Raw genomic sequence first — 138,208 nt, forward strand, 5'->3', positions numbered from 1 at the left:
CGCCTCAGCTTCTCAGCCCGACAAACCTCCCTCGACCGAGAACATCGAGGCTGTTGATGACCTTTGGCAGCGCAGCAGCGTAGGCCTCAACGTCGACCAGCGCCAGCGGTTGAGGTGCCTCCTGGACGAGAATGTGGACATCTTTTCCGCCAGTGACAAAGACTGTAGGCAGACGAGTCTGGTCCAGCACACCATCGACACCGGCTCTGCTCAGCCCATCCGTCTGCACCCACATCGGCTGCCCCTCTCAAAACGGCAGGTAGCTGAAGAGAAGATCCGTGAGATGGCTGCGGCTGGGGTGATCGAGCCGTCCAATAGCCCGTGGTTCTGGTGGGGAAGAAGGATGGCAGCCCGAGGTTCTGCGTGGACTTTCACCGTCTCAATGCAGTCACCAAGAAGGTGACTTGTAACTTGTACCCGCTGCCGCGGATCAACGAGGCCCTAGATTACGTTACCGGCTCCAGTTGGTTCAGCTCCCTCGACCTAAGCAGCAGTTACTGGCAGGTGGAGCTATCCCCCGAAGCAAGGCCTAAGACTGCATTCACCATTGGACAGGGGCTGTGGCTGTGGCAGTTCAGGTTCATGCCATTTGGGCTCTGCAATGCGCCAGCAACGTTTGAGAGGCTGATGGAGAAGGTGCTCGTGGATATCCCTCGTAGCCGCTGCGTTGTGTACCTTGATGACCTGTTGGTGCACGGTGGCGACTTCGACAGTGCACTGTCTCACCTGAGCGAGGTCTTGAGTGCCATCCGACGAGCTGGGCTGCGGCTCAACCCCGCGAAATGCCGGCTGTTGGCGAGAGAGACCACGTTCTTGGGCCATGTGATCAGCGCTCGAGGTGTCGCCACTGACCCTGCAAAAGTGGCTGCAGTCCGGGACTGGCCGACTCCCTCGAACGTCCAAGAACTGCCGAGCTTCCTGGGCCTAGCCTCCTACTACCGTCGGTTCATCAAGGGGTTCGCGACGATGGCCAGCCCCCTCCACCGCCTGACTGACAAGGGACAGCTGTTTGGCTGGGGGGATGCCTGTGCTGCGGCTTTTGCACAGCTGAAGGAGGCCCTCACCAGAGCCCCAGTCCTGTCCTACCCCGACGCCCGGCAACCTTTCATTGTGGACACTGATGCTAGCAATGTAGGAGTCAGGGCGGTCCTTTCCCAGCAGGACGAGGCTGGAGAACGGGTGGTGGCGTACTTCAGTCGTGCCTTGGGGCGAGCCGAGAGGAACTACTGCATGACCCGGCGGGAGCTGCTGGCCGTAGTGCTAGCGGTGCGGCACTTCCAGCCATATCTGCACGGCTGCCGGTTCCTCCTGCACACTGACCATGCGTCTCTGACTTGGGTCCTGAACTTCAAACACCCAGAAGGGCAGGTGGCCTGCTGGCTGGAGGTCCTTCAGGGCTACGACTTCGAGATCCAGCATCGGGCAGGTCAACAGCATGGCAACGCTGATGCCCTCTCCAAACGGCCCTGCGTAGCCGTCGAGTGCCGCTACTGCCTGCGACAGGAGGAGCGGGCCCAGGAGGTGCTGGGGGTGGCTACTGCTCAGGCCACAGCCAGCGGAGGGGGCTGGCTCCCATTGACAACGCAGCAGCTGAAGCGGGAGCAGGAGGCCGACGCGACCTTGGTTCAGGTGGGGGCCTGGCTGGAGGCGGCGCAACGCCCCGCCTGGGCGGGGGTGTCGGGACAGAAGCCCGGCAGACGCCGGGGCAGGGGATGATGGTGGCACCCCATGTTCTGACCCAAGTGACTTTTCCCCCGCCGTTCGAGACCGGCCGGTGCGCCAAAAGAAGGCACCTGGACATTTGCAGGACTTTGTGTGGGGTAATGGGGTCGTCGGGGACGACTGACCCCTTAGGTGGGGGCTATGTAGCGGGTCAGGGCTGTTCGGGGTTCTGTTTTCACAGTTATGTTTTGTTTATGTTACCATAGTGACGGGTGACGCCCTGTCGCTGCGATGGTGTGTCCTTCCGGGGTCAGAGGGTGCCCTGTGTGTTGTTGTTGTTGTTGCTGTGCTGTTGCCGCGCTGAGCAGTGAGCTAGCGGCAGTGTTCTCCTGGCAGATGTAAATAAATGGCTGTGCTCCCTGGCTAAGAGGGCGGGGGAGCAAGACCGAACAGAATTCTGTCTCCTCCTTGTCTTAGCTTGCCACAATATTATGTGCATTAGCAGTTTTTCAGTGTGTGCCCAGTCACATCCGCCTGTTTTTTCTCAGTGAATACAGACTAACAAACTTGTGTCCATTTAGTTAACTGGTTGTACCTAAAATGTTTTAGTTAAACAGTTAAACAAGCTAGTTTGCCATGGGGTGGGCTGTGTGTGTGTGTGTGGGGGGGGGTCTTCACTAAAGTCGGTTTATTTGGTGCATGACACCTATGCAGTACTCATTAGGAGAGAAAGTGCATGACGTGGGGCTTTATTTCATGTTCTGGGGCAGTGAAGGTAATGTACTGATAACATGTTAAACACACACAAATACCCTACAAATTATTTTAACTGATTTATAGAGAGACTGAAAGGAGGGCTTAAAGAGATAAAAACATGACAACAAATACGTAAAATTTATTTTTTTCTGTATTGATATATGGTGCTTATCCCTGCTGAAGGGCAGATTGGTTTTGCTTCAGAGCAATTCTCTAGTGCTGTTATGTAGAGGTGTTACAGTTAAGGTTTTAATAACATTATTTTATTTATTAGTGAAGATTTACATATTTTATGTCACATTCTGTAAGTAAAATTTTCTGGAAAGGTCAAATTAACTACTGTAACTAAGTATTAATGAAAGACCTTGATGTATATATGACTATAATAGATGTAGTTTCTGGGTCATTTGGCAGAACTGCAAAATGGCCAGAAGGAGGCAACTGCTGTGGTTGCAAACAGGCTTTGGGTGGTATGGAAGCAAGGGCAACTATGGAACTGCTCAGCAACATGGGACCCATAGCTAATAAATAGTAATATGACAAAAAATAACAACTTTGTGTGGATGTAACCTTGTGAGATTTGAGATTTTGACAGCATTTTTATGTGACAACTTCTCTTTTTAGATAAATGCAGAGTTTAAGCGCATTACCACCATGCCACTGCAGTCTAGATTACTCTCGCAGATAGATGTGCTATCTGACAAACTAATAAAGGTCTTCAAAAGGTGAGGAGGACAGATAGGAAGAAGACTGCAGAACATTCTGGAGCCCACGGCCCAGGTAAGAAAAAAAATTAATTTGTGTATACACTTTAGGGAAAATAATAATTTTAACAAAATGCTGCTTGTCACTCTATGCCAGGAGTATGTTGAAAATCACCTGGGATTTTCACAATTTACCATGGGTGCGTTTTTCTTTTTTCTTTTACCTGCATTAGGACCATGTGTGGAGTTCATAGTTGAACACCTCTCTATGCTCTGACAGTATTCTGCTTCTATGCATGGAGATTTCACTTCATGCATTACCTTTTTGAGCATTCTGAGGACTCAAATCACATGCTGTAATGAATCCATTTTTGTTCACCTAAAGTGTTAATGTTAACATTTTTGGGAATAGTGACACAGATTAAAATAAGATTTGATATAATGTTCTTTGACCAGTGTTCTGTTTAATTAAATTTTGGAATTCTGCATTTTCTAGGCCACAGATGAAGCCATTATCCAACGATCTAATAAGGAAACAACCATGGGAATTTACATCATAAAGTCAAGAGATGCCAATGGCAGCCCTGAGGACATCGGGATAGTCCTTGAAGGCCAGAGAGTCTTGCTGGATTTGGATAACTATACCCTAGCAGCTGCAATGCTGTTTGGACTAATGTACACTTTGAATCTCACCTGCCCACTGGAAAAGTATACCTTTGAGGTATTATAGAAACTGGTTATGGAGCTCAAAAGCAACAGCCTTTCAAAGAAGGCCCATGTTTTCAGGACCAGACTGTACGATTGAACAGTTTTCCAGTTATGATGTGGGAACAACATGTTTACCTCTTTGAATATGTATCATCCTTTCTTTTAAGCCAGCACTGGTAAAGTTGCAGTACATAGTGAAACTTATTTTTCTGGCACTTTTCAACTTGGGGCCTTTATTACTGCAGTTTCCACTTTTCAATCCATGGCTCTTTTGAAAAAAAATTCAAACTTTGAATGTCCATTTTTCTCAATGGAAATGGTGCCTTGCACCAATTTCACCAGTTTGCAATTTTTTTCCCAAGGTGCACCACTACAAACAGATTGCATCGTCTAGTATTAGTGATTGTGATGTTTAGTGGGCGATCGTGGCTCAAGAGTTGGGAGTTCGCCTTGTAATCGGAAGGTTGCCGGTTCGAGCCCCGGCTTGGACAGTCTCGGTCGTTGTGTCCTTGGGCAAGACACTTCACCCGTTGCCTACTGGTGGTGGTCAGGGGGCCCGGTGGCGCCAGTGTCCGGCAGCCTCACCTCTGTCAGTGCGCCCCAGGGTGGCTGTGGCTACAATGTAGCTGCCATCACCAGTGTGTGTGTGAATGGGTGGATGACTGGATATGTAAAGCGCTATATAAATACAGGCCATTTACCATTTTAGTGATAGAAGCAAGCCAATACTAATCAGTTTAGGTCTCTTGGTTTTGTGCCTGTGGGTTATAATGTTATTTTAAGTCTCTTCTTTGTGTCATTTTAATAATTACACCCCTGTTGCCATATTACCTTATGGCTCTTACATTTAAAAAAACTATTTTTTACATAAGCGCAATGTCATAGGGCCCCACAATGTTGAATTCAGGTTCCAGCAGATAACTTTGAGGAATGTTGTGGAATGTTTTTCAAGAGATGCATTGTACAAATATGACTCATGTATATTTTGGAAGCCTGAATTGAAAGTCCATTGTTACAACTGTGTAGTATTTTCAAAAATACAGGTCATTGTTCAAAAATGTTTTGCTTATTTCTTTGATTGAAGAGAAAGTGTGCAGTACATACAGTAAGATCAGCCTTAATTTAGTTTTACTTATTGAACACTCAATTATATATTAGATTATATATTATATATTAGAAATTTGTTATAAAATAAAATAAGCTTACCATAAAATAATCTTGTCAATTTAACATATAGTAGTCAAATACAATTAACACAAAAAGTTCATGTCTGATAAACAAGTGGTTTCTATAAATATTTGACCAGAATGAAAAACATAACAACAACATAAAGCCATGTTCATGTTACCAGAAAAATGTGTGCAGGTATAACATAAAAAACTAAGGTTAACCAAACATAACTTAATTTCGTGCAACCGATGTACATATTTTTTTTTATGTTTATCCCACTGATGATTTTTTTCAGTGTGGGATCCTGTTTGTCCGTGATTTAAACAGCCCAGCGCTGCTCCCGACGAAGGGAAAACCAATTCTGCAGGGGAGACCTACCTCGGCACTTGTGCAGGTGAAGCCAAAGGGAAGATTTGCTTCACCATATTTTCTAGTCTTTGGCTTAGAATGAAGTTGGTTTAGAAACATATTCAGCTATGCTTCATCTCCTGCTTTGTGTTTCTGTAGGCGCCCTGTGTTAGCAGTGTACAAGCGTTTTGTTTCCCCCCCCCCCTTGTCATCCCGCGCCCCCCTCTGCCATGGCTCTGCGGGGCCCCACACTTTGGGAAGGTCTGCGTTAGCACATGATTCTCCTTATGGGGACCTAGTGATGGCCCGCTTGAAGCTGACGCTCCGGTGCGTGTGTCAAAAAAATCAACACACTGCTTCAGAAGCACTGTGTCGAAGCTTGATTCGTTTAGCCAGAGTCACGTGATCAGTGACGCCCGAAGCTTCATTTAGAACCTAACTGCTTCGGTATCTGATTCAATAGAAGCGAATGATTCGCGGGATTTGTGGAGTGTTTTGATGGTGACAGATAGCAAACCACTGATATTTTAACTGAGCGATTTGGAGCCAGCGAGGAATAGAGGAGGTTCTGTTGTGTGGGAGTATTTTGAGTTGATTTTGGTCAATCGGGTGGGTTTTCCAGCTTTGCGTTCTTGTTGTTTGCTTTTGTTTTGTGCGTGTTTATTTTATCTGACAACGGGAAAAACGTAAAATGTCAAAAATCTGCTTTTCATAATATAAATATTATTAAATATCTTTAGAAAGACTTCTATTTGACTCTTTACATTTAATGTTATAAAAAGATACATTTTGTTTGAAATAATCTTAAACTGTTAGTCTGCAAAATGTGCAGCAGTTTAATTTATTTATTCTCTTTAGCTGAGAGTTTGTGGGACCCAGGTAGACTGTATAACTGCATCTCTACCAGTTTCTCTGCACTCCAGCCTCTTCTGTTCCATGTGAAAGGATTTTCCTTAAGGCAGGAGAAATTATCTAAATATAAAAGGAACAGGTTCGGCCATCGCACAGTGGAACAAATGTTCTTCTTAAATACAAATGGAAGAGGGTTACCTTAAATGCATCATGTTTTTAATTTGCAAGTTCACAATCAATTCTACCCCCAGGTTAAAAATATGTATAGGAAAATTTCCCTAATGTAATATTATTTATAAAAAAAAATACCCGTCTACCGATTAACTGCATAAGTACATGGAGGCGGGACCTCACAGCAGAAGCATAATGTGTGTTGTACATTATTATATGTATATTATATGTAACGTGGTATTTTTCAATTATTGTATTTACCAACATCAAGACGTCACAAGCAAAGAAAGACCACGCCATGGTGCATGTTTAAACAAGGAGAGTTTACTGGTCAAAATTATTTATTAAAGAAATTAACAACATTTTTGTCACCCCAAAAAATACACGTTTAAAGCAACACAACGGTGGCCCAATATTAGACAGCATTCCACTCTGTAGAGTGGGCAATCATTACTCAGCAGTTGGTTTTATTTTGTGGATTCAAGCTGCCCTTCATATTTTTGGCCACCAGATGTCACCAGAGAGGGCTGTGTTGAAAAGCTTGGAGTAATGAACCGTTTTTCAATACAAGCTTCAATGTTTCAGAAAGCTTCATTCATCACTACGGGGACCTGATATGTCTAATATGCTGCTGAGAATATAGCCCAGAAGAAGCGTATAGTGTAGGTTTTATTTTGGAAAGAGACATTTCTCTGTAATAAACTCTCTTTTCCAAAGATGAGTGATTTCTCGATCAGATAGAGTTATTGTTTTTATAACTTTTTTGTTTCAGCAACATTACATTTAAAAACTGTACGTTTGAGTTAAAATATATATTTATAATTTTAATAAATGACAAATTAAAAAAGCATGAACATTTTTTTTGTATCGAAAAAATATCAAACCGTGACACCAAAGTATCGAACCGAACCGTGCATTTTGTGTATCGTTGCACCCCTAGAAAGGAGCCCTTCCCGACCCAGCAGCAACAGGTGATGCCACAGCAAAAGGCCTCTAAGTGGACAACCAAGTTAGATTAAGCAGATAAAACATCCACAAATTCTGTGCAATGGCAACAACATACATACCATGTCAATGCACCTGTTCACATGCAGCCGACCAAGCAGCGAGCGACAACAGATGCCAGGAAATTTGCAACATGTTCGCTCAGCGATTGAGAACGGGCCGGAAATTTGACCGTCAGTGAGCATAGAGAGGGAGGTGACAGAGCCTCCTTATATACACAGCGCCCCTGCTGGCACTAGGTCAGCATATTCAAAACGGGCATGTTACTCATTGAGAGCAGGCTTAAACCATCCTGCTACATCATGTCAATATTGTGAAAAAATCAGAGGAATTCTTCCAGCACCTTGTTGAATTTATACTATAAATTTAAAAAAGTCATTTCGGAAGGAAAAAGGGGTCTAGCCTGCTACTAATGAAGTGGCCAGTGTAGCAGTGATTCCTTGTTTATAAAAGCCAAAAATTAAATGCATGATTTCAGCATTGTATAATCTTATATAGCTTTGGGAGGGAAACAGCTTTGTTGTGCTATCTGCTTATTTCGGATGACCCCGCAAAAGTTTTTGGACACTTGCCCACAAATAAAATACAGAATTACCAAAGTGAAAAGAAAAGTGCTATACTGCATTACTGAAGCTCATATGATCAAGGTTAAGAAATTGTTTCATGTTCTTGTTTTTAATTCAAGGCGCTCAGTCCCCTGCTATCCTCTCCTTGCCGAACACCCGTTCTTCCCTTTTATCAAGATCTACTGTGTGTGTGTGTGTGTGTGTGTGTGTGTGTGTGTGTGTGTGTGTGTGTGTGTGTGTGTGTGTGTGTGTGTGTGTGTGAGGGAATATTAGCGTGTATTTCGCCTCTGATAATTATTCCATTAAGTATGGGCTCAGATGGTGCAAAATTGCACACAGGTTGCCATAGCAACTTTATGAGACGTCGGTCCAAGTTTTGAGCACGTTCAAACAAGGCGTGGCTTCTTCGAGTGAGTGAGCGAGAGATGGGTCATAGTAGAGAAGCTGAGAGACGCGATGGATGCTGGAGCCGTCCTGCTCTCGCTTGAAGCTTTGTTCGTTTACAGTCCGTTTATTGCGCCTTCGGTCTCAGTTTATTAACACCGTCCTTAAATCAACCAACAACATGGCTACGGTGGTCTTCCTCCGACGATTTATTTTATTTTTTGAGTTAATTTTTTCATAGCGACGCTGAACACAACGGTGATAGAAGAAGAAGATAGACCGAATTTGTTCTCCATACAAAGGCTTGGAGAGGCCCACATCTCAACATCATGATCTAGCACATGCCTAGGACTGCTCGTAGGTGCTTTTGGACGGACGTGTGATGGTTTTCCTGGATATGGAGCCTGCTGTGTGCTGTAAGGATCAGAGCAAGGAAAAGGCTCGATGGACTCTGCTGAAAACAGCTCAGGACACATCCGTATAACTGGCGTTTGGAGCGAAATGACTAACACAAAGGCATCGCTTGTTTGTGTGGACAGTGTAAGAAAACGACTGAGGTAAAAGGAGGAAAATACTGAACAAATAAAGACTTCACAAGCAAATAGCGAGCTTTAGACTATTGACATGGCTGCACCTCAAACGTACAAGGCTGTGAACCAGTCCGCCTATTTAACAGATAGGAGGAAAACATAACAGGTGAGGACTAAACGTATTTAGCTGATATTCAGTTTAATGATGTTTAATTAAAGATTTTGTTTCTAATAGCACAAGGGTACAACTGCTAACTAGCTTTGTAGTATAGTAAACAGATTTTCTTTTAATATTCCAACACTACCTTAGAAGTTATGTCTTTTCCAAATCACTGTAGCTACGGGGGTATACTTTAAAAAAAGTTACCAATATGAAAAAAAAGAAGCAAAAAAATGACAGAGGGAAGCACAAACTCATCGACAGATATGCATTTCAATTTGAAATGTGTATTATGTGTATTTATTAATGCATTAAATAAAAACAGGCAACAGGTGGCTCCACTTTGAACTAGCATCTTACAGTTTTGATCAAACAGTGAATCCCAGTTTGATTCTGTAGAAAGTTCTTTCTTACTGTATAAACTTTATAAACAAAGAAAGGAAATGCAAAACATCTCAAACAAAATGATCTACAAAACTAAAACAAAACGGAGCAGGAGGCTTATCCAGATAAGCTTGTCGACAATTTCTTAATTAAAATGGTTACTATATACAAATATACATATACAAATGCATAGATGTGCATCCATGTGTACAGATACATCTTTGAACCTACAGACAAATACTTTCAATATAATGATATTCTCATTCTATACAATAGCACAGCTCATAACGTGAATACCTAATCTTTCATTTTTATACACATAAAATATGTATTGCTTATATTTATCTTAAATTGTGCAATATTTTTACTTTCTTTAATTTCTTTGTCTGGGCTGTTCGACAAAGTCACTCCACAAACTGATATGCACGTTTTTAAGAGCGTTGGCTGCACATGGCTGCTTTAAATTGCATTTTCTGCTCACGCCGTACCTTCCCTCTCTATTCTTAAATAAATTCTGAATATTACTTGGAAACATAGTATTTCTTGTTTTGAACATCACCTGTGTGGTTTTAAATTGTACTAAATTCATGAATTTCATAACTTGTGGTTTCAAAAAAGGTTTATTTGTGTGTTCACAATCCCAAACATTGTGTCCTTATTGCTCTTTTTTGCATCGTGCATATTTTTTGTAAAGAAGTTGTTCTGTGTTGTGTAACAGCTAAAACAGATTCATATAACAGGAAGGCTATAACGGCAAGAATATGTACTGATGATGCTTTCCTGGAGTCAATCTAAGAACCACTCAATGAGGTCATAGTCCTTAAAGCTGGGCTTTATTTCATGCAGGTCACTGTGGAGCGTTATTGAAATGGCTTTTACGTAAAGACAGAAAGGCAGCAGGCATGGAGTGCTCACAGAGCTATTTACAATCAAAAAATGTCCAACAAAATGGACCATACCACTATTAAGCAGCCAGTGTAACAGTGGCGTGGTCCATGTGGTTTCCTTTCCCGTGTTGATGGTCTTGGAGACAGTGAGAATAAAGACCACGATTAAATGAGTTACCAGCAGCTACTTTAGCAATCATTAAACCAACATAGAGACTCTAATCTAAAACTGTGTCTGAAGCAAGGGATGTGGCTTTTTTTTTCCTTCCTTCATTAACAGAGTTGCCTTTGAGGACGGGCCTGCAGGATAGTGTGCCTTTTCCATCTTTTATGCCTTCATAGAAATAAACACCCGTGCAAATTTTCATGAGACTGTCACCAAAATGCAGCAGCCAACTGAGTGAATCGAGAGCAGAAAGTTACTGATGCACTCCATTTACACAAGGAATAGCACCGATAACCAACGGCATCGACAGAACTGATATGAATTCTTAGAACTGACTGCTATTAGTGGTGTAGTGACACATTCAGGCCTTTTACAACAGCTCACCCAGGGGATGAAACAAAAATACAATAACGCTTGTTAAACATGAATTTTTTTTTATCAAATTAAACTATAGTGTTGCTAATTAGTTTTATTCACATTTCTTTATATTTAACAAAATAATTTGTTGATCTAATGTAAGGCCATGTGAAACCTTTCAAAGGCCTTCTTTGCACCTAAAGACAGAAAAGCTTTTTTTGGTTTTTTATTAATGTTATATACCATGCCTTCCATTTCTCAGTTTTTTGTTTGACCAGGACTAGTGTAAAGTCTTTATATAATGCTTTAACAAAAAAAAAATTAATTATACAACTCAGTTTGAAAACCATCTGGTCCCACTTGTTTGCAGATTTTATACTTAACACCTAATTCCAATTTCTTCTTTGGCAATTTCTGCTACAGGTGTTCATCAATTGCTCTAAAGATTCAGTTTATTTCAACAGGCTCTGTAATAGTAATGTCGTTTTCTCTGGTCCCCTCCCCAATCAGACCAGGAGTGACATGTTTAGCCGCATGTTCTCCTTAAATTGCTGGCTGTCTGAGTGGTCTCCAAAAAACCATGTGGGCTTCACAGATAATTGGGAAACTTTCTGGAGGAAACCTGGTCTTGTTAGGAGAGATGGCATCCATCCCACTTTGGATGGAGCAGCTCTCATTTCTAGAAATCTGGCCAAATTTATGACCCTCCCCCCCCAAAAAAGAATAAAAAAAAATATGACTATCCAGAGTCCAGGAAACAGAGTTTCAGTCTTAGGCTGTGTCCCAATCCAGCGACCGCACGCTGTAGTATGAGAAGTGTGGAAGTGCAAGGCTTGTGAAATGGGACGGTCTGGCCTTCGTCAGGCTGCTCAGGTTGCCTAGCAACCTTGATACTAACTGCAAGAAACGTTTCATACAGCTTTGTGTGACAGAAATGAAGGAGAAAAATGTTTTTTTGTTCATTCATTTTTTTTATGACATCACTGTGATTAGTTGAGTATCTGAGGCTGAGACCACGGGACTGTAAAACATGATTGTTGGGCTTCATTTCTGTGCTGAACAGTCATTTCAAGATTAGTTAGTAAATAACAATTAGCTGATGTTGTTCATGAGACTAAAGTCATCTGACTTTTCTCAAATCTCACTTACATATAATATGGCCAATATTATATTCATTTATTACAGCAGTAATAAATCATAATAATCTGACAATAATAACAATCTGACATATGTGTAAAAAGAAAATGTACGAGCTGTGATAACTGTGTCTGATAGAATGAAGAGTCGACTGATATATGAAATATTCCTTTATTGGGTGAGAAAATCAGACCATGTCATAACTGCTGTAAGTCACACAGAATAGATATCAGAGCCTTAAACAGGCTGACGTCTGCTAAATGGGTCAAACTGGGCAGAAAGTCTACAAACACATAACATCCTTATAGAATATGATGTAACACTATAGATCAACTTAGCTCAGAATATATATTAAACCCAAGTTAGTACAAACATCGCTAAAGTCACATAACTTTGCCGACATGTGGCCAACAGGAATGTTTTAATGTTCTACATTATTAAACATTCGCACATAAATAAGTGACATAATATTCAGTACTTACTTTTAAAAGTTTACTCTTCAGCCGCTCCGCTTCAGCTGTCTGCCGTATTTTTCAGCAAAATTATCCACACCCGCCGCCGCGCGCTATGAATTGTGGGATATATGGGACCACGAAGTGTACACCGGAACACACTTCAAATTTGGGGAAATCGACGGCGCATTTGGAGTACACTTCGGATTGGGAGAGCCGTCGTCACGACGCTGTGACGTAATAGGTCTCAAAATGCGTGCGGTCGCTGGATTGGGACTCAGCCTTACACGCCTCTATGCAGCTTCTCTCCTCCTGCTACCCCCCCAAAACCCCATCTCCATTGAGACTGTGTCAGCTCCCAAACAGACAAAAAACAAACTAAAAACCAGCAAAAACAACTTAAACATAAAAATCCAGTATCCACATCTGAACCAAAGAGTAAAACAGTGAAATGTGGATTATTACATGTTAGGTCTCTCCTCCAAGTCTGTTAGTAAATGATTAATAATTGATCAACACATCGATTTACTCTGCCTTACAGAAACCTGGTTGCAGCAGTGAAAACTTTGTGTCCACAGTTTTTTGAACAATAATTTCTCCATCTTGTTCTTTAGGGTTATTTCCATGGTGACCAACCTCATGGCTACCGCTACAGAGACCATAGTGCAAACCACAGGAAACCTGTCAGACCATAAAGACCAAAGAGGAAGTGAATTTGGTCGTACCCATCAGGAACTAAACCCGTCTGTGCTGAGTGCTGCTGAGAGTAACTCTGTTCTCCATGGAATCATAGTGGCAGCTCAGGCACTGATACTGCTGTCTGTATTCCTTCTCTCCTGTCTTGGTAACTCAGCAGTTGTCGTCGTTATCATCAAGCACAGGCAACTTCGAACAGTGACTAATGCTTTTATCATGTCGCTGTCGCTATCGGACTTCCTCACGGCTGTCTTGTGTCTGCCATTCTCTTTTGTTATGCTTTTCAGTAAGGATGGAGTCTGGATGTTTGGGGATCGTTTCTGTGTTGCCAATGGGTGTTTGAACACCTGCTTTGGTATTATCGCCACCCTGACAATGACTTTGATATCCTTTGATAGGTACTATTCCATTGTCAGACAACCACAGGCTAAAATAGGCAGACAGAAAGCAGCCCAGTTATTGATTGCAGTGTGGATAACTGCTGTCATTTTCTCTCTGCCTTGGTATCTGGTAATCCGAACACCTAAAGAAATCCACAAGCAAGGTTTTTACCACTGCATGTATGTGTTCCACTCTGGCACCTCACTCATGGGAACAGCTTATAGCATCTGTCTGATCATTGTATGTTATTTATTGCCTTTTTGCCTGATGTGTTTTTGCCATTACAACATTTGTAAGACTGTTCGGCTCTCAGAAATACGAGTCAGGCCTGTGACCACATATGCATACTTACTTCGATTTTACAGTGAAATGCGAACAGCCACCACAGTTCTGATAATGATTGTTTTCGTTATTTTTTGCCGGGGGCCATATTGTCTAATGGGGCTAGTTACTGCTATAGGGGACTACACATTTAATCCTGCAATGGACACAGTGGCCATTTGGCTAGCTTGGGCAAATGGAGCCATTAACCCTCTGATCTATGCTCTGAGGAACCCAAATATAGCCATGTTACTGGGACGCAGTAGAGAGGAGGGCTATCGGACCAGAAATATTGCTGCATACCTCTCCAGCCAAACTCAGAACCACGAGGCCCGGTTTAACAATGCAGAGAGGATAAAAGATCGCTACCTGAGTCGCGCAGGGCTTAACAGCCAGCTGTTGACTTCGAGTCCTGGAAAAACAGGAGGGGGAGGAGAAGTGTCAATGTGGGCTTGTAAAAACCCTGCTGTGTACTTCTGTAAGGACACTCAGCAAAATACTGCATCACTGCCAAACTCAGTTGGCGCTCAAAAGACAAAGAGACCTGACACGAGCCTTTGAGATTGTAGAGTTTGCATTATCTAAGAGTTGGTTTCATCATAAGTGTTATTGCTATGAATCAAGATTTGTTTTAAAGACTTGATACTGTGTATGACTCCTGAGACCAAAACTCTTATGTTTATGATTAACATTGTGCTCCAGGTATGAACAACACAAAGAATAATTTGAGTTGTTCATACTAAAATGATCATATTTACACTGTGCAAGTATCATCTTGGATGATACCATTAGGTCCTCTCAAACATACTCATTTAAACTGACTGAAATGAGTATGTTCTTGTTCTGTGACACAGAATGCTAAAGGGTGCAAAATAGCTCATGTCTGAGTTTGAACATCTTTATATCTGTCCTTAATCTTAAATGTGCCACACAGCATATGTACTGTTCACGTCATTTCCCCTGTCCTCACCAGCAAATTAACATTGTCTATTGTTTGTTTAGCATATTAAAGCAACATAATTAGATGCCACTCTCCTAATATCCCTACCTATCAGTGGCTCCAACATGACTTTAGTTGGAGCCACTGATAGGTCAGTCAGACCAGGAAGTAGCATTGTGGCATTTTTCCACAAATGCTTCAAAAAGATATTCATTACAGAGCTGGCTATCAAACTGCTACTCTGGGGAAGCCTGTTAATGCGCCCGTTAACACGCGGCATACTACTGCCATGCAGTAACAATGGCTCATAAACCACAATGTGAGCCTGCTAGATTGTGAACACAACATATTCAGTAAATAATTCTACGACTGATTTCTCCTCTAAGCCTCTCTTGTGATGAATTTAGTGTTATAATAAAATTGATAGTTGAGTATAGGTAGTAGGCATTAGCCTCCTGTTGCGTGGCCTGTCAGCTCTTCACCGGCTATAGCCGGTGTAACACTGACCTCAAAAGTACTTTCCGAAGGTAAAATATGTGAACTTCTGAATAATGCACACTTGTAAATTTAAACAGCATGTGGTATCTACAAACATTTGTGTACAATGATGGTACAGCTTCTGAAATACTGATGTTTTAAAGTCCATAAAATTAAAATACTAAAGAAAAGAAAAAGGGTCTTATTAAATCTCCAAAAGTTGATTCTGTTCATCTGGACGTAGCGTCCAGATGAACAGAATCAACTTTTGGAGATTTACTTACCTGGATGATTGAGATGCATCAAGAGGTGTTACTAAATGTGTATGTGCTACATTGTTAGTAGCCTTTGTGTACTTTTTTTTTTTTTTAAATGAGGTGGCATTTCTGAATTATTTCCTGACTCAGATATTTTAGTTCCCAGCGTTACAAAGCAGTCACACATGATCCTTACCTTGTGAGAGACCGGCATTTCAATACAGTATACTTACATGTATTCTAATGATGGTGATGCCACTCTCATATACACCAAAAGAATTGATTTCCTGAAGTAAATGCAGTGTGAATAGATAGATGAATGTTTTGAGCTGAAATGTAATAATTTCTAACTGATAAGTTAGAAATGTTGAATGAGCTGAAATACAAATCATTCAGCTAAAAGTGCAGAACTGTTGAAAGTTCACATAGAAGTTGGAAAGTAGCTGGACACCTTTAAAATGTACAGTACATTAGAAAAAGCTGACTAATGACAAAAGAAAATTTAGAGTCAGAAACCATCTGAATGAATATTGAAAGCTCACATTCTTTAAATCACTAGAAGTGTGGAATTGTGTATTTTAAATTTCTCAACTGAAGCATCTTAAATTCTTAAAATAAAAACAATATTTGCATGTCTGCTCTAATCCGCTGTGTGTGTAGATCCGTGGCTTCTTCTGAAACTGAAGTGATGGACAACAGCCTCTTGCCAGAGGACAATGTGATAAACAGTTCATGTGAGGGGTCGTCAGCATCGTCTTAGTAGAGATGATGACGTGCTGCTTTCTGCTTTTGTTGCTTCCTCTCAAACAGGAAGTCAGAGATCCACCTGAAAGTGGGACTAAAGTCCTGAAAAAGTAGCCTGGCATAAGTTCCCGCAGAGTCCAGATTCTCTGTCGAGAAAGAGCTCATTCAAATCTTTGGAAAGTTGATAATTGACACTAATGAACCGTGTGTGTGTGTGTGTGTGTGTGTGTGTGTGTGTGTGTGTGTGTGTGTGTGTGTGTGTGTGTGTGTGTTTGGGGGTGTGTTTTTGTGACCTCCTGCCCCCAAAAAGGTCATAAAAGCAGGAAGTTTACTAAACAAGAAAACAGAACCCTCACATAGGATGTCCCATAATAAAACACTAGAGCCTCCCCCACCAACAAACTGGCTGGGGAGGTGGTCAGAAACAGATCCTACAGTTTGAACCAAGACTTATAAATTTAAGTACAATAATGGCAACATTTAACAATTTGACTCCAACATAAGCCATAATTCAATTCAATTCAATTTTATTTATACAGCGCCAAATCACAACAAAAGTCGCCTCAAGGTGCTTTATATTGTAAAGTAGACCCTACAATAATACATACAGAGAAAAACCCAACAATCATATGACCCCCTATGAGCAGCACTTTGGCGACAGTGGGAAGGAAAAACTCCCTTTTAACAGGAAGAAACCTCCGACAGAACCAGGGTCAGGGAGGGGCGGGGCCATCTGCTGCGACCAGTTGGGGTGAGAGAGGAAGACAGGATAAAGACGTGCTGTGGAAGAGAGACAGAGATTAATAACAAGTATGATTCAATGCAGAGAGGTCTGTTAGCACATAGTGAGTGAGAAAGGTGACTGGAAAGGAGTAATAAAGCAGTGACGTAGACGTTACACTGCTCTGTCATGGTGAAGAGAGAACCGAGCGTAATCTATGGTGATGAGCTTTATGGATAGTGACGGAAAGAATGAGATGAAATGAGGAAAGGCGCTTTCTCCAATGGGTGGCTGTGCTTTTCCTTATCAACTTACTAAACCATCCATTAGTACTGGTACTACACTAAAGCCTATTAAATACAACAACCAACCCATAATTATTTTAGACGTGTAACATTACAATAGTTGCTGTTACATTCCCTAGGATGATATTAGTTTTTACTTTGTGAAATAATGTCTGGTGTTTTGTCTAAGCGCCACCTCCTCTTGATTAGGAGCTGTTGCCTGAATCAAGCCAATCAGAAATCAGCAGAGCCCCATATAAAGTCCATGGAGCTGTGTTTCTGGTCCTTCTGGCCATTGTGACTGCCATACGTGTGCAGGCTTACATACCTTTGGAATTGTATGTATATCTTATGTGACTGTGGCCAGACTGCCTGTAGGGGAGAGCTGCCTTTGCTTTGTGAATCCTTGTTTTCTCCTGTTTATGTGCTGGTTAGGTAGGTTATTGTTGTAGGTTGTATATTTGTTTTCTTTGGAATTAGGTAAGTTCCTTTTATTTTCTATTAGGGATGTTTTGTCTGTTATGTTGGCTTTAGCTCTCCCTGAAGTTAAATGTCAGTCTGAACTAGAGCATTAAACTAGGAGGAAATAAACCTTTAAAAACTGTCATCTTGACTCCTCAATCACTGCTTTAACTTTATATTAGTCCATCCTATCCCTAGCCTGATAGCTAAAGTTAACTTTAAAAGGCAGTTACAATTGATATCTTAAATTCACATGTTTTTTCATATACATTTCTAAGTCAGCACAAACTAACTACTTGGCCAAGCTTAAAATAAATTCAATTATATTAAGATTACTATCTCAAGTTATCCTACATCATACCTTATGAACAAATCATCTCAGTCAAATCAGGCCTGGAAAGGTGGAAGAATGGACCATAGAGTTTTCACCTCCTTACCTATGAAATAAGCATGATGAAAAGGACTTAGGTCCTATGAACTTTTAAGGATGTTTTGTTTATGGCAAATATCACAAATATCATTATTTTGGACACAAACTGTAATCTTGATTATTTAACAAGGTGATTAAGTTAAACATTTACTCAACTTTAAAAATATATATTTCTAAACAATTAAATTTCCTGAAATTTAAATTCAAATAAAAGAATTACCATCTAGCCCTGCAGGCTGGTCAAAAAATTCTCTCCACCACTTCTTGTCGGTTGGTTAGCTATCACCAGTTTGTCCATCTGTACCTGGAAGTCCCATAGGATCTTAGCTCAGTCATTGTGAACCACCCTAGGGGGCATACCCCTTTTAGACCTAGGTACTTCCAGGTTATACTTAGCACAAATGTTCCTGTACACCAGCCACCAGCCGCTGTATGTCGTTCTTACTAGTACAGCCAGGTTCTGCTATGGTTCCCTAGCAACTATGAAATTAGTGGCTAATAATGTTTTATACAGCATTGTTTCGGGTGGCTGTGGCTCAGGTGGTAGAGCAGCTCAGCTACTGATCGGAAAGTTGGTGGTTCGATCCTTGGCTTCCCCAGTCTGCATGCCAAATATCCTTGGGCAAGATACTAACCCCAAGTTGCCCTCCGATGCGTTCATCGTGTGAATGTAGTTTAGTTTGCACTTATGTTTAGAAGTAAATGGGTGAATGAGGCATGTTGTATACAGCGCTTTGAGTACTCCGGGAGAGTAGAAAAGCGCTGTATAAGAATCAGACCATTTACCATGTTTTACATAAATAAAGCAGGAAATCTTCATTTTATCTAATTTGTCTTACTTTAGTTGACATGTTTCATTGGTATAAAATGAATCTGAGGCTGAGAGACCATGGGACTGTAAAAACATGATTAGGCTGCAACAGTAAATTTAACATTAGCTAGTAAACAGCAGTTAGCTAATGTAGTTCATGAGACTAGAGTCTGTTACACTTTGGTATTATAATGGAAATATAATATGGAAATATAATATGGCCATCATTACATTTTTTATTTTAACATATGAAATATATTTAATCCAAATTTTACAGCAGCGAAATGTAACTCTGTTTCAAATACTGAAGTTTAGTAAAAATTCAAGGTGCATTTATTTCCGTTTGATATCACTCTTTATCTTCTCACAAACAAATATGTCACAGCTTATATACGGCTGTATTATATATACACTACCAGTCAAAAGTGTGGACACACCTTCTCATTTAATGGACTTTCTTTATTTTAATGACTATTTACATTGGAAAATTCTCAGTGAATGCATCAAAACTATGAAGTAAACAAAAAAGTGTGAAAAAACATGTTTCATATTTTAGATTCTTCAAATTGGTCACACTTTGCTTTGATTACTGCTTTGCACACTCTTGGCATTTGCTCAGTGACTCGATGAGGTTCATTCATTGATGCCTTCAGCAAAATTCTGCAACATTAATAGTAATGAACATACAGAAAAACCATTAAATGAGAAGGTGCGTACAAACTTTTGACTGGTTTTGACTTGTTCTTTAGCACCACTCCATTTATCTAAAACATTTTAGTTCAGGGGCCACATGGAGAAAAGTCTATTCTCAAGTGGGCCGGACTGGTAAAATCATTGTATATATAACTTAAAAACAACAACTTCAGATTGTTTTCTTTGTTTTAATACGATCAACATAAAAATAAAGCTAGAGCCTGCGGACAGTATGTTCAAAATAGTACAGGCACAACATAGCTAATAATCATAAAACACCTCAAGTTATTTGAAAATTCTGAGGACAAAGAACAAGCACACAGTGCCTCAGTGATTCACAGAACTACATCAGGGTGTCTCTTGCAGCACTTTCAGTGGGGTTGCATCGTTTATTTGACTCCTGATACCTGGCATCTTTTAGCTTTCACCAGCTCATCAATATCAGGCTTCACATCCTGAGCGGCAGCTAACTTCAGGATGTGATTCAAGTGCCTGTGCGTGAGCCTTGAGCGCAGTTTTGTTTTATTTATGCTCATTACAGAGAAAACTTGCTCACAAAGATACGCGGTTCTGAATATGCACAACAGTTTTGCAGCGAGGGCTGTCAAGTTGGGGTAACCTGGCAAGAGATTCTGATAGAATGTGTTCAAGCCAGCTGCGGCAAATTTGCCCTTCAAATCCGAGTCACGCTGCAAGTCTATTATTTCAAGTTGGATCCGGACGGGCAGATCAAAGGGATTCACGGTGAACGGCGAGCAAAAAACTTTGAAGTCTTTCCCCAGTTCACCAAAAATCTGAAATCGTTGCTCAAACTCTAGTAACAGTCCCGTTATTTTATCTTTAAACCGCTTCATATCTGCCAGCACTTCAACATGCTGGGAACACACCAAACATACAGCTTTCCCATTCACTTCCGTGAATAAATAGGAGGATGACCATTTTTCTTGGAACACTCTGGATCCACTTTTCTCTTTTTTGACAGAGACATATTGCACATCAGGTTTAAATTTTGCGGGCAAAACAAAGTAGCTCACAATTGCTATTGCACCATCCAATGGACACAATTAGAACAGCAGTTTCTTTATTTAAAAATTGCTGCTCATTTTTATACTTTACAAAATCATCTCACAGGCCGGATTAAACCCATTTGCGGGCCTGATCCGGTGTTCCAGATCAACTGGCGTTTAGATCAACTGGCGTTGGTCGAACAGATGTGTGGCAGTCTTGCGTTTCAGTAGCTCCTACCGACAAACCAGCAAAAAAAACGGCAAATGTGTCACCTGTGACACTTGTGAGGTTGTCTCAAACACACTCCGTCAGTCTTGATGCTGTTGAACAACAAAATGTTTAAAAATGTGGCGAGTTTACCTGGTGATATCCTCATGCGCGACGCGATCGCGAAAACAGCAAACAATTAACACCACGCCGTTGTTGTTCACAGGACAGCAAGAGTAAACGATCGGGAGACTCTTGTCGTCGTTATCGTTCCCCTCGCACGGTTTATTTCTCCGGTTTCAGCGTTTTTGCTTCACAACTAAAGCGAGCAGTTTACTTTGTGCACTAACATGGACTCGAGTCAACCACTGGCCAAGTGCCACAGCCTACAGCCAGATCAACCTGTGACACACATCTGCACCACGTTTGATTTCGTTTCTTGCACAACACATTTGTACCTTTCAGTTGTGTCTGTTTGTGCGTCATGCAAATGAACCTTTGAAAAGAATGAAATGACACCAATATTTCACTAGTGTTGTAACATCACATGTCGTTAGCGTAGTCTGTCTGTGTCTTTTCTCTGAGAAAAAACATTTTAGAGTTGGTTGTTATATACAGTCTGTATAAGTGTGGTTAATCTAATAAACATGTGTAAGGAGATGGCAGTTACTGTGAATGTACAGCAGGTGAATAGTAATAAACAGTCAGACAATGACTCTGACAATCTCATTCAATCTTGCAGACTGAATGCACCTTCTGTGGAAAGTGGTACCACACAGTGTGTGTGGACTTTCCCTGTGCAGAAGGCGACTACAAATGTTGTGGGTGCTAAATAAACAGAAAAAAGTGATCCCTGTTGTCTTTGCTTACTGATGTTTTTAGTGTTGACAATCCACATTGCTGCCATTGCATCTTTCAACATGTTTGTGGGTAGATTTGAATGTACCAGGGGTAAGTGCAGCCACTCAGCCTCTACTCAATGTGATCATAGCAGCAGGTGAAGATGTGTCACAAGTTAATCTAGTAGTAGGCTATGGTAGCAGTGGACTGACCTCCATTTGAAACTGCTCTAGCTGCTGTGTGATAGTGGATCTGCTACAAATTGAAGATCATAGGCAAGTTTTGGAAATGAACCCTTGTATTATGTTGAAGAACAAAAAAATGACATTGATTTTGTTGCGGGTCATTTTGACCCGTACTGTGTAAATCCACTCAGAATTGTTCAAAAACTGCAATGAAACAATAGCAACTTTATTTCCCATCAGATAAACATGTAGAACACAGACATACAACAGTTAGACTTTCCATAACTATTTTAGGAACAATTTGGTTTTTCGTTCTTACAAACACATTTCTTTTGAACTTGCCCAACGTTCTCAGTTTTTCAATGCTCAACATTTCCAATTTTGTCCACATGATGGACAGAATGTAACTGTGTGCTTTCTGCAGATGTACTTCTTGCATTTCTCACAATACGTGCTTGTTTTAAAACAGGAACCTTCCTAACTAAGATTTAAAACAAAAGATTGCGTCTCCTCCAGTCTCACAAACAGATGACAAACCAAGCGACACACCTGAGTCACTGACTTTATATATAACTACCAACTCTCCAGCCAGGTTGATGAATTGCCTATATTGGCTGGAAATATTCATTTTCAGGGAAAGGACACAGGCAGATGATGCTTACAGGATGTGATGTGACAACACTAATGAAATATTGATGTGTCATATTTGTCCAAGGTGTATTTCATTGTTATGGGAAAAGAGAATATCAAAATCATGATGACCAATTGGAGTGGTGATTTCTATGACTTTGTGTATATAATTTGGAATTTTGTACAAATGTAGGCCAATAAGGAATATATGATATCATTTCATTCATTTCAAAGGTTTATTTGCATGATTCACAGACAGACACAATTGAAAGGTACAAATGTGTTGTGCAAGAAACGAAATCAAACGTGCTGCAGATGTGTGTCACAGGCTGATCTGGCTGTAGGCTGTGGCACTTGGCCAGAGGTGGCGCTGGTTGACTCGAGTCCATGTTAGTGCACAAAGTAAACTGCTCGCTTTAGTTGTGAAGCAAAAACGCTGAATTCGGTGAAATAAACCGTGCGAGTGGAACGATAACGACGACAAGAGTCTCCCGATCGTTTACTCTTGCTGTCCCGTGAACAACATCGGCGTGGTGTTAATTGTTTGCTGTTTTCGCGATCGCGTCGCGCATGAGGATATCACCAGGTAAACTCGCCACATTTTAAACATTTTGTTGTTCAACAGCATCAAGACTGACGGAGTGTGTTTGAGACAACCTCACAAGTGTCACAGGTGACACATTTGGCGTTTTTTTGCTGGTTTGTCGGTAGGAGCTACTGAAACGCAAGACTGCCACACATCTGTTCGACCAACGCCAGTTGATCTAAACGCCAGTTGATCTGGAACACCGGCCCGCGGGCCGTACGTTTGACACCCCTGATCTAAAAGCTTACTTAAGTGGGTAAAACGAAAATTCACAAGCTGTGATCAATTGCATCTGATAAAATGAAGAGTAGACTGATCTGCTCATAACCTCTCCAACAAATATGAATGAAAACACATAGCATCCTTATAAAATATGGTGTAATTTGATCTTTTTCCACCGCTACCTGCATTCCAAATATTTTATTTTTGTGAGACATGTATGCCACTCTAAAATGATCACAGATCCATCCGTGGCGACCCCCGGCGCCTGTCTCCTCGCTTCCATCACACCTCCCCCGCTCTTCCTTATCTCCAGCCTAACCTTTATCAACGAATTCAACGTAACATCGCGCTGTTATGTACTCTGTGTCGTACTAACTACACTCCTTTATAGCGGCATGGTCAATGATGGTGCGTGCTGTCTGGGAAGACAAACTGTACAAACCATGGCACATGTGGTCTGTCGCCCCTGGTGGAGGTTCTTGTGCAGACAAAAACAAAACAAAAGCAGCATTCAAGACTGCGAATCACTAACAGCTTGATTGATTTGGCCTTTTTTAAACAAATAATTTATACCACAAGGTTTTACGTAGAAATAAACTGTGTTTGTAAACCAGTTTCATTACGATTTAACTTATCCGTTGCGCTGTTTACTTCTTGTATTTAGGCACTGTGTGCTGTGCAGCGTTCACGAGCGCGCATATCACAGACGTCTCTAGCCACTGCGCGAGCTGTTGGTGTCTACTTCCTGAATTCAGAGCAACAGATGAGTAAGGCAGCTCGGCAGGACTCCCCCAAGGTTTTTTTTTTCTGATAAAAACACGATAAACCTCGGTTTGTAAGTCCAGCGTCGTCGGCTTGCTTCGAGGAGTGTCGGCTCTCTGCCACGATGGTGGAGACTCTAGCTGGGTGTATGTTTGAGGACATCCAGTACGCAGATATCCAAGTAGAAGCGGTAATTTAAAGATATATATTGAAACTAATGTTAGCTCAGCGGTGCTAGAGATCAGTGGCTGAGTTTGGATCAGCTACGTTTCTGTCTGAGTAAGGCTCGGTTAGACTGTAACGGACCAAAGAAGTCTGATCTGTTTGTTCGCTTTGAAGGGGTACTGTTCTTAACTGCGAAGTACAGTGAGAGTCTGTCACAAGATATAAAACATGACAGTGTTTACTACTGAATAAACCTGCTAGTAATCATAACGAGGCCCCGGTTTTTAAAGGACACAGTTACTCATATGTGAACTAGTGATTCCCAGTTTAGCTATTTTATATGATACGATGACGACTGATATACAATAAAATGTATTTTTAAAGTAAATGTTACTGTAGTCCCTCTTCTGGTATTAAGGGAAAATAACAACAGAGTATTGTCCCCCGAGTTGCAGCTGTTAATTTTCCATGTTCTTTGTCTTCAGGCTGTTGGCAGAGGGACTTTTGGGGTTGTCTTCAAAGCTGTGTGGAAAGGAAAGGATGTAGCAATCAAGACCATTGAGAGTGACAACGAACGGAATGCTTTCCTTGTTGAGGTACTGTGAATATCCTTTTTTGTGCCCATCTGTTGTACAGTATCACATATCTTAATGTAATAGGAAAAATAACTTTTCATAGGCAGTAAAGCAAATAAAATGTGGACAAGTAGATTTAACCAGATGACACTAAAACACCGCATTTGGCTGGAAAGCTCCACTCACTGTGAATGTACTGCCAGCACAGGCTACCTACCTGCTCTGCCTCCAGGCTGTGGCTCAGGAGGTAGAGGACGTCACCCACCAATCAGAAGGCTGGTGGTTCTGGCCCTGCCTGCTCCCGCCTGCGTGCCAGCTAAACCCAAGTTGCTCTCCAGTGCATTCATTGGAGTGTGAATGATAGAAAACGCAAACTCCTGGGTTTTCCGTTACAAAACAGCCGATCAGAGTTGGTTCAGTCAACTCTTAATATATTCATATTAAGCTTTCTTTCTCCACTCATCCACGCGCTATCATCAGTGAAGGTCCACAATTACCCAATGCCACGACATATAGTAGATGAAGTACTGTCTCCCATTTTAATCCAGTGGACCGAGAAACATAAATACCTGTCAGTACTGATACACACTAGATGAACCCATGGCACCATGCAACAGCTTCCCTGAGGCCTACAGCTATCTTTTCTTCTTATCTTCTCCTTGTGTCCCCTATATGGTGCCACATTTTTAAGGAAAATGCATTTGTTTGTTGAGCAGCAGAGTTGAGTAAATTGAAATACTTGCCAAGTCTTCTCTGTCAGTGCTAAATAGCATCTTCTGCTATTGACTCTTGCTAATCAGGTGTCTGATGGGCACCTGAGTAGTGGCATCTGTGCACACAGACCCCACTACAGCGGCCAGTTTTGTCTGCTCCAAACATTCCACATTTAACTGATCTGAATAGGACCTTCCCTATAGGGCAGCAGGCCCTATTCAAACTCTTGTTCTTGTTCTGCAAAACCAAATTGCAGCATTATTTGATGTGAACTCTACTACCATCTCTTAAATTTAAGGCCAAGTGCCATACAATGGGGGATGTCAAAGACAAGCCGCGAAGTGGGCGTTTCAAGAAGATGACACCACAGTAAGACTATTTTCTCAACCTGCACTTGGGAACCATGGGCAGTCTTCTACAGGTTTGCACAGCACTCTACCCAGATAATCCGGATCAGACTGCACACAGCCAGTCTCCTATCTTATAGGACTGCCAGGAGGCCTGCCCTGACTGTCCTTCACCAACAGGCCCATTTGCTCTGGTGTCAATAACATGTGCACTGAAATCTGTTAATTTCTAAGAAAGACAGTATACTCTGTGTTTGGCGTGATTCTATTATGCCACTATGTAAACTACAATGTAAAGAAATTCTTTTCTTCCTTTTTTTTTTAAGTGTGAAACAGAAACTTTTTAGTTTTACTTCAAATTTTCCCAGAAAGGAGGATTACAATGTCTAAAATTGGCCTGACAGTTCCTCCTTTTACAGTCTTCATCTCCACTTTGTGAACGTGTTGGTCAGTGCTTGGAAGGGTTTTGTCTTTGGTTAAAACATCTCCAACCTTCAGAGTTGTTGTTTGTTTTTTTTTCCAGTATCCAAAAAATCAACCCTTTGTCAGTGAACTGAGGTTCTGCTGTGAGTATGTCAGCTGCCAACCTTTCAGATAATAGAAGACAAGCCATTTTTTCACAAATATTCCAGAAGCAAATCTGACCAAGTCTAAGGATGGTCTAGCACAGGGGTGGGCAACTCCAGGCCTCGAGTGTCCCTGCAGGTTTTATGTGTCCTTGAACCAACACAGCTGATTTAAATGGCTAAATTAGCTCCTCAACATGTCCTGACGTTCTCCAGAGGCCTGGTAATGAACTAATCATGTGATTCAGGTGTGTTGACCCAAGGTGAGATCTAAAACCTGCAGGACACCGGCCCTCGAGGCCTGGAATTGCCCACCCCTGGTCTAGCATGTCTAAAGTCAGAATTCTGACTTTAATCTCAGAATTCTGGAAAAGAAGAGAAAAAAGACATGCCCACTTCTTTTCTTCTCCCCCCCCCAGTGGCCCTAATCCTCTTCCGTAATAAACTTCAGTTATTCATGTCCAGTTTTTTTATAAATCAGTGTCTATTATGGATTAGCTGCTCCCACATAATGTTAGCGTAATTAAAGTAAACATCTCTAATTTTGCCCTTATTGAATGTTTTTGTTTTTTGTGTGTGTTTTTTTTTTTTTTTTTTGCAAAAACAAAATTAATATATATAAAATAGAATACTATTTCCTTCAAAGTAAACAGTGCTCAGAAAGTGAGCTTCCTTGGGGAGGTTTGCACTCTCTGACTGCTTTTTTAAAATGTGTATGTCCTTTACACCTGTGCTGCTTTTGTCTATGCACAGCTCCGCCAGCTCTCCCGAGTGAATCATTCCAACATTGTTAAGCTCTATGGCTTCTGTGACAATCCAGTGAGTATATCTAACACTCAACATTTGCAACAATAAAAGTTTGAATTAAAAAAAAAGAAAAAAGTTGTCCCATTATGTTTTTATCTTGTCTGGATGTGAAGAAGCAGTGATAGGTTTAGAGTTGTTTTGATCTTCATGATTTTGTTGTATTTACAGTGGCTTGCAAAAGTATTCGGCCCCCTTGAACTTTTCCACATTTTGTCACATTACAGCCACAAACATGAATCAATGTTATTGGACGTCCACGTGAAAGACCAACACAAAGTGGTGCACACGTGGGAAGTGGAACGAAAATCATACATGATTCCAAACATTTTTTACAAATAAATAACTGCAAAGTGGTGTGTGTGTGTGTGTGTGTGTGTGTGTGTGTGTGTGTGTGTGTGTGTGTGTGTGTGTGTGTGTGTGTGTGTGTGTGTGTGTGTGTGTAATTATTCAGCCCCCTGAGTCAATACTTTGTAGAACCAGCTTTTGCTGCAGTTCCAGCTGCCAGTCTTTCAGGGTCTGTCTCTACCAGCTTTGCACATCTACAGACTGAATCTTTGCTCATTCTTCTTTGAAACAGCTCCAGCTCAGTCAGATTAGATGGACAGCGTTTGTGAACAGCAGTTTTCAGATCTTGCCACAGATTCTCGACTGGATTTAGATCTGGACTTTGACTGGGCCGTTCTAACACATGGATATGTTTTGTTTTAAACCATCCCATTGTTGCCCTGGCTTTATGTTCAGGGTCGTTGTCCTGCTGGAAGCTGAACCTCCGCCCCAGTCTCAAGTCTTTTGCAGACTCCAAGAGGTTTTCTTCCAAGATCGCCCTGTATTTGGCTCCATCCATTTTCCCATCAACTCTGACCAGCTTCCCTGTCCCTGCTGAAGAGAAGCCCCCCCAGAGCATGATGCTGCCACCACCATATCTGACAGTGGGGATGGTTCAGAGTGATGTGCAGTGTTAGTTTTCCTCCACACACAGCGTTTTGCATTTTGGTCTCATCTGACCAGAGCAGCTTCTTCCACATGTTTGCTGTGTCCCCACATGGCTTGTGGCAAACTGCAAACTGGACTTCTTATGGTTTTCTGTTAACAATGGCTTTCTTCTTGCCACTCTTCCATAAAGGCCAACTTTGTGCAGTGCACGACTAATAGCTGTCCTATGGACAGATTCCCCACCTGAGCTGTAGACCTCTGCAGCTCGTCCAGAGTCACCATGGGCCTCTTGGCTGCATTTCTGATCAGCGCTCTCCTTGTTCGGCCTGTGAGTTTAGGTGGACGGCCTTGTCTTGGTAGGTTTACAGTTGTGCCATACTCCTTCCATTTCTGAATGATGGCTTGAACAGTGCTCCGTGGGATGTTCAAGGCTTGGGAAATCTTTTTGTAGCCTAAGCCTGCTTTAAATTTCTCAATAACTTTATCCCTGACCTGTCTGCTGTGTTCTTTGGACTTCATGGTGTTGTTACTCCCAATATTCTCTGAGGCCATCACAGAGCAGCTGTATTTGTACTGGCATTAGATTACACACAGGTGCACTCTATTTAGTCATTAGCACTCATCAGGCAATGTCTATGGGCAACTGACTGCACTCAGACCAAAGGGGGCTGAATAATTACCACACCCCACTTTGCAGTTATTTATTTGTAAAAAATGTTTGGAATCATGTATGATTTTCATTCCACTTCTCAAGTGTAAAATTGATCCATGTTTGTGGCTGTAATGTGACAAAATGTGGCAAAGTTCTCTTGCAAGCCACTGTATCTGTAGGATATGTGATTTTTTTTTTCTTTTATTCCCCCTCAGGTCTGTCTGGTCATGGAGTATGCAGAATGTGGATCTTTATATAACCGTAAGTCCTACTGTGTCTGAGCAAAGAGTTTTTTAAAGGGAAGTTAAGGAGATAGTTACTGAAACATGTTATAGTTTTTTTCCGTTGCATAGCTTTTCCTAGTATAGCTAATAAAAACGTCCTATTATTAGTTCAAAAGGTTTTCAGACCCTTTCATGTTTTCCATATCTTCTTTGTTAACCTTCACAGTGTACTTCCTAAGACAAAAATGGATGTCATAAAGCGCCCTGAGTGTTCAGATAGTGTAGAAAAGTGCTCTATAAGAACCAGTCCATTTACCATTTGGCATGTTTACATGTTAAAGTTAAAAGTCTGAATTGCCCTGTTACATAAGTATTCCAAACTTACAAGGTTTTCTTATCAATGATTCTCTTAGTTTGGTTGACCTTTTTTTGTCTCTCATTTATAGAAACCATTGGCTTACTTGTTTGACCAAGACTGGTCATTCCTAATTATTGTCTAGTTTGGCTGGGTAGCAAGATCTAAGAACTAGACTGGATTTCAGACTTATTCCATTTTAAGATAATAGAGGCTACTGTGCTCTGGGACACTTTCAGTGCTGCAAAAACATTTTTGGTATCCTTTCCCAGAGCTGTGCCTTGATACAGTCCAAAGTTTAGAATCCCACAGCTCTCTTAGTGTCATGGCTTGGTTTTATCTTACATAACATATAAACATAATAACATATATAATAAAGAAGAACATCAGTGAGAGGTGTTTGAGACTTTATAGAAAGCTGTATGGCTTTCCTCATCGTCTTCATTGAATTCAAATAGACACGGGTATCTTCGAATGCAGTTGCAGAAGCATCTTAACGATTGTTGACAAATGTACGATATTTCAGTTATGCTGGTTCTAACAGTGTCTGAATATCCGTGGGATATTTTAGTATATTTAAAAAAACTGCTTAATTATTTAATAAAGCACAATGTTACAACAATGTAAGTAGTTAATTTTCAAATAAGTCTGGAGGCTACCATACCGTACCATTCACGCTCTTTACTAATTAATTCCAATGCATTTGAAATAGCAGAAAAATGACAGTCTCACATTATTGTGCTTATTGATATAATCATTATTTCTTTTCATCTCTGCTTCTCACTCAAAGTTCTGCATGGTGCAGACCCACAGCCCTTCTATACAGCATCCCATGCAATGAGCTGGTGTCTGCAGTGTGCCCAGGGAGTTGCCTATCTTCATGCTATGAAGCCAAAGGCTTTAATTCATAGGGACCTCAAACCACCAAAGTAAGATTCTCAATGATACAGATAATGATAAACAGTGCAGAGATTTAAGAGCACTCAAAACCTTTGTGGTGGCATTTTGGAACATGTGTTTTTTTCCCCCCCACGGGTTTAAAAGTATTTCTGTTACAATTTATCTAAAGTATTAGTCACTCTTGGTGTTACTTGCTGATCGGTCTGTTGCTGCTGACCGACATAGCATAATAACTATGGGATGGATTGCCATGAAATTTTGTCCACATGTTTATTTTGCCATGATTATGAATCTTTATTTCCTGAAATTTGGCATTTTGAAGCTGACATTTGCAATATCAATTGAAGGAACAGAAGACTGTAAGACTGTTAGACTGCCATGAAATGTCATGCACACATTCACGCTCCACAGAGCATCATCATCTAACTTTTCTTCTAGGCGATATCATATTGATGATGGTATTTTGATCAGTTTTGATGAAGTATACTAGAATATAAATTTTAGATTTTTTGAAAGTCTTAAACCCCTGTCTGTACTGTTCCAGTCTACTGCTTGTGGCTCGTGGTACTGTGCTGAAGATATGCGACTTTGGAACAGCTTGTGATATTCAGACCTACATGACCAACAATAAAGGAAGTGCAGCCTGGATGGCACCAGAAGTATTTGAAGGTCAGCCATGAACAATATTTTTAGATATTAATCAAATCTTTGTTTGTCACAATGAGTACTTAGATTTGTGTCACTCACATTGTTGTTTTAGAAATGGGATTTAACAATCAAGCTTGCTTAATAACACTATGATTTTTCCATTTGATGATCTGGCTAGATGGAAACCTCTACCTATATCACTCATGGGAAGGGTCGCTTCAATAAAAATGATGGTCTTGCCAAGAATCAATTATTTATTTACACATATACCCATTTATACATATACCTTGTATAATCCAAAAAAATCGAGTATTTTTAACCCTTATGTGTTCCTTAAATGAACACACAAAAGATGAAAGTAAACAGGAGTACTCGCAGGCTAAGTATACGGCCAAGAGAGAGGTGGAAAAGGCTTATAGTGAGTTGTTTAAGATGCTGGACACAAAGGAGGGAGAACAGAACTTGTATCGATTGTCTAGGCAGAGAGCTCAAGCTGGAAAGGATGTGCAGCAGGTTAGAGTGATTAAGGATAGAAATAGAAATAATTTTACAAGTAAGACATCCACCCATGTTTTTCCTGCAAGATGTTTGCAGTCACCACTACATTGGAGCCATTGTCATGGAAAACAACCACAATTTTGCTCAGAGTAATATCCGCAGTCTTCTCAATCCAAGAAGCAATGGTTGGCCCACTGTGTCCTTCACGGGACGTTTTTGTGAGGCAATAATAAACCTAACCCTATAAAGTGACAAGTGATATACCTCTGTGGCAACACTGATCCAGACTGTAGCTGTCATGGTAATGTTGTTCTTTGCTGATTTATCAGCATCTTTAATCTTACCAAGAGGAGCTTCATACTTTACCTCCACAAGCTGTGTAGAAATAAATTCTGGAAGATAAACCAGTGTTGATCTGCTCAAAACCCGCCCACCTCTTCAATCTTGGACTCAGGATCTCATGTTGGTCTCATGTTGTTATATACTACATTAAGAATGTTCAAATCTTGATTATGCAGCTGCCAGGATGGAGGAAAGGAAGCAGACTACCAACAAAATTCAGAGATGTAGTGAAGGAGGACAGGTAGAAGATTGGTATGACGGTAGAGGCACTGTGTTGACCCCTAAAGGAACCAGCCACAAAAAGATGAGATGAACACACAAAAATTTAATATCATTTAATTTAATAACTTAAATTTATTTGATGAAGTATTTGCTGCACTTCACTTGTCCCAAATTTTGTAAGCCTTATTCCTAAACGGATTAAATAAATTTTTCATCTCAAAATTCTACGTGGAATGTCCCAAAAACCCAATGTGAAAAAGGTTACAGTGAAATTCTTCATTAAAAATAAAAAAAAACAAATATAGCGTGTATATAAACATTTATAGACTTTGGTTCTTAAAATTGAGCTCAGGTGTATCCTGTTTCCACTGATCATTTGTCAGATTTTTCTTCAATTTGATTGGAGTCCATTTGTAGAAAATTCAGTTGATTGGATGTGATTTAGAAAGGCACCCACCTGTCTATATAAGGTCCCATAGTTGATCAAGCAAAGAAGTCCAATGTATTGTCTGTAGATCTTACCAGGAGAAATGAAGCCAGGAAGCCAAAGGGTAGTGGTTTTAAAATATATGAGAAACCCAGGAAAGATCAGAGTGTTGGCAGGTGTTGAAGGAGGACTACACTTGGTGTCAGTTAATTAACTATGACACGAGGGATATATAAACTTATTTAGTACAACTGCACGACTTTGTCACTGTGAACTACCTAATGACCATCACTTTTAACCTGTATTTTGCTGGCTATAACTTTCAGATTATTTTAAATATGGTTTTGGTTTATATTCTTCAGGCAGTAACTACAGTGAAAAGTGTGATGTGTTCAGCTGGGGGATTATCCTGTGGGAGGTCATCACACGCAAGAAACCCTTTGACGAGATTGGTGGTTCTGCATTTTGCATAATGTGGGCTGTCCACAGAGGTGAGTAGATTCTATTAGATAGTGAGGACCTTAACAGAGTACAAAAAAAGGTCCTTACTCACCTTGGGGGTAGTCTTTATCCTTCAAGCTCAAGTCCTCCATAAGAGGCCTGGGACCTTGAGGGTCCTGTGCAGCATCTTTGCTGTTCCTAGGACTGCACTCCCCTGGACAGACATCTCAGATGTTGTTCCTGGGACCTGCTGTAGTCACTCGCCAGCTTGGGAGTCACTGCCCCGAGCGCTTCAATTACCACTGGGACCACTGTTGCCTTCATCCTCCAGAGCTTCTCAAGCTCTTCTCTCAGGCGTGTGTGTTTGTGTGAGATCAAAGTAGCATAGGGCGAAGTTGGCCAACTATCGAAGTTACAGAAAGGTGTGATGTGGAAGGTGCCTGAGAAGTACAGCAAGCTGTCCATATCTGAGGCCTTGGAAACTGCCAAGCAAAGACTCATAGCCTTCAAGCCAGGCGCTTAAAGAGGTATACCAGAGAAATAGAAGGCAGGAGAATAAACCAGCTGTTCTCCACAGAACAATCCAAGGTGTATTCTCAGTGGCAGGAAACAGCATGACAACAGCAACACCAAGGCTGGAGATGGAGCAATACTGGAAGAGCATATGGGAGAAGGATGCAGCCCATAATGTCAATGCTAAGTGGCTAGTGGATCTAAGAGCAGACTACAGCTAGCTCACTGAACAGGGTCCAGTAACCATCAAAGTGGCAGACATCCAAGAAAGGGTCTCCAGTATGAAGGATTGGACAGCACCAGGCCCCAACATGGTTCATGCCTACTGGCTGAAGAAGCTGACTGCACTCCACAAGCGCCTGGCAGCACAAATGACCCAGCTGCTAGTCAATGAGAGACACCTAAAATGGCTAAACAAAGGCCAGACAGTCCTGATCCCCAAGGAGCCCCCAGAAGGCACCGGTCCCATCCAACTACCGGCCAATAACCTGCCTCAGTACCACATGATTGCTCCTGTCAGGCATCATAGCAGCTAAGTTGAACAGGCACCTGGCTCAATACATGAGCAGCGCATGGAAAGGAATTGGGAGTGAAACACCAGCTACTGATAGATGGAGCAGTCGCCTGAGACTGCAAGACTAGGCTGGCCAACCTGTGCACTGCCTGGATTGATTACAAGAAGGCCTATGGCTCGATGGCCCACACATGGATCCTGGAATGCCTAGAACTATACGAGATCAACAGGACCGTTAGAGCCTTCATCAGGAACTTAATGGGAATCTGGCGTACAACACTTAGACGCCAACTTCAAGCCTATAGCACAAGTCACCATCGGTGCGGGATCTGTCCCGCTGTCCTCAGTGCTGTTCTGCATAGGCCTGAACCCCCTGAATGAGATCATTGACAAGACTGGCTACTGATACAGACTACAGAATGGAGCAATTGTAAGCCACCTCCTCCACATGGATGGCATCAAGCTGTATGCCAAGAGTGAATGATACATCGATTCACTGATCCACACTCCAAGGATCTAAAGCAGCAGCATCGGAATGTCATTCAGACTGGAGAAATGTCATCGGATGGTAACGAAGAAAAGGTAGTCAAAACTGAGAGGATCGCACTACTGGAAGTAGTGAGAATAGCTACAAGTACCACAGACAAATAGGAACCACTAAGAGGCCGCTAGGAAAGCTGCAACCATCAAGTACCTGCAGAGAGTAAGGCAAGTTCTGAGTAGTCAGCTGAATTCGAGGAACAAGGTGATGTCGAGAATGACTGTGGTATGATCCTGTGGGACTTCCAGATACAGACGGACAAACTGGTGATGGCTACCCAACTGGACATAGTAGTGGTTGACAAGCAGGGAAGAGCAACCATGGTGATAGACACATCAGGAAGAAGGAACACAAGAACCTGGAGAAGTACCAAATGGCTCAGAGAAGAGCTCAGAAAGATGTGAAGTGTGAAGGTAACAGTGATTCCAGTGGTAATCAGAGCACTTGGTGCACTCTTCTTTAGCTCTCAGCGAAGGCGGTCGCACTTTTCTCCTCTCCTCCTCACCCTTATCTTCCCTGCTTAGCCTCTATGTCCTTGTCTTGTCTTGTGTGCATTACTTTCCCTGGAATAGCCTCCCACTGTCGTTCTCTAAAACCTAAAAGAGAATTATGGATTTGATCAACTGGTCTCTGAATGCTATTGACACCCTTTTCTCAACGAGAAATCTGGGCTCGGGAGAGCCTGAGTGCCCTGGAGGGACTTTCCCTGCCGGATACACGATGGACGGGTGGCAGAACTGGAGGATCATGTGCCTGGCGGGACTGTCGATCGAGGACGCTGAAGATATCTACAGTGGGGCAAAAAAGTATTTAGTCAGCCACCGATTGTGCAAGTTCCCCCACTTAAAATGATGACAGAGGTCAGTAATTTGCACCAGAGGTACACTTCAACTGTGAGAGACAGAATGTGAAAAAAAAATCCATGAATCCACATGGTAGGATTTGTAAAGAATTTATTCGTAAATTAGGGTGGAAAATAAGTATTTGGTCACCTCAAACAAGGAAAATCTCTGGCTCTCACAGACCTGTAACGTCTTCTGTAAGAAGCTTTTCTGTCCCCCACTCGTTACCTGTATGAATGGCACCTGTTTGAACTCATCATCTGTATAAAAGACACCTGTCCACAGCCTCAAACAGTCAGATTCCAAACTCCGCCATGGCCAAGACCAAAGAGCTTTCGAAGAACACCAGGAAAAGTATTGTAGACCTGCACCAGACTGGGAAGAGTGAATCTACAATATGCAAGCAGCTTGGTGTGAAAAAATCAACTGTGGGAGCAATCATCAGAAAATGGAAGACATACAAGACCACTGATAATCTCCCTCGATCTGGGGCTCCACGCAAGATCTCATCCCGTGGGGTCAAAATGATCATGAGAACGGTGAGCAAAGATCCCAGAACCACACGGGGGGACCTGGTGAATGACCTGCAGAGAGCTGGGACCAAAGTAACAAAGGTCACCATCAGTAACACACTACAACGGCAGGGAATCAAATCCCGCAGTGCCAGACGTGTTCCGCTGCTGAAGCCAGTGCATGTCCAGGCCCGTCTGAAGTTTGCCAAAGAGCACATGGATGATACAGCAGAGGATTGGGAGAATGTCATGTGGTCAGATGAAACCAAAGTAGAACTTTTTGGTATAAACTCAACTCGTCGTGTTTGGAGGAAGAAGAATACTGAGTTGCATCCCAAGAACACCATACCTACTGTGAAGCATGGGGGTGGAAACATCATGCTATGGGGCTGTTTTTCTGCCAAGGGGACAGGACGACTGATCCGTGTTAAGGACAGAATGAATGGGGCCATGTATCGTGAGATTTTGAGCCAAAACCTCCTTCCATCAGTGAGAACTTTGAAGATGAAACGAGGCTGGGTCTTCCAACATGACAATGATCCAAAACACACCGCCCGGGCAACAAAGGAGTGGCTCCGTAAGAAGCATTTGAAAGTCCTGGAGTGGCCTAGCCAGTCTCCAGACCTCAACCCCATAGAAAATCTGTGGCGGGAGTTGAAAGTCCGTGTTGCTCGGCGACAGCCCCAAAACATCACTGCTCTCGAGAAGATCTGCATGGAGGAATGGGCCAAAATACCAGCTACTGTGTGTGCAAACCTGGTAAAGACCTATAGTAAACGTTTGACCTCTGTTATTGCCAACAAAGGTTATGTTACAAAGTATTGAGTTGTATTTTTGTTATTGACCAAATACTTATTTTCCACCCTGATTTACGAATAAATTCTTTACAAATCCTACCATGTGGATTCATGGATTTTTTTTTTCACATTCTGTCTTTCACAGTTGAAGTGTACCTCTGGTGCAAATTACTGACCTCTGTCATCATTTTAAGTGGGGGAACTTGCACAATCGGTGGCTGACTAAATACTTTTTTGCCCCACTGTATCTATTCGGAACCATGATAACAGGCTAAGCTGGCTTAGCCCTGGTTTATCGGAGAAATAAGAGAGCGGAACCGGCTGTTCAAACCCCCCCAAGGCTGCCCGCTGGAATCGAAATGGAACGAGGCGCAACCTCTCACAACGAACGTAATATGGTCAACACCTTGGAGACGCTTGCAGCTGCTGTGAAGGCTCAAAACAACACCATTGAGCGTATGAGGGGAAACATCAGAGAGAGGCCTGCTCAAAATGAGACCCTTGAGCGACAGTTGGAAAACATCGCGGAACAGATCACTGCAGTTGTGAGGTCTCAGAATCAAAAGAACGATAACACCATGGAACAGAAGTTTGATACCATCATGGGGAGGCTCGCGACTCTCCAACGGGAGATCGAGAGGCCATTGTGTTAAAGAGCAGCCTGAAAAATTCTCCTGGGCTGCTCGCATGGAAATTAACAAAACCAACATAAACATTGCGGATCCCCATCACGGCGCCAGCTGCAGGCCCAAGGCTGGAGCCGAACAATCACTCCCTGATAATGACTGTGTTACAGCTATTCTTCCCATCCCATGCAAGGACACCTGGATTGGCTGGAGGACTGTTTACTTAGCCTGATAGGCCGAAGGACACTGTCTCAGCTAAACTATGGACACGCACACACACACACTTACACTGATAAGCAGTCACTCATCCCCCCTCCCAACGCCTTCGATGCTTGTGCCCTACCGGGGAAGATAGCAGTCAACTGGACCAGCGCAGATATACTGCAGGACTGGATGCGCTGTCTACACCGGCTCTCTCTTACCCTTTACCCGCCCCTGTTGCTTGTCTTGTGTTTCTAAGGTGTATTGATAGTCATGTGCTTTTGTGCTGAGGTGGGGTTTTTTTCTGTTATCAAACTGTTCTCCCACTAGGAGCTCAGTCTGAGTGGAGTTTTTTTTTTTCTCCTCCTCTTACCTCATGTAGTGTATTTTTGTTGTTTTTTTCCTATCAGCCTACCTTTCTGACATGTCTGCCCAATGTGATGTTTGTGTAAAGTTGGTCAGATGGTTCCTTTGTAAGTGCGCATGCGCCATTAGCGTGCTGCCTGCTGTAACCCTAATTTCCCTCGGGATGAATAAAGTATTCTGATCCTGATTATTAAAAAGAGTATGCAAAAAAAGGCAACTACCATTCTGATATTGCTTTACCATTTTTTGTTGTTTTCATTCATCCAGAAATCTCTCTGTAACTGCAGTCTTCAAGTAATTTTTTCACCATCATAATTTTCATCATCTATTCGTGTTCACAGTCTGGTCTGAGAAACTTCTAAATTTGTTTGTAGAGCACGAACAAATTCACAAAAATAATGCTGAATTAAATATGTGAGTGAAATGTTTGTCGACGATTTACGAAACATTTGTGTGTACACACCGAATGAGGTCTTTTCTCTTGACATAATACGAAGTTTTGTTCATAATGGTGATAATGGAAACCATTGTTCTCTTCTGGCTGACTGGTTACTACGACAGGTACTCGACCTCCTCTGATCAAAGACCTTCCAGAACCCATAGAGACTCTGATGACACGCTGCTGGGACAAAGAACCCAGCCAGAGGCCATCAATGAATGAGGTCAAAAACACTATGAATCATCTAATGAAGGTATAGTGCCACTACATGGAACCACGAATTATCATTTTATTTCAGTTTGTGTGTACAGTAAAGAAATGAATTATAGCATTTGTTTTCTCAGAAATTCAGTCAAATTTAGGTTTTTTTATGATGTGGTTCACTCCATCTCAAATCACCATGAATCTCCTGCTCAGCCCTCATTGTTTTGAATTTTTTCTGCACACTGAAATCTGAGGCGTGTGTTTTAAACAGAATGATCTAAAAAGATTAAAGGCTGAAATTTTCACTTTTTTCTGTTTTGTTTTGTACCATCAAAATGAATCTGACATTTGGGACCGACTTCCCTGGAGGAGTCTGATAATAAACTGTCAAAGATACTTAGCCACATTAAAAACTCAAGTGCCAATGTAACTGTTTTTGTGCGTAAAAAGAAATATAGTAAAACAATTAAAAGTAATGACATGACAAATTGGAACTATATCTAGAAACAATTAAACAAATGATCTTTTGAGAAGGTTTTATAAATCAGATGAACCTAGAGCAGTGTTTCCCAACCACTGTGCCACAGCATATAGTTGTGCCGTGGAAGATTATCTGGTTCCACCTGATTACTACTCTAAGCCAGCAGCATGAGTAATGGGCAGAACAATTACATTCTCTTCCACTAGAGGGCAGTACAACTACCTGCTCAAATTACATCGGTTGCCAACTGCCAGTAAAACAGAAGACGAAGAAGAAATTACATAATAGTCATGCTGTGAGACAACCAGCGCCTAATAACAATAGATAAATATTTGAAAGAAAAAGTAGTCAGTCCGGTTCTGATAAATATTTATGCCCCGAACTGGGATGATGATAAGTTTATTGGCAAAATAATATCATTAATTCCAGATATGAACTCAAAACAGCTGATTTTTGGTGGAGACTTGAACTGTGTGATGAATGTAACACTTGACCGTTCCAGCTCTAAACCTACAAATCTCTCCAAAAAAGCCAAGATATTATCTGTTTTCATGGCCCAAATAGGTTTTGTTGACCCCTGGCGGTTTTTATTTCCACAAAGTCATTTTCTTTTTTTTCTAATGTACATCATTCATATAGTAGAATAGACTATATGAGTACTGAATATTTAACCATTGTAGAGTCAGATCATGCCCTGTACTTTTCTCTCTACCAATCAGAACGCCCGCCTTGGAAGTTAGACAGGACTCTCCTGGCAGAGAAGGGTTTGTGTGAAATGATATAAAAAAAAAATAGATGACTTTCTAATTTTTAACCAAAAAGATAATGTTTCACCTTCTCTCTTGTGGGAGACACTAAAGGCTGTAATCAGGGAAGAAATCATCTCATATTCGTTTAGAAAACACAAAATGAATTGAAATAGGCAAGAACCATTTCTATGGTAGGTGCTCAGTACTCTCTCTCCCTCTCCTGAGCTCTACAAAAGGAAGCTAGACCTCCAAATACAGTATAATTTGCTATCAACTGAAAAAACCGAACGTCTTCTGTTAAAGTCATGAGGTTATGTATATGAGCATGGCGATAAAGCCGGACGTTTATTAGCACATCAACTTAAATGCCACTCAGCCGCACAACAAATCCCACAAATACGAAAAGATGATGGTGAGTTAACAATTGACCCCGAAGAAATTAAAGAAACCTTCACGGCGTTTTATTCAAATCTTTATACATCTGAGATTACAAGTGACTGCTCTGCTATGGAGCATTTTTTTGACAATCTTCAGGCTCCTCTTGTAACAGCGGCCCATAGGACTGAAGCTGAACTTCCACTCAATCATGCAAAAGTGACTACTGTACTAAAGGCGATGCAAAATGGCAAGGCACCCGTCAGGGCTGTCCGATCAGCCCATTGTTATTTGCCCTGGCCATAGAGCCCCTCTCTATTACACTCAAAACTTTGCCATCAATTGCAGGTATTTGTAGGATGGATAAAGAGCATAGAGTATCCCTCTATGCAGATGATCTGTTAATGTATGTATCTGATCCCGTTTCATGTGTCCCCCATATCCTCCACACCCTAAGCAGCTTTGGCTCCATCTCTGGGTACAAACTGAACTTCAGTGAAAGTGAATGCTATCCTGCTAATGACCTGGCTCTTCAAATATAGAGCAGTGCTATACCTTTCAAAACAGCCAAAAATGGCTTTAAATATCTAGGCATAAATATAACGAGATTTGCACAATCTCTATGAAGAAAATTTCTGCCCGCTACTTGAAAAGGTCAAATTGGACTTAAAGAAATGGAAACCACTTCATCTATCGTTGGCAGGGAACGTAAATTGTATAAAAATGAATATACTCCCCAAGTTTCTTTATCTATTTCAGTGTATCCCACTTTACCTTCCAAAATCATTTTTTAAATCTATTGATAAAGCTTTGGTCTCATTTATATGGGATGGGAAAAAACCTAGAATACGCCTGGATCAGTTACAGAGGCCTAAAGACCTAGGTGGTTTAGCCTTTCCAAATTTCGGCCATTAATACTGGGCCTCAAATGTTCAAAAAATAATTTATTGGCTCCACACCCCAGATGAAGATTGGTGCCAAATTGAAGCGGCGTCTTACATTTCCACCTCCCTTAGAGCCTTGGTCACCTGCAGCCTTCCAGTTTCCTCACGGCTGTACACCGACAGTCTTATAGTTCTTAACACCCTCAAAATATGGGCTCAATTTTAAAAGAACTTTGGGTTTAAAAATCTTCTCCATTTGAGCCCTATTCATAATAATCATCTTTTCCCTCCTGCCAGATTAGACTCTGAATTTGCTCTTTTGCAGAGACGAGGCATCCACAATTTTTTTTGACATGTACATAGACGGTGTATTGGCAAATTTTCAGGATTTGTCACAAAAATTTGACCTCCCTCGGTCCAGCTTATTTAGATACTTTCAAGTTCGCACTTCCTTCAGCATTATAACCCCAACTTTCCAAATATAACACCATTTACTGGTGTTGATGATCTGTTGAAACTCACATTTAAGCCTAAAGGTCTTATCTCAAGGATCAGTAATTGTATAGCCTCCTTTAAGAATATAACAATGGCAAAGATCAGAGCGGACTGGGAGGATGAGCCGGGGGTGGACTTAGAGCAGGAGACCTGGGAGAGCGCTCTTTTAAGAGTAAACAACAGCACTTCTTGTGCCAAATTAAACATCATAAAGTTCAAGATTCTTCACCACATTCATTACTCTAAGGCAAGACTGGCCAAAATATTTCCAAACATAGATGCAAGCTGTGAGAGATGTAGAAATCCTTCTGCAGATTTAACACATATGTTTTGGTCATGTCCAACTTTAAAAGCCTACTGCTCAACAATTTTCAAAACACTGTCTGAAGCATTGAATGCTGAGCTTCAACCCAATGTAGTCATGGGTATATTTGGTGCTACAGATAGAGGACATAGAACATTAAGGAAAAGCTACAAAAACATAATCGCTTTCACTACACTGCTTGCGCGCAGAAAGATATTATTGCATTGGAAGTCACAAAAGCCACTCAAAGTGGCTCTGTGGTTCAGTGACCTGTCACAATTTATACAGCTGTACTCTCAAGGGGTCGAAGGAGAGATTCTTTGCCGTTTGGGATACATTGCTAAAACATTTAGAGAAAATTTAAACCATACCCATCTGATACTCGCTTGGCAGCTACCGTATACCCTTATTGTTGTGATGGTGATTAATTTTGTGCAAACTATTGCCTTTTACGTGCACATCTTTAAATATAGTGAATTTTGATGTACCTCATTTAAATTTTTTTTTTCCTCTGGATTGGTGTCCAAGATGTTCTTGGTGTGGGGTATGCATATAAAAGAAGCATTGTGACTTTGTTACATGTATGTCTTTGTATTACATTCTTGACGCTCAATAAAAAAATATTTTAAAATATTTTAAAAAAGAAAAAGTAGTCAGTCTGACCTGGTCCTGGAGAAAACTCCTACCCAGATGAAGGCCCTAGCATGAGTAGTGGTCAGAAGAAAGCAAAAAGGGTATACTGGGGGCAAACCGAGCTAATTCTGCTTATACCTGGTGCGCAGGGAAAAATTATCGGAATGCTTTTTGTGACATTTTTGTTTGGTGGTGTGGCGTGTGATTTTTCTGATGTGAAGTATGTGCCGTGACTCCAAAAGGCTGAGAAACACTGGCCTAGAAAGAGTTCTTTAAAAATGCAGGGTGCTATGTGTGCATCTTCCAGTACTTTCCAGGTTCCGATGAACCACTGGATCTTCCTCATCAGTCGTCAGCCAGCAGAAGTGGCTCTTCGTCAGCCACAAGCACGGGTAACCATGCTACAGCTTCTACTAATGCATGATCACTTCAACAGCTATTTCAGTCTCTGCTAACTTTTTTTATAATAAATGGAATTGAAATCATTCCATGTTAAATCATTAATATTATCACAAATGATTTCTTTATTTCTGCTCAGACTCGTATGCTGACTGCACTATCAACTGTAGCCGGAGTGATGACGACATAGAACACACAAACTCAGTTGGTAGAGAGGAAACCCTGAAAAGTCCCGAGTCCAAATTTCCACTTCAGTTCAAGCCCTCAAAGGTAATAGAACATAATCACACAGTGATCACACTTCTTCACAGTGTTTTGCTTTGAACCTGTTTTATGATTTTATTTTATTATTTTTTATTATTTTATGATTTTCAAATCCCAGAGTCCTGCATCGCGTACTGGTCTGCCCAGGACCTCAGGTGTGGACACTCAACCAGGGCCTTCCCAAAACTCAACCCACTCGAGCAGTTCTCCAATCAACTCTAGCCAGTCAGAACTGAAGATGACATTCAGCTCCACAGGTAGATTCACACAATATTATTTTCCTGCAAAATAATCATCAATTCAACCTTTAAAATATATGTGTCTGAGTAAATACTGTACCCGCCCCGCCGTGGACACATTGCAGTCATATTAGAAGATAGTAACTGCTGTTGACCTGAAGCAAGGTTTACAAGACGTCTGCCAAATTTAAAGACTGTGGTAAACTAATTTGTTTCTCTGTATACAGACAGTTTTTAGATTGTTTTCTATTTCCGTTTTGCCATCAATGTTCTATAACTCATTGGTTTTTAACTCTACATTTTAAAACATCAAAATAGCTCATGCTGTGTTAGACTTTTAGAAGCTCAAATTACTATACATGTATTTGGATGAGAGGGTGAAGTTACTGTCTAACACTAGCTGTTTGGTTAGCAACCTGCGTTTATAAATTGTATGAGACATGATTAATGCATAGCATTCTGACCACCAACAGGTGAAGTGAAAAACAATGATTTTCTCTTCATTATAGCACCTGTTGGAGGGGGGGATATTTTAGGGAGCAAGTGAACATTTTATTCTAAAAAGGTGATGTGTTAGAAGCAGGATAACTGGGGCGAGCGTACGGATTTAAGTGAGTTTGGAGGCCTCACTTTGCTGCTTACAGTGCTCAAATGTTGCTAACATTTTGATGCCCGATACAACAGCACACTTTCAGAATTGAATGGCTTGATGGAGTGCATGCCTCGATGGGTCAGGGCTGTTTTGGCAGCAAAAGCTAAACCAACACAACGTCTAAGGAGCTTGGAAAGAAAGCGACTGGACTTGTTAAAGTTTTGTGAAGATGTTTCATCTCTCCAACAGGCTTCTTCAGTTCTAAAACCAAATGGTGCAGCCACCTCTTGGTTGCACCTATAAATTGTTTCCATAAAGATTATGAATGGAAATGGAGAAAGCCAACATCCACTGGAAATGAGTCTGACTTGCTGCTGGCGATATGAATCAAGCTGTCACTACAGCTCTACAGAGGCTGAATGACCTGCATCAATAGGCATGATACCCCATACTCCCAAAGTAACCCTTGGAGATGGGGTCGAATGCCTTCACCAAATACTCAGAAAAACCTACCAGGAAGAACCCAGGGACCTACTGGGTCTGATAATGGGTCCAGTGATTTCATCCAAATGGTGCAGAGTGCAGGGTATTTAAACCTATTGGGGGCTGTCCCTTAGGGTACTACCTCTCCCTGCCACTCCATACAGCCCAACTTCCTTTGACTACCATGACCTGGATGACAGAGAACCTACACAGACAAACCAACACAATAATAGGCAGGTGGTCATAATGTTATGCCTAATCTGTGTAATACCTGGTCAGTACCTAGTGATAGACTCCTTGTTTGTCTTCTTTGGTAAAACCTAGCACCTCATAACACTTATTTTCTAGTTCAGTCACAGATGTGGCTCAGTGAATGCATTAGTCTGACCACAGTAGCATTAGATGGTTCACTGCCAGTGTTTGGATTTGTGTTTGAAAAGTAAAAGTGTGTGTGTGTGTGTGTGTGTGTGTGTGTGTGTGTGTGTGTGTGTGTGTGTGTGTGTGTGTGTGTGTGTGTGTGTGTGTGTGTGTGTGTGTGTGTGTGTGTCTTTAGCTACCAATGGAGTAGATGGCTATCTGAAACTGGATTATCAGCTGCAGGTAAGATGGTATTTTTATTGTGCTTAAAAACACAAAAACATAGCTGTAGTTCACCATGGTATTGGATTACAGTTTTCTCTGCCTTTTCTAGGTGAAGACATATACCCACACACTTACATTTAGTGTTTATGCATGTATTAGTTATTGTTTTGTAAGTATGAGAACTCTAAATTATAAGTAATGTAGAAGATCTGCTAAATTCAGCAAAATATATATTTTGAAATTTAAAATGTATGTAATACTAAAATGTGATGTTTCTATTTCTTATGTTTGCCTAAATAAGTAAAATGTGAATATGTTTGAAATTCTGGACATGCAGGCATTTTTGGCCACTACTCCGACTTACCATGGAGGCATCCTTGTCAAAGACCTGAACCACCTGAACACCATTTATTTCTGCCATTTGTATCTGTAGTCTCATTCTTTTAGTCACTACCCGTGCTTATGACCACAGGTGAGGATGGGGTCATAGATCAACCACTAAAACTTCACTTTCACACTCAGCTGCTTCTTAACCATGAGCCCCTGAAATGAGACCCAGGAAGAGGGTGATAGATTGCCTGAAGCAGTTAGGACAGGACAGTGCCACTGACCGGACTGGCTGTATCTAGGGGAATCTACACCAAGTCTGTATGGTTTACTGAAGATACATAAACAGGGTGCACCTTTAAGACCGATTGTCTGCATGATCAACTCAGTCACCTATAACATCTCAAAGTTTCTGGCTTCAATTCTCAATCTGTTGGTATCTGAACACCACATCCAGAACACCTTGGAGTTTGTTGAGAAGGTGAGAGATGTCATTATGGAGGCAGATGAAACCATGGTCTCGTACGACGTTACATCTCTCTTCACTTGCATCCCAGTCATGGAAGCGTTGGAGGTAGTCCGTAAGAGATTACAGGATAACCCCAACCTCAGCAACAGGACCGCTCTCAGCATCCACCAAGTGTGTTTGAACTGTGTCTTCATTCTACCCTGGAACACCAAGTCATTGGTTCAGGTATGTGGATGATACCTGGGTGAAAATCAAATCTCAGGACGTTCCACAATTCACTGATCACATTAACTTGGTGGACCAAGACATCAAAGGGAGGATATGAAAAGTGGCAGGTTAGCCTTCTTAGACTGTGTGATTTCCATCAGTAATGGGCGACATCTAAAACTGATGTGTACAGTAAACCTACACATACGGATCAGTATTTAAGGTTTGACTCTCATCATCCACTGGAGCACAAACTGAGTGTCATCAGGACGCTACAACACAGAGCGAACACCATCCCCACTGACACAGCGGCCAGAGAAGCAGAAGAACATCAAGAAGGCCCTGAGTAAATGTGGTTATCTCAGCTGGACTTTTGTCAAAGCTGGGAAGGCTCCTAAAGAAAGCTGCAGATGATCCAGGAGAAAAATACAACCTCCGACTAAGCGAAAACCTGTAGTGATCCCGTACGTGTCAGGAGTATCGGAGCAGTTGAGAGGCATTTTTTCTAAACACTGGGTCTCTGTGGCTTTTAAACCCCAAAACACACTGCGCCAAACACTGGTCCACACCAAGGATCGGGTCCCCCGACACAAGCAGAGTAACATAGTTGTTAAGTGCCAGGAGGATTGCCAGGATTTATACATCAGGGAAACCAAACAACCTCTGGCTAAGAGGATGGCACAACACAGAAGAGCCACCTCGTCAGGCCAGGACTCTGCAGTCTATTTACACCTACAGGCCAGTGGACACTCTTTCAATGATGAGGATGTAACATCCTGGACAGGGAGGAACGCTGGTTTGAGGGCGGAGTCAAGGAGTCCATTTACATGAAAAGGGAAAGACCATCTCTGAATTGAGGAGGGGGCCTAACGGTACATCTGTCACCATCTTACAATGCTGTGACTGCAGCCATTCCCCAACTCTCTGTGAATGGGACTCATGCTTATTGATTGGTGGTCATGACAATTTCCAAATTAATGATCAAGGAGCTGACGTAACAGCCCATTGTTCCTTCAGTGGGCTGGTTTCAGTCATTATGCAAATGTACTGTTTATAAGGTTGTGGAAACCTGCAGTCCGCTGAGACTGAAGAAGTCACCTGGATAAGTGATGAATCGTTTCTCCCACTGAAAACGCTACGTGGATGATTGAGCATGCATCCATACGTTACTTCAGATGCTGCACCAATCCATCTAGCTGTAAAAAAGAAAAAAAAGATTATGGTAATTACCATGTGCCAGAATGAGGACCCACACACATGATCTGCACTTTCTGGTATCTTTTATTTGTAAGGTTTTATTTCCCACTTTATCATAGCACAAGCAGCATTTCAGCTGCTCTTCACACACACACACACCCACCCCTCTGGTCCCGGCACCATCCTTAAAGGGGAGGTGTGTTTTGCTGATGGAGATCAGGTGTGTGTCAGCCTCCCCTGACACCACATCCTGAATCCACTGCTCCAGCCCTCCCCTGCAGCTGAGCCACAGACTGCACCCCACCACATACCAATATTGTTAATTAAGGGCAGCCGTGGTATAAATCACACTGTATCTCAAACACCTTGAGGTGACTGTGAATTATCTCTTTATAAATAAGATTTAATTGAATGAACTTCACTTGGTGATGGTCTGATAAATTTGCTTAACAAACTCTACTCCACAGCAATTGCTTGTCAGTCTGAATTGGCCACACTGCTCTTTCTACCGGAAAATCATGGTATTGGACTTAGAGGTGCTAATTTTTATCCACACTGATTCACAGTCAGCTGTAAACCGCCCCGGTGCAAGCTGCAGGCCACCACTCAGTAAAGCCAACAGAACCACTTACCTGTAAAAATATATAAAGATTATGAATGGAAATGAGAGAAAGCCAACATCCACTGGAAATGAGTCTGAGTTACTGCTGGCGATATGAAATCTAGCTCTCACTACAGCTCTACAGAGACTGAATGACCTGCATCAATAGGCACAGGGTTTGATAATAAGTCTGCGCCTGCCTGATGTGGTCAGGCTGAACCTGCTTCTATCTGTGAAATGCACAGGATGCTAGTGGAGGACCTACCATTTCTGGTATTGTGTGGCAAATGCTTATTACGCTCCGCAGTGCTGGGCAGTGAGCGTAGAGCCCACTAAAGGACGTCAGACCACCCTCATGAAGTCTGTGATTGTTTGGTCATAGAAATTCACACCAGTGGCTTGCTAAAGGTCATTTTGTAAGACTGGCAGTGCTCATCCTGTTCCTCCTTGGACAAAGGAGCAGACACCAGTCCTGCTGATGGGTTATGGACCTTCTATGGCCCTATTTAACTCTCCTAGAGTAACTGCCTGTCTCCTGGAATCTTCTCCATGCTCTTGAGACTGCTGGGAGACCCAGCAAACCTTCTGCAAATTGCATGTATTGCTAGACATACTTGGGGAGTTGTACTTACCTGTGCAACTTAGTAGGGTCCAGGTATTGCCTCATGCAATTAGTAGTGACACTGAACTCAGCCAAATGTAAAACTAGTGAAAAAAAGAGAGAATATGAGGAGGGAAACCTGTAAAACCATTCATTCAAACCATTTGAGGGTTGTCTCATTGTTGCCCCTTTACTGCACCTGTTATTAACTCCATAAACACCAAAACAGCTGATACTGAGTAACAACCCCCTCTGCTGCTAAACTGACAAGTTCAATATTCTAGAAGTTTAACTGACTTGATGTTGTATTCTGATTAAAAACTGTTTCTTTCTTTCTTTCAATTTAATTTAATTTAATTTAATTTTTTTGAGCATTATAGTAGTATTCTCATCCAGCTGTTATACTGAAGTCTGCATGTGTAGAGTGTTGCATTAACCACAGCGTGTCCCTGTGTTTTCAGCCTCTGGCTCCTTGTCCAAACTCCAAAGAGTCCATGGCTGTGTTTGAGCAGCATATCAGGATGGCTCAGGAGTACCTCAAAGTCCAGTCAGAGATTGCTCTCCTTGTTCAGAAAAAGTAAGTCACATGCACAATATTAACTTAAGCAGAACTGTGAACATCTTAAGATGTGTGATAAGAGTGCATGCTTTAATCATGCACCTGGAAATGGAAAAATCAATGCAAACATTTAATCTTCAGTTAAAAATGGTGGACTTCCTATTGGGTTTAGGTCTTCAGGCCAATGGACAAAAATGTTAAAATGATTTATGTGAATCCTAGCATGTGGGCTCAACCAATAAAATACGTAGTATGTTAATATGAGCCCATGCTGCTTGAATAATATTGCCGTCTGGTCTCTGGGGAGGCCAATCCATGGTTGACAGTGTTAGATTGTGTGTTGTTCTATCCATGTATGCTTTTACTGCACTGGCAGTAGGGGTGGGGGAAAAAATCGATACTGTGTAGTATCGTGATATTTTGTTTGCTAATAATGTATCGATACAGGGACAGCAGAAATCGATATTTTGTTACAAAAAAGGTTTTTGTGCTCTGACTTCAGAGCATGTTGATCCTTTTTCTGAGCAAGAATCCTGACATTCCTTCACTGTCCAAATGTGTTTAACTTGTTTTTTGGCAGCAATAAACTAAATTTAAGACATGTTTTATTTTAATTAAGTTTAAAACTTTTTTATTTACTGGAAAATTATATTTTGTTTTAATTTACTTTCAAATTCTTCAGTTGCTGAATGGGCTGCATAGTTTTCATAAATTGCATAGTTCAGAATAGCTATAGTTGTACCAGATGGTTGCATTCAGTTAAGTTGGACTAGACTGTAATACAAACCGTTCAGTTTGTCAACAATAAAACTGAAATGAGAGAAAGACTGAGTGTGAGACTTTGATATTAGATAAAATGAATATTGATAAAGTTTACCTTTATGTACAGAATCTGAATATCGCAAAATATTTTTAAAAATTGCAATAATATCGTATCGTGCGTTAAGTATTGTGATAATATCGTATCGTGGGATTTATGGTGATTCCCACCTCTAACTGGCAGTGTGTTTGGGGTCATTGTCATGTTGAAAATTGAAACTGCTGCCAATCCGTTAGTTTCCAGAATGATTGCATGGTGGATTAAAATCTGTCTGTTCATCATTCTCTGACATGGTCTTAAAACACCAGCTGAAAAGCCGTGACTTCCTTTCTGTTTTACAGTTGGCTACAGACACGCCCTGTTGTAACTCTCTCTTAAATTCCACTGTATTCACAGTGATTTGAACAAAAAAAAAATCTAATTTGGATTCATCTCTCCTGTTGCCACTAATTTTCAGTCCAGTTTTTGCATAATTTGGAATACCTCAGCCTTCTCTCCTCATTTTCATTCTTTAAGAATGGTTTCTCTTCCACTGAGACCATTTGTGACGAGGCTTCAGCAAAGAGTAGACGGATCAACTGAAGGGCCTCTTTCTTAAGCACGTGACTTTGAGACACTATTCATAATTCATCTAGGGGTTGGGGTTTTTTTGGCCAGTTTCTTTTTATTTTCTTGGAGTGACACTGCACTACACCCTGAATTATGACATGTTATTAGAAAATTATTACTTTTTACCTGTCATAGTGTTGTCTTTGGCATTTTTCAGAGCATGCTAAAAATATGATTTTGCAATAAGCTGCTTGTAACAAAGGGCCTGAATATAAAATTTAAATATGGTTCTTTGCCAAGTTGTCTATTATATGTAGATGCAACAAATTCTATTCATTTTTGTAATGTAAATACACACTGAATTCATTGCATTTTTCTGAGAAATCCATCCTCTAAAAACTAGAGATGGACCGATCCGATATTAAGTATCGGTATCGGTCCGATACTGACCTAAATTACTGGATCGGATATCGGAGAAAAATAAAAAATGTAATCCGATCCATTAAATATCACGAAAGCACCTCACAAAACTTGCAACACGCCGTAACTCACCTCAGGTTAGCACGTCGGAGCAGTATGCATCACGTGATAGAGCGGCTGTGGCATGCGGGACCTGTAGGTGGTCTGGATAGCATGTGGAGCTTCGCTAGCAACCCGGCATTTCATCTCCGACAAAGTTATCCCCGAGAGAAGTAAAGCAAGTGTGTAAGTCCATCTCTGAATGTTTGTAAAGCATTCCTGCGTTAAGCTTAACAAGCGACTGCCTCTCGCTCTCCTGCTGCTACTTCAATCATGAAACTGCTTAAATGATCAGCTGATCGGCTTTTCTGTCGCGAGTCCGTGTCTCTAGTTTGCTTTTGGCCCACTTTGCACCAGAAAGAGGAAACCAGCGGCTGAACAACAGCAGCACGTTTAAGCTTGATCAGCTGTTGTTAGAATGTATTTAATATTACTTTCTACTCGAGGATCTTTTTCTACGTAGCTGACCCTGGTAACTGTGCAGGGGCGGATCTAGCAAAGTTTAGCCAGGGGGGCCGATAGGGGATGAACAGGGAAAAGGGGGCACAAAGACATACTTTTCTTTCTTATTCTCATTTAAAATGTCTAGCTTTTAATAAATAATTATCTGACACCCAAAGTTTTAATTTGATGTAAAATGAATAGAAGTCAATTACTGTATATAGTAACTATTACGTCTAATATATATACCCTAGTAAGCTATAGTACTTTTTCCTTTGGGAAGGTACCATCTGTGCAGTCTGCAATTTTGTTGAAGAAAGATGTTGAATCTATTTAATATTTCTTGAAAAATAATTGATTTCTGTGCATTTTTTTTCACACTGCATCAAATTAAGGTTGATTACGTCGATTAAGCATCATGAGGTGGAGCGTGAGGGGTGGTTCCCTATTTTTTATTTATTTATTTTTGTTGTTGCTGGGAGTTGGAACCCTATTAGTTAGGTTGCTTAATATTTACGCTAAGTACTCTTTAAAATACCAGAATAGGGAGGATGGTGCAGGTTTAAGTTTATTAGATTGATCAGTATTGCTGAACTATGAAATATTTTTTTTTGCATACAGGTATAACAGAATAGCTTTAGTGTAGTTGTTGTTTTAAACTTGAGTATGAACTTATACAAAATGCAGCAAGATATTTAAAAAACAGTTTTGTTGATTAAAAAACATTATATCGGATTCATATCGGTATCGGCAGATATCCAAATTTATGATATCGGTATCGGTATCGGACATAAAAAAGTGGTATCGTGCCATCTCTACTAAAAACACACTGTGAGTCAACAATAAGAATCGAACAATAATGAGCTGGTGTTTCTCTAAACAAGACAAGCAAGAAAGTGAGATTCTGAGTTCATTTGTTTCTCACCAGCAGGCAGCAGCAGAGAGAATTTCCACTGTGGTGCACTGAAGCAAAATTACAAAAACTGCATTGTCTAAATACTTTTTGGATCTTACTTTATGCATGTCATTGCACCCTCTATGTAGGAAGGAGCTAATGACTGAACTGGAGCAGGATGAAATGGAACAGCAGGCCTCGTTTCGACTCATCCAAGAGCGCAGCAATCTGCTGGAGGACAACAGCAGCCTATCAGCCTACTGCCAGGGCCTGAGGAGTAAACTGAGCCTGATGAAGAGCCAGAACTAATAGCACAGCTGGAACAAAATGATGGGTTGCAGCAAGCAGTCCACACCACTGTTGTTTTTACTGTGATCGCTCCCCTTTTAAAAGAAGAGAACAATCACTGGCAGAAAAGCCCGTTATCTTAGAAAATGAGACTCTGCTAACTACATAAGGTACATCAAGATAATATTAAAGGGAAAGTTGTTAATTTAGAATTAAAGCCTTTAAAGTAAAGCTGAATTATAAGTTGATATTCTTTGTTAATGAACCACACTGTGTGTACAATTATTAGGCAAGGTGTATTTCTGAGGATTAATTTTATTATTGAACAGCTACAGTGCTCTAAATCTGAATGTTTAAGACAGTAAAAGTGAGGTTTTGTCTTTCATAAGAGAATATATATATGAGCACAATTATTAGGCAACTATTATTGTGCAGAATTATTATGCAACTAAATGAACAAAACGAACATTTTTCCATCTCACCTGTTTATTTCCATCTGTTAAAGTGAGAATAATAAAACGACTCAAAATTTACATATAAACATTTCTGACATGTCCAAAATAATAATAATGATAATCAGGGACTAATATAGCCACCCTTCTTTTCAATAACTCACAAGCCTTCCATTCATGGAGTCTGTCAGTGTCTTGATCTGTTGATGATCAATGTTTTGTGCAGCAGCAGCCACAGCCTCCAAGACACTGTTCAGCGAGGTGTACAGGGCCCACAGGTTCTCAATGGGGCTTTTCAGAGTCCTTTAGATCTCTTTTTTTGGCCCATTTTGCCTGAGGAAGAGAAGCTGCCTGAAAATTATGCACACCTTTATATAGAGTGTCGGTCTCCTTAGGCCACACCCTCACTCATCACGCAAATACACATCACCTGATATGCAACATTAAGTTTATACAGCTTGAAGTTGGAAAATATGCATAAAATTATGATATGGCCAAAATACCCACTTGCCTAGTAATTGTGCATGCAGTGTATGGATTTATGATGTGATGTGTAACATTCTTTGAGGCAAGCTGCTTTGAAGGATCCCGGTATTTCTTATAAGATACTTTCGGACAACAGGAACTTTGTCATAGTTGCAGTAACTGTTGACGGTAGATTTCAAAGGTCCAATTTTATTTGATTTTATCATTTGCATGATAATGGTCATGAGAATTCTCATTGATCAAGGCCCACTGATCAAAGACCACTGATGAATTATTTGCATAATTATGATGAAAGAACTGACCTCCCATTGTTCCTTCAGTGGGCTGGTTTCAGTCATTATGCAAATGTACTGTTTATAAGATTGGAAACCTGCAGTCAGCTGAGACTGAAGAAGTCACTTGGATGAGTGACGAAACGTTTCTTCCACTGAAAACGTCCAGATGAACAGAATCAACTTTTGGACATTTACTTACCTGGATGATTGAGCATGCATCAAGACATTATTGATTGTGGTTACTCAGCTTATGGTTCAGCAGCAAACTCTTCCATCAGCTGGCAGAGAGGAATGTAAAATTCTTAATAATACAATAAGATAATACTCCATTACAAATAAGGCAGTGTAGTCAGACATAAAAATAAAAGTGTACAGTTGGATTGGAGCAGTCTTTTAGAGTTGCAACAATGAGTAAAACTTAGTTCCTCCTGTAAGATTATTTCTGTTCTCTTTTGTACTAATGTTTGTCAGCATGATGCTTTCATCTGATCTTGTAGCAGACCTCTAAGTCTGCAATAAATGAGTAAACAGCCAGCAAGTGTTGTGACTTAATACCATTTTAGCTTTTCAGCTGATATCCGTCCACCTATGTTAATTGCAGTCAGTTAAATCTGGCAACATTGTACGACATAATGTAAACATTCCTCTTGCTGGAAGTGAGAAAGAAGGGAAACAGATTTATATTTACATATTTTTGGCCATTGTTTTGTTTGAATCTATTTGTCCTGAGTTCAGTCATGTTTAAATCAAAGTGGTCCTGTTTGGGTCTTTGCAGTCTATCAGGCAGAAGGTCATCTGCCACAGGATTAACTGCCTTGCAGAGACTACTGTTGTGATTTGGAACTATATAAATAAAATTGAATGGAAAAAGATTAAATACCGTAGGTACATCATATTAAAAAATGTTGATGTTTCAATTTCAGACACAGGTTTCTGAAACTCTTAAGAGCATAATCAGTCATGATAACAGCTTTGGAACACCAGCTTGAAGTTGCCCTATGCCACGGGCCCTATCCAGACCGGTCAAATGTGACGTGCTTCGAGCAGACAACAGCTTACTGTTGTAGCAGGGTCCATGTTCACAGGTGCTGCTAAGGAGGAAATAGTCAGGCATCCAACTGTCAACAGAGGCTCAAAATAAAAGTCAGTAGCAGAAAAAGCTGTTTAGCATTGGCAGAGAAGATTTGGCAAGTTTTTTTTGTTTGTGTTTTCCCGGGAATAACATCGGAGATCTCTGTCCAGAAGAGCGCAGTCCTGGGAACAGCTAAGATACTGCGCAGGACCCTCAAGCTCCCAGGCCTCTGGTAGAGGCCTGGGAGCTTATTTATTTATATATATATATATATATATATATATATATATATATATATATATATATATATATATATATAGATATAGGGTATATATGTGTATATATGTGTATATATATATATATATGTATACATATATATATATATAATATATACACACATATATATATATACATATATATACATATATACATATATATATATATATGTATATACACATATATGTGTAAGATTCTCTCTCTCTCTCTCTCTCTCTCTATATATATATATATATATATATATATATATATTTAAATTAGGGGTGCAACGATATTCGTATTGATATTGAACCGTTCGATACAGTGCTTTCGGTTCGGTACGCATATGTATCGAACAATACAACATTTGTAATTTATTTTATCAACTTTCCTTCTGACGATGCTGTCTGTGTTGAGCGCTCAGTGAATCTGCGTTCGACTACTCCGCCTAGGCTGCACTGTCCAGCGCAGATCCACTGAGCGCTCAACACAGACAGCATAGTCAGAAGGAAGAGCGCAGGGCAAGCTAGCAAGACAGAAGTTAAGCTCTCCTTTTAACATGGACCTCCCCCACTCTCATTCAGATCTGGCGTTTGGAATTATTTTGGTTTTCATGTGACGTATGACCCTGAAGGTAAGCGCGTCATGGACTAAAGTAAAACAATATGTTGAATGTGCCATGCAATGCTCAATTACATGGGTGGGAACTAGTGTGTTAGCGCAGTTAGCTCGTTAACGTGTTGGCCGTCTAGCCCCATGCACGGAGCGATCGGCGGTAGCTCGTTAACGGAGATTTGCCGTAAGGTCATTTCAACGAGATTAACCTGAAAGCACTAGTGGGAACACAACGAATATGACTGCACATTTACGCCGACATCATCCTAGTGCAAAGACAAAAACAACAAGCATGCTACTAACTTTAGCAGAGTCATTTAGACAGCTGTTAGCACATGATTCTCCTTATGCTGCTGAGAATATAGCCCAGAAGAAGCGGATAGTATAGCTTTTATTTTGGAAAGAGACATTTCTCTGTAATAAACTCTCTTTTCCAAAGATGAGTGATTCCTCAATCAGATACAGGGCTTGCAATATCGCTAGCCCGACGTCCCGGAGCTAGCGATTTTTTCAGTCGAGCTACCAAAATCTATCTCTTCCCTGCCCGTCGGGCTATTGTAGGAAAAATATATGTCAATGCTTTTGCATTCTTTCAGAAATGTAGCTGGGTAATTATGTCATTGGTATCGGTGAGCCACTGTCAATATGTGACATATTGAAGTCGCGTTTGAATTTGCGCTTGTTTTTTTGCTTTCACTTTGCAATCGTGCAAACTGTGTATAGAGAGCGACAGCACTGATCTGTGAGTGATGATAATTTGTGCACCAATTCCTCTGACATCGTCTTATTAATCGTTAGCTTACTATGCAAACATGACAAGTGAAATCTCCCGCAGCAAGCTTAAACATGTGAGAGGTTGATCGCGCAGAGAATCGCTGAGCTTATGTGAGTGCGTGTAAAAGCATTTCAGTTCTGCTGAGCCAAATAAGACAGGTCAGGGTGAAGAAGTGACAGCCAAAGAAAAGCTTACCACAAAACGGAGAAGTTATGACAAATCAGACTATAAGGCAAAAAGAAAGTGCAGCTTTATGGTTTCATGGACAAAAGAATTTCTGTGGCTGCAATATGACGAGCTAAATAACCAGGGCTGCACATAAGTGGTCCGCAGGTGCGCATTCGCTGTCAAAATAAAAAACGCGCACAAGGGTTAGGGTTAAATTTAAAAACTGTACTTTTGAGTTAAAATATATATTTATAATTTTAATAAATGACAAATTAAAAAGGCATGAACATTTTTTTTTGTATCGAAAAAATATCGAACCGTGACACCAAAGTATCGAACCGAACCGAACCGTGAATTTTGTGTATCGTTGCACCCCTAATATATATATATATATATATATATATATATATATATATATATATATATATATGAGGGCCTATGACTGAATGCCCCACACCTGGATCCTGGAATGCCTAGAACTATGTGGCGGACAACATTACAGGCCAACTACAGTGCTTTGCTCCACTGCACCTGATGCTTTGTTGTAAGGCTTGAATGTTGCTGTTCGGTCATGGAAACCTATTCCACAAAGCTCTCCACGAACTAGTAGCCAGGAAATTTCATCACTGGACTTGTCACATAGGTGGCATACTAACATGGTACCACGCTGGAACTCAATGAGTTGAGGAATGATTGGAACATCTCAATTAAATGATTTGGGTGGGTGAGTAGACACTTTTGGCAATATAATGCATGTGAAACTGTGTTTCATGTAGCTGTCATACTGGCCTTCTACTGCTGCCTCCACTGATTTTTTTTCAGCTGACCAACATTGGTTGTTTTAAAAAGGAGAGAATTAAAATATGCATGTTACTGTACTTTCCACCGTGTGGTTAACTTTATTTTTATTATGATTGTATACATGTTGCTGAAAATACGACTTGATTTTATTTCTCTTTCTATAGTTCTGCAGTACATTTGATGTGATACTGTGAACAGCATTATATCTTATGTTAGGGCTTGTTCACCTGCCAAATGCCCCTTTAACCACTGACAATAGTAATTTTTGTGTTTGAGTGTGGAGGCGGACCCATTCCCTTTCTTGGTTTTTGCTGGTGTTCTATAAATCACGTCAAGACGGACTACCTGGAGAGAACCCATGCAAATGAAGTGAGAACAAGCAAATTCCAGTTGAACTCAGGATCTTTTAGCTTTTAGGCCACAGTGTTAACCATCGCACTGCCGTGCTGCCCCCCTTGTTATTTCCTACCATGATAATTCATGGAACCCTGAATACATCTCGTCTCTACTCTGCAGTGATCTTAGTTGCCAGAGAATCTGCAAAAATCAGTCACAGCTATTTATAACAGCTTGACATTGAGAATGTGGGCTGATCTGAATTTAACTGCTCAGAATGAAGCCCAAGAGGTGCCAGTCTTTGGCAAACTGATAAAATGTAACAGCTCTGCAGGATTATGCTATGTATTAGAAACAATGTCATACCCACTGCCCAGCTCAGAATGGCCTTCACACACTGCAAACAGGGTTTAAAACACACGATTTAAAGCTAGAACTACACCTGCTTTGTGCCTGCACAAGTGTTGTACTTTAGATTCAATGTAACTTAACCAGCAACAAGAACATGCCACTAATTTTGTTCCCAGTGCTTTTGAGCAACATAAATTGGTTATTTCATTTTAGGGACAATGAAAACAGAAACGTTGACAAGGTACATATCCATCTCTAAAAGAACTGTAACAGGACACCTACACCAGGAGATGCCGGACTAGAGCAGCGCAGATACTGAAGGACCCGTCCCATCCAGGCAACAAACTGTTCCAACTTCTGCAATCTGGTAGAAGGTTCCGCATCTTCCGGGCAAGGACAGAGAGACTCAAGAGGAGCTTCTATCCCCAAGCCATCCGTGCCCTAAACACACACACCCGCCCTCTCACATCATCTATAATTGACTGAGACAGGACTCTTCCAGACACTAAACCAAGGCACAATGTACATTTCAAATTCCTTTAATTTTAAATATGTTTATATTGTCTATCCTGTAAAATAGTCAGATGTCTATTCATATTAATGTACAGAATTCACCTGCTTGCTGCTACTACTGCACATTCACCCAGTGTATATACTATATGTATGTATATATATATATATATGTATGTATATATATATATATATATATATATATATATATATATATATATATATATATATAATGTTCTTCCTCTACACCCCCCCCCCCCAATTTTTGCACATGTCGAGGAGCGTGTCAGGCTACATTTCACTGTATGTTATACTTGTATAACTATGCATGTGACAAATAAAGAACCTTGAACCTTGAACCTTGAACTGTAAAGGTGTAAAATGTAAAAAAGACAAAAATTTGCACGAGAAGGTAGCAGTATTTCTCCATCTCGTTGCTGTTGTTTTGTTGTAAAGTTTCAAGTTTTGTGTATCAAGTGAGAAACTGTGTTCACTGTTTTTCAGAAGTGTTGGTGAGCGAATGCAATGATTTCCAGAATCATGTCCTGTTGAAGGATCAGAGAGCGTAATCATTGTCCTATTAAAGTCAAAGTCAAAAAAACTTTGTTTATTTACATTCTCTAAATCTTCATGATTTACTCACATTTTACTTAGTGTTCAAACTATTGTGGAAAGTGGATTCTAACTAGAACATTTTTTTCCATTCTTATCGACTTCTCTTTAGACCTAATGGATTTTTCCCAAAAGCTTTTTTGTTTTTTATAATTTGAATACAGTAGGTGAATGATGCATTTTAAAAATATGAATCACTGTTCAAAATTTAAATGTTATGCTATTAGCTTGGAACATTGTGATCTGCTGAAATGAACAGCAGCTTGACAGATAATTCACCTCGTGAATATGTTGGTATGATATCTTCCTGAGCCTCAAGTCCACAACACATCTGTGCTACGTCGTTTGGAGGGCGGGGCTTTGTTTTCGTAGGAGGGGAGGGGGTCTCTTGGCCGCTGTTGTGAATGGGGGGTCAGCATGACGTCAGGAAACCAATGTCAACAATGCAGCTGGAGGAGAAAAGGCGTTTCATCCTAACACACAATCACACTCACAAGAGACCCGTGTATCACTCATCGATTCACGTCCAAAGCCTGTTAAAAGCTGCGGTTCTGCCTGTCGAAGGACTGTGGACACTGCACAGCATGGATTAATTTTTGTTTCTCAGAAACTGAACGCAGACGAGCAAGAAAAACAACAACAAAAACTGGTAAGTCCTCCTCTGCTCGTTTACTACGCTTGGACAAAGCAGACAACAAGAACCTCTGTCAGCACTGGATTGGACTAATCTGCTTGGCTAGATTCCCTCGCTTGTTTGTGTTGCAGTTTCATTGCTGTTGTGTTCACTGGAGTTGCTTTGAGCACGGTTTCACTTATTCCTGAGGCGTACCCGCCTTTTATGGTTTGCTGACACGGGTCAGCAGGTATGCAGTGGACTACGCTATATGTGTGTTTGCCTTGAAAACGCGTAACCTTTGCCGCAAAATACGTCGGGACAGTACGAAGCTTAACAAATCTGTGTCTTGGGGCTGTTTTGCTAAGCTGATTAAATTCAACAAACAGTATCACGAATTTACGTTATTAAAACGACTAAATATTGTTAGTATCCAACTGAAAGAAACCTCTGTTGTACTCCGTACTGGACCACCAGTACAGTTAGTTTATGATAATCACATGCTTCTTAAAAGGAACGTTTGTACATGTCTACCGTTATTTGTTTGCTAACCACATCCCATTTTTGTAATACATTCTCTAATACTTATCTTAAGTTTAAACTGGAGGCACATGTTTTACGCGGGAGACAATTGCTTCCAGAAATGGACTCGAGCCCTGCCATTCTCGGGGAGGGAGGACAAAGGACCCAGCCTCCCTGCGCCTTATTCCCGTCTCAACTACTGAACAGCCACCTCATGAACACTATTCCACGATAAGAATAAATCGCTATGTATCTTGTTATTCCTGAGAAAGGATGTGTCAGAATTGGCTCTGCTTCTGCTTTTCAACCATCGCAATCCCTGTGCTCAAACTGTGACATAATCTCTGAGGTCTTTTTTGTTTAAATTTTGAATATCTTTATTCACTTGGCATATAAATATTTGTTACACCCAGTCATCACCAAATCCCGTTATTTCTACTCCCCAGATAATATGACTGGAGACTTAGAAGCCATTGTGAGCATGTCTTCTTGTTAACAGATTAGGTCTTTGTTATCCTTCAGCAAGTAGCCTACTACAAAGCCTCTCTTCATCTTTGTGTTAATAGAAATGCACTAACATCAGAATGTTTGACGCTCTTGTGATCTGTTTTCTCTTACAATTTCCATACTGTGGGGCAGGGGAAAGGTGACTTAAGCCAGTCTGCACATTAGCAGACTTCTTGTTGTAACTTACTGGGTTGTTCACAAAAAATAAATTAAATATACTACTACTAATAATAATAATAATAATGATAAAAAATGGTGGTGCAGAGGTTAGCACTGTTCAATTCAAATTTATTTATATTCACAACAGTCGCCTCAAGTCGCTTTATATTGTAAGGTAGACCCTAGAATAATGCATACAGAGAAAACCCAACAATCATATGAGAAAGCACTTTGGCGACAGTGGGAAGGAAAAACTCCCTTTTAACAGGAAGAAACCTCCAGCAGAACCAGGCTCAGGGAGGGGCGGGGCCATCTGCTGTGATTGGTGGGGATGAGAGAAGGAAGACAGGATAAAGACATGCTGTGGAAGAGAGACAGAGGTTAATAACAAGTATGATTCAGCAGAGAGGTCTGTGAACACATAGTGAGTGAGAATGGTGACTGAAGAAGAAACACCCAGTGCATCATGGGAATCCCCCAGCAGTCTAGACCTTTTGCAGCATAACTAAGGGAGGATTCAGGGTCACCTGGTCCAGCCCTAACTATATGCTTTAGCAAAAAGGAAAGTTTGAAGCCTAATCTTGAAAGTAGAGATAGTGTCTGTCTCCTGAATCCAAACTGGAAGCTGGTTCCACAGAAGAGGGGCCTGAAAACTGAAGGCTCGCCCTCCCATTCTACTTTTAAATACTCTAGGAACAACAAGTAGGCCTGCAGTGCGAGAGCGAAGTGCTCTAATAGGGTGATATGGTACTACAAGGTCATTAAGATAAGATGGGGCCTGATTATTTAAGACCTTGTATGTGAGGAGCAGGATTTTGAATTCTGGATTTAGAGAAATATGCTCTCTGTTTCTAGTCCCTGTCAGGACTCTTGCTGCAGCATTTTGGATTAACTGAAGGCTTTTCAGTGAGTTTTTAGGACATCCTTATAATAATGAATTGCAGTAATCCAGCCTGGAAGTAATAAATGCATGAACTCGTTTTTCAGCGTCACTCTGAGACAGGATATTTCTAACTTTAGAGATGTTGCACAAATGGAAGAAAGCAGTCTTACATATTTGTTTAATATGTGCGTTGAAGGACATGTCCTGGTCAAAAATGACTCCAAGGTTCCTCACAGCGTTACTGGAGGCCAAGGTAATGCCATCCAGAGTAAGAATCTGGTTAGATACAATATTTCTAAGATTTTCAGGGCCGAAAACAATAACTTCAGTTTGATCTGAATTTAGAAGCAGAAAGTTAGCGGTCATCCAGGTCTTTATGTCTTTAAGACATTCCTGCAGTCTAACTAATTGGTGTGTGTTATCTGGCTTCATGGACAGATAGAGTTGGGTGTCATCTGCATAGCAGTGTAAATGTATGCTATGTCTTCTAATGATGCTGCCTAAGGGAAGCATGTATAATGTAAACAAAATTGGTCCTAGCACTGAACCCTGTGGAACTCCATAATTAACCTCAGTGTGTGAAGAGGACTCTCCATTTACATGCACAAATTGTAGTCTATTAGATAGATATAATACAAACCACTGCAGCACAGTACCTGTAATACCTACAGCATGTTCTAATCGCTCTAATAGGATATTATGGTTGACAGTATCGAACGCTGCACTGAGGTCTAGCAGGACAAGCACAGAGATGAGTCCACTGTCAGAGGCCATAAGAAGATCATTTGTAACCTTCACTAAAGCTGTTTCTGTGCTGTGATGAGCTCTGAAACCTGACTGAAACTCTTCAATAAGCCATTCCTCTGCAGATGATCTGTTAGCTGTTTGACAACTACTCTTTCAAGAATCTTTATAATAAGAGGAAGGTTGGAGATTGGCCTATGATTAGCTATGATGGGTCTAGAGATGGCTTTTTACGTAACAGTTTAACTACTGCCAGCTTGAAGGCCTGTGGTACATAGCTGATTATTAGAGATAGGTTGATCATATTTAAGATTGAAGCATTAATTAATGGTAGGACATCTTTGAGCAGTCTTGTAGGAATGGGGCCTAAAAGACACGTTGATGGTTTGGAGAAAGTAAGTAAATGGTAAATGGCCTGTATTTGTATAGCGCTTTACTAGTCCCTAAGGACCTCAAAGGGCTTTACACATCCAGTCATCCACACATTCACACACTTGTGAATTACTGAAATTAACTAATGGGAGAAAAAGACTCTAAATGAATATCAGTGGTATCATATCATATCAAATTTATTTGATTATATCAAATTTATTGTACACCAAAAAGTGCTTTCCAGTAATATCATGATACAGATAAAATCACAATATATATATATATATATATATATATATATATATATATATATATATATATATATATATATATATATATATATATATATATATTACAGATATAAAATAATTACATCATGTAAATGCAGAGCCAGATGAAAATCACCCTAATTAGCCTCGCTAGGTTAAACAAGTAATTTTTTAGACGTGATTTAAAGATTTAATAGAATCAGATGCGCGAATGTCAAGAGGATCATTATTCTATAATTTGGGTGTGGCAACGGCGAAGGCACAATCTCCTCTAGTAGGTACTGAAAGTAGCTGTAGATAATGTTACGTCTGTGACATTATCTGCTGTGTAATCAATTATTGTAAATGTAAATGTTATCAGGAAATGATCAGACAGGAGAGGGTTTTCAGGAAACACTGTTAAATGTTCAGTTTCTATGCCATGTGTTAAAACAAGATCTAGAGTGTGATTAAAGTGGTGGGTGGGTTCTTTTACATTTTGAGAGAAGCCAATTGAGTCTAATAACAAATTAAATGCCATGTTGAGGCTGTCATTTTTAGCATCTACATGGATGTTAAAATCACCCACAATAATTATTTTATCTGAGCTCAGAACTAAATTAGATATAAAGTCTGAGAAATCAGAGAGAAACTCTGTGTAAAGCCCAGGTGGACGATAGATGATAACAAGTAAGACTGGTTTCTGAGTTTCACAGCTGGGGTGGACGAGGCTAAGCATCAGGCTTTCAAATGAATTAAAAGTCTGTCTGGGTCTTTGGTTGATTAATAGGCTGGTGTGAAAAATTGCTGCCACACCGCCCCCTCGGCCTGTGCTTCGAGGTTTCTGGTAGTTAGAATGACTCGGGGGTGTTGATTCATTTAAACTAACATAATCATCCTGCTGATCCTTTGGTGATCAATTATTAAGTCATGCACTAACAGAGGCTTGGAAGAGAGAGACCTAATGTTTAATAATCCACATTTCACTCTTTTACTCTTTGGTTCAGATGTGGATACTGTATTGTTCTTTCTTTGCGATTTTTTTTTTTTTTTTTTTTTTTTTTTTTTATGTTTAAGACATTTTTTGCTGGATTTTAGTTTGCTTATTTTTTTTGTCTGTTTGGGAGCTGAAACACTCTTTATGGGGATGGGGTTTTGGGGAGATAATAGGAGGAGAGAAGCAGCAGAGAGGCATGTAAGACTGCAACTCTCCTTCCTGGTCCCAACTCTGGATAGAGATATTTTTGGTGTTTAATAAATTTGTCCATCCATCCATCCATCCATCCATCCATCCATCCATCTTCATCCACTTTATCCGAGGCCGGGTCGCGGGGGCAGCAGCCTAAGCAAAGAGGCCCAGACCTCCCTCTCCCCAGCCACCTCCTCCAGCTTATCCGGGGGAATACCAAGGCGTTCCCAGGCCAGCCGAGAGATATAATCTCTCCAGCGTGTCCTGGGTCTGCCCCGGGGCCTCCTCTCGGTGGGACATGCCTGGAACACCTCACCCAGGAGGCGCCCAGGGGGCATCCTTGTCAGATGCCCGAACCACCTCAGCTGGCTCCTTTCGATGTGGAGCAGCAGCTGCTCTACTCTGAGCCCCTCCCGGATGGCCGAACTTCTCACCCTATCTCTAAGGGAGAGGCCAGCCACCCTTCGGTGGGAGACCCTACCAGGGGGCAAAAGTCCCCAGACAACATAGCCCCTGGGATCCCTGGGACACACAAACCCCTCCACCACGATAAGGTAGCGATTCAAGGATAAATTTGTCCATATTTCTAGAAATGAGAGCTGCTCCATCCAAAGTGGGATGGATGCTGTCTCTCCTAACAAGACCAGGTTTCGGGAGAAAAAAATGGAACACAGTCTTCGGTATCCAGCTAAACTTCATGTGAAATATAATGGACACCTGAAGGTCTTTTCTACTCCGGGTGAGGTGTCCGTGTTTATAAACTCTGAGCTGAATAGTTTGTAATAGAGCTGTATGATTTAAGCTTCTTCTGTAAAATATTCTTTAATGTTCTGAGAGACCGGTATATTGATTTTTCTTCTATTTAACAGTTTGTTTGAGCACGGAGTTAAGCGTAGTGGGTTTTTTTCCTGATTGGACACTCTGTGGAGGAATGTGTGGAAGGCCGTGTGCCCAGTGGCCTTGGGCCGAGAGGGACGCCAGTACTTTCTTCCAGAAGTGCTTTATGCGGGGGTGGGGGGTGGATGGGGAGTGCCTATGGTTTTTTTTTTTGTTTGTTTTTTTTAGGCTGTTTAAGTGCAGTGGTTTTTTTTGGTTTTGTTTTTTATGTGTGTGTGTGTGTATATGTACGCACATGGCGATGGAAGTCGATATCTGATCGAGTTGATACATGATGTTTTGGTTAAACAATGAGGTGTGCTTTGAGGGAAACGATGTAAAAATAGTTCTCGGACATATAATTAAAAGACGTAAAGTTCTCTCACACCTTAAATCACTCAAAGCGATCGTTGGCAAGTAAAATCGACGAGCTCTCAGCACTGGTACGGAGTCAGAGGGAATACCGAGAGTGTAGCCTGATGTGTTTCACCGAATCATGGCTGCACCAGGTCATTCCCGATGAGAATGCTTCCGTGGAAGGCTTCCACACTGTTCGGGCGGACAGGGACAGCATCGCTAGCGGTAAGCGTAAAGGAGGTGGGCTTGCTGTTTTAGTTAACAACCGGTGGTGTAACCCTGCCAACATAACAATCAAAGAAAGGATTTGTTGCCCGGACACTGAACTGTGTGCTGTTGGACTCAGGCCGTATTATTTACCCAGGGAATTCTCTCACGTCATCTTGGTGGCTGTTTATGTTCCCCCCTCTGCTAACCCCACAGCTGCATGTGACACTATCCACTCTGCCATAGCTCGGCTACAGACTCAGCACCCGAGTGCCTTTATTGTGATCTCGGGTGACTTCAACCATGTATCACTGGACAATACACTACCAACATTCAAACAATATGTGGACTGTCCCACCAGGGGAGAGAAAACTTTAGACTTACTGTATGCTAACGTCAAGGATGCATACAGCTCCTCCCCCCACTTGGTAGGTCAGATCATAACCTGATTCACCTCACCCCCCGCTATGTGCCAATTGTGAGGAGGGAACCTGTGACCACCAGGACTGTTAGGTGGTCAGAGGAGGCAATAGCGGAACTACAGGGCTGTTTCGAGGTGACCGACTGGGAAACACTCTGTGAGCCTCACGCCGAGGACATCAATGGGCTTACTGAGTGTATCACAGACTACATAACTTTCTGCACCGACTCCATTGTTCCAGCTCAGACTGTTCATTGTTACCCAAATAACAAGCCGTGGGTGACTAAGGACATCAAAGCCCTCCTCAACAACAAGAAGAGGGCTTTCAGAGGGGGCAACAAAGAGGAGGTGAGGAAGGTCCAGGTGTTACTAAAGGACAAGATCAGAGAGGCTAAGGACAATTACAGGAGGAAGCTGGAGTGGAAACTCCAGCAGAACAGCATGAGAGAGGTGTGGAGGGGCATGAAGACCATCACTGGATTCAGGCCAACCAACAGCAGGGGAGCTGAGGGAGGTGAGAATAGAGCCGACGAGTTGAATCTGTTTTTCAATAGATTCGACACCACAGTGTCTGCTCCCACCCCCACAACCTCACCTGCAGTCAGCCTGGAATCCAGAGCCACACCACTGTGCCAGCCTCTCTCTTCACATGTTGCCTCCTGTGAGATTCCTGACACCCCTCCCCCACCCATCACCTTCACTCAATACCAGGTTGAGATGCAAATGAGGAGACTTCACTCAGGCAAGTCTGCTGGACCAGACGGAGTGAGTCCCCTTGTCCTCAAGGCCTGTGCCCCCCAGCTGTGTGGAGTCTTTCATAAACTGTTTATGCTGAGTCTGCAGAGGGTCCCGGTGATGTGGAAGACATCATGCCTCGTCCCTGTACCAAAGACGCCTCATCCCAGTGGCCCCCAGGATTACAGGCCCGTGGCACTGACCTCCCACATCATGAAGACCCTGGAAAGGCTCATCCTGGACCAGCTGCGACCCATAGTAAGACCACATCTGGATCCCCTTCAGTTCGCTTATCAGCCTCGTCTCGGAACAGAGGACGCCATCATCTACCTGCTCAATCGTGTCTACACCCATCTGGACCAGCCGGCGAGCACTGTGAGGGTCATGTTTTTTGACTTTTCCAGTGCTTTCAACACCATCAGGCCGACCCTCCTGGGTGATAAGTTAGCAGCGATGCAGGTGGATGCTTCTCTGGTGTCCTGGATTGTTGATTACCTGACAGGAAGACCACAATATGTACGTCTCCCACAGTGTGTGTCTGACAAGGTGATTAGCAACACAGGGGCACCACAGGGGACTGTCCTCTCCCCCTTCCTCTTCACCCTCTACACCACAGACTTCAGCCACTGCACAGAGACCTGCCATCTTCAGAAGTTTTCTGATGACTCTGCGGTGGTTGGATGCATCAGCAGGGATGATGAGACAGAGTACCGGGCTGTGGTCGACTCCTTTGTCACGTGGTGTGAGCAGAATCATCTGCAGCTCAACGTGGCAAAGACCAAGGAACTGATCGTGGACTTCAGGAAGACCAGGAAACACTTGACCCCTGTTTCAATCCAGGGGGTCAGTGTTGACATTGTGGAGGACTATAAATACCTTGGAGTACACATTGACAATAAACTGGACTGGGCTAAAAACACCACAGCACTTTACAGGAAGGGCCAGAGTCGTCTCTATTTTTTGAGGCGACTGAGGTCCTTCAACATCTGCCAGAAAATGCTGAGGATTTTCTATGAGTCTGTTGTGGCCAGTGCGATCCTCTATGCTGTTGCATGCTGGGGGAGCAGGCTGAGGGTTGCAGATGCCAACAGACTTAATAAACTGATCCGTAAGGCCAGCAATGTTGTGGGGATGGAGCTGGACTCCCTCAAGGTGGTGTCGGAGAGGCGGATGCTGTCCAAGATAAAGACAATGTTGGATAACACCTCCCACCCACTCCATGACATGTTGGTCAGTCACAGGAGCTCGTTCAGTGAGAGACTGAGATTACCGAAAAGCACCACTGAACGACACAGGAAATCATTCCTGCCTGTGGCCATCTCCCTGTACAACGCATCCACTTAACACACTGTTTGCTGCTACAACTACACATGTTTCTTTTCCAAATATTTATTTATAAGTGACTTATGTATGTATGTATGTATATATATGTATATATTGTACTATTCTTAGTTAGCGTATTGTCTGTCTTGTCTTAATGTTGGTTTAAAATGGAGCACTGTAACAAAAAATAATTTCCCCCAGGGATCAATAAAGTATTCTGATTCTGATTCTGATTCTGATTCTGAAAGCAGATATAATATTCATTTAGGAAACTCATATAAATATTAACAACCAACGAAGATTAAGAGCAAATTGGATATCTCAAGTGTATCAAGCTCCTTTTACCAGTAAGGCCAGAGGTGTTGCGATTCTCCTTAAAAAGAATGTTTCATTCTGTCCAGACTTTGTGATCGCTGACCCATATGGCAGATACCTTATAGTCACTGGTCAAATTAATTTACTACCGATAACGTTGCTTAACATCTATGAGCCAAATGTGGATAATCCTGATTTTTTTAAAAGAATGTTTTCAACTTAATACCTACAGTAACCGCCAACATTATTATTGGTGGTGACTGTAACTGCTTCCTCAACACTTTTTTGGATAGACTATCTATAAAAGCCCCCTCTAATATTAGGTCCGTACAAACTCTGAATGATTTAATTAAAACTAGAAATTTAATTGATATCTGGCGCTTACAACATCCTACTGAGAGGGCCTATTCATTTTTCTCTCATGTCCATAAAACCTATACTAAAATGGTAAATGGCCTGTATTTATATAGCGCCTTACTAGTCCCTAAGGACCCCAAAGCGCTTTACATATCCAGTCATCCACCCATTCACACACACATTCACACACTGGTGATGGCAAGCTACATTGTAACCACAGCCACCCTGGGGCGCACTGACAGAGGTGAGAATTGACTATTTTCTGATATCCTGCCCATAGTTGTTGATTCAAATTACCATAATATTGTAATATCTGACCACAGCCTGGTTTCAATGGTCTTTAAAAACAATTTGACCAAAAATTATAATTGGCGTTTTAACCCTTCCCTTCTGAATGATCAAGAATTTATTAAATATCTCAATGCGAATATGGATATGTTTCTTGCTACTAATGATAACGGAGAAGTTTCGGATTCTACTTTATGGGAGACCTTTAAAGTCGTGATGAGAGGTCATATTATTTCCTTTGAATCTTCCAAGAAAAAAATATTGGGAAAAAGGCAAATAAAGAAATAGAAAATAAGCTTCCTGAACTGGAAGAAGTATATAGATCATCTTTGTTGCAAACTGATTTAAATGAAAATTTGAAATTAAGGTATGAATATAACACAATTTTAAATAAACGCATTAGCAATCTTCTCTTGAAGCTCAAACAGAGACATTTTGAATTTGGAGATAAACCAGAGAAACTGCTGGCAAATAAACTTAGAGGGGAACAAGCAAAACGAGCAATTCAAAAAGTGATAATGAAATCCGGTAAAGTAAGTACTAATCCAAAGGAAATTAATACTTGTTTTACCAAATTCTATAAAGATCTGTATTCTAGTAAAATTAAACCCTCTCAAAGCGATTTTAGCAACTTCTTCGATCAATTATCTATTCCCCAATTAGATGAAGCCCTGAGAGATGAAATTGATTCCCCTGTCTCCGAAAAACATCTTTTAAGAACAATCCAAGCCTTACCACTTGGAAAGACAGCTGGCCCAGATGGATTCGGTAATGAATTCTTTAAAGCCTTCCAAAATAAAATTACTCCTCTCATGCTTAGGATGATAAATGACCCCGTTAAAAATAAAAGGTTACCAACTTCACTTTACGATGCAAATATTTGTTTGCTTCACAAAACTGGAAAGGAGGAAGGTGACCCAGCAAATTATAGACCCATTGCTCTTTTAAATTGTGATCATAAAATCATAACCAAAGTCTTAGCTACAAGATTGAGCAAACATATTTCAACAATTATACATCCTAATCAAACAGGATTTATTCCTGGTAGATGGTCATTTAATAATGTCTGTTTATTATTAAATACAATTTACTCAGGTTATGGAAAAGAGGCTAAAACAGCAGTATTTTCTCTGGATGCCCAAAAAGCGTTTGATCAGATTGAATGGCCTTATATATTTGAGACTCTAAAACAATTTGGTTTTGGGGAGTACTTTAGGGATTGATTAAAATGATTTATCTGTGTCCGGTGTCCTGCATTCTCACTAACGCAGATAAATCCTCCCCCTTTCAATTACAGGGGGATCCCCTCTCACCGCTTCTTTTTGATATAGCTCTGGAGCCCCTTTCCATTAACATAAGAAACCACCCTGGTATACAGGGAGTTAAATTTGGGAATGTTGAAAGTCTTGTTAATATGTATGCAGATGATTTACTGATCTGCCTTCCTGAACCAGAAATTTAATTCCCTAATCTTTTAAATTGCATTAAACACTTTGGGAAATTATCAGGATATATGATCAATTGGGACAAATCTGAATTTATGCCAATAACAGATAATCTATGCCCAAAGTTCCTCAGCTCACTCCCATTCAAATTAGTGACTACATCTTTTACCTACCTTGGCCTTAAGATCTCTAAAAATCCCAAACTCCTCTATAAATTGAATTTCTTGGAAATGCTGGACAAGCTCAAAGACGATATTAGAAAATGGAAACTGCTTCCACTGTCTCTGATTGGTCGAATAAATGCAGTTAGAATGGTGTCTTTGCCACGTTTTTTATATCTTTTTCAAAACCTTCCTATTTATTTGCCACTTAAATTTTTTAAGCAGCTTGATTCATTGATTCTTTCATTCATTTGGGCATGAAAACCCCCTCAGATATCCAAGGCTCATCTTCAAAAAAATACTTCCAGTGGGGGGTTAGGTCTCCCTGTGTTTAGACATTATTACTGGGCAGCAAATTTAAGAGCTCTATTGCACTGGCAGTGGGTTTCGCCTACTGATTATTGTTATGCTAAGCTTCCGATCTGGCTTCAGGTAGAGGCAGCAACCGTATCTGGTTCTTCTAATAATGAACTGGTAATGAACTAATCATTTGATTCAGGTGTGTTGACCCATGGTGAGACCTAAAACCTGCAGGACACTGGCCCTTGAGGCCTGCAGTTCCCCACCCCTGGTATACTGTCTAGTATAAAGGCAGAATCGCCAATTACCAGAGTTTGATCCCCAGCAGGTGCTACTAGGAGGATGAGGAGTACCACTAGCAATATTTTTAAAATCAGTTATTGGCTCTGTATATGATGTGAAGTTATGATTTTTAACATTCCAAAACATCCTGCAAAACAAACTAAGGTGTACTAACTTTGTATAAAAGACTGTATAAAAGTACTCTACAGTTTAGTGCAGAATGAACAGGTTAGTTTGCCGTATTTAAAGTAAAGAACAGCGTATTGCACTGGTGTCATAGATGTGGTGTTCATGGTTTATGTTAGGTTACATTATTCATTCAGTGAGTTCCATCTTTATGCTAACTGTATACTGCAGGGGTGGGGGAACTCCCGGTGTCCTGCGGGTTTTACATGTGTCCTTGATCCAACACAGCTGATTTAAATGGCTAAATTACCCCCTCAACATGTCTTGGAGTTCCACAGAGGCCTGGTAATGAACTAATCATTTGATTCAGGTGTGTTGACCCATGGTGAGACCCAAAACCTGCAGGACACTGGCCCTTGAGGCCTGCAGTTCCCCACCCCTGGTATACTGTCTTGTAACCCAACCAGTGCAGGGGCCTCCCTACAACCCGGACTCTGCGTTGTGTAATTTTGTGTTGGATTAGGGTGTACAGTAGAGAGACCAGTATGACACAGGCGTTCAATTTGTGGCTCGGACCGCGCCGTTTATTTAGATGCTGGGGCATAAACAACTCCAACTCTGCTGCTGGCCCTTGCAAATCACAGTAAACACTGAGTGAATATTAAAACATACTGAAGGGCAACAACAAAAAACACATTACACAAAAATAATCATGTAGTTAAGGCACCTTTACAACATTCCGTGGTTTCAGGTATGTGCATGACGCAAAATTAACATAGCAGGACTACTAGCGAACTGCAGCTAAAAAGCTAGTGATTCGTCTTGCATCACTTTGCATGAAGAATTGCGCTGCTAGCAAGCAGAGATGTAGCCCAAAATCGCAGCAGACATTTCCAAATCTCAATAAACGCAAGATATGCAGAGTGTGACTGGACATACTCCATGTGAGTGAAGTTGGCCCCCCCACCTTCTTCAATTCCAACAAAAGTGGTATCAAACGTTTGTGCTACGTTTGTGCTGGTTTGTGCTGCAAAAATTTTCGTTTGTGCTGCTATCATTTTAAAGATATTAATAGAAATTTCTAGAGGTCATCAAAGGTCAACCAGCCCCCCCACATTAATGGAATCAAACAAAATTGGTGTCAAACAACTGTTTGTGCTGGTTTGTGCTGCTAAAATTGTCGTTTGTGCTGCTTCTGTTTTAAAGATATTAATGAAAAGGTAAAGGTCAAAAGGTCAACCAGCCCCCCCACATTACCCAAATCAAAGAAAATTTATGTTAAACGTTTGTGCTATGTTTGTGCTGGTTTGTGCTGCAAACATTTTCGTTTGTGCTGCTAACATTTTAAACATTTTAATAAAATAACGTCTTGATGCGTGCTTAATCATCCAGGTAAGTAAATCCCAAAAGGTTGATTCTGTCCATCTGGACATTTTCAGCTGGAGAAACGTTTCGTCATCATCCAAGTGACTTCTTCGGTCTCAGCTGACTGCAGGTTTTTCCAACCTTATAAACAGTACATTTGCATAGTGAAGGAAACTAGCACCTCTGAATGAACAAAGTGCTGGGGGGTTAGTTCCATGATTGTTAGTATGCAAATTCTTATGACCATTGATCAATGACAACTAATCAAAGCCTACTGATTAATGGCCCTGAGTACCATTCACAGAAAGTGGGGAATGGCTACAATCACAGCATTGTAGGATGGCGAAAGATGTACCCTTGGGCCCCCCTTCTCGATTCAGAGATGGTCAGCATCCTGACAGCCCGATGGACAAAGCTGTCTCTCAGTCTGTGTGTTCTGGCCCAGAGGCTCTTCAGTATCCTTCCTGATGGCAGCAAACTGAAGACGCTGCTGAAGGGATGAGTGTAGTCACCTGTAATGGAGAGGACCTTCCAAATGAGGCAGGTGCATTGTCATTTTTTCCTGCAGAACCCAGTGCAGGAGTCATACTTGTGCTTCTCAGTTTGCAGAGGAAGTAGAGTCGCTGTTGGTCTTCTCCACATTCAGGGACAGGTTGTTGTTGCTGTACCACTCTGCCAGATGGTTAACTTCACCCCTGTAGTAGATCTCATCGTGGGTCAGCAGAGTGAAGAGAAGTGGGCTCAACACACATCCTTGGGGAGCCCCCATATTCTGTGTTCTTGGGCTGGAGGTGTTGCTGTCGACCCGTACAATCTGCTGTCTTCCTGTCAAGAAATCTAGCAGCCAGTTATACAGCAAGGTGCTGATCCCCAGCAGATCCAGTTTGTGAATGAGAGGGAATGATGATGCTGAAAGCTGAACTGAAGTCTATGAACAGCACTCTGACATATGAGTCTCTAGTGTTGAGATGTGTGAGGGCTGAGTAAGGGGCAGCTGAAATTCCATCATCACTTGAGCGTTTTGACGAAAGCAATAATTTGATTTGATGCATGACGTTCAAAGCACTTCATAATGATGGAGGTGAGTTTGACAGGACGGTAGTCCTTAAAGCAGGAGGTAGATGACTTCTTGGGTACAGTAATGATGTTGGAGGCTTTGAGGCATGTGGGAACGGCGGTACTGATTTTGGCAAGGGATCTCCACACACTGTCTGGGGATTGTGTCACCACGGTCTGCAGAGTGGGCTTGTACTCTGTGATGGTTTGTATTCCTTGCCACTGCCTCCAAGTATCTCTGCTGTCGCTGAAGCTTTGCTGTAGCTGATGCCACGTGACAGGTTTGCCCTTGCTGTTCTTTGGCTCACCTAATTCCCGGCTCTGAAGGCTGCATTTTTCAACCTTAGGAGCATTTAAACCTGACCTGTGAGCCATGGTTTCTGATTGGCCCGGACAGTGATAGTCCTGGTGTCACAACCTGCAGGATCGGCAAGGTGCTGATCAGAATCTCTCCACTCCTAGCCCTCCTTCTCTTCTCTTTTTCCCTCTCTCTCCCCCTCTCTTCTTCTCTGCCCTGTTTTGCAGGGGCGGAACTCATGGCGGCTTCACGCCCTCGGTCCACGCCTTCCTGGATTGGGAACACCTGGGCCTCATCAGACCAGCTGGTATATTAGAAGGAGGAGATCAGCTGTTCAACGCTGGATTGTTGTGAAGGCTCTAGTCAGTACACGTCTAGCTTAAGTTTCCTGTGCCTCCGTCTCAGAGACTTAACGAGTGTTTCTTTGTTCCTAGATTCCCCGTGGTTCCCCGTGTGGAGTGTGGAAGGAGCGACTGGTCGCTAGCGGAGAAGAGAGAGGTTGAACTGAGCGCGTGTGTGATTTCCCTGTTTTCCCTGGAGCCCTGCCCCTCACGTCTTGTATATAGCACTAACCCCACACTGTCTGTACATACACTTGGTGAAGATCTGTAAATAAACCGTCTCTGTTTAAACGCTACTCATGAGTCCTGCGAGTGGATCCTCTAAGCAACCCGTGACACCTGGTCTCTGTGACATCATCGATGCATTTTGGGATGTAGGCAGTAACAGTTTCTGTATATTCCTGAAAGTCTGTGGTGTTGTCGTGTGTGGCAGCCTGTGGTGGAAAAGCAGTCTTGCAGTGCCTCTGAGGACCCTTCTGGCCACACCTGTACCTGCTTACGAACTGGTTTGGTGACTTTGACCAGGGGCCTGGGGGAACCCATGGCACACCTAGGTTTCTACCTGTACTGACCCTTATGCAAAATAGGTGGAATTAAGACACAGTTCCAAAAGCAAACACAACTGATCAGTGCTGAGAGTGGTCCTGTTGCTGAGGTTGGGATGATCCTGTAATCTCTTATGAACGACCTCCAACGCTTCTATGACTGGGATGCAAGTGAAGACAGATGTAACATCTCTCTCTCACTGTACATGTACTGTTTATAAAATTAGGGAAACATAACCTGCACAAACAAAATAATTTGCAGGACAAATGTTTGACATCAATTTTGTTCGATTTGAAGAAGGTGGGGGGGCCAATTTCACTCACATGTGTTTATAAGGTTGGGGAAACCTGCAGTCAGCTGAGACCGAAGAAGTCACTTGGATGAGTGACGAAACGTTTCTCCAGCTGAAAATGTCCAGATGGACAGAATCAACCTTTTGGGATTTACTTACCTGGATGATTAAGCACGCATCAAGACGTTATTTTATTAAAATGTTTAAAATGTTAGCAGCACAAACGAAAATGTTTGCAGCACAAACCAGCACAAACGTAGCACAAACGTTTAACATAAATTTTCTTTGATTTGGGTAATGTGGGGGGGCTGGTTGACCTTTTGACCTTTACATTTTCATTAATATCTTTAAAACAGAAGCAGCACAAACAACAATTTTAGCAGCACAAACCAGCACAAACGTAGCACAGTTGATTGACACCCATTTTGTTTGATTTAATTAATGTGGGGGGGCTGGTTGACCTCTGATGACCTCAAGAAATTTTTATTAATATCTTTAAAATGATAGCAGCACAAACGAAAATTTTTGCAGCACAAACCAGCACAAACGTAGCACAAACGTTTGATACCACTTTTGTTGGATTTGAAGAAGGTGGGGGGGGCCAACTTCACTCACATACAAACTCCTCATAAAAGTCTGTGGGGAAATTCCCACGGGACTTCTAAGAACTCAGTCTCTGTATAGCTTGCTCTTGTTGAAGGGGTCCGATATTGCGCCCAGGCTGTCTTTGTTTTCCCTTGAACACGGCTGGCGTATCTGAGACAGAAAATTATCCATATCTACCTGATCTATGGTACATTCTAATGTATACAACTTTTCCTAAAATGTCCTAACAGCTCTTTAGCTGCTCCTTAGCGTCATCGAAAAGTTAATTTTTAAGCATAATCTTAACAGTAGAGCGGGTGTCCTTGACCCAAATTGAGACTGGGAGTTCGTATAGCACTGTTACCTCACAGCAACAAGGTCCTGACTTTGACTCCACCATCCGGCCAGGGCCTTTCTGTGTGGAGTTTGCATGCTTTCCCCATGTTTACATGGGTTTTCTCTGGATACTCCGCCAGAATGTGTATACAGGTCTTTAGTTTAAATTGATGGAAAAAATGGAAAAAGGCAAATTGACAAAAATCTTTTAGCATGCGGTTCACTTGCTGGAGCTTCTTTACTGACTGATCCATTGATAAAAGCCACAAGATGTGTCTTAAACTATAAAAATAATATCTGTATTTCCAAAGTCTGTATGACAGCAAATAGCAATCTTGAGGATTGCTGTTTATTTTTATTTTGTTTTCAATCTTGCAGAATGCCGAAATATACTTAATGAAAAAAGGAGTCTAGTGGGTAAATAGTGGCAGCGGACAGTATTCAGGCAACAAAAAAAACAGTGCTGAATGGGATAAGCCTGAAGTGTTGGTAAGGTAATGCAGGAGATGATCTGCAGTGCTGAGATGAGCAGGGAGAAAAAACAGAACGTTAGTACTATTTCGGCAAACCCCCAGTGCTAGGATGTGCCTGTTTAAAAACCATGAGTCAGCAGACACACATATAGAGCCTAATGTTGATGAGAAATACAGACTGCATGCTCAGCTGTCTGTGTCAGATTTATTGTACTACAGCATGAAAATGAAACGCAATGAAAAGCTTCTGGACAGAGCTGCCCACAATCTGTGTGGAATTCTGTCAAATACATAAAGTGTGTGTGTGTGTGTGTGTGTGTGTGTGTGTGTGTGTGTGTGTGTGTGTGTGTGTGTAAAATGACAAGTTTAAACAGTATCCTGTCCATTGTGTCTGTATTTATTTTTTCCGTACGCTGTATCTGTTTTTACAGCATCATTTGAAGAGACATTATTAGAAACTGAATCATAGCTTCTTTTTTTTTTTTTTTTTTTTTTTTTGCTTGTCCCGTTTGGCCCTTTTGCCATCAGAATTATTGTCTAAAGGCAAAGAAAGATGCCCAACGGATTTACTTTACCAAATGGACCATCCCAGCCTTGCCGTAATGGTCTATTTGATTCACCTTTTATTGTTTATTTGTTAAATACGGGACAGATTTTTTACTGGGGAAAAGAAAGGGAAAGAAAAACAGCGGGGAAGAGGGACGGAGATAAAGGACAAAAAACAACAAAATAAGCAGACAAAAAATACATATATCAATCACCTGGATCACCTGTTGAGAAAGAAAAAAGAGAGAACAAGCAGAAGAAAAAAAAAGAGCAACATAATAAACAACATCACGATGATCTACCCCCGGACCGGGGCCTAGTTCAGCAGCCCTGCCTGGCCCCACAGAGCCCAGGACAGCCCACCCGACCCCACCACAAGGAAAACTGCAACCACCCCATCATCGACTCATCTTCCATACTACACAAGACAATAGACGCCCAGGCTGAGATCTTCCTCCACCTCTCCTATATCTCCTCCTCCTGCAGAGTGAGTTCCTGAAGAGAGGAGACCTCCTGCAAGATGTAACAGCCTCCCCCACCAGTTGAAGAGCCCCCCAGGTGGCTCGATGAGCCGGCGGAACCCTGCGCCAGGGCTGGGCCCCCATACACCCACCCACCCACAACCCCAGCAACATACCAACCAGGACCCAAGCCCCCGAGGCCCGGCCAGGGCCCCAGCCCAGAGTCGGAGCACCCCCAGAACCTCACGCCCGTCCCGGACCCACCCAGGGCCAGCCAGGCTACCAGGTAAGTAACCCACGTCCGTCAGCACAGACCCTCCCCTAGCCCCGCTGCACGCAGCCACGAGGAAACAGTCACCTGAGAGCCAACAGAGCCCTTAATAGGCCATGACCGCAACCCCGGGTTGAACCCTCCAAGGATGATGCTCCTGGGGAATCCCCCAACGCCCCAAGCCTGTCCCTACCCCCACACCAATCACAACAGCAAAGGTGGGACCAAACTATGACCCCCCACCCTCACTAGGTGATGGAGCTGATCAAAGGAGCCCAGAGCAATTGATCTGATGTGATGGCAGAGGCTGTATCAAGACTAATGTAATCTAATAGATCATTTCTATATTGGTTAGAATTAAGATTATTTTTATTTTTCCAGTTCATGAGGACTGTTTTCTTGGCTATGCATAGGGCAGTGAAAACCATATGGGCTATATGTGAAGTGACATCTTCACATATCTCGCGCCAAAACGTCTGAACTGGTGGACAGAACCAAAGAGCGTGGATATAATTGTCCGGTGAATTGGTTTGGAAGTGTGAGCAGTTGTTGGTAGACGTAAAACCCATCTTGAATATCCGATGACCTGTATAGTGCACTCTATGTAGTATTTTGTATTGAATTAATTGAAGACTGGGATTTCTAATTAAATGAAAGGTTTTTAAACATATCTGAGACCAGAAGTTTAGGTCTAAGTTAACTGATAAATCCGCTTCCCATTTTGCAATAGGAAGTGATATTGATTCATCCGTTTTAGAAAGCATTCTGTATATTTTGGATAGTAATTTGGGGGGTTTAAGAGTAAGAAATTGAACCACACTTGGTGGTGTTTGTAGTTCAACTTGACCCGGTTTAAATTTCTTTTTTACTATGGATTTAATTTGTTGATATTCTAAAAATCTTTTCTTGTTGATCCCATATTGTGTAACTAGTCTGTCAAATGGAATAAAGTCTGTTCCTTCTAATATAGGAATCAAATACTTATATATAAGTATTTTGATTCCTTTACCACTCCAATCTGGAAAGTTTATCATATTATTGTTTTGTAATATGTCAGGGTTATTCCAGATAGGTGTACGTTTGCATGGGATTAATGAAGACGCCGTCAATTTTAGAAACTCCCACCATGCTGTCAGAGAAGAGCTGATGCTGATGCTTTTGAAGCATTCATGTCGTTGGATGTTTGAGCTGATAAATGGTAGATCTGAAATCTCTAGATTATTGCAAAGTGCTTGTTCTACATCTAGCCAAGGTTCATCTAAGAGGGTATGTTTTAGCCATCCTGAGATAAACTGAAGCCTGTTGGCTAAGAAGTAGTGCTGAAAGTTAGGCAGTTCTAGTCCTCCTTTATCCTTGGTCTTTTGTAGTGTTTTTAAGCTTATATGTGGGGGTTTATTTTTCCAAAGGAATTTGTTCATGTATGAATCTAGAGATCTGAACCAATCTTGTGGCGGTTTAGTTGGGATCATTGAGAATAAATAATTTATTTTTGGCAAGATCATCATTTTTATAGCGGCAACCCTTCCCATGAGTGATATGGGTAAATATTTCCATCTAGCCAGATCATCTTCTACCTTCTTTAAAAGTGGGATATGGTTTAATTTAGTTAGATCTGCAAGCTTGGGAGAAACATTAATACCTAAATATTTTATATTTCCCGATTGCAGTGGTGTAGAAGAGGAATTATGGAGGGAGCAATTAATCGGTAGAACTGTAGATTTTGACCAGTTAATTGAGTAATCTGATATTCTTGCAAAAGAGTTTATCAATTCAATCACCCCAGAGATATTGGTTTGTGAATTTTGGAGAAAGAGTAACACATCATCTGCATAAAGGCTGATTTTATGTTCCACGTTCTTGCATTTTATGCCCTTAATTACTGAATTCTGTCTAATTGCTGCTGCTAGTGGTTCAATAAAAATTGCAAACAGTGAAGGGGAGAGTGGGCATCCCTGCCTGGTGCCCCTCAAGAGACAGAAGCTGGAGGATGTCTGGTCATTTGTTCTGACACAAGCTGTTGGGGAATTATATAATATTTTTAACCAGTTTATGAAAGAGGATCCAAAACCAAATTTGTGTAAAGTTGCAAATAGAAATTTCCAGTTAACTCTGTCAAACGCTTTTTCTGCGTCTAAAGAGAATATTGTAGTTTCTAGGTTTTTACTGTATGAGTAGTCTATCAAATTAAGTAATCTACGTGTATTTGTTGATGAGTGCCTACCTTTTATGAAACCAGTTTGGTCAGGATGAATTAAGAGGGGGGTTATTTTCTCCAGTCTCTTTGAGAGAGCTTTGCAGATTATTTTAAGGTCTACATTTATAAGGGATATTGGACGATAGCTTGAGGGATATACAGGGTCTTTGCCTGGTTTTAGCAGGAGATTAATGTTTGCAGAATTCATATTTGATGGAAGTCTGCCCTTTTCTTTAATTTCCAACAACGTTCTGTAGAAAACTGGTGCTAGAATCGACCAGAATTCTTTGTAGAATTCTGCAGGAAAGCCGTCTGGACCTGGAGCCTTATTATTGGGCATACTTATCAGGGCTTCCTGGAGTTCACCTGGTGTCAGTGGTGAATCCAGTGCCATTGCTTGAGTGTCTAATAATTTTGGAAGAGTTATGTTGTCCAAAAGCTGATCAATTTCTTTTTTAGATGGGTTTATTTGTGGTGAATACAACGTTTTATAGAAATCCCTGAAAATGTTGTTTATTTGTATCGGTTCATATATTGTGTTCCCAGATGAATCTTGAACAGCACATATAGTTCTTTTTTCTTTCTTTATTTTTAGCTGGTTTTCTAGAAATTGACCGGATTTATTACCATGTTCATAATTTTGTAAGCGTAGTCTTTGTACTAAGAATTTTGTTTTTTTATCAATTATCTCATTTAATTCTCGTTTTGTTTTGTGTATTTTGTTCAATGTTTCCTGATCTTGGTGGGACACGTAGGCTTCTTCTAGGGATTTGATGGTTTTTTCTAATTCCTGAATATTTTTGTTTTCTTCTTTCTTTTTATGTGATGAGAAAGGAATTATTTTACCTCTCGTCACAGCTTTCCCTGCTTCCCATAGAACAGATGCTGATGTTTCGGGAGTGTCATTATAGTCTAAATTCTTTTTTTAAATATTTAATAAAGTCTTCATCTTTAAGCAGTGATGTATTAAAGTGCCTGTATGCATGAATAGACCAGGTGTTTGTCAAAGGGTGCAGGAAAATATGCAGCAGTAAAGCAGTTTGCAGTTTGGTTTTAATACATGTAAGTCTAGAACACCAAACTTTTTTTAAACTATAAAAGGAGGGAGTACTCCTTTTTTATTATAAGAGTTAATGAAAAAGAAATAATTGATATAAAATGTAAAAATGTAATTACAAAAGTCCACAGATTGGACTGGAACTAAAATGTGGCTAGTAAGAAAAACATAGAATGTATAGTAAAACTACTGAAATGTGTCTGCAGTTGAAACATGTTTCCTAGAAAAAACAATAAATGTCTATTAACTGACTGACATTACTGGTTTAGAGCAAATATGTCTGCTATAGTTAATAGCTTTAGCTGTATGGCAGCTATCAGAAGACATAGCAAATGCATTGGATAACAGAAAATATACTTTGGTAGTGTTTATTGAAGTAAAAACCATTTGACACAATAGAGCTTGGATTACTGATTAAAAAGCTGGAGAGACATTGTATTAGAGGGATAGTTATTGGTTAAACAGTTACTTAAATCAACGATATCAGAATGTACAAATAAATAATGCTGACTCACATTTACTGAAGGTTACCTGAGGTTCTTTGCTGTACCTTAAACTATTAATAATGTACTAGAATGACATATTTAAGATGTCTTAGTTGGTAAAGTTCACTTTATTCACTATATTATTCTGCTGAAAAAAATTGTAACAACTTTTTGAGTACAGTGGAAAGTTTGTTCCTAATAGTTCCATACATGACCAATTGTGTGGAGGTATACATTTGTTTTTGCCGGTTAATTGCATATTTTAAAATGTAGGTACTGATGTTTCCGTTTTTTTATTTTTTGCATGATAATTGTTCATAATTAAACTATTACAACAAATAGTCTGAGGTCTTGTATTCACTATAAAGGTATAATTTGAAATACACTACTTTTATTCATCACATTGCAGATGATGTGGTTCTGTTGACTTCATCAGGTGACAGCCTCCAGCTTGCACTGGAATGGTTTGCAGCCGAGTGTGAAATGGTGAGAATGAGATTCAGCACCTCCAAATCTGTGGCCATTGTCTTCAGTCGGAAAAAGGTGGAGTGCCCACTCCAGGTCAGGGAGGAGTTTCTGCTCCAAGTGGAGGAATTTAGGTATCTCGGGGTCTTGTTCACGAGTGATGCGAAAAGGGAGTAGGAGATGGAAAGATGGATTAGTGCTGCAGCTGCAGTGATGCTGATGCTGACGCTGTAGCAAAGCTCTTAATTTAGTGGCCGATCTACTTCCCTACCCTTATCTATGGTCACGAGCTGTGGGTAGTGACCGAAAGAACGAGATCGCGGATACAAGCGGCGAAAATTAGCTTCCTCCGAAGGGTGGCTGGCCTCTCCGTTAGGTTGAGGAGTTCAGCCATCCAAATCAAAAGGAGCCTTTTGAGGTGGTTCGGGCATCTGACAAGGATGCCTCCTGGGCGCCTACTGGGTGAGGTGTTTCGGGCATGTCCCACTGGGAGGAGCCCCGGGGCAGACCCAGGAGATGCTGGAGAGATTATCTCTCGGCTTGTCTGGGAATGCCTTGATGTTCCCCAAGCTGGAGGAGGTGGCTGGGGAGAGGGGGATCTGGGCTTCTCTGCTTGGGCTGCTGCCCCAAGACCTGGCCCCAGATAACCGGAAGAAGATGGATGGACTACTTTTTTCCCCCAAACACATTAAGTTCATGTACAAAGTATCTGTATCGGATCAGTATTTTTAATACCAGGCTAAATATTTCTTGGTATGTCCTTAAGATTGTAAAGGAAATCACTCGTATTGAACAACACTAATCCCAATTTAATTATTTACTTATTTACTTCTTTTTGGTGTTTTGAAAAATAAAATGTTACTCATACAAATAGTTTAAGCTTAACTGATATTGTGTCCTGACATGTGTCTTTTCTCTGTGCAGGGTGCTACACAGAGTGATGTCGACAGGCAAGCAGCAAGATAGTGGGGCGGCAACGCCTCTGTACGTATATGAATCCAAAGTCCACTGTGCCAATATGATGTTGTGCCTGGAGGATCAACGGCGGCAGGGCATCTTGTGCGATGTGACTGTACTTGTAGAGGGCAGGGAGCTACGAGCACACAGGGCTGTCCTTGCAGCTTGTAGCCACTACTTCCTGCAAACTCTGCTGAGACACAGCTGGTCACCTGGTGATGCAGAACTCATCATTAGCTTGCCAGACAAGGTAAAGGAGCACCATGACAGCACATAAGAATGGCAACATTCACTGATTTTAAAGATTTGACTCATGTCATTAGTTTAAATAAATAAATAAATGTTACAGGGGAGGTCTGGAAAAAAAACACATAACATCAGTTTGGGCTACCGTGTTGCAGTTGTTATCAGCATTCGCATAGTAAACAGAATTTTACCTCCATGCTTTTTAGCTAAATCTATCTAGAGAGATAGATCTGATTTTTTTTTTATGACAAAATGTGTCTTTTGCGATCTCTATTCATTTTAAGAATTCATGGTGATGTGCACAGAAAAGTGTAAGAGTATGTATGCAGAAAGAGTTACAGCGAGAAACTCTAATCCTGTATACTTCTTTCCTCAACCAAATGATCAAAATTCTTAGAAAACTGAGCGTTTGATTAATGGTTTCAAAAGTATTGTAAGGATTTTCAGGTTTTGCATCCCATGCACCATTTACCCTTGGCCGTAACGAGTAACCCTAAATGTAGCACACAACGGACTCAATGCACACAGGGTGATCAAGTTCAACTTCAAATTTATTTATATAGCACTTTTTAAAAACAACATGTGTTGACCAAAGTACTGTACAATAAAATGGACAAAGCAGAAGACATAAAAGAAACATAGAATATTGTTTTAGAAGAGAATAAAATCATACAAAGAATAATGGTAACAAACTTATGATGAATCAAAAGCCAGAGAATAAAAATGGGTCTTTAGACAGATTTTAAAAGTATCCACTGTTGGGGAGGAAATGCCCGGTCTCCTCTGTGTTTTAGTCTGGACCTGGGGACAACCAAAAGCATTTGGTCTGCAGACCTCAAGGATCTTGGGGGAGAATACCAGGTTAGGAGATCAGCAAGATATGTAGGGGCTAGTCCATGCGCAAGGTCTTAAAAACAAGTGTTAAGATCTTAGAGTCAATTTGAAAGCTGACTGGCAGCCAGTGTAGTGATGCAAGTATAAGAGATAAATGATCTCACTTGCGTGTGCCAGTTAGGAGTCGTGCTGCCGCGTTTTGGACTAGCTACAGTTGGCCAGTTGATGAAGAGGTAACACCAAAGTAGAGGCTATTACAGAAGATGAGATGAGATGAAGGCATGGATCGCTTTCTCAAAATCTCTGAAACAGAGAAAGGGTTTAACTTTTGCAATTAGGCGAAGATGAAAGAAGCTGGTTTTGACTACATTATTTATCTGTTTATCAAAGGTTAAATTGCTGTCAATTTAGTTTTCTGTTATAGTTTTCTAAGGGGCCAAGGTCATAAAGGTTAGAAGGACCAAAGACAATGACCTCAGTTTTCTGTTCATTTAGATTTAGAAAATTTAGAGCCATCCATGTCTTTACATCTTTCAGACAATTAAACAGTCCCTTCAGAGGATTTACTGATTTTAATTTCAGTGGAAGGTAAATCTGAGAATCGTGTGCGCAGCAATGAAACGAAATACCGTATTTTTTAAAAAATTGATCCCAACGAGAGCATGTAAATTTAAAAGAGGACCCTGCAAAAAAGCACGGTCCTTGGAGACAATGTGTCTGAATCTAACAGAAAAGTAAGATTAGATAAGTAGGATTTAAACCATTCCAAAACAAGCCCTTTAATTCTGACACATTGTTCCAGTCGACAGATAAGAATACTGTCATCTATTGTGTCAAAAGCAGCACTGTGGTCTAATAATATTAAAATAGCAGAATCTCCCAAGTCAGTAAAAGTTAAAAGGTCATTAGAAACTTTTAAAAGTGCTGTGGTGCGTTTCAAAACCAGTCTGGAATAGTTAACCAATGTCGTGTTGATCTAAAAAGGTCTGAAGCTGCAGAAGGACAATTTTCTCCAGAACTTTTGACAAAAAGGACAATTTAGAGATTGGACGGTAATTTGATAGAACTGTTGAGTCCAGATTCTGCTTTTTAAGGATGGGTTCCACCACATCATGTTTAAAGTCAGAGGGAACAGACCCAGACTGAAGACTGTTATTGTCAATGGAAAGCAAACATGTACCAACAGTGTCAAAAACATCTATCAGTAAGCTAGGTGGAATGATATCCAAGGTACATTTTGAAGGTTAACAAGTTTCTGACTACTTTATTAAGTAATGTAAGGGATACTGGCTCGGAGTGGTCAAAAACGGCCAAAGTTGGAGTATAAACACATGGGTCAGAAATGGGAGGAATAATGTGAGACCTGATATCTACAATTTTATTAATGAAGAATTTCAGTAGATTCTCACATGTTATGTTCACTGCTATATGAGGATCAATAGTAGGAGGATTAAGAACTGAATTTATAATACCAAATAAAATCAGAGGTTTATGGTAATTGTTGGACACGATCTTGTAAAAGTTTTTTGTTTTTGCTGCTCTTGCAGCTTTCTGGTAAGTTGACAGAGATTCACTAAGTGCCTCAAACGACGCCTGGAGACAGTCCTTTTTCCACTTTCATTCCGCTTTACTACATACCTGTCTGCGTTCCCTGGTGTCATTATTCAACCATGGTGGGTTTTAGGTTTTAGATACCTGGTGGTAAAAGGAGCAATGTCTGCTTGTCTGGAAAGCAGTATTTCCAGACAAGCTTAATTGAACAGAGAAAGCAGACTATTAGTTGTCGAATGAGTGGACTTGTTAACAGGTGATGCCTGATTTAGATTTTTATAGGAGCAGCACATTTGATTTACCAGGCTGACCTGAAAAGAGACACTCAAATAAGACATGTGGTCCGAAAGATTTATGTTACAAATTTTAGTGTCAAGGAGTGATAGGCCGCAAGAAAGTACGACATCCAGGGTATGATTGCGTTCGTGAGTTGGGCCTTTGACTGACTGAACCACCTCCTCTAGCTTATCCGGGGGAACACCAAGGCATTCCCAGGCAAGCCGAGAGATATAATCTCTCCAGCGTGTCCTGGGTCTGCTCCAGGGCCTCCTCCCGGTGGGACATGCCCGGAACACCTCACCCAGGAGGCGCCCAGGAGGCATCTTTGTCAGATGCCCGAACCACCTCAGCTGGCTCCTTTCGATGTGGAGGAGCAGCGGCTCTACTCTGAGCCCCTCCCAGATGGCTGAACTTCTCACCCTATCTCTAAGGGAGAGGCCAGCCACCCTTCAGAGGAAGCTAATTTTCGCCGCTTGTATCCACAATCTCGTTCTTTCGGTCACTATCCACTAGGGATGGGTATCGTTTAGGTTTTATCTGATACCGGTGCCAAACCGGTACTTTTGAAACGGTGCCGGTGCTTAAACGGTGCTCAAACCGGTGCTTAAAGAATGGAGAACACAAAATTGGTCCAAAAACCTCTCATGTTCAGCTGTTTTTTTGTAAAAAGAAAAAAACAATGTTAGCCTTTTCTGCAGCTATGGGGCATATATGGTATCACTCTTGGCTGGAAGCAGTGCTTAAACAATGGAAAAAACACAAACTTTGTCCAAAAACCTCTCATGTTTAACTGTTTTCCACTTTTTCTTTGGTCATTTTAGCCTTTTTGGCCAGGGTGAAGGGAGTATCTGCCATCAAACAAGAAGACAGCCGCATGTAGCTATGATGATGTTTGCTAGTTCACCTTACATGCATTAATGTAATAACGTGGTTAGCCTACTCAACATAAATTACACACGAACAACATTAAGCTACTCACGCAGAGAAGAACGGCTGCTGCTGCCATCATCATCAGTCATCATTTCTGCTATACTGGCAGGGCTAGGGGCCAGGACTCTCCTCTTCGGGTTTTTGGGGGATGTTGCTAACTCCGGGTCCCCTAACAGGCACCAAACCCGCAGTAGATGTGCACGGTGGCAGCAAGCTATCAAATACGGTGCATTTCTCGGCTTTTTAAAAAAACGCTATGCGTGGCCAGTAGGGGTGCAACGATACACAAAATTCACGGTTCGGTTCGGTTCGATACTTTGGTGTCACGGTTCGATATTTTTTCGATACAAAAAAAAATGTTCATGCCTTTTTAATTTGTCATTTATTAAAATTATAAATATATATTTTAACTCAAAAGTACAGTTTTTAAATTTAACCCTAACCCTTGTGCGTGTTTTTTATTTTGACAGCGAATGCGCACCTGCGGACCACTTATGTGCAGCCCTGGTTATTTAGCTCGTCATATTGCAGCCACAGAAATTCTTTTGTCCATGAAACCATAAAGCTGCACTTTCTTTTTGCCTTATAGTCTGATTTGTCATAACTTCTCCGTTTTGTGGTAAGCTTTTCTTTGGCTGTCACTTCTTCACCCTGACCTGTCTTATTTGGCTCAGCAGAACTAAAATATATATACTGCTGCTTTTACACACACACTCACATGACGGTCAGCGATTCTCTGCGCGATCAACCTCTCACATGTTTAAGCTGCGGGAGATTTCACTTGTCATGTTTGCATAGTAAGCTAACGATTAATAAGACGATGTCAGAGGAATTGGTGCGCAAATTATCATCACTCACAGATCAGTGCTGTCGCTCTCTATACACAGTTCGCACGATTGCAAAGTGAAAGCAAAAAAACAAGCGCAAATTCAAACGCGATTTCAATATGTCACATATTGACAGTGGCTCACCCAATGACATAATTACCCAGCTACATTTCTGAAAGAATGCAAAAGCATTGACATATATTTTTCCTTCCTACAATAGCCCGACGGGCAGGGCAGAGATAGATTTTGGTAGCCCGACTGAAAAAAATCGCTAGCCCCCGGACGTCGGGCTAGCGATTTTGCGAGCCCTGTATCTGATTGAGGAATCACTCATCTTTGGAAAAGAGAGTTTATTACAGAGAAATGGCTCTTTCCAAAATAAAAGCTATACTATCCGCTTCTTCTGGGCTATATTCTCAGCAGCATAAGGAGAATCATGTGCTAACAGCTGTCTAAATGACTCGGCTAAAGTTAGTAGCATACTTGTTGTTTTGGTCTTTACACTAGGATGATGTCGGAGTAAATGTGCAGTCATATTCGTTGTGTTCCCACTAGTGCTTTCAGGTTAATCTCGTTGAAATGACCTTAACGCCACAACACGGCAAATCTCCGTTAACGAGCTACCGCCGATCGCCCCGTGTGTGGGGCTAGACGGCCAACACGTTAACGAGCTAACTGCGCTAACACACTAGTTCCCACCCATGTAATTGAGCATTGCGTGGCACATCCAACATACTGTTTTACTTTAGTCCATGACTCGCTTACCTTCAGGGTCATACGTCACATGAAAACCAAAATAATTCCAAACGCCAGATCTGAATGAGGGTGGGGGAGGTGCCCTGCGCTCTTCCTTCTGACTATGCTGTCTGTGTTGAGCGCTCAGTGGATCTGCGCTCGACAGTGCAGCCTAGGCGGAGTAGTCGAACGCAGATAAAATAAAAATAAATAAAATAAATTACAAATGTTGTATTGTTCGATACATATGCGTACCGAACCGAAAGCACTGTATCGAACGGTTCAATATCGATACGAATATCGTTGCACCCCTAGTGGCCAGGTGTTTCATCGGATTTGAGGTGTTACCTCCTTTGACAGTATCACAGTATCAGCTTAAAGCACTTGTTGCTGCTGAGTTTGCATATTTTGCTGTGAAGTACAGCCAGACTTTTGACCGCTTCACCTTGGGCATTTTTAATCTGTAGCTCTGCTCTAAAAGAACGTACGTACCTGGACCCGCCTACTATCCTCGGAAACGTAAAATCTAAAGTGTATCACAGCTCAGGAAAAAAAAAAGCACCGAAATAAAGCACTGAAATGTGCACTGCTTTTCGGCCTGGTTACTACCGTTTATGATGGCACTGGATACCGGTACCCATCCCTACTATCCACAGCTCGTGGCCATAGGGTGAGGGTAGGGACGTAGATCGACCGGTAAATTGAGAGTTTCGCTTTTACACTCAGCTCTCTCTTCACCACAACGGACTGGTACACCGTCCACATCACTGCACCAATCCGACTGTTGTCACCCACTCCTGTCACTCGTGAACAAGACCCCAAGATACTTAAACTTCTCCACTTGGGGCAGGAACTCATCCCTAACCTGGAGTTAGCACCCCACCTGAGGACAATGGCCTCATATTAGGAGGTGGTGATTTCTCATTTCCACCGCTTCACACTCAGCTGAGAACCATTCCGGTGCAAGCTGGAGGCCATCACCCGATGAAGCCAACAGAAGCACGTCATCTACGAAAAGCAGACATGAGATTCTGAGACCACCCACAAGCTTGCGTGGTCTCATTTTTAAAAATTACAAATGGAATCGGTGGCAAAGGGCAGCCCTAGCGGAGTCCATCACCCCCCGGAAACAAGTCTGACTTGATGTTGGCTATGCAGACCAAGCTATGCGGTTGTATAAGGATAGAATGGCCCGTAGCAATGGGCCAGAAACACTTATACTCCCCAAGCAGGTCACTCCGAGGGACATGGTCTTCTCCAGGTCCACAAAACACATACAGTGGGGCAAAAAAGTATTTAGTCAGCCACCAATTGTGCAAGTTCCCCCACCTAAAATGATGACAGAGGTCAATAATTTGCACCAGAGGTACACTTCAACTGTGAGAGACAGAATGTGAAAAAAAAATCCATGAATCCACATGGTAGGATTTGTAAAGAATTTATTCGTAAATCAGGGTGGAAAATAAGTATTTGGTCAATAACAAAAATACAACTCAATACTTTGTAACATAACCTTTGTTGGCAATAACAGAGGTCAAACGTTTACTATAGGTCTTTACCAGGTTTGCACACACAGTAGCTGGTATTTTGGCCCATTCCTCCATGCAGATCTTCTCGAGAGCAGTGATGTTTTGGGGCTGTCGCCGAGCAACATGGACTTTCAACTCCCGCCACAGATTTTCTATGGGGTTGAGGTCTGGAGACTGGCTAGGCCACTCCAGGACTTTCAAATGCTTCTTACGGAGCCACTCCTTTGTTGCCCGGGCGGTGTGTTTTGGATCATTGTCATGTTGGAAGACCCAGCCTCGTTTCATCTTCAAAGTTCTCACTGATGGAAGGAGGTTTTGGCTCAAAATCTCACGATACATGGCCCCATTCATTCTGTCCTTAACACGGATCAGTCGTCCTGTCCCCTTGGCAGAAAAACAGCCCCATAGCATGATGTTTCCACCCCCATGCTTCACAGTAGGTATGGTGTTCTTGGGATGCAACTCAGTATTCTTCTTCCTCCAAACACGACGAGTTGAGTTTATACCACAAAGTTCTACTTTGGTTTCATCTGACCACATGACATTCTCCCAATCCTCTGCTGTATCATCCATGTGCTCTCTGACAAACTTCAGACGGGCCTGGACATGCACTGGCTTCAGCAGCGGAACACGTCTGGCACTGCGGGATTTGATTCCCTGCCGTTGTAGTGTGTTACTGATGGTGACCTTTGTTACTTTGGTCCCAGCTCTCTGCAGGTCATTCACCAGGTCCCCCCGTGTGGTTCTGGGATCTTTGCTCACCGTTCTCATGATCATTTTGACCCCACGGGATGAGATCTTGCATGGAGCCCCAGATCGAGGGAGATTATCAGTGGTCTTGTATGTCTTCCATTTTCTGATGATTGCTCCCACAGTTGATTTTTTCACACCAAGCTGCTTGCCTATTGTAGATTCACTCTTCCCAGTCTGGTGCAGGTCTACAATACTTTTCCTGGTGTCCTTCGAAAGCTCTTTGGTCTTGGCCATGGCGGAGTTTGGAGTCTGACTGTTTGAGGCTGTGGACAGGTGTCTTTTATACAGATGATGAGTTCAAACAGGTGCCATTCATACAGGTAACGAGTGGGGGACAGAAAAGCTTCTTACAGAAGACGTTACAGGCCTGTGAGAGCCAGAGATTTTCCTTGTTCGAGGTGACCAAATACTTATTTTCCACCCTGATTTACGAATAAATTCTTTACAAATCCTACCATGTGAATTCATGGATTTTTTTTTCACATTCTGTCTCTCACAGTTGAAGTGTGCCTCTGGTGCAAATTACTGACCTCTGTCATCATTTTAAGTGGGGGAACTTGCACAATCGGTGGCTGACTAAATACTTTTTTGCCCCACTGTATAGACTGGTTGGGCAAACTCCCATGCACACTCCAGGATCCTCGAGAGGGTAAAGAGCTGGTCCAGTGTTCCACGACCAGGGGGAAAACCGCATTTTTACTCCTGTATCCGAGGTTCAACTAATGGACGGACTCTCCTTACCAGCACCCTATCATAGACTTTCCCAGGGAGGCTGAGGAGTGTGATCCCCCTTTAGTTGGAATACACCCTCCATTAATCGCTACCTTATCATGGTGGAGGAGTTTGTTAGGGTGTCCCAATGACCAACTGGTCCTGAGTGAGGTACCAGACAAAGAGCGATTGAAAAGACCTCTATGAGTTTACAATCAAGGGAACAGTTCACACTGCCCGGGATTGGGTTACCGGGGCCCCACCCTGGAGCCAGGCATGGGGATGGTGCCTGAGGGTGAGTGTCTGGTGACTGGATCTTAGTCCATGGACCCTGTAGGCCCACCACCTGCAGGAGGCGCTGTAGGGGTCAGGTGTAATCTATGTCGGGCCATGTAATTGAGCATTGCGTGGCACATCCGACATACTTTTTTACTTTTGTCCATGACGCGCTTACCTTCAGGGTCATACTTCACATGAAGACCAAAATAGTTCCAAAGGCCAGATCTGAATGAGGGTGGGGGAGGTTCAATTTGCCATGTTGCAACAAGCTTAGCTCCTGTCTTGCAAGCTTGCGCTTCGCTCAGTGGATCTGCGCTCGACAGTGCAGCCTAGGCGGACTGGTCGAACGCAGATCCACTGAGCGCTCAACACAGACAGCATCGTTAGAAGAAAAGTTGATAAAATAAATTACATTTTTGTATTGTTCAATACATATGCTTACCGAACCGAAAGCACTGTATCGAACGGTTCAATATCGATATGAGTATCGTTGCACCCCTAGTATTTATATATAAACATACATGTTAGCAGAGACGGGTCTTCCAGCAGAATCTGCATGAATATTGAAGATACTTATTGTCTAGACGGAGGAATAATCACACGTGGGGCATCGGCTTTTACCGGAACATTCACACCAAAAGGTGACTTTGTTTATTGAACTCTCGCGTATACTCCGCAGCATAACAGGAAGCATCCTTTCAAAATAAAATCACAACAGATGACAATGAGGGCATACCTATTAAGTAGCTCAACACCCCCACTTGCACTCACGTTGTCAGCTTTACATGCATTCCAAAAGAAACAGTTTTTCTTTACTATTTGTTTACACTCCAAACATATATTTCTCAAACTTCAATAACTTCCCCTTTGTTGCTGGCTTTGTCATAACATCGGCCACCATCGGACCTGTCGAACAATATTCCAATATCAAATTTCCAGCATTAACTGTTGAGCTCACAAAATGATACTTGATATCGATATGCTTACACCTCTGTCTGTTAACAGGATTCTTTGCCAATGCAATAGTCCCTTGATTGTCCTAAAAAATCTTTGGTGGTCCCTTTTGATGCTCATACATGCTTTGCAACAGTTGTGTCAAGTACAAACATTCTTGTGTTGTTGCTGCCAAAGCTATGTACTCTGCTTCACAAGTTGACAAGGCAACAGTTGGCTGCTTCTTTGTTCGCCATGACACCAAAGTACCTTCTTCATTCAGGCTTATGCAGTAACCTGTAGTACTCCTCCTGTCAGTCACATCTGCAGCCCAGTCTGAGTCACTGTGACCTTGTACTCTCAAATCTTTGTCACTTTTCCTGTAGCACAATGTCTTGTCTTCTGATTGTTTCTCGTTAAACAATTTTTATTCGTTATCAAGAATAGCATAAAACATAACAACCAAACAGAAAAGAAAGAAAGAACCACCCCCCCCCCCCCCCACACACACACACACACACAAAAAAAAAACATATTTTCACTCAATTACCCACAGATATAGAAAGAGAAAAAGATAAACTCCAAGAATGAATTATCCTTTACACTTACTTCCTATTTAACTGAGAACATCTTAATCGCATCTGGCAAATAAGAAAGAAAAGGGACCAAACATTGAGAAAGAGACCCTCATTTCCTCCTAAAATAGCAGCAGTTCTTTCGTGAGGAATAACTTTAAATAATTCTCTGTACAACAAGGTCACAGAGGGAGGTTTATCCTTAACCCAATTAATGAGAATACATTTACTAGCTACCAGCAATAGTTTGTCACATAATTTGCGCTGCAAGTGATTCAATGTTACTTCTTTTGAGGCTAGGCCAAGAAGAAAATACCCAGGGTCCCTTTGAATCAGATTGTTAAAAATATTACTTAGTTCTTGAGATATGAAGCTCCAAAATCTTTTGATTAATTTACATTCCCAAAAGTAATGTAAAAAAGTGCCAGTTTCTTTTTGACATTTACTACAAAAATGGGAAATATGAGGTACAATCTTATGCAAGACATTAGGAGCTATATTCAATTCAATTCAATTCAATTCAATTTAATTTATATAGCGCCAAATCACAACAAAAGTCGCCTCAAGGCGCTTCATAGATACAGAGAAAAACCCAACAATCATATGACCCCCTATGAGAAGGCACTTTGGCGAAAGTGGGAAGGAAAAACTCCCTTTTAACAGGAAGAAACCTCCGGCAGAACCAGGCTCAGGGAGGGGCGGGGCCATCTGCTGCGACCGGTTGGGGTGAGAGAGGAAGACAGGATAAAAGACATGCTGTGGAAGAGACACAGAGGTTAATAACAGATATGATTCAATGCAGAGAGGTCTGTTAATACATAGTGAGTGAGAAAGGTCACTGGAAAGGAAAAACTCAACGCATCATGGGAGTCCCCCGGCAGCCTACGTCTATTGGAGCATAACTAAGGGAGGATTCAGGGTCACCTGGTCCAGCCCTAACTATATGCTTTAGCAAAGAGGAAAGTTTTAAGCCTAAGCTTAAAAGTAGAGATAGTGTCTGTCTCCCGAATCCAAACTGGAAGCTGGTTCCACAGAAGAGGGGCCTGAAAACTGAAGGCTCTCCCTCCCATTCTACTTTTAAATACTCTAGGAACAACAAGTAGGCCTGCAGAGCGAGAGCGAAGTGCTCTAATAGGGTGATATGGTACTACAAGGTCATTAAGATAAGATGGGGCCTGATTATTTAAGACCTTGTATGTGAGGAGCAGGATTTTGAATTCAACTCTGGACTTAACAGGAAGCCAATGAAGGGAAGCCAAAACAGGAGAAATATGCTCTCTCTTTCTGGTCCCTGTCAGTACTCTTGCTGCAGCATTTTGGATCAGCTGAAGGCTTTTCAGTGAGTTTTTAGGACATCCTGATAATAATGAATTACAGTCGTCCAGCCTGGAAGTAATAAATGCATGAACTAGTTTTTCAGCGTCACTCTGAGACAGGATATTTCTAACTTTAGAGATGTTGCGCGAATGGAAGAAAGCAGTCTTACATATTTGTTTAATATGTGCGTTGAAGGACATGTCCTGGTCAAAAATGACTCCAAGGTTCCTCACAGCATTACTGGAGGCCCAGGTAATGCCATCCAGAGTAAGAATCTGCTTAGATACCATATTTCTAAGCTTTTCAGGGCCGAGTACAATAACCTCAGTTTTATCTGAATTAAGAAGCAGAAAGTTAGCGGCCATCCAGGTCTTTATGTCTTTAAGACATTCCTGCAGTTTAACTCATTGGTGTGTGTTATCTGGCTTCATGGACAGATAGAGCTGGGTGTCATCTGCATAGCAGTGTAAATGTATGCTATGTCTTCTAATGATGCTGCCTAAGGGAAGCATGTATAATGTAAACAGAATTGGTCCTAGCACTGAACCCTGTGGAACTCCATAATTAACCTCAGTGTGTGAAGAGGACTCTCCATTTACATGCACAAATTGGAGTCTATTAGATAGATATGATACAAACCACTGCAGTGCAGTACCTGTATAAAGGCGATGTATGATTTTGTATTGGGTTTCTCGCAAGCGGTTGCAAGTAAAAGTGGAACTACTCATGTTAATGGCTCCTTTCCACTCCTCTTCGGTATATTGATTATTAAGATCTCTCTCCCATTTATAAATAGCGCTCAGTGTGTTGCTACTAAGAGTATATAGGAGAGAATAAAAAGCTGAGATAAAATGAGTTCTGTCTTTTCACTTAATAAGAAATGTCTCAATATCATCATATATAACTATTTCTGAAGACTGTGGAATTCTAGAATGAACGAAGTTACGAACCTGGAGAAAGCCAAAAAAATGGTCTCTAGGAATATTAAAATTTGACTGCAATTGCTCAAAGTTCATCAGTGTGTTGTTTTGATACAAATTGCCAATTACCCTTAATCCCTTTTTGTGCCACTTATCGAACATACTACGAGACATTCCTGGAACAAAATCTTTGTTTCTCAGTAAAGGAGTCAAGAATGAAGTGCAATCTTCTCTACCCAACATTTTACGCATTTCCCCCCAGACCCTTATTGTATTATAAATGATTGGGTTATTCTTAATCCCCATTTGTAATATTGTTTTTTTGTCACAGACAGCTAAGCTCCAAAGGGAATAAGGTAAAGTGGACCAAGAGTCTAGGTGAGAGTGAGAATTTAGATAAGCATGTAGCCACTCCCATAAGACACGGCTATGACATGCCCATGTCTTTTGATTGTTTCAAATACCTTAGAACATGTTTCACAGTAGTCCAATGTTCCACAGCTGGTTCTTTGAAGTGCTGTGACAGCTTACTTACAACAAAACTCAAATCTGGTCGTGTGCAAGAGGTCAAGTAAATAAGGCTACCTACTGCCTCTCTGTACATTCTGACATTGTTCATTTTCTCAGCATCATCATTGTAGTTCAACTTTTGTTCACAAGGAGTTGATCTTGGTTTACAGTCTTGCATTTGAAATCTTTCCAGTATGTTTTCTGCATAGCTCTCTTGTGACATTTTTACACAATCTTTGGTTTGCTCAAAATCAATACCAAGAAAATGTTTGAGTTTCTCCATATGTTTCATTTTGAATCTTGCAGTTAGCATTTCCTTCACAGTTTTCAAAACCCTTTCATCACTGGCTGCAATAATAATGTCATCAACCCATATAATCATGATCACTTTGTCTTTTCCTGTTTTCCTTGTGTAAACACAATGATCTACAGGACTCTGCATGAAGCCGTTCTCTATCAAATAGTCATGTAATGTCCTGTTCCAGTTTCGGCCTGACTGTTTAAGCCCATAAAGTGACTTTTCCAGCTTGTAGACCAGTTTCTCATCTGTTTTTCCTTTTACTTCATAGCCTTCTGGCTGCTCAATATAAACTTCAAAGTCTATTGGTGCATGCAAGTATGCAGTTTTTACATCCATCTGATGCAAAATCAGGTTTTCTTGTATTGCACACTGCATCAATACTCTTATGCTTGTCAGGTTAGCAGTCGGAGAAAAAGTTTCATCATAGTCTATCCCAAAACACTGGGTGTAACCTTTAGCTATGTACCGTGCTTTATATTTTTTTGATCCATCACCACTGTTTTTCTTCACATATACCCATCTACCCCCCACTGCTTTCTTTCCCTCAGGCAAGCTTGTTAGGGTAAAGGTGTTGTTCTCTTTTAAGGATTGCATTTCCTCATCCATAGCTGCTTTCCACTCTCTAGAGTTGGGTGACTTTACAGCTTCACTGAATGTCACGGGTGAGTTACTTATCAGTCTGTAACAGTAGTCTATGTTAGTCAGCACTTGATCATCAATGTCTTCTCCTGACTCATATTCATTTAGATAATCTGGTTTCTTTCTTGTTCTAGAAGGATACCTTCTGGAGTTTTCAGTCTCATCACTAAGTGGCATCTGACTGTTCACTTCTGGTTGGTTGTCAGTACCTGGTTCCTGTGAACTGGTACTGGGGCTTTCCCTGTTCACGTTTGGTCTCTCCCTCACCTGTATGTCTTCATCCTCAGATGTCGTATCAGTTTGTGTTTGCTTTTCCTCATTGTGTTTGGTTAAAAACTTAACCAGCCTAAACTTTTGCACTTTAGCGCTGTCTGGGAAATAAACCTTGTATGCTGGACTGTTTTTGTCGTAGCCTACAAAAGTCCCTTTTGTACACTTAGAATCCAGCTTACCCTTGTTTTGCTTGTAAGCATAACACTCACTCCCAAACTTTCGCATTCTGGATAGATTGGGCTTCCGCCCAGTCAGCAAAAAGTAAGGTGTCTGCCCTGTCCGGTTGTTAAAGCACCTGTTTCTCACAATAGCTGCTGTTTGAACTGCATACGTCCATAATTCCTTTGGTATGGCACTCTCAATAAGCATGCACCTTCGCATATCGAAAAGTGTTCTCCAGCCACGTTCTGCTGTACCATTCTGGTGAGGGGAATATGGGGCTGAAGTTTCATGTCTTATTCCATGTTTGTTTAACAATACCTGGTAACTCTTTGCCATGAACTCTGTGCCGTTGTCTGACCTGATACACTTTACCTTCCCGTGTGGGGCTGTATCGGCCAAAAAGATTTCAGTTGCTGCATTTTTTCACTTTTGTTTTTGAGAAAATATACAAATACTGCACCGGAAAAGTCATCGGTAAACAATAATGCATATCTGTGTCCATCTCGTGATTCTGGATCTATCGGCCCTGCTAGATCCGTATGTACCAGCTCGAGAGGTTTCTCAGCTCTTCTCTCAGGGTTTCTATTCCTAGTCTGGACAAATTTTCCCTGGATACACACCTCACAGTTCAAACTTTGGTTGTCTGTTTTCCCCTCTATTTTCATACCTTCAACCACATTTTGTAACTTCAGAATGTCTCTATGATTGCAATGTCCCAAAATTTCGTGCCATGTCTGCACATCAAAACAATTATTACACTTATCATCATACTCACTTACAGTTTCAAGGTAATAAAGTCTGTTGTGCACATGGATGTAGAACTTTGTACCGTCTCTGTGTTGAAGGACGTTCCTTCCTTTCTTAAAGATGATAGTAGCTCCGTTCGTGGTGGCCGCTCTCACAGAGAAGATATTCTGTGGAAATGAGGGAATGCATAGGGCGTCTTTCAGTGTTGTTTTACACTGTCTCCCTCTGCTGTCAATCAAGCACACCTCTGCATCTCCTCTGCCTTCAGCCACTCCTTTACACCTGGTGCCATCAGCTAATTCCACACAGTGTGTTCCCGGCTGGAAGTCGTCATTAAATTTCTTGAACGCTGTTTTATCATTCAGGATGTGTGATGTTGCGCCAGTATCCACCATCAGGCCTTTGGTCCTGATGTCCTGTCGCTGTTGAGGTTCCGCGTTATGAGGTGCCGTAAGGGACATTATTACTGAAACGCTCTCACACACACTACTGAAACGCTCTCACACACACTACTGAAACGCTCTCACACACACTACTGAAACGCTCTCACACACACTACTGAAACGCTCTCACACACACAACTGAAACGCTCTCACACACACAACTGAAACGCTCTCACACACACAACTGAAACGCTCTCACACACACTACTGAAACGCTCTCACACACACTACTGAAACGCTCTCACACACACTACTGAAATTTTAGCTCTCACACACACAACTGAAACGCTCTCACACACACAACTGAAACGCTCTCACACACACTACTGAAATTTTAGCTCTCACACACACAACTGAAACGCTCTCACACACACTACTGAAACTCTCTCACACACACAACTGAAACGCTCTCACACACACTACTGAAACGCTCTCACACACACAACTGAAACGCTCTCACACACACTACTGAAATTTTAGCTCTCACACACACTACTGAAACGCTCTCACACACACTACTGAAACGCTCTCACACACACTACTGAAACGCTCTCACACACACTACTGAAATTTTAGCTCTCACACACACTACTGAAATTTTAGCTCTCACACACACTACTGAAACGCTCTCACACACACTACTGAAACGCTCTCACACACACTACTGAAACGCTCTCACACACACTACTGAAATTTTAGCTCTCACACACACAACTGAAACGCTCTCACACACACAACTGAAACGCTCTCACACACACTACTGAAATTTTAGCTCTCACACACACTACTGAAATTTTAGCTCTCACACACACTACTGAAATTTTAGCTCTCACACACACTACTGAAACGCTCTCACACACACAACTGAAACGCTCTCACACACACAACTGAAACGCTCTCACACACACTACTGAAATTTTAACTCTCACACACACTACTGAAACGCTCTCACACACACTACTGAAACTCTCTCACACACACAACTGAAACGCTCTCACACACACTACTGAAACGCTCTCACACACACAACTGAAACGCTCTCACACACACTACTGAAATTTTAGCTCTCACACACACTACTGAAACGCTCTCACACACACTACTGAAACGCTCTCACACACACTACTGAAATTTTAGCTCTCACACACACTACTGAAATTTTAGCTCTCACACACACTACTGAAACGCTCTCACACACACTACTGAAACGCTCTCACACACACTACTGAAACGCTCTCACACACACTACTGAAATTTTAGCTCTCACACACACAACTGAAACGCTCTCACACACACTACTGAAATTTTAGCTCTCACACACACTACTGAAATTTTAGCTCTCACACACACTACTGAAATTTTAGCTCTCACACACACTACTGAAATTTTAGCTCTCACACACACTACTGAAACGCTCTCACACACACTACTGAAACGCTCTCACACACACTACTGAAACGCTCTCACACACACTACTGAAATTTTAGCTCTCACACACACAACTGAAACGCTCTCACACACACAACTGAAACGCTCTCACACACACTACTGAAATTTTAGCTCTCACACACACTACTGAAATTTTAGCTCTCACACACACTACTGAAATTTTAGCTCTCACACACACAACTGAAACGCTCTCACACACACAACTGAAACGCTCTCACACACACTACTGAAATTTTAACTCTCACACACACTACTGAAACGCTCTCACACACACTACTGAAACGCTCTCACACACACTACTGAAAAACCAAGTCATTTCAGTTAAACAGGAAGTTAATTCTTGACAAGGAAACTGAAAGAAAAAGTGTTAGATTTCAAACAAACCACTACACAGATGTCTACTCAGCAACCTGTTAGTTAGGGGTGGGTTTTTATAATCGATTTATTGATTAAAATCGATTCTGGCTTGGATAACGTGAAATCGATTCATTAAAATCCTGAATCGATTTTTTAATATAAATTTATTTTGCCCGAAATGCCAGAATCTCTGGTGAAACCTCACAAAATTTCAACAACCACCAAACAGCTAAGACAGTAAATGAGAGCAGGTACACGGCTTCTGCACAAAGACGTGAACACACAGCGCGACCCGCGGATCAGAATCAGTGAGATGTCGCCTTTCTCACCCGACAGCACGGACACGGTCGGGGCTGAAAGCCGACAGCTCGCTGACTCTGATCTGTCAGCAGGTCCGCGCTTTGTTTTCACGCCGTTTTTGCGCCGATTCTAAAGCTGTTAGTTTTATCTCTCTCCAAACAATATTGACTGAACCAGCAGCAAAAGAAGATCCAAACTGCGCTTCACATAAACATCGTCATGAATTCCCTCACTGTTTTGCTTCCACCACGATAAAATCGCACGTCATGCACAGCCCTCTCTTTCTCTCTCTCTGTACTTCAAGAACAGTTTCCCGTCTAAAAATCTGTTTTCTGTATTATTCGCTTGCTTGTTAGGCACAAGTCTACTGTTGTTTACAGGCTGTCGGCCGCTGCTTTTTTTCCCCTTTTACTTACTTCCGAAAAGAAAACCTAATTTCTGCCGTTCAATACTGAATAAATTTAAACTTTTTAAAATTATGCAAAATGCAAAACGTTAGCCGTGTCTCTAATAAAACCGCTGTAACGTCAGAGGTAACGTTCATATGTTGATTAATGGTTTTCTTTCGTTTTTGATGTACTGCAGAATATTTTTTATAAAATCCCAGGCCAGGAAAATCACCTTCATGTTTTTCTGTGTTTTATCTTCAGCTACTTTGACACAAAGGCATCTGCTGTGATGCTCACACCTTTGATAAAGTCTTGCGTGTGTCAGCTTCCTTTTTTTAAATACAAAAATATGTAAACGTACTGATCTGAATTATAATATTTCTGACTGTCAAAATTCCCCATAATCAAATCGAATTGAATTGAATCGAATCGTGGAACAAATCGATTCTGGACCTTAGTGAGACAGCTGCATTACTTAACAATATATTAGCCTCAGCATAAGTCAAAATTTAGAATAGCGGGAGACGTGCATTATCCTGGTTATTTTTTTGGCATATGTGCTTTTTGTCTTTTTTAGCAAAGAAAAATATCTTAAAATCATCAAAAAAACCAGGGAGAGAAGGCTTAGCGTTCCTCCATTTAGCACAATGGATATGATATTTACTCAAAAGTATGATGATGTTAATAATGTCTGAGACATCCAATGCTAGATGATCCATATAAAAAAAAATTATGATGTAATTCAAACAGTGGCACATCATTAATATTTAGGGAAATCCAATTTTTTAAGTTGCACCAAATACATTGTGTGATAGGGCATAGGAAAAAAAAAGATGTTCTAGGGTTTCATTTTCATCAGTTCAAAAAGAACACTGATCCACCTCAAAGCCAAATCTCTTTTTTTTTTTAGAAATTCTGCCACAGTATTAGTTTTGTTTAAAGTGTGTTTCTTTAACTTTAGGTAGAATAGGGTATTTCATAAATTTTTAGTATGCTTTATCCAGTGTATATGAAATAACTAAATTAGAACCATGCCATGTAACCATTCTGTTGTAACTATGAAATATTTTGTCTTTGAAGAAACTACTAACAAATTTCTTATTGCATTTTTATCAAACAGCTGACATTGCCCTGGCAATAAATTTGGGAGCACTGATGAGAAATTATTGTATATCATAAAAATTTTAATCAAATGAAGCAGAGGCAGTGGGACCAGTTCACAAAATTTGTTATATTCTCTTTGAGAACAGTTTAGACAATATTTTTCTGAAAAGTCTGTGTAACTTAGAATGACACCGTTATCATCCAACAAATCTGTTATGAATATAATATTTTTGTTCAAACCAGTCACTCTTGAAAATTGATTTTTGATTAAGTGTTATTACCCTATTATTCCATAAGGTTGAATTGTGGGGAGAAGTTGTGGGTAAATCTCATTTTCCCAAATATGCAACGTCTGTTTTGGAAAGTTTGATATCTTTATGGGGATTTTATTTGCCGCAAAATCACATTTCAAAATAAAGTCTAATCCTGTATACTATTTTATTAAACAAGAATCATGGGATGTGGAGCTAAGTAGAGTCTGGCTGTGACAGACAAGATTTTAACCATTTAATTCTAAGGGTGCCAACCATAAATTCCAATTCTGGAGTTTTGATACCACCTTTATTGTATCCCTTCACAAGCTGAGATCTTTCTATGTAATGGGTTTTATTCCTCCACAAAAATTCGAACACATTTCTATTTATGGTTTTCATGGTATTTATCGTTTTTTTATTTTTATATCGTTTACGTGGCGCAAAAAAGTTGGGGACTGCTGTACTAGCAGGTTGCTGAGTAGAAATCCTTGTAGTGTTTTGAAATATACCACTTTTTCCATCAGTTTCCTTGTCAGGAAACAACTTCCTGTTCAGCAGAAATGCCTCTGGTTTCAGTGGTGTGTGTGAGAGCGTTTCAGTAGTGTGTGTGAGAGCGTTTCAGTTGTGTGTGTGAGAGCGTTTCAGTAGTGTGTGTGAGAGCGTTTCAGTAGTGTGTGTGAGAGCGTTTCAGTAGTGTGTGTGAGAGCGTTTCAGTAGTGAGTGTGAGAGCGTTTCAGTTGTGTGTGTGAGAGCGTTTCAGTAGTGTGTATGAGAGCGTTTCAGTAGTGTGTGTGAGAGCGTTTCAGTAGTGTGTGTGAGAGCGTTTCAGTAGTGTGTGTGAGAGCGTTTCAGTAGTGTGTGTGAGAGCGTTTCAGTTGTGTGTGTGAGAGCGTTTCAGTAGTGTGTGTGAGAGCATTTCAGTAGTGTGTGTGAGAGCGTTTCAGTTGTGTGTGTGAGAGCGTTTCAGTAGTGTGTGTGAGAGCGTTTCAGTAGTGTGTGTGAGAGCGTTTCAGTTGTGTGTGTGAGAGCGTTTCAGTAGTGTGTGTGAGAGCGTTTCAGTAGTGTGTGTGAGAGCGTTTCAGTAGTGTGCGTGAGAGCTAAAATTTCAGTGGTGTGTGTGAGAGCGTTTCAGTAGTGTGTGTGAGAGCGTTTCAGTAGTGTGTATGAGAGCGTTTCAGTTGTGTGTGTGAGAGCGTTTCAGTAGTGTGTATGAGAGCGTTTCAGTAGTGTGTGTGAGAGCGTTTCAGTTGTGTGTGTGAGAGCTAAAATTTCAGTGGTGTGTGTGAGAGCATTTCAGTAGTGTGTGTGAGAGCATTTCAGTAGTGTGCGTGAGAGCTAAAATTTCAGTGGTGTGTGTGAGAGCGTTTCAGTAGTGTGTGTGAGAGCATTTCAGTAGTGTGTATGAGAGCGTTTCAGTAGTGTGTGTGAGAGCTAAAATTTCAGTGGTGTGTGTGAGAGCGTTTCAGTAGTGTGTGTGAGAGCATTTCAGTAGTGTGTATGAGAGCGTTTCAGTAGTGTGTGTGAGAGCATTTCAGTAGTGTGTATGAGAGCGTTTCAGTAGTGTGTGTGAGAGCGTTTCAGTTGTGTGTGTGAGAGCTAAAATTTCAGTAGTGTGTGTGACAGCGTTTCAGTAGTGTGTGTGAGAGCGTTTCAGTAGTGTGCGTGAGAGCTAAAATTTCAGTGGTGTGTGTGAGAGCGTTTCAGTAGTGTGTGTGAGAGCATTTCAGTAGTGTGTATGAGAGCGTTTCAGTAGTGTGTGTGAGAGCATTTCAGTAGTGTGTATGAGAGCGTTTCAGTAGTGTGTGTGAGAGCGTTTCAGTTGTGTGTGTGAGAGCTAAAATTTCAGTAGTGTGTGTGACAGCGTTTCAGTAGTGTGTGTGAGAGCGTTTCAGTAGTGTGTGTGAGAGCTAAAATTTCAGTAGTGTGTGTGAGAGTGTTTCAGTAATAATGTCCCTTACGGCACCTCATACCGCGTAGTCATCGCTCATCCGGAAGACATAGGCGTCGTCGCTCTCTGCGTTGCCGCCCTCCTCCGAGGCTGTGCGCGCTTCATCATTCCGTTGTCGTCTCCTGCAAGTTGACTCTCGATGGGTGTTGCTTCTACAGTGACCGCACCACTGTTTGTAGCGGCATGCTCTGGCCTTGTGTCCCCGCTGGCCACACTTAAAACAGACTATGTCTGACATGTCTCTCCTGTGATCACTAGCAGCTGCTGCGGGTCTCGCGTTGGGTTGCACTCTCGCCTTCATGATGTTATCCTCTTGTTCTTGTTGTTAGCTGCGGAGTTTTGTTTTAAATTCCGCAAACTTGATTTCTGATTCACTTTGCGTAATGTGAAGAGAAAAAGGTTTAAATGCTTCTGGTAAACATTTTAACACCATCGCTACAAGCAGACCATCACTAAGTGTCTCTCCAGCATTTCTCAGGGCTGTAATAAATGTCTCTGCGCGTATGATGTACTCGGTGACGCTTTCACTGCTTGCTTTCTTCAGAGAAGTCAGTTCTCTGACTTCTCTGATAAAGGCTGATAAAGGCTGATAATTCTTGGTTTACCTTTTCCCGCATAATAGTCTCGTAAAATTTTCAGTGCCTCGCGTCCATCATCGACAGCTTCTTTCTCTCTGCATAGGCCTGGGCATTCTTATCTTCGTCGTCCTCATCTTCGTCATCACTTTTAAATATTGTGTCTTTCAGACCTTGTAATCTAAGATGTCCCAAAAAACTTGTCTCCCACAGTTCATAATTCTTCTCGTCTCCGTCAAAAACCAACCTTACCCATCGGCCACTGGGTTCACCTGCACGCTTACTCATGGTGCTAACTTAGCATGCTAGTCCTCACCGAACACGCTGTACCTTGCGACTTTTCTGGTGGTAAACTTTCCCCTGGCGTAGCTTCAATATTTTCCTGGGCCCATAACCTGTTAGCAGAGACGGGTCTTCCAGCAGAATCTGCATGAATATTGAAGATACTTATTGTCTAGACGGAGGAATAATCACACGTGGGGCATCGGCTTTTACCGGAACATTCACACCAAAAGGTGACTTTGTTTATTGAACTCTCGTGTATACTCCGCAGCATAACAGGAAGCATCCTTTCAAAATAAAATCACAACAGATGACAATGAGGGCATACCTATTAACTAGCTCAACAATACATAAAGAAAACCACGTTTTTTTACATTACTAATTCCTTTTGTGCATAATTTTATATTGTTGTTGAAAATTAATTAATTAAAGCAACAAAACACAACAAAACTCTTTTTAGTGAGCCGAGCCGAAAGAGCCGGTTCTCTAAAAAGAGCCAGAAATCCCATCACTACCGTACAGAGCAGGGGAAGGCGGGGCTTGTTCCTTCCTAACCAGTAGGGGTGTCAAATATACTCTCTGGAGTTTTATTTTTATATTTATATTATTTATATTTTATTATTGATTTACTTTAGCTCAACTCAGTGATTAACAGAGTAATGATGAATCACAATTAACAATAACAATGTTGTAGTGCATTACTGAGTCGTGTAAACTCACTGGGTTACAATTACAACACAAAGAAATCACAAAACTCCATGAACTCAACTTATCCTTATTTATAATGGCGTAACTGTAGATATTGTAGTTTTTCTTCATCTTAAGTTTAAAGAACTTGCATATAAATCATTATAGTATGATGCTATGATACATATTATTGGGGCACTACTCCAATCTGAAATTTCATTCTGTATTCTGACGTTCCTCTTTATACTATGGTATTCCATTTGGTGCTCAGTTGAGCTGTCAAATATATTTTTGTGATGTGTATGAAATACTTATATACGTCATATAGATGTTGGCATTCACATTGCTTTAGGCATTGTTTAAGCAAAGTTTCATCAAGCTTGGTCAACTAGTCTAAAAGGAGATGGGGAATATACAAACATACATATATACATACGCTACGATCATTAGGACATAATATCTGCAAGAATTAGTAAACTGTTAAAAGGTATGGTAATATCACAAATGGTGTATTTAATTTTACTTGCCTATCTTAAAATAATATAGTATTATTATATTATTTTCTATTAAGTAATAATAATAGAAATGCATTGCCTTTCTAATACTATTGCAATAGCATGCATAGTCTATATTATTCTTAATGAATCTGCAAGTTTATTGAGTTTGAGCAATATATATAAGATGCCTGCAAAATTACAGGCTCGCATTATTAAAAATACAATATAATTTAGTGTCATCTTATAGCGTTTTTTCAGATAAGCAGCATGAACGGGGGAACATTTTAAAAATGTTTTTATAAAAGTAACAATAGTGAGTTTAGAGTGAGAAAAAAGGACCATTCACAGTCAGCAGTGGGCACCACGGAACGTAGTGCATCTGCAAGGCAAGTATTTCTAACCTAAATTCAGTAGCATTAGCTAGCTATTATACCACAGTGTTTTTATTCCGAAATGCATATGTGCAGCCCTTATTATTATTCAATCTGTAGTCCGTTCCTCCCTGTTTGAAATGATTGTTTCTCCCTTCCTATTTTATTTTGTTAGTCAACTGTCTGTTGTTGTATGTTGCATTCAGTTTTCTTCCATTTGTATCACTGTGTTAATTAGTTTTAGCTGTACTTTATTTCCCATCTCTACTTACCTTAATTCCCTTGTGTGTATTTAGAACCTATTTTCTTTGGATTTTTTTTTTTCAGATTGTTTGTGAACCTTCTGTCATATAATCCCTGTAGTCTGGAGAAATTTAGTGTTTGCTGGATTTTTTTCCCTCTGCGAACCTGTGTTTTACTGTATCATTGACATCTGTATACAACTTTATTAAAGGTTAGTTTTCACTTTAGTCTGCTGGGTTCTGAGTGCTGTATTTGCCTCATCCCACGCTTCCTGACAGATCAGAAATGCATAGCACTGCTCCAGACAGATGCATTTAATTATTAAAATTTAAAGGAATTTTACAGTTTTACCCTTTGTTAAGTTCTAAAGGAATTATGTAAATAATTATATTTATCTAAATAATAATTATCACAATAATTTGTGAACTTAATCTTAAATATTTATTTAAATAATTGGGAAAATTAATTAAAGAAGAAGAAGTAAGAAGTAAACTTAATGTGACTTCTTCACTGTCACTTGTGGTTTTGCAGGATGGGGTCAGAATTTTCTCTGCAGTATTAAAAATGGTATTGAGTGTGTAATACGGTGTTGGCCAAGACCACAGCAAAAAGGAGAGGTAGGTGTCTACAAATGTCCAAACATCTTTGACCAACAGAACTTTGCATGCTCACTGAGACTCTAAATTTAGGATAGTCTTGGTTTAAATGCTTTTATTTGTTGTTCTGCTTTGTTTGTATGACTCATTAAAAGTAATTTGGCAGGTAACATTTTTATTTCAGAAGTTTTCTCTTGTGGTTTGTTTGTTAACAGAATTAAATCTTGAGATACAGGAAGTGCGTTGTCATTTTAAAAGTAACTCGCATCATTCGGTAATTTGTCATTTAACCACAGTGTGGTTTTAAGGGCAGCAATGAACGGGTCTTATGCCAGCAGTAGATTCTTTCTTCATTTTAAAATGTTTTGAAGGACAAATATAGCAAATTTAAATGTACTAAAAAGTAATGTTGTATTACAGCAGTATTATAGTACATAGGGGTGGTTGTAGCTCAGGAAGTAGATTATCTACTAATCAGAAGGTTTGTTGCATTCAAGTTTAATTTGACAAGATACTGAATCCCAAGTGGCTCTCTGATGCATCTATCATCCATCCATCCATTTGCTTCCGCTTATCCTTTTCAGGGTCGCAGGGGGATGCTGGAGTCTATCCCAGCTGTCATAGGGCGGGAGGCGGGGTACACCCTGGACAGGTCGCCAGTCTGTCGCAGGGCCAACACACAGGGACAGACAACCATTCGCACTCACATTCACTCCTATGGGCAATTTAGACTTTTCAATTAACCCATCCCCACAAAGTGCATGTCTTTGTCTGTGAGGCAACAGTGCTAACCACTGTGCCATTGTGCTGCCTGCATACATACAAGTGCTTGTAAGAATGGGTGAATGAGCTGTGTTGTATGTAGTGATTTGAGTGCTCAAGTACAGTAAAAAAAAAAAAGTGCTATTCAAGGACCAGTGCATTTACCTTTACATGGCATCTGCCTTTTGAGAACTTAGTTATCTCCCTCTCTATCTTTTTCTCATTCCAAAATTATTTGGAAAAGTATTGAAAGAAATAACTTAATAACTGGTTAATAATGTTTTATTAACTGGTCGGTTAAAATATTGTCAAAAGACTCATTATAAAGCAATAAAGATCTGAGTGAGTTAAAAACAAATAGAAGTGACAGCTTACAGATGTGGCTTAACAGGACTAAACATAAACATACAGGTAGATAAGTAAAATCTGTTTGCTTACTTTAAAGTACACAGCTTCCTTCTTTCTCTCTTTTCTTTTTCTTTCTGTCTTATTTTTTTTTTTAAAAAAAGTCAAATATGTCAAAATAGCTACCCAGCAATCTGAAAAAACATTTTCTTATGTTCCTGGGTGAAAGGTCCAGGTACTTTAGTTATAAGAAGTTACAGGCACTGAAACACCAGCCAGGCGATTAAGGGGCAGCATTGTTTCAGTTCAAATGCAGAAAGCCATACATAGCAAAGCTGTTGAAACTACAGTCTTGTCATCTCCATTCACTCCAATGGACCATTTTTTACAGCAATGGTGGATCATGGAGCCTCGCAAATAGTTCCTGGAAGTTAGTAACAGCTGTGCCAGCACCGAAGTTTCAGATGCACTTTTAGAAGGTAAGAAGTTTGAGCTCGGGTTTTTTAAATGTTATGAAATCAGAAAGAAAAGCTTTCAGTTGTGATTTTTTGCTGTGTTGACCAAGTGAAATATTAGCTAAATATAGCATTGAGGAATTAAGCTGTCTGGTCTGTTTAAAGTCATTTATCCTCTGCTATGTACAAACTGGTATGATAACTGCACAACAATCAGGGAAACTGATAGCTATTTTTCTGATATATGGCTTTAAATAAAAAAAACAGTATTTTTGAGAAGTTTTGTATACAGTTGACTGTTAGCATCTGTGTGACGTTACAGCTCAGCTGATGACAGAAACAGAGGGAAGGCGGAGGACTCAGAATGAGACTAAAACGACAAGGTAAGTTTAAAATATGACACCAGCTCTGAAAAGAAGAATCATCTAATAAAGCAGTTTTATACAGCTGTATTACGTATGTTACCACACACTCTTTTTTTAGTGTATATTGAGCACACAAATTCATAGTAACTGATGGCACACTGTTTACCATCAACAACTAATTCATTTACATCATTCAAATTGGTTGTTAGAAATCACACCTTATCTCCTGATGCATTTACCCGTCCAGGTCTACACTGGTATGTCTAACATTTTCTTTCTCTCTCTTAACTCTGCCAGCTCAGGCATCTCAGGATAATTCAGCCTGAAAACTTTGCACTAAGGCAGCACCCTGACCATAAGACTCATATCCCTGAGTGTTTCAAGCTTATGAAGCGAACACTATATTTGCCAGTATTTTGGGCTTTGTTTGTAAGAAAAAATATTTATTACTTGAATATGATTTGCTGTATTTGTTGTTGTTTTAATCGATGATTATATTAATCTTGTTTTAAAATAAAGAATGATTTTTCTCCTCTTGGTTTCAGGTCACTCTTTTTTTTAATGTACTGTTATCTCTGAGAGAGTACAGCTTCCCCATGCACCACAGCACACAGCAGTACATATACAAGAATAACAGTGGGAAAAGAACATGCGCAGGTGAACATTCAGTTTTTCTCATAGTTATTTGAGATTTTTATAATGAATTGATTTTTGTAAACAACTGCAAGTTAATAGACAACATAAACATAGATGTGTTTGTGAGAAAACAATTATAAGACTAAAATGGCTTTTAATAGCAAGCATGTGGGGATACACTTGATACACAGCAATTTGGGTTTTAACACATCCTGAATCCTGTAAAATGTAAAATGTAACAGTAGATGGACAGAGAAATTCCTGCTTCTGTTACAAACAGTGGACGCTATTATGGTCCACCGTGTCCATTTCCCACTTTGCCTTTCTAAAACATAAAATATACACATATGTAGAAGTTGCAGTAATCTGCAGTAACAACAGATGGAGGTGGCCAACAGGAAAATAATCACAGACATTATCAACACATTTACATGCACACACATATTAGCTGCCTAGATTAATCGATTCTGACGATTAAGGACCCTCAAATGTACTTGCTATGTTTTTTGCTCACTACTGACTTCGGGGCTTTAAATACATTATCTCCCTCTGCTGGTAATGCAATTTCTGCATGCAGGAATGGATTACCATTTCATGTTTTGGAGAAACAAAGCATGAAAAGGAGACGGTGGAGCTGCGCGTCTATGCCGGTTGATGTTCAAGAGTATACCAGATAAAAAACATGGAGAAAACATAACCTTTCTTGCTCAAGAGGGGTAGGGAGAATGGATGGAACAGTAGGGTTGGCAGAAATTGAGCTATTTTTTGGCACATAAGGCAAGAGTATTAATGGAAGTAGTCTCCTAGTTACTGCCACTCCTATGCTCATTAGGGAACCACTGGCTAGCACTGTAATGCCCCAGATCTGTCATAATGATGAATATAGTTATGTGATTGCAATCTGCCTTACATGCCTCCATGTTGCACTGAGGCATGTAATACAACATGAATGTTGTACTGTACTGAAATGCTTTGGTAAGGAAATACAGCATGTATACAACAAAACCAATCAGTATTTGCAGTTGTCTCTTTGTTGTTGTGGCAACCAACACCCATGAGCATGCCTGAACTTTGTCATTGTATTGTTTTTTTTTTTGTTTGTTGTTTAATTAAAATATAGGCACATAGTGTGGAGTTGATTTATATATATGTGTGTGTGCGTGAATGCGTGTATATAATTCCCCCCTTGCCCTGTAGTCGGTCGGTCTTTAACCTTCAAGCTCAGGTACTCTCCCTCATGGATCTTTGTTGTTTAATCCTGGATAGTGGTTGTGACATTCACTAGTTTTAAGCCTCCTTCCTTCTGCTTAGCGTATAGTCTCAGGGTGCTGGACTTGGGGTGAAACCCTCCATGCATGGTGAGGAGCTTCTGTGTCTTGATGTCAGTGGCTTCTGTTTCCTCCTTTGGACACTTTATTATCCCAGCTCATTGCTGTAGATTCTAGTGGTATGCATCAGTAAATTGATATCTTGGTCACTCCTGGCATACAGCTTGGTGCCATCAATGTAGAGGAGGTGGCTAATGATTGCACTATTCCATAGACAATATCCATAGCCAGTCTTGTTAATGATCTCAATGAGGGGGTTGAGGGGGCTTGACTTGCTTTCAGTGTAGATAAGCATTGGCAACACTTTTTAAGCAACTTTTCCTCCAGACGTTTCCTCCATTGAGTCACTAAGGGATAAGGTTAAATAGCCCTAAAAGTTACCTCCTGTCTCCTAACCACGTTTCCTCAACCTCAGTGGACACAGCACAAGGTCACCAACACTCAGACAAACCTCCACATCAGCATTGAAGTAACAAAATTTGAAACAAACTGTTCCCTCCACAAAGAAATCATAAGTTTAAGCTGTTGCACCATCTCCTACTCTCAAATCTTGGAACGGTTATGTCATTGACAAGCCATTAACATTTCACACCCCATGTCATACCCTAGTAAACTGCCAAGTGCACAAAAAGCTGAAACAAAAAAGGCCCTCCACTTTGTGATGGAAGTTTTGTGGTTTATGCTCACATTTAGATTCAGGTGCTCAGAATTTTACTGTAGAATGTTGTATAGCCTTTTATTTCTCAGGTGAAGGACATTCATTTGTCACTATGCCTTGGCCACAGCTGATCGCATTGCAGACTTTATTAACAGAGAATTTCATGACAACTTCTATTTGTAAGAGTGACAACAACTGGTATAAATGGGCATGAGAAAAAGAGAAGTGCGATGTTCTGAGAACCTGAAAACATTTACACAAGACACAACAGTGTGACAGTGTAGAGTGCCGTGGATGTCTGCAGTACTGACATTGTCCATAAGAATAATTCTTCTTTTTACTATTCATGTACAAGTATTGAGTATATTGATCACGATACTAATCTGCCAAGGTCATGTCGGTGCACACAAAATCCCTTAAAGCATTAAAACAGACGCTGTCATTATTTAAAATGCATTTCTCGTTCAAAATATTAATCAGACTTCTACTTTCATTATATTGTTAACTAAGAATAAAGATGATTTATTATTAGCAAGAGCATGTATAGATAAACTCTGTTTTAGCACTCTGTATTTTAACCTAAAAGGCTGGATGTTAAGACCTTTTACCTTCTCTGAAGATGTGATGACAGGTAATACACTTTCCCACCTATCTCAACAATAGAGAGCTGTAGACGATGCTAGCTCACAATAGACTTATGTTATATGCATACCATTATACATACATGTTACTGAACAAGCACATACACACACCCACATAGAGTAAACGTATACATTTTGTAACTGTGTCAAAAACCCTGTCCATCACATTCACACTTAACAACTCCACTCTAAAGTAAACCTAATGCAAAAGAGTTGAAGGATGAATAACGGTAAGAAGTGAAGGGATCCAGACAATCCATCCATTCGCTACGCTTATCCTTTTCAGGGTCGTGGGGGGCGCTGGAGCCTATCCCAGCTGTCATAGGGCGAGAGGCGGGGTACACCCTGGACAGGTCGCCAGTCTGTCACACGGCCAACACACAGGGACAGACAACCATTCACACTCACATTCATTCACACCTAGTGACAATTTGGATTATCCAATTAACCTATCCCCACAAAGTGCATGTCTTTGGGAAGAAGCCGGAGTACCCGGAGGGAACCCCCGCAAACACGGGGAGAACATGCAAACTCCACACAGAAAGACCCCGGCCTGATGGTGGAATTGAACTCAGGACCTTCTTGCTGTGCGGCAACAGTGCTGACCACCGTGCCACCGTGCTGCCTGGGATCCAGACAAGAATGAGTAAATCAGAAATGTGAAAAAATAACCATGACAGTGGTTGATTGGTCACTTATGGGGCACAATTATCAGCTCACAATATCTAACCCCCAACTGTTATGTGCCATCTCCTTTTTCTTCTTTTACTATGAGGAAGAGTGTTGTAATTGATCTCTTCCAGTTTCATAAGCACTCTGTGACTAAATTAATAGATTTATTATGTATTATAAGTTTAAAGCTACTAAATATTATATCAGCCCGTGTGTACACATAATACACTGTTCTTGGTCTCTCACAGCTACAAGCATTATACCTCATTGTTTTTCAGCCACACGACTTGGACACGTTGAAGTAACTGAGCTGACCATGAACTCCTATAGTATTCTAGTCAAATGTGATGTTAAAAGTTGTCTGAAATTAGTGGATATAATAGGATGATGATCTGCACTCCGTCGTTACAGTTGTTACATCATTTTGGAAAATTTATTTTTTCTTTGGAAAAATGTTTTATTTACATAGTGCTGTTAGTGTCCCCCTGTACTCTGTGATTCTTATGCCAGTGTTTGTCCTATAGCAAAGAGTTTGTAAGTGCCCTTAAATTATAGCACTTGGTATTTTCAGCAAAGCTTATGCAGTAGTTGGAGATGTGTAATATAGTACACTTGTGTACTGTGGTGTGTGATTACTTTTCTACATATCTCTAAAAACACAGATTTACTCAAAAAACAGGCCACATTTCAACTGAAATAAGTACTATGCAGTGCATCCGGAAAGTAATAACAGTGCTCCAGTTGTTTTATAGGCCTTACCTGACGTTATACCGTAGTGACACACATTAGATGACCCCACACAGTCATGCAAGTGCTTTCCTGAGGCCTCTGGCTATCATTACTGCTCCTGTATGGTCACCAGGAACTAGCTTGTCTGCAAACATGAATACCTTTGGCAATGTGGTGTACTTTGGAATAAGGCTGTAATATGACAAAACGTGGTACAAGTGAAGTGCTGGGAATTTTTTCACTGTATATTAAAATATTGATAACAAAAATGTAATTCAGTTTTATTTATATAGAACCAAATCACAGTTGCTTCAAGGCGCTGCGATGATACAGAGAAGACAGAAAAACCCCAACAATCAGATAACTCCCTGTGAGCAAGTGCTTGGGGACAGTGGGAAGAAAAAAACTCCCTTTTAACAGGAAGAAAACTTTGGCAGAACAAGGCTCAGAGAGTGGCGGCCATCTGCCATGACCGATTTGGGGTGAAGTGAGGAAGACAGAACAAGCATGCTGTGGAAGAGAGACAGATATTAATAATAAGTAACGATTAAATGCAAAGTGGTGTATAAACATATTTTTTAGGGCCAAGTACAATAACCTCTATTTTACCTGAATTTAGAAGCAGAAGATAACAGAGCTGACTTAAAAGAGTTGAGCATTGTGTGTTAACTGTCTATATCTATAGGAAAATCAAAAAATATTAAGATGGTAAACGGGGCATGGACACACCTATAAAAACAATAAATGCAAGAGTTTCCAGTAGATTCAAGTCAAACACACTTAAATGTGCTTCCAAAGACAAAAGCTAACTGTGGCCACAGTAATTGAAAAAAAATGGTGCTTCACTTCTGATTTGGTTATAATTGATGTTAAATTTTAGGATTTCACTTGACGAGCAGTGTTTGGCTTGCTTGTCCTGATGTAAGGTCACTGCTTGTATATGGCAAGTAACTGAGGGAGGGAGTGACAGTGATTAGTGTAGTGATACTGAAGATTTGACTTCAGTCCATATTTAGGGGAGGTGTTGAGGTTTGCTAGCTCAGCTTTTGCTGTTAGCTGTGATCTGGTCTTCCAAAAGAAATTTGCATCGATATAATATGATCTAATTTTTAAATACTGTAGATGTTTTTCATTCTTTAATTTGACTCCTCAATTCTGTTCCACAGGTGACAGCCAAAGGTTTCGCTCCACTGCTTCAGTTTGCCTACACCGCCAAGCTGGTTTTAAGTCAGGAAAACATCCATGAAGTAATTGTGTGCGCGGACGTCCTAGGTATCCATAATTTGGAGGACTCTTGCTTCCGGTTCCTTCAAGCCCAGCTTAAGAATGACAGCCAACCTAACCATAATGGCACGGTGGAATACGATGATCATATCACAACAGAGAATCCAATCTTTTCTGAGGAAATATCCTGTTATGATTCTGCAGAAATAAGGCAGCAGGACAGTCATGTTCTTGCTGACCTGCCGCAGTGTCCAAAATATAAGAAATATCAGGATGCAGTTTGTGACAACAAGCACAATGTAGAGAACCATCATATTAGTAATGACATCATTTTGGTTAACCATACCTCAATTAGCCCTCTGAGCTCACACTTCACCGACAGTAGCGCTGTTCCGCAAACACGTCTTACTCCCTCCAGGATCAAAGAAGAACCCTGTTTATTTGAGGAAGAAGGAGATGAAAGGAATGACAGCAACTCAGACTTGTGTACTGAGGAGGTATTGGAGATGGAGTTAGAGGTAGAAGAGGTTCCAGTAGAAGATGTGCAATCTTCCAGCCAAGTATCATACTCTTCCTGTTTGCATTCATACCTCCAGAGAGGTGGTCTCAGCAGCATGCCAAGCACCACCATTCAGCAGCTACTAAGCAACCAACTGTCTCTCAACCATTACAAAGAACTGGTCATACAGAGACCACAAACCAAGAGGGAATCTCTGGATGAAGTTGACCTCAACACTGGCATTGCCAATGTGATACCAGCAGCACTTACTGGTATAAGTAGAAACCTTGAAAATTCGGTGTCTAAGCATGAAGGGAAGCTGGACAGACGCAGTGTCATTTTCTCTTCTGTGCCTATCAAGCAACATATGCTGTCCCATACATATGTTGATGAGGCCATCTCAACCTTGATGCAGGAGGAATCCCTTCCCTCTAGTCAGTCATTCCTTATTACCAGCTGCCCCGTTTCAACGAAAACATCAGTGGACTCTCCTACTACTTCTACATCATGCAACCAGATTTCCAGCCCCCGTGCCTCATACTCTTACCCAGAGGATGCAACCATTGGTAGCTCATCTTCTACTTCGTCCCAGTTTGACTTTTCCTCATCGTCACAGTCAGGCTCAATTTCTGGACTTCCTCACTGCCTGGCTGGGATGGTGGAGCACAGGAATCCCCACAATGAAGTAGTCCTCACTCAAGACTACACAAAGATTAAATCTGAAAAGACATTCAGTGCTAGTGGTGGGAACTCCAGTGATGAATCAGGCTCTTTCTCAGAGGGAGACAGTGAAAGTGGCACCTCTCGAATCTCTGGACCTGAGGTTAGTATGGCTCTTTATTATACTCCATTGGCTAAAATGTCAGTGTGTTGGCATTGAGGTCGTCTGGGAACTGTCTTTCTGGCATGAGAACTGCATAAAAGCAGAACTGTATATATTTGGTTTGCAGCAGAAAAGAAGAGGAATGAAAGTCAGTAGAAGCGAGACAGAATACATGTTGAGAGGGAGGCAGGTGTAAAACTGACGATGTCAAGAGCAGAAGTAGAGATAGTGAAGTTTGATGAATTTAAATACCAAACTGCACAAAAAGAGAGTGCAGGCAGGATGTCCATGGATGTGCTGCCCACATCTCCCATCTGCTGACCCAAGCTCCAGTTATGCAGGTTATGAATATATACAGTACTGAGCAAATGTTGGAGGCCAGTCCGTGACTGATGGGCCGACTGTGTGTTTTTCTAGCCAGTTGTGCTTTTACTACATTGTTAGTGTGTTTGGGATGGTTTCATACTGACAAATGAAGCTTTTGCTAAACAGACTCTTTCCAGATGATATTGCCGTGTGGATCAAAACCTGACCACTGTATAAGACCCATCGGCACTGATGTTCAGTCCAGTTCTTGTATAGTGTGGCATACCTAGGTCGTTGCTCCCTATAGCCTTTACTGAGGAATGGCTTCTCTCCAGCCACCCTTCCACTGAGACCATTTACGAACAGTTTGTGAATCAGCTGAAGGGCCACATGCATCTCTGACGTCCTGTGTTAGGTCTTTTTCAAAGAAAGTGACTTTCAGATAGTATTCATTTGCCGTTTTTGAGCCTGTCACTTCTTCTTTTCTCCTCAGTTCAAACCGTGTCCAGTTTGTCCAGGTTAAACATAGCACCCCATGCCGATATAAAATATAATAGCTCGAATCACCTTGTTGGATCAAAAATTAAATTTTATAGCTGTCAAAATGGGATATCTTTCATATTTTTCCTAAGTTCAACAAAAGAAATGGGTGCAAATGGTATATTTTTGTGACAGGTTGTGAGCAAATAAGTGCCTCTTCCCATTGTCAGCGCAATAAATGATACCATACTTGAATGTTGGCATTGTTGTGCTGAGCATTGCTTGTTTGAAGAGAACAGTTTGTGCTGTTGTAGTGGACTGTTCTGATGCAATGTAAAGCTAAGAGAAAAAAGAAGTGGTCAACATACACATGCTGTCAATGCCTTAGTATTTTAAATCAGATGCATTGAAATTTGTTTATGAGTCTTTTATTTATTCAGTCAATAGATAAAAAAAAATGTCAGTGTGTTTCCATGGAAAGAAGAAGAATACACAGAACTATAACCGTTTTGATAAGGCAGAGTTGCATAGAAAGGTAAGCCGATAGTCTCTGTTCTTTGTGCCTGAGCTGGTGCACAAACAGCAATACTAATACTGACATCTAGTGGATTTTATATCACAGTGCACTCCATCTGACAACATGCAACTGCAGCAATTGATACTTCTTCCATTTCTGAACACATACTAATAACAGTTATGTCTATAATAAGTCTTTCTATGTTGAAGTCTTATATTCACAGTGTAAAAATATTCAAATTTATAGTTAAGTACTTTACTGGGGGCACCACTTAATATAATGATTTATGACCAAGACCCTGAGACAGCTGAACATCTCCACTTGGGACAGCCACTCGGGTGAGAGCCATGACTCCAGAGTTAGAAATGCCATTTCTCATCTCAGTTACATCTTCTCAACAGTGCAGGCTCGTGGTTGTCACTTGGTGACACCAACAAAACCAGATCATCTGCAAAAAGCAGAGAAAAGATCAGAGTGTGTGATCCCACTGAAGTCGTAGATATAGAAAAATTGCAGATATGTAAGTTAAATAATTTTCTTGTATAAATACGTGAAGAGTCTGATTTTTTTTTTTTGATTGAGTTCACTTCATCTAATTTTAGGACAGGTTAAAATCTAATGTTTTAGGTCATATTTATGCAAAATAAAAATAAAAAAGGAAACATTTGAGGGTTCGCAGACTTCCAAACAGCATTTTATGTAAACTATATTTGTAAATGTAAATAGAAAATATCTTAAGCATAAAATATAGTTTTCTTAATTTCCATGGCAACAGTCCTGATTCATTTGGTTTAAAATTAAATAGACTGCAATAAAGACCTGGTTTTTGTAGGTGAAGCTGCCTTTTCCTGTGGACCAGATCACCAACTTGCCACGCAATGACTTCCAGATTCTCATCAAGATGCATAAACTGAACTCAGAACAGTTGGAATTCATCCATGACATCCGCAGGCGCAGCAAAAATCGCATTGCTGCCCAGCGCTGTCGCAAGAGGAAGCTAGACTGCATCCAGAACCTGGAGAGCGAGATTCACAAACTGGTATGGTCAACTAATACACATACACACAGGTTTGTGGGTATAAAATGGAAATGTGACACTTCTTAAGCCATATTTTAATATAACATGTTCTCCAGTATCCACATTGAAAAGCTAATGCTCTACAGGTCTGTCCAGTGAGCGTGTTAACAATGTATCTAAGCCATTCACAGATTTAAAAGCAATTAAAAGTATGAACTTTTTACAGGGAATTTGTAAATATGGTGAAAGAAAACAATATGGGTGTGGGTGTAGCTCAGGAGGTACCACAGTAATTGAAAGGTTGGTTGTTCAATCCCTGGCTGCTCCAGTCTGCATGCCAAATATGGGCAAGATACTAACTAAGTTGCTCTTGAGGTCCATCGGAGTATGTTATATGTTATATAGAGTAATAAATTATTTATTTTTGTATTTTTTATATTTTTTTGCCTCTTTTCTTTTTGTTTTAGGAATTCCGGTGCAATGTATTTTTCTTTTTACATGCATTTTGTAAACCCTTAGTGATCCATAAGCTTGAACTATAATTTAAATCCACAAATGCTGGTACTAACCTCACATTTATTATATTTGGCTTTTTGGAATAACAGACCTAACACAGATGCTGTAGTGACAGAATCTGTGTGAGTGCCTCCACTCACCCTCTCCATTTGTACTTTCCTGTGTGGACTAGCGATTCATGGAGGGTGTGCTCCACTTATGGGGTGATCATGCTACTCAGCTTCACTGGAAAAGTCTACTCCAAAATACTGAAAAGGAGATTATCATCATTATTAATATCTCACTACACTATGTGGTGTTGACCCTGGTCATGGAACTTTGAACTAGCTCTTGTTTCAGGGTGCATGCGAGTTTGCCCAACAAGTCCACCTTTGGTTTGTGGATTCTGTGGGAATTCTGTGGAACTCTGTGGGAGTATGCGATATCCAGCTTGCTGTTACACACCATACACCTGCAGTGACTTCCTGCTTTGCTGGCAAGTAGGCAGACTTGTTTGCAATGGAAGTTGGACTTTTCCAGGGCTCCCCTTTGTCACCAATTCCTCTCAGAATTTTAATGCAAAGCCAAGGGGTGGAAGGCTTCCACCTTAGTGGAATCTTAATTTGAAAAAAAAAAGAAAATTAAATGGCGTCACTACTAAAGACTGCCAGAAGGGAAACCCTCCTTGATTTTTCTCATGTTAAGCAATAGTGGATCATTGTCAGTCCACTTTTGCAGGGGTTTTTCCTGCTGTACGTAAATATCTGTTGGAATATATTGACAGTTGTTACATTGATTCCCAGCTCCAGTGCTATTACGCCTATTAAGAAACTCACTAATATCAATCTTGTAAGCACTTGTCTGTAATGTAACAATATATGATATATAAATTTTACTAGGTCTAAACTTGACGTTGCAACTTTTATTGAAAAGCAAAGAGGCTGCTCGTGTAGACATGAGATTGAGTTAAAAGATTCTTCACAGGCTTATAACTGTAATGATCGGTGTGGGGCCAGATAGGAAGTGGGCTGCAGTTAACCTGATGAAGTGATCAGCAATGAGGGAACAGCAATGTCATGATAACCTGATGATGCTTTGTCTTATGAACCCAGGTACGTGAGAAGGAGAAGCTGCTTAGCGAGCGAAACAGGCTGAAGGTTTGTATGTCCGAGCTGTTGCAGAACCTCTCTTTCCTCTCCCAGCAAGTGTGTAGGGAGGTGCAGGGCAGCCAGCCATCACCCGACTTTGCCAGCATTGATCTCACATCCAACCCCTCATCACCTTCAACTGAGGACGGGTCTGTCCAACCCACGTCACCTGTGACCCAACAAAGTGAGGTTGCTTGTACATCTAATTTGAATGCCAATCAGGAGGGGTTAGAGGATAGGCAGCCCGCAGAGGAGATGTTGCCTTTAAGGCAGGAGGATCCTGAGCTTTCACTACTGCTTGAATCTACTGACGAAGTATGTAGCCCCACTGTAACAGTGGATTTCTGTCAGGAGATGACTGTGAAATGCACAACAGAAGAACACAACAGACAAGACTGTGCTTAGAGTTTGGGGCTAAATGACACGATCGGTGCATACTTTGATATTTAAAGCATTTGTTTCTTTTCTGTTTTTTTAAATGAATGATACCAGTATTGTCTTTCAATATTGTTCAGCAGGTATTTTTTGGACTGGTATAAAATAAAAGCACTGGCAGCTTTCTCTCTTTCTGTGTTCCATTGGATTCTCTTCTTCTCTCATGCATCATGGGAGGCTAAACTCAGGAATTCTACAGAATGTACAGTAATATGCTTGTTAACATAAACCTGAACTTTACTTTGCAGTCCTGTCTAATCTTGACAGTTACTTATGTGCAAAATGATTTGTGGTAAATGTTTGGATATATTGTAAGTCAGTTTTCAGTTTGAACCACTAAAATGTGGAAAAGTTTAGTTTAGTATTATTATTTCTATTAATGTTATTTATATAAAGTAGCTTTAAGCTGTTTTGAATATGCACCCATTTTACTTCAGTGTGTTGATGCTCCTCCAGTTATTTTACCATGAATTGGAATTTGTTAAAAAAAATATTCTATATTTTAAGGAATCCCACCTTTACTTATGGCTGGGGCATGACCAAGATGACATAAATCCACACTAAAACCACTAAAGCCATTTTTAGAGATCTTTTTGGTGTTTGGGTTAAACAATGGAGCTATAATTGGACAAGTCTGAATGTTTTTAATTTTAGTGAGAGCTCAGCTAGGCCATGCTGACTTTCCTGGATATTTTTGCATGGGTATCCACACTCTCTTGCAGACCATGGCACCTTAGACAGATAATGAAATTAATGATACAAATATTCCATCTAAATGTTGTAATCAACAATTGGCTAATTGGCCTGAAAAAGAAAAACATACGTATCTCTTAAACTATTGAAGTGAATCTGATTATATAAAACAGTTTAGGCTTGACTCTATAAATTGATGCAGTAACTGTTAAGTGATGCAGGACTTTAAAGTAAAGTGTTACCAAAGTTCTGTATTTATAAAATTTCACATTGGGAGAAAAACAAATAAATGAGCTGTCATACGCATTTAGCGTTTCTTATGTCAGACTTGATCTTCACTTTTTTGTGTATTTTTTTTAATCTTCTTCTTCTGTGTTTTTTTTAAATGATTCTACTAAAGAGGCAGAGATACATTACAGAGTCAAAGCACTGTCCAGTACATCTGAGGGGGAAGATGTGGCATTGGTTACATGCTTTGTGACTTTAGCACTAAAATTAAGTATGAAGCCAACTAAGTGGTTTCCAATAGATGGTTTCCATAGGGGTTACTTTATATTTCTCCTGAAGATTTTTTAAATGTTTTCTCACTTGGTCTTTCTAATATGAGTTTAGTATAAAAATCAGAATGCAAAAACTGTAAAAGTAAGCTTGGCACATCCTTGTCAAAACTGGTGGTCAAACTGGGTTTGGGGTTTCTAGAGAGACCTGTTTCACTTGATCCTGACAAAAACTAAAATGAAGTATTAATTGCTGGCCCTTCTTTAACAAAGCTTACAAAGAAATTACTGCCTTTGATTTTAAAGCATATAACTCAAAACAGTTACTACTGCATATAAGAATATTTGAATATTGCGAAAAGTTTTTTCCTATAAAAAACATCAACTTCCATATATTCTGTATTCATTACATTCAAAACATTTGAAAATCAGAAGTTATAAAAAATAATGTTGAGCTTGAGTAAAATAGTATAAATAGCATATATCCACTTGGAAACTTGGGAGAGCTTCACAGAGAGTGTACTGAGGCTGGTACTGGTGCATCAAAAGCACCATGCACAGATGTTGCTCCTTTTATAAATTCACCATCTAATTAAAGACAATGTCAGAAGCATCTTACCAGAGCTAAGGTAAAAAGCAAAGGAGCTGGTCTGTTTCTCAGTGGTCCAAAGTCATATTTTCAGATGAAGGCAAATTTTGTAATTCATTTGAAAATCAAGTTCCAGAGGAAGAGTGGAGAGCAACAGAATCCAAGGTGTCCAATGAGAAGTTTCGAAAGTTTGTGATGATTTGAGGTAACACGCCGTCAGCTGGTGTTGGTCATGGTTGTTTCACACAGTCACACCAAAGTCCAACGTGAGTGTAGCTGTCTACCAGGAGACACCTAATGCTTCCATCTGCTGACAAGCTTTATGCAGAATTTCCTTTTATATCCAGATTGGTAGGAAACTCCTACCAAATGGTTTGCTGACCATGTTATTACTGTGCTTGATTGAACTAGTCCCTCACTTCAATATTGCCATAGACACTGTTAAAAAATTATCATCTTATATGGATCATTTCTACAGAGATGTTTTTGTTGTTTGTTTATCTGGATTCTTCTCTTTGGGAATTTGGCCAGGAAAGATTGGTGATTCCAAAGAAGCTCCTCCCAAATGGTTTGCTGACCATGTTATCACTATTACCACTGTGTTTGATTAGCCCCAGAAAATTAGGCTTTAAATTAGGCTAGGCATTTCTCTCAATTGCAACATGCTAACAATGAGAAGTCACTGTTTTTGCTGGATTTTAAACTTTAGTAAATCCCAGTTGTTGACATGTGAAATTATAAAATAATCGAATAATCATTGGCTTTGTCTGAGAGAGGTCATAATGTCTTGGATCATTGGGATACATTAACCATTATAATGGGTTTAAAATTCAGTTATACTGGTACGATCTGTAACCGACAGTTTAAAAGACCAGTACATAGAATCTATTTGTGGAACTGGATAATAGAATTTATAACTTTCCATGCTCAGAAGGAGAAGTGTAAGGAAATCATATTCTGTTATTTCTTTCCTTTTGACCCATGTATTTATTGTATTAGTAATATTTTAGTGTTTGTAGTAATTATGTATTAAATTGCACTCATCTTGCATTGTTCATAAGACAACTGTGCTGAAAAGTATTCAGTGCAGCATGTTCAGTTTCAAATTAACAAATGATTTCAATGTGCTGAAACTCCAAGCAAATAGTGAATTTCTACATACGCATCAGTATCTGTAATACTGCATGGTGGTTCAAAGTTTCAAGCACACTGGCACATATTGATTTAAAGGGATGCCAGATTCATCTGTTGAAATGTCAATGGTGAGGCACGTGGCAGGGGTGAGTGCTGCTGGTGTCTGTGTTGTTGCTGCTACACAGTGAACATTATGATGAAGCATGCCCATGGCATTTTAATGTGGGTTGTGCCACTTTTAGCACAGGAAAGTCTAATATGACACTCATCTTTATTCTCAGATATCAACCCAGGAACTAAAGAGTCAAAACTTCCCTGTGTGATTATGTAAATGTGAAGCTATTAGTGTGGCAAAGATGATAGGATATTTAAATTCAAAAAGTACTCTTAATGGATAGGATGTGAGCTTGACATGCCCGCTTTAACACATGAGAATGACAGGCAATTACATGAGCAGGTCCCTCACTCACTATTGCCACACACACTGTTCTTTATTTGCAAGTCACTTGTACTTTTAAGTTGTAATATTTTAACATAAAGAGGTGTGAGTCAGTTACAATGTAGTGTAGTAAATGGTCTTTTAACTGTAGTGATAAAATTAACACAGATAGTTCATTTTAATAGAAATGATGATGTTTTATTTAGATTGGTTAAAAGTTTCAAGACTTTGTGATAAGAGTAGGATTCTAACTGGTGCTGCTAGAGGGTATAGGCTTAACCATCAAAGTAATATTTTATTCACTGGAAATTCCACTGCTCTTATAAAAAACTGCACTGTAAGTGTCACAAAACAAGGCAATCAAATTTTGTCATCACCGGGGTCTAGTAGTAGAATTTCCACAAGTTTATTTCAGGCATTTTGTTTCATTATTGATGAACCTTCCATTTCCTCCCCTCTGAAAATATTGAGAGCCAGCAATCAATATATTAAAAACTTATGTAATTAAGAAACATCATTAAACTGGGAAACATTGTTATGAAAATGTGGAATAATCACAGAACATGCATGGTTTGTATAAAAGTGCTGAAATGGAAAAATTACTTGAAATAAATAGATGTTTTGAAAATTAAAAACACTTTGTTTTGAAAATGTGTTGGGTTATCTCACAGTATCATACATCTATCATTGTTTTTATTTGTATTTATCCATAAGATTATGTGCTATAACTTCTTTTCCTTTGTGTGTGTTGGTTTTTTTCATATGCCCAATGCTTTCTCAAATGTCCTCCTGGATAAAGGAGATGTACACTTGATCTAATTAATCTGATCCATATTTGTTGATGAGCTTACAACACTGTTTCTCACAGAATATTCACTTTCCCTGTTACAAAACACCTTCAAATTTTAAAGAGGTCAATATAAAATGCTTAATCCAGTTACACCCACCTATTTTATGTCTGGTTTCTAAAAGAAAATGTCTTGTGAGGGGAAAAACACTAATTGCAAAGATATGTGATAAATATTTGGGGTTTTGATATTTTTTGGGAATGTAGTGTGTGCAATCATAATATCACCTACACTTGCCTTTGAGTCAACATTAAATTTTGTTGTACATTTTGGAATATTTAATCCCTAATTTTAATAAAGGAGTGATATAAAACTGCTGTAAGACTGGAAAACGTCATATCATAGAATTATGTTGCCATATTTTTTTACTCCTGTTCACCACATGCGCTTTGTGCAGTCATGAAGAAACTTCATGCAGTGATTCTGTGCCTTGTTTTGGCTGTAAATTTAACAAGATTTTGGTTTAATTGAAGGTTTCACTTCAGTGAAGTAAAAGGTATCATTTGGTGGTCTGAATTTTAGAAATCCAAATGTCAGGGTACAACATTTGTAGAATGTCTAGTAGTCTTTTTGATAAATATTTTCAGTCATGTAGTGCATGTAATTCCATTTCAAATGTAAATTTAAGCCAGAGACTATCGGGGCAGCATATGTTACTATTAGGGCTGCAACGATACACAAAATTCACGGTTCGGTTCGATACTTTGGTGTCACGGTTCGATATTTTTTCGATACAAAAAAAATGTTCATGCCTTTTTAATTTGTCATTTATTAAAATTATAAATATATATTTTAACTCAAAAGTACAGTTTTTAAATTTAACCCTAACCCTTGTGCGTGTTTTTTATTTTGACAGCGAATGCGCACCTGCGGACCACTTATGTGCAGCCCTGGTTATTTAGCTCGTCATATTGCAGCCACAGAAATTCTTTTGTCCATGAAACCATAAAGCTCCACTTTCTTTTTGCCTTATAGTCTGATTTGTCATAACTTTTCCGTTTTGTGGTAAGCTTTTCTTTGGCTGTCACTTCTTCACCCTGACCTGTCTTATTTGGCTCAGCAGAACTAAAATATATATACTGCTGCTTTTACACACACACTCACATAAGCTCAGCGATTCTCTGCGCGATCAACCTCTCACATGTTTAAGCTGCGGGAGATTTCACTTGTCATGTTTGCATAGTAAGCTAACGATTAATAAGACGATGTCAGAGGAATTGGTGCACAAATTATCATCACTCACAGATCAGTGCTGTCGCTCTCTATACACAGTTTGCACGATTGCAAAGTGAAAGCAAAAAAACAAGCGCAAATTCAAACGCGATTTCAATATGTCACATATTGACAGTGGTTCACCGATGCCAATGACATAATTACCCAGCTACATTTCTGAAAGAATGCAAAAGCATTGACATATATTTTTCCTTCCTACGATAGGCCGACGGGCAGAGTAGCCCGTCTGAAAAAAATCGCTAGCCCCCGGACGTCGGGCTAGCGATTTTGCGAGCCCTGTATCTGATTGAGGAATCACTCATCTTTGGAAAAGAGAGTTTATTACAGAGAAATGGCTCTTTCCAAAATAAAAGCTATACTATCCGCTTCTTCTGGGCTATATTCTCAGCAGCATAAGGAGAATCATGTGCTAACAGCTGTCTAAATGACTCGGCTAAAGTTAGTAGCATGCTTGTTGTTTTTGTCTTTGCACTAGGATGATGTCGGTGTAAATGTGCAGTCATATTCGTTGTGTTCCCACTAGTGCTTTCAGGTTAATCTCGTTGAAATGACCTTAACGCCACAACACGGCAAATCTCCGTTAACGAGCTACCGCCGATCGCCCCGTGCATGGGGCTAGACGGCCAACACGTTAACGAGCTAACTGCGCTAACACACTAGTTCCCACCCATGTAATTGAGCATTGCATGGCACATCCAACATACTGTTTTACTTTAGTCCATGACTCGCTTACCTTCAGGGTCATACGTCACATGAAAACCAAAATAATTCCAAACGCCAGATCTGAATGAGGGGTGGGGGAGGTGCCCTGCGCTCTTCCTTCTGACGATGCTGTCTGTGTTGAGCGCTCAGTGGATCTGCGCTCGACAGTGCAGCCTAGGCGGAGTAGTCGAACGCAGATTCACTGAGCGCTCAACACAGACAGCATCGTCAGAAGGAAAGTTGATAAAATAAATTACAAATGTTGTATTGTTCGATACATATGCGTACCGAACCGAAAGCACTGTATCGAACGGTTCAATATCGATACGAATATCGTTGCACCCCTAGTTACTATGGTAAAATGATATCATTGTACTTGAAACAATAAAATGAAATGCCGCTTTAAATTATTTTATGTAATGTTATATTTTGAAAGATAAATTTGTCAGCATTACCAGGAAATTGAAGACAGTGTTTATTTGGCACACAGCACTGGGTATATGGGAAGAGTTTTCTGACATTCATTAAAGTTTCAGATGCCTCCAGTTTGCAGTGATCTGATATCTGATAGCAGACTAATAGCGTTACCTATTTTATCCAGCCAGTTTACAGAATGAATGAATCTTGGATTGTGAACTTGCTGTTTTAAGAAAACAAAGCTAACAAAAATAAACAGTTGAACACACTTTTAACATGTATCTACCTGCATGCTTCAGCATACCTCGTCATGAGTAAAGACCATAGGACAGACAAGTAGACAGCTTCTGTGGCATTGTTTGTAACTTTTTATAGTATTTGTACATTTTACATTTTCATTTTACCTGCAACATGACTGTTAGAAACAGATTTAGTATTTTTCATTTCTTTTTTATCTTTGAATATTCAAATGACCAGTGTTTAGGTTTTTTTTGTAACTATTGTGCAATGCCATGCCTTGGTTATTTGATATGAGAAAAACATACATTTTGCCTGGGCAATCGTTGTTGAAAAATAAAATAAAAAGCATGGAAATTCCATAGTGGTGTGTGTGTGTTTGTGTGTATTTTGTTTAAATAGTTGTTGAAAAAAGCTTTTTGTGGGGTTGTTTGTTTTGTTTTGCTAATAAATATTTCATTTTAATACAATATAAAGTATAACTCCACATGAAATCACTGCACTGCACTACACACACACACGTCTGCGGTTGCTATTCTCGTGGGGACATCCCATTGACATAATGTTTTCACTTACCCTTACCCCAACCATCAAAGATGAATGCCTAAACCTAACTCTTACCCTAAACCTAATCATAACCCAACTGTAACCCTGACACTAAAACCACATTTTGAGTGTAAAAAATGCCTTCAACCCCGTGGGGACCTGGATTTTGGTCTCCATGAGGGCTGTTGGTTCCCACCAGTACAGTAACTTTCAGATTTTGGTCCGCACCAAGGTAGGAGCAACCAGAACACACTCACACACACATTCTAATGAAGTCTTTGACTTAGAAAAGGTATTTAAGCTTATAAAGTCCATGTTACAGAAACAAACAGATCCTCTTAAGCGCAATGATTAATAATTCTTTTTGTTTTTTGCTTAAAAATTATCAAAAATTTGGCCAACACACTGAAAGATGTCCATTTTCAAAAAATCCTTTTCTATTAATGTGAACATGTAGACATTGTAAGGTGCTTTGGCACTGAGTCTGCTGCCTCATCATGGCTGAGTGGTTTGGGCCACATGTGACTCGAGTGGATCAATGTTGATGGCTGGATCATTGATACAGTTTCTCCCTTGTTTGTGACCTAGCTGGGTTGTGGACAACAGCTCTTACAGCCATGACATTAGCCTTATCTCTTCACTTCTTCATGATTGAGGAGATATCCAGAAACATACTCTGGAAAAGACAAAAAGACAACTCTGACATTTAATGTATTGGCACATTTTCATCACATTCAGAAAAAGCAAAAAGATGAATGACTTATTATATTATTTTTATTATAAAACTTATTTTATTTGTGTCAGGGCTACTATGCAGCTTTGGACCAACCAGTTTAGTTAGACATGGGATCTTAAGGTTAATGCAGTGTTATTTAAAAATCTGTTAAAGCATGTGTGCTTAACATATATGCTTAATTTCTAATCTATTCTAATTACTCTTAATTTCAGAACAATTAAACATTGGCAAACCATGCATGAAATTTGTCTTATAAAATAAAAATACAATATGTTCCAATTTTGAATATTTCATTAGGACTGACATTTTGAGCTTTTCAATTAAAATTATAGTGAAATAATTATTTGCCAACTCTGTAACTCTGATTTGTCCTTAAATTTCTGACAAGAGGTCAAACAAATGAGAAGCCATTTAATGCCTTTATCTCTAATAATTTAGGGGAATTTGGAATTCTAATCATTATTTCCACAGAATACTGAATCGATAGTACTGGGCCTTAGCTAGATTCACAAGTAGAGTATCTACAATTACACATACAGTTCTGTGTGTATATAATTATAGTACTGTACAGTCTAATTTAGACTTTGAATAGCTGAGGTCAACTTTCTGGACAATTGTGTTCTGTTATTTAGGCACATGAGACTGCTGTTTACTTGCCATTGACATTCTTCGGCCTCCGGCTGGTGGCATCATCGGCATGTCTCCCTGCAAGGACCCCAGTTCATCTGACTCTTCTGATGTATGTAAGGAGGGACTTGTGGAGCCAGTCATGGACGACAAGCTCTCAGATGGCGGCCTGATCATAAAGCTAGTCTTCCGAGTGTTGGGGATCAGGAACTCGCTCCCCACTGACTCCCTTCTTTCATTTTCATTAAGATTTGGAATAGCTCTGGGCCTGACGTTGCTACTGGCCAGCAGAGCTTCCAAATGGCTGGGGTGAGGATGGTCTTCCTCATGAATGTCCTTGTGGCTTGTTTGAGTCCCATCTGCAGTGGACATGACAGGGATCCAGGCTTGACTGAGGTCCAGGTTTGTGGGGACCTCTGAACCCTCACTAGTTTGGGGAGCTTGGATTGCACAGCTCAGGGCAGACGTGGGTGGATTCCTTGCTTGGGGATAGATATAGATGGTTTGACTGTGCCCCACATGAGCCAAGCTGTTGTGTCTTGGTGCGTCCTGATTGGCTTTGAGCCCACTGTTGTAATGACTCGGTTTCAGGTCCGCCCCTGGAATCACTTTGAAGGTTTGAGTTAAAGGCCCATCGTGAGGTGATACATTGCTTGTTACACAGAGATGTGGTAGGGATGACTTCCTCTTGGACTTGTAAATCAAACTGTCATCTTCTGTGTACCTCTCTGCATACAACACCTGTTTGATTTTCCTGATACCTAAGTGGGATATTTCTAGAATGTTTAGGAAAAGTGAGACACCAGCGATGGCAATCATGAAGGCCATAAATATCGTCTTCTCTGTGGGCCTAGAGATGTAACAGTCTACGCTGTTGGGGCAAGGCAGTCTCTCACACTTATAGAGAGGCTCCAGCTGGACACCATATAGTATATACTGGCCCAGGATGAAGCAGATCTCCACCACGGAGCGTGTAAGGATATGGATGATGTATGTTCTCAATAGAGAGCCTCTCAGAGGTGCCTTCTTCACCTTCCTCTGCTCTTCCAATCTCCTCAGCTCTCTTTCCACCCGCTTTTGTTCATCCAACGCCAACTCAGCCTCATCAAGCTCCTCCTTTAGCTGGGCCCGTCGTCGGTGACGTTCCTTCTCCAATGAACGAATGCAGTAAAGAGCATGGCCCATGTAGACGAGTGAAGGCGCAGACACAAAAATCACTTGCAAGACCCAGAAGCGAATTAGGGAAATGGGGAAAGCACGATCGTAGCAGACTGCCTTACAGCCTGGTTGGTCAGTATTGCAGACAAACTCTGACTGCTCATCATCCCATACATCCTCAGCAGCTGCTCCCAGAATAAGCATGCGAAAGATGAAGAGTATAGTAAGCCAGATCTTTCCCACAATGGTGGAATGTATATGGACCTCTTCTAGGATGCTGCCCAGCAGGTTCCAGTCACCCATGGTCAGCTTCTCACCATGTCACTGTCACATACTCAAACTGTGGAGATACAGCATGCAAACACAACCCATTATCACACAAAACACAATACATTTTAATATCCATCCATTCTCTACCACAAATCCAAGTTTACAGTAAATCTATCCCCACTAACTACATGTCTTTGGACTGTGGGAGGAAGTTGGAGTACCCGATGCAAACTCCACACAGAAAGACGCGGGCCTGATGGCAGAATTGAACTCAGGACCTTCATGCTGTGAGGAAACAGTGCTAATCACCATGCCGCTGTGCATGTTGGCTAGAACCATGCACAGTTAACTTTTAAATATTAACTTTTAAATTAACTTTTAAATATTGTTCATTGTATCAACAGATTCTACTATTTATGACAATTCTATAGATACCAATGTGATTACTGTATTTTCTGATAATCATTAAAATAGCGCCAAAAATACAAAAAACACAAGAAGACAGAATGGTTGCAAACAAACAATGGCCTGCACACTTTTCTGCACAGATTTTGCCCTGCAGAGCATGCACATCAATGCCCTTATATGCAGGACAACGCACAACCAAGATTCCAGCCTATGAACCCAGCTGATATAATTTTGACCTGTTTGTGTACAAATTCAGCAATAAACTAAAAAGAAACGGTAACAAAACTGCATCAAATGTGGGGTGAAGAGCTAAGAGAAGATACAGTGGGACTTTGCTGTTTTATAACACAGCAGCTTTATAGTTAACGTAAATAAGCATAAAAAAAATAAGGAATGTGAGGAGACCCATGACTAGCTTGCGCAGTTTTCTTCTGGGTGTTCCAGCTTCCTACCACAATCCAAAGATATGTATGTTAGGTCAAATGGGATTCTAAATTGAGCATGGATGAAAGGTAGACAAAAGTTGAATATATGGTTATATATATATGTGTGTGTATGAATATATTGTTTAATGTTGCATGTTGCACTTTAAATGGTTGGTAAGACTTGAAAAGTTCTATATAAATGCAGTCCATTTCCACTAACATTATCATTATCCTCATAGAAATTCACACAAGAGTCTAGGGCTGTTTGAAAGCAAGATGACTTTGAGCCAATGATTTTATTCTTTAAACCATACCTGGTTTGCTTCAAGGCCTGAGAAAAAAAGGGACTGGCAATAGAAATGCATACTATACACTGGATGTTAGTGTCTGTAGATACGCAAACTAAATGCTCTTGTGTTATTATTTACAAAGTCATAAATTCAGTTGGAAAAATGTTCTGTTGCTTTACAATAACCACAACAAAATGCAAAACTTTAAGTACATACAATGAGTGAAAAAATGTTTCCCATTCAATCCAATAATAGGTTTTTTAATTTATGTTATATCATCCCTGTTCTTATAATTATGTAGCCTGAGAAAATCAAATAGGTGACATTTTAAGGTAAATCACAGTATAAAGAATATAGGTCTTACAACACACACAATACATATATTAAACATAAACATTTACTAAAGTTTCTTTCTTTATTTTCCATATGGGAAGACTAATTTGGTCGTTTGAGAAAACTAGCTTACGCGAGTCATTCAGGGCCTCATTGGAGAGGATGACATAACAGATCTTTTCGTTTCAACGCATCAACCATTTCAGAAGCACTTACATGTCACTGGTATGGCTTCCCTCTTGGCCTCTTGATGCACTTCATTGTGTTTATGTTTATCCTGGGAACCAAATGGGTCTGTACGGCTACCCCATTGAGCTATCTAGAGGTTCTTTTGTGCCCATCCAAAACTCCAGTCCACATCCCAGAACTCTCCTCTCTCTTTGGTTCTATATGGCTGTGCGTTTTCTGGCTGCTTGTTTGTTGTGAGTGCTTTCCCGTGTTACATGCAGAGTTCACAGGATGTAAGCATTGATTGCCTCTCGACGGGACATTGCCCCCACCCTACTCCTTTCTCCCACGCCAACAGTTCCAACTCCAAACAGTGCATTCAATATAATTCTTCCATGTGGAGAGAGTTTATGTTTATGTTTATGGCTGGTCTTTCGCACAGGGCCTGCTTCTGGTATACTCAACCTAAAGATAACTGAGCCAGCATGGACATCTTAATGTCAAAGTTAAAAGTTCACTCATCTAATGTAGAGACTGTGGTTTTATGGTTTATGTCCTACCTGCCTCAGTGTAAACAACTTATACTTTAGGAGTTGTCTTATGCATGTGATTAGATACATTACAAACCCTGCTGTGTAAATTCAATCCAACAAAGTGCATACAGGCTTATTGTAAACTCTCACATGAAGGTAATGAAAGAATATTCATGACTTTGGCCACAAACACACTGACACTCCTATTTTGACAGTGTATTCTATTTCTTCTAAAAATACTTTAACATTTAGCTTAGATGATATTTTAACTATTGAACGATTTCCCACAGATCCAGTCAGTGAGCACATGTTTTTGCATTCATGTCACGATGATATTAAAACACTGATCTCACACTGTCAATGCAGTGTGCAATAGGACTAGTATGTCGTGTTACACATAGTGATTATGAAAAACACAATTACATAGACAATATAAAAATGGGGATGCCCAGCTTCAGTGTCTGAAGTGAAGCAACTGCAGAGGTGCTTTAAATCTCCAACAAGGGCTAAGGTATGTTGTACCAGCTGACTTTTTTGAGTAAATGACTCACATTCTTATTTGATTTATTATCTTGTGACTGAAGGGTCTCTGCAAAATGGACAGGTACAGTGTCTTTGCAGTCTCCTGACTTGAGCTGCTGCAGAAACATTCTCATATATCGCATATTTGTTTCATGTTGTGATGAATTCTTTAGTCAGTTATGTGGACATTTGAAAAGTTGTAGCAAACAAACATTCTGCAGCTTTTTGAAAACTCCACAGCAAAAAATGAAATTGAAAGGTTTCTATACTTCCCCTGACAATTAACATTTAACTGTCTCTCATACACGTTTGTGCTTACAGATTCCCTCCCATAGAACACAGATCGCAGTAATAGTGCATATTACTAGCTTGATTTTAGAGCCCTACTGCTTGCCTGCATAAAATGACCAGCTTTGCCTGTAGGGCCTTTAATTAGGTTTCCATCACTTTCTGACAGAGTCAATGAAGCATTGATTTGATTTTCCCTTCAGAAGCTACTGCTGTGGCCACTGAGGCCAAATGCTAGATGTCACACCAGGATCACTGTGTTACACAACAAATGCAAGCTTTATGAGGAGCTACACCCAACTGCCTGACTAACATCTGAGCTGCAAGGGTGGGACTTTGTCTAAGCAATGACACTTTGTGTAAAAACACCCACATTTAGGGACATATACTATGACATGAGTACAACATACCCAGTGTGTGTTTCTGTTTTTGCGATGCACTATCAGCAGTCAGGAAAGTGGTCATGAAGCAAGCTATTCAATTCAATTTTATTTATAAAGCACCAACTCACAACAGTTGCCTTAAGGTACTTTATATTGTAGGGTAAAGACCCTACAATACACAGAGAAAACAGAGAAAAGTCAGATGACCCCTATGAACAGGTTTTTGGTGACAGTGGGAAGGAAAAACTCCCTTTTAACAAGAAGAAACCTCCACCAGAACCAGGCTCACAGAGTTGTGGCCATCTGTCATCATTTTTTAATATACACTTTGAAGGATATATCCTGGTCCAAAACAACTACAAGGTTCCTCACAATGTTACTGGAGGCCAAGGTAATGCCATGCAGATTAAGCATCTGGTTAGATACCATATTTCTAAGACTTTTAAGGATTATCTCAATTCAGACGCAGAAAATTAGAGGTCATCCAAGTGTTTCTGACTTTAAGACATTCCTGTGGTGTAAATATATATATATATCTGTTATGTGGCTTCATGGATAAATAAAGATTGGTGTCATCTGCATAGCAGTGAAAATTTATGCTGTGGCTTTTAATGACACTGCCTAAGGGAAGCATGTATAATGCAAACAGAACTGGCCCTAGCACGAAGCCCTGTGGAACTCCAAAATTAACCTCAGTGTGTGAAGAGGTCTCTCCATTTACATGAACAAATTGGAGTCTATTAGATAGACAGATAGATTCAAACCAATACAGCACAGTATGTTTAATATCTACAGCGTGCTCTAATTGCTGTAATAAAATAGTCAAAAGTAACAAACGCCAATGAGTCCACTGTCAGAGGCCATAAGAAGATCATTTGTAACCTTCACTAAAGCTGTTTCTGTGCTGTGATGAGCTCTGAAACCTGACTGAAACTCCCGTGTTACGTAGCCTATCAATAGAGATAGAATGATCATATTTTAGATTGAAGCATTAATTAATGGCAGGACTTCTTTGAGCAGTCTTGTAGGAATGGGGTCTAAAAGAGGAAGTAATTACTGAAGGAATCCTTGGCTTCTTATTTCTTTATATAGCATCACAGAGGGCTTTTTTTTAAATAGTGGAACTATTTTTTCCTCTATACTATGTGCAACAATAATGATGATCTTCTAAATTAGTCAGGCGCCATTTCTTTTCAAGGACACCAGTTATCTGTTTTAAGGTGCAAAAAGTCAAATACTTCTGATTTGAGGCTTTCTTTTCAGAGGAGCTATAGTATCCAGTTAGTAGGGGTGCAACGATATTCGTATCGATATTGAACCGTTCGATACAGTGCTTTCGGTTCGGTACGCATATGTATCGAACAATACAACATTTGTAATTTATTTTATCAACTTTCCTTCTGACGATGCTGTCTGTGTTGAACGCTCAGTGAATCTGCGTTCGACTACTCCGCCTAGGCTGCACTGTCGAGCGCAGATCCACTGAGCGCTCAACACAGACAGCATAGTCAGAAGGAAGAGCGCAGGGCACCTCCCCCACCCTCATTCAGATCTGGCGTTTGGAATTATTTTGGTTTTCATGTGACGTATGACCCTGAAGGTAAGCGAGTCATGGACTAAAGTAAAACAGTATGTTGGATGTGCCATGCAATGCTCAATTACATGGGTGGGAACTAGTGTGTTAGCGCAGTTAGCTCGTTAACGTGTTGGCCGTCTAGCCCCATGCACGGGGCGATCGGCGGTAGCTCGTTAACGGAGATTTGCCGTGTTGTGGCGTTAAGGTCATTTCAACGAGATTAACCTGAAAGCACTAGTGGGAACACAACGAATATGACTGCACATTTACGCCGACATCATCCTAGTGCAAAGACAAAAACAATAAGCATGCTACTAACTTTAGCCGAGTCATTTAGACAGCTGTTAGCACATGATTCTCCTTATGCTGCTGAGAATATAGCCCAGAAGAAGCGGATAGTATAGCTTTTATTTTGGAAAGAGACATTTCTCTGTAATAAACTCTCTTTTCCAAAGATGAGTGATTCCTCAATCAGATACAGGGCTCGCAAAATCGCTAGCCCGACGTCCGGGGGCTAGCGATTTTTTTCAGACGGGCTACCCTGCCCGTCGGGCTATTGTAGGAAGGAAAAATATATGTCAATGCTTTTGCATTCTTTCAGAAATGTAGCTGGGTAATTATGTCATTGGCATCGGTGAGCCACTGTCAATATGTGACATATTGAAGTCGCGTTTGAATTTGCGCTTGTTTTTTTGCTTTCACTTTGCAATCGTGCAAACTGTGTATAGAGAGCGACAGCACTGATCTGTGAGTGATGATAATTTGTGCACCAATTCCTCTGACATCGTCTTATTAATCGTTAGCTTACTATGCAAACATGACAAGTGAAATCTCCCGCAGCTTAAACATGTGAGAGGTTGATCGCGCAGAGAATCGCTGAGCTTATGTGAGTCCGTGTGTAAAAGCAGCAGTATATATATTTTAGTTCTGCTGAGCCAAATAAGACAGGTCAGGGTGAAGAAGTGACAGCCAAAGAAAAGCTTACCACAAAACGGAAAAGTTATGACAAATCAGACTATAAGGCAAAAAGAAAGTGCAGCTTTATGGTTTCATGGACAAAAGAATTTCTGTGGCTGCAATATGACGAGCTAAATAACCAGGGCTGCACATAAGTGGTCCGCAGGTGTGCATTCGCTGTCAAAATAAAAAACACGCACAAGGGTTAGGGTTAAATTTAAAAACTGTACTTTTGAATTAAAATATATATTTATAATTTTAATAAATGACAAATTAAAAAGGCATGAACATTTTTTTGTATCGAAAAAATATCGAACCGTGACACCAAAGTATCGAACCGAACCGTGAATTTTGTGTATCGTTGCACCCCTACCAGTTAGTATAGTATCCTGTCATTTCTTTTAGTTCATGAAGTTCCTTCAATCTAGGACAATAGTTCAAACTAAATGACACCTGACACATCCATGCTGAAGCACGAAGTGGCTCTAACTGTAAGGGGTGACCTCAGCAGACAATGAATGAAATAACTGTACTCGTAGTTCTCATTAAGGCTTGTTTCCACAATCTGTGATCATGTTATTGGTTGGGTGTTTTTTAAAGTTCAGCTATAGTTGCAGCTATAGTTTGTCCAGTTACTGTAACTAAAGCTTAGAAATGACCCAAACCTTTAGAAATAAAACAAATATTCTAGGAAGACAGATATCACCTCAAAAGCAAATTCTGAAGTATAAATGCTAAAATGATCACTTCAGACCATCCTACTGCTTTCTGGCCTGATCTGATCCCATCTGTTAGGGCACTCATCTCCACTGCGTGCAGATTGTTTCTCTCCTGGCTGAATGTTGGCTCAGCGGGACAATTGATGAAAAAC

General features: G+C 40.7%; 4 protein-coding genes and 2 long non-coding RNA genes across 11 annotated transcripts; 4 read left to right on the plus strand and 2 right to left on the minus strand.

Annotated features, from left to right (window-relative positions):
- The first annotated feature begins 8,280 nt into the window (after positions 1-8,280).
- gpr135 (G protein-coupled receptor 135) lies at positions 8,281-16,115 on the plus strand. Its single transcript, XM_026151960.2, has 2 exons — positions 8,281-9,022; positions 13,014-16,115. The coding sequence occupies exon 2, from the start codon at positions 13,024-13,026 to the stop codon at positions 14,356-14,358; it is 1,335 nt and encodes a 444-aa protein (XP_026007745.2). The 5' UTR covers positions 8,281-9,022; positions 13,014-13,023; the 3' UTR covers positions 14,359-16,115.
- Positions 16,116-16,723: 608 nt separating this feature from the next.
- LOC145422299 (uncharacterized) lies at positions 16,724-21,754 on the minus strand. Of its 3 annotated transcripts, none has more exons than XR_013903589.1 (3): positions 20,985-21,754; positions 18,044-20,857; positions 16,724-16,995 (listed from the first exon to the last, which is right to left on the minus strand). It is a non-coding gene; the product is annotated as an uncharacterized LOC145422299 (long non-coding RNA). The 3 variants fall into 3 exon arrangements; XR_013903591.1 differs by having other exon boundaries at positions 18,044-18,416; positions 20,985-21,684; XR_013903590.1 differs by having other exon boundaries at positions 18,044-18,119; positions 20,985-21,676.
- Positions 21,755-22,887: 1,133 nt separating this feature from the next.
- Positions 22,888-54,127, plus strand: LOC113012010 (mitogen-activated protein kinase kinase kinase 7-like). Of its 3 annotated transcripts, XM_026151952.2 has the most exons (15): positions 22,888-23,072; positions 24,707-24,817; positions 26,381-26,423; positions 27,177-27,242; positions 29,031-29,076; positions 30,185-30,323; positions 30,839-30,963; positions 32,794-32,922; positions 38,346-38,476; positions 42,656-42,740; positions 42,887-43,017; positions 43,130-43,268; positions 44,879-44,925; positions 48,771-48,886; positions 52,242-54,127. In XM_026151952.2, the coding sequence occupies exons 5-15, from the start codon at positions 29,043-29,045 to the stop codon at positions 52,399-52,401; spliced, it is 1,236 nt and encodes a 411-aa protein (XP_026007737.1). In that variant the 5' UTR covers positions 22,888-23,072; positions 24,707-24,817; positions 26,381-26,423; positions 27,177-27,242; positions 29,031-29,042; the 3' UTR covers positions 52,402-54,127. The 3 variants fall into 3 exon arrangements, with proteins under 3 accessions (XP_026007737.1, XP_080149611.1, XP_026007735.1); XM_080293485.1 differs by lacking the exon at positions 26,381-26,423; XM_026151950.2 differs by lacking the exons at positions 22,888-23,072; positions 26,381-26,423 and adding an exon at positions 23,968-24,246.
- A 5,383-nt stretch (positions 54,128-59,510) lies between these two features.
- Positions 59,511-121,458, plus strand: LOC113012007 (transcription regulator protein BACH2-like). Of its 2 annotated transcripts, none has more exons than XM_026151945.2 (5): positions 59,511-59,737; positions 83,214-83,496; positions 115,550-116,929; positions 119,065-119,271; positions 120,858-121,458. In XM_026151945.2, exons 2-5 carry the CDS (start codon positions 83,230-83,232, stop codon positions 121,296-121,298), a joined length of 2,295 nt encoding a protein of 764 aa, XP_026007730.1. In that variant the 5' UTR covers positions 59,511-59,737; positions 83,214-83,229; the 3' UTR covers positions 121,299-121,458. The 2 variants fall into 2 exon arrangements, with proteins under 2 accessions (XP_026007730.1, XP_026007731.1); XM_026151946.2 differs by having other exon boundaries at positions 119,122-119,271.
- Positions 107,673-110,253, plus strand: LOC145422300 (uncharacterized). The gene is made up of 4 exons (XR_013903592.1): positions 107,673-107,813; positions 109,291-109,378; positions 109,677-109,737; positions 110,017-110,253. It is a non-coding gene; the product is annotated as an uncharacterized LOC145422300 (long non-coding RNA).
- Positions 121,459-129,162: 7,704 nt separating the features above from the next.
- On the minus strand, positions 129,163-133,266 carry LOC113012012 (gap junction alpha-10 protein-like). Its single transcript, XM_026151954.2, has 3 exons — positions 133,127-133,266; positions 130,057-131,524; positions 129,163-129,339 (listed from the first exon to the last, which is right to left on the minus strand). The coding sequence occupies exons 2-3, from the start codon at positions 131,485-131,487 to the stop codon at positions 129,301-129,303; spliced, it is 1,470 nt and encodes a 489-aa protein (XP_026007739.1). The 5' UTR covers positions 131,488-131,524; positions 133,127-133,266; the 3' UTR covers positions 129,163-129,300.
- Positions 133,267-138,208: the final 4,942 nt, after the last annotated feature.

Source organism: Astatotilapia calliptera, chromosome 19, assembly GCF_964374335.1.
Source record: "Astatotilapia calliptera chromosome 19, fAstCal68.1, whole genome shotgun sequence".
In the NCBI taxonomy this organism is placed as follows: domain Eukaryota; kingdom Metazoa; phylum Chordata; class Actinopteri; order Cichliformes; family Cichlidae; genus Astatotilapia; species Astatotilapia calliptera.

Bases quoted from the DNA above. Each gene is read 5' to 3' on its own strand.
- LOC113012010 (XM_026151950.2), top strand. From the start codon at position 24,181: ATGGTGGAGACTCTAGCTGGGTGTATGTTTGAGGACATCCAGTACGCA. The intron at 24,247-24,706 runs GTAATTTAAAGA...CTTTGTCTTCAG, and splicing joins CAGATATCCAAGTAGAAGCG to GCTGTTGGCAGAGGGACTTT. The intron at 43,018-43,129 runs GTAATAGAACAT...TTCAAATCCCAG, and splicing joins TTCAGTTCAAGCCCTCAAAG to AGTCCTGCATCGCGTACTGG.
- LOC113012012 (XM_026151954.2), bottom strand. From the start codon at position 131,487: ATGGGTGACTGGAACCTGCTGGGCAGCATCCTAGAAGAGGTCCATATA. The intron at 129,340-130,056 runs GCAAGTAAACAG...TGTCTTTTCCAG, and splicing joins GAGGCCGAAGAATGTCAATG to AGTATGTTTCTGGATATCTC.
- LOC113012007 (XM_026151945.2), top strand. From the start codon at position 83,230: ATGTCGACAGGCAAGCAGCAAGATAGTGGGGCGGCAACGCCTCTGTAC. The intron at 83,497-115,549 runs GTAAAGGAGCAC...TCTGTTCCACAG, and splicing joins TCATTAGCTTGCCAGACAAG to GTGACAGCCAAAGGTTTCGC. The intron at 119,272-120,857 runs GTATGGTCAACT...TTATGAACCCAG, and splicing joins AGAGCGAGATTCACAAACTG to GTACGTGAGAAGGAGAAGCT.
- gpr135 (XM_026151960.2), top strand. From the start codon at position 13,024: ATGGTGACCAACCTCATGGCTACCGCTACAGAGACCATAGTGCAAACC.